Raw genomic sequence first — 144,179 nt, forward strand, 5'->3', positions numbered from 1 at the left:
CTTGAAGCACTTTTCTGCCCTGCAACTCAAACGATGCCTACATATTAGAAAAGCTGGCACACACCTTTCTAATATAATGTGCCATTGGGAGGGAGGCGCAGGTGACATCAATGGAAAATTCGGTGGATTGGGGAACGGCTTTCACTTGGCATCCGTGTGAGTGACTTAGCATTGTCAACATGGGTGGTGTTACTTTAAACAGAAAATCCTGCACAGTGATTTTCATTGTAAACTACACATCCGTGATGTCAAACTTCCATAAACTCTCTTTCTGGGAAGTCAACCTGCAAATTGTGTGCAAGGAAAATGTCTTTTCTTCCAAACAGCCCTGGGGGGGGTGGGGGGTGGGGAACAAACTCACATACGGGTAGTACACATCTGTTATCCCATCTGGTCCTTAGAACATGTATGTGGAAGGGACTAAGTCAGATTTTTTCATTGACTTATTTTACAGTTGCAGCAATGGAGGCTTGGAGATGAAGAGAATTTCCTAGGATTATAAAGGAGATAAGTGGCAAAGCAAAGATTGGAATTCAAACCTCTGAAGTCTGGCTTCTGTGCTTTTCCCTTTATGGCACCTTGCTTCTCCGGAATGAAAATACGGATATGGTGATTAAGAGCTTACCAGCTTGCGGTACTCAAAACACACATACCTGGTACATCATAACACAGGGCAAGCCAGTATTACTCCCCTGGATTTGAACATTTTAGAAAGAAATTCCCAAACGTTACGTTTCCATTGAGAAAGAACCATTGTGTTTTGCTGGTAAGTAAGATATTATTTCAGTCCATTTAATACACTGTTTGGATGATGTTTCAGAGACCTGATGAATAGAATCTTAGGGAAAAAGGAGATAGTCATAGAAAATGTGAGTTTACTTAAATGTATAAATTAGAAATTCCTAACTTGGGGTGAGGGCATTTTTAAATGAAATGAAAAATAAAAATTTGTGAGTACGTATGTTCCTTTCTGGGAGTGGTTTTTGGTTTTGGTAGACATTTTTTTTAAAGTTTGTTTATTTATTTTGAGGGAGAGAACCGGTGGGGGAGGGGCAGAGAGAGAAGGAGACAGAGAATCTCCAGCAGGCCCTGCACTGTCAGTGTGGAGCCCCACGCGGGGTTTGAACTTGCAAACTGTGAGATCATGACCTGAACTGAAATCAAGAGTCAGATGCCCAACCGACTGAGCCACCCAGGCACCCCTGTTCGGTTATACTTTTAAAGAGGAGTGTGTTTCTTGAAGAACCATTACTCTGATGGGTGTAGACATAGTTCCTTCTTTCTGCTACCACTGCAGTCCCCAAAGATTTTTCCATTTCTTGAGCTCCCTGAGAGCATGTTGTCTGCCTGCCATATTGATCTGGTGCCCATTAAACATGGCTTTCTTTGTCTTGTTACTTAACTGCATGTGTAAGAAAGAGGGGCTGTGTCTCTATTATCTATGTGTTTTTTCAGAGTACCCGGAACACTGCTGTGTATGGAGTAGTTGTTTACAGGGGCAGGGGGCACCTGGGTGGCTCAGTCAGTTAAGCATCAGACTCTTGATTTCAGCTCAGGTCATGATTTCATAGTCTGTGAGTTCGAGCCCTGCTTCAGGCTTTGCACTGACAGTGTGGAGCCTGCTTGAGATTCTCTTCGTTCCTCTTTCTCTGCCCTTCCCCTGCTCACACTTGCCCCCCCCCCCCAAAACAAACAAATACACACAGATTGAAAAACCATCACAGATTGAAAAATGTCAACTTTCAGCACTCTGATCACTAAGGCAGATTTTATCATTAACTCATTTTGCAGATGAAGACATCAAGGCCTGGAGATGAAAGAGAATTTACTGGGATTATAAGGTGGGTAAGTGGCAAAATGAAGATGGGAGGGTGGATCTTTTAAATTCCTGTCCTAGAGCACGCGGAGGCTTGTGGGATCAAGAATTTTTGTAGCCATGCTGTATAAGGTATTTAGTTGGCAAATCAAGTCTGAAGACAAAAATGAAGTAACCGGTGTGATTTTCAAGTATCAGGATAGGTTTTCAATGGTCTCCGAGGGATATAGAAACTGAGGTGAGTGTTACCGCATTTGGCGTAATCCCCTTGGCTGCTTGTGCGTTCGTTTCAAAGATGGCGCCTTTGGCTCTAAGGGTGTTCTGTAAGGTTTTCTTGTTGGGACCACCATGGAGAGTCTCCAAATACTCTTAACTGGCGTGTTAAGTTACCGTGTTCCCTGACGGAACACGCAGTGATTTTTCCTGTTCCAAAATATTAAGTCTACCCTCAAGGATGGAAGGTTTGCTACAATGATATGTGTGCCAAGGAGCTTTGTGCTCCCTGAATGTATGTTCACAGAAGGACCTCCAATTTGTGTGGGGTATGGGATTTCATTCCCATAGATAAATGATTTCTTAAGGGAACTTCTTGTGAGAGAAAAGGTGCAATTGAAGGCCTAAACTTTGGTATGCTTGCTAACAAAATATTGCTTGTATTCGTGGGATCAATGTAGCTTAACAAATAGTATTGGGGCACTTAAAAAGTGCTTAACTTTGCAGTATATGTGCTGTGGGAGGGGCCACAAAGTTTACCAATGCTCCGTTCTTTTTTTTTTAATTTTTAAAAATGTTTTATTTATTTTTAACACAGAGAGAAACAGAGTGTGAGTGGGGATGGGGCAGAGGGGGAGACACAGAATCCGAAGCAGGCTCCAGGCTCTGAGCTGTCAGCACAGAGCCCGAAGCAGGGCTCGAACTCACAGACCATGAGATCATAACCTGAGCCGAAGTCAGACGCTCAACCGACTGAGCCACCCAGGCGCCCCACCAATGCTCCATTCTTAAAGCAGTTGTATTTCACTCAGGAAGCCACCCGTAAAAATAGGCAATCTCAGTCTAATGGTGTGCATGTTATTATAGAATGCTGGTTAGGCACGAGACCTGTGACTCAAACTGGGGCAACAGGGAAGCCTTCCTGGAGGAGGTGATACCTGAACAGAATCTTGGAGAGTAAGAGCCAAGTGATAAAGACAAGAAGACACTGAGAGCAGAGAAAAGGGACAGTTTTGTGTATGAAGCAACCCTGTGTGTGAGTTTGGGGGAGGGGTGGTGTTTAACGGGGGGTTGCAAGCAGTACAGCATCCAAAAAGCCACCTGATCTCACCTTATAAAGTTAATAATTCATGACATCAGATGGAGTCACTCTGCCCCCTAAGCACCAGATAGTGTGGGCTGGAACTTCCATTCTCCATCCCGTGGAAAGTCCACTTTCTTCACCAGAGATTTCTGGAAGCGTTATACTCTGTGGATCTGAGCTCTCACAACTCCTAAGTTCATTTGAGTTACTGGATTGTTCTGAAAGTCCATTCCTTGTTCTGCCGTGTCAGCCCAGACCTAGGCCTGGGCTCCTTTCTAGGACTTTCATCAAAAGCCAGTCCCACCAGCCGTCACGGTGCCATAAACTTGACCAGAGGGCAGGAGATGTGAGAGCGTTGGGTTGGGGGCACAGAGAATGTGACCTGTCCACAGTTGTAGGTGACATGTTCCTGTGGCCCGCCAGCTTGAGCCCCAACATCCACGGTGTACCGCCTTGGTCCTTCCCATCCCTTCCCCACCCCTGGTCCAAGCCCTCTCAGGGTACAGTGCCATTCAGCCATCTTTAGAGAGGGGAGGGAGGTCCCCCACCCTCAGCTGGGGACTCTCTTGGTGAATCCAAAGGTTTTCCTCCTCTATTCACAATATAGAAATTTCCCTTCCCAAGGATGTTGCCAGCCCTCTCCCAGGACAAAAGGAGCTACAGTCAGTTTGGGTTGAAAGTAACATTTTCCCAGCCCAACTTCCCTGGGTTTCTGAGAGAACTCACTGGTGTGCCACTGTAGGCAAATTGGCACTATAAATTAGGCCCCTTGAAATCTTATCTGCCCCCTAATGGAGAGCGTTCACAGAGGCCTGGAACACAGTGCCCGCTGCCGGGAGGGAGAAGCGAGGAGAAGAGCACGTAGCCTCTATGCTCAGCCGCCTCCTTGTGGGAGGATCCCAGATCCTGAGATAAAGAAGCTTGGTTTTCTTTTCTGAGTGGAAGCAGGTACTGGGGCTGACGTCTGAGAAGAGGCTGCTTTTTCGGTCTCAGAACTGTTTGTTAATATTTGGCTTCTAGTCTGTGACATGCACGGGTGCCCTTCAGAGCCTGACCTTGCTTCTTCCTACATACAGGAAAAAACCAGGATCCTAGGATGCTTTTGATTTTCCAAAACAGTGTTCTCTTTTGTTTTTTATGCTCAAGGTTCACAGGCTGTTGCTGAGTTTCTAGCCTTCTTACGAGAGCGAACATTACGCTGTGGGTGACTTAGGGTGCTGTCTGGTGGATGGGGGTCTCCTTGCTGGGTCACTTGAGATAGACCTTTTCTTCTTCTCTGCCTGGGGCCTGGTACCAACTGTGTCAGACAAGTACCAGCCTCTGTGACCTTAGGGTGTCTTTTGACCCAGGACCCTGAAGTTTCTTAGGGAAAGTGGTTTGGAGAATTCTCCAGTGCCTCTAAGGATAAGGCAGTTAATATGGAAAATAGACAGCAGTTGAATAGATGGAAACTGCTCGATCCCGTCTAAAGCCATTACATAGATGTCAATGGTGCCGCCTGCAGAAAACCTGCCTCTAGAGGACATTACTTAAGAGCCTGCACAGAGCTCTGTACCAGAATGACCCTGCCAAGCTGTGACCCCGGGGAGGGCTCTGCCTTGAAGGTAGGAAAGAACTCCCTTTGAACAGGTGAAACCCTTGTACTTGGGTGAATTGGGAATTACGCTCCAGGCTCTTTTCTTCTCGATTCAGGCTTGCTTCCCAGCTTCCATGCAGCCTTGTTGAGTTTGTCCACTGATGCAGGGATGGTGCCTGTCACCCCTGCCCATTTGGGGGGCAGCCAAACTGATACCGTGCAGATAGCACAGCTGAGCTAGGAACCAGCTAGGTTCTCCTGAAGGAGGGACCACCTGTCATGATAGGTTGGCCACTCCGGGAGAAAGCCTGTGCACATCCCTGCAGGCCAGATGCGGAGTAGAGGTTTCTCGCACCCACACCAGTCCAGCCCAAGCCATGGCCTTCTACCTGCCTTCCTGCTGTAGCCTGCTAATTGATTTCCCTGTTTTTGCCATTATGTCCCTGCAATCTATGTCAGCAGATCAGTCAGCGTGATCCCTTTAAGATGGGAAGTCTCTCTCCTGCCCCCAAACCCTCTAACGATGTCCTGTCACTTAAAATGCTAAATTCTGGGGTGCCTGAGCCTGAGGCTCAATTGGCTAAGTGTCAGACTCTTGATTTGGGTTCAGGTCATGATCCCAGGGTTGTGAGATTGAGCCCCATGTAAGAGCTCTGCACTGAGTGTGGAGCTTGCTTGGGATTCTCTCTCTCTCTCTCTCTCTCTCTCTCTCTCTCTCTCTGCTGCCCCTCTCCCCTGCTTGCTTGCTCACTTTCTCTGTCTCTCTTTTGCTTGCTCTAAAAAAAAGACTTCTAAAAATTTTTTAACATTTTTTTAAATTTTTTTTAAAATTTTTTTAACGTTTATTTATTTTTGAGACAGAGACAGAGCATGAATGGGAGAGGGTCAGAGAGAGGGAGACACAGAATCCGAAACAGGCTCCAGGCTCCGAGCTGTCAGCACAGAGCCCGTCGTGGGGCCCAAACTCACGCACCGTGAGATCATGACCTGAGCCGAAGTCGGCTGCTCAACCAACTGAGCCACCCAGGTGCCCCTTAACATTTATTTTTGAGAGACAGACCATGAGCAGGAGAGGAGCAGAGAGAGAGGGAGACCAGGGAGGGAGACACAGAATCTGAAGCAGGCTCCAGGCTCCAAGCTGTCAGCACAGAGCCTGACACGGGGCTTGTACTCACGAACTGTGAGATCATGACCTGAGCCGAAGTTGGACACTTAACCGACTGAGCCACCTACCCACCCCCCAAAAGTCTTAAATCCCAGTCATAGCCCTTGAAACCTACACCACTAGGTCTTTGCTTTTCTCTCCTCCCTCTCTACCATGGCCAGTTCCAGCTACGTGGCTGCCTTGCTTTGTCATACAAGGATCAAGCAGGTTCCTGCCTCAGGACCTCCCACCTCTGCTGTGTCCTCAGTGGCTCATTCCCATACATCCTGGTCCAGCATCTCTGCTCAGGTCACTTCCTTGGAGGGCTTCCTTGACCACTGTACCTAAAACAGCACATTCTGTCATTCTCGGTCCCTCTGTTTGGTTTTCCTTTGTAGCTCTTATCACTATCTGGCATATTAAATGTCTGTTCTGTGCCTGACTCCCTGCTAGAATGAGTCCCGGGAAGTTTGGGGCTTGGGCCTATCACTAGTTCCGCAGAATCCAGAACAAAGTCTGGTACATGGGAGGTGTTGACCAAATGAGTGAAGCGAGGACAGAGAATGTGGGGAGTGTGTGTGTGTGTGTGTGTGTGTGTGTGTGTGTGTGCACATACATATGCACCTTCTGAAGGGTTGGTCCACATACATCCTTCCTCAGTTTCATTAAAAATCCAAGAATGTTTTGCATTAACCCATAATGCACATTCATACTAGGACATATGAAGTATAAAACCATCTATGATACTTTAGTATCCGTCACTGTAGGCCCCCCAGAGGCCAGTTGGTAACTTAGTTATACCTAAAACCATCGTCCAGTGTTGATAAGCCCTCCTCGGGAAATCACAGGGCTATTCTTTTGGGTCTGCCCAAAAGGCAAATGGGCTTTTGGCTTCAAAAGTCCTCATCCTCAGCAAAGTTCACATGTAAATAGGTGAATGTAAGAAAACATAAGCAACCATGGGTGTAAAAATCTGGTCTGTCTTCAATCAACAGGTAGGCAAAAATGTCTCCAAAGGAGAGACTACAGCTTTAGTTAAATGTTCAGAACCCAAATTTAGCATTCTCCGACATGTCCTAGATTATGGGCCCATCACATGATGGAGCCTGATGGATCGAAAGAGCATGCTAACTTGACCTTCTGGAGCAGTGCAGAGTTTCGCATTGTCCCTTCCCACTGATGAAACAGACCTCTCTGTATAATTGAACCAGTAGCCTGTGCCCTCTAATCAGCAGAGGGCCGTGCACACAAGACTTTCTGCAAAGCCTCCAGAGGCAGGAGGATTCATCTTTCTCTCTTGGGGGTAAAAACCAACGGCCAAATGCTAGCATTTCAAGGGGACACCCTTGCAAATGGGATTGAATGTGAATGTGCAGACCACAATCAGATCTCCAAGAGGGCACAAGTGAAACATTTTAACTTCTTTTTATTTTATTTTTTTTAATGTGTATTGATTTTTGAGAGAGAGAGAGTGAGAGAGAGCGAGAGAGAGCATGGCTGAGTGAGTGGGGGAGGGGCAGAAAAAAGGAGAAAAGGGATCTGAAGCCGGTTCTGAGCTGTAAGCACGGAGCCCGATGCAGGGCTCCAACTCATGACCACGAGATCATGACCCGAGCCAAAATCGAGAGTCCGCTGCTTAACCAGCTGAGCCACTCTGGTGCTCCTGACTTACCTTCTTTTTAAAATGAACCCTGGCTTTTTGGCATGAGAGAGGAAAACATTAGTTATTTGGGTGAAGCACTTGATATCGGTTGCTTCTCTTATGAGAAGCCAACGCGAGTGGGTGTTACTTCCATGGGAGGCCAGGGCTTGGATGGCAAGCAGTTGACCTGCGGGCGTAGCAAATTAAGTAGTGGAAGAAAGGTCCAAACTCACTGCTTCCTTCTCACTGCACAGCTGGTATTCACTCAACCTTTCACTGATGAAGTGAATCCTTTTATTCATTAAGGACTTATTCTGGAGCTTTTAAAGATTTTTTTGGTGGCGGGAGCAATTTCTTTTTCCCTCAACTTACTTTTCTCCTCCCCCCCCCCCCCCCCCCCACCGCCACTACTGTTTCTGATTCCTTGAGCCAATATCAAGGTTTAGCACACAGTAGGATTTCAACAGGAGCTACTGCTTGGAAAAATTTCAGATGGAATATCTCTAAGACTTGTAAGCATTAAGGTTCGTCATATGTGAATTTCTTTTACTTTTCTAATTCGAATTTTAGTTAACACACAGTGCAATATTGGTTTCAGGAATAGAATTCTGTGATTGCATGCAACACCCAGTGCTCATCCCAACAGTGCCCTCTTTTAATTTATTTTTGAGAGAGAGAGAGTGAGACACAGAGAGAGTGAGACAGAGAGAGGGAGGCAGAGAGAAAGGGAGACAGAGGACCCAAAGTGGTCTCTGTGCTCACAGCAGAGGGCCTGATGTGGGACTCATACTCAGGAACCATGAGATCATGACCTGAGCTAAAGTTGGATGCTCAATGAACTGAGCCACCCAGGCATCCCTGTTCTCTATCTTTAAGAGTCTCTTGTGGTGGAATTTAAGAAACAAAACAGATGAACATACAGGAAGGGGGAAGAAAAGAGATAAGGAAACCACAGGAGAATCCTAGGTGAGTTTCAACACAAACCACTTAGATGATGGGGGTAAGGTATCAAAATGATTTTTACTTGTCTGTCAAGACCAGTCTTGTCCTGCCACCCCAGGGGGCTTCCTCCTTTAGGCCACAAAGCATCTGTTCTGTCACGCACAGGGAGGCCTAATATTCCCTGGTAAGAGTAGCTTTGATTTTCATTTCTTTCATGGGAGGAGTGGGAAGGGGGAGTTGGAGAAGGTGAGGCTTTTGCTTCTTGTGGTGAGACACTAACTGTACTTCTAAGTATGGCAAGGAAGGTGACATCTTCCATCCTTTGAGGACGTTTTCCAGAAAGGGGCGACGAAGCCATCTTCAGTGATTGAGTTGCAAAAAAGGAGAAAGACGTGAGGAAAAGCTTTTTTTTGTTTAAGTTCTGTAGGAAAAAAGGAAAGGCTTATGACAGTTATTTCAAAAAATAAACTTTTATTTAAGTTACATGTACAGTTTATTAATAAAAGAAAGATGTTTATCTACAGGTCAGCAGGACTGGATGTGTTCCCAACACGAGACTCTAGGAGTTGAGGATCCTGAGCGTTAGAACGTCATCATACGCTCTGGACTCCTGAGGCATTACATGCTCTTAAATCGCATTTTGGTATCGAGTGACATTTTAGAAGGGGCAAGACCGTTTTTTCAAAGCCAGTCATTTTATTTTTCCCCCCAAAGAATTCTTTCCCCCAGTGCGTGTGTATAAACTGAGATAAAACCCAGGTGTCGGGTGGATTCCAGAATACCTAAGACCCATCAGTCAGTTGAGTTGACCCAAGTTATTGTCCTTCCTCTCTGCTTGGGCATGTCTTTCCTTAGGAGAACCTTACAGTGTATGACAGGGGGTAGTACAGCTTGTTGGCTCCAGTATCTGTCTACACAGGAGGGATGTTGCATGCCCAGCGCTTCCTTCAGAGAATCTTTACCTTTCACGTTGCAATCCAGTAACCTGCTGCTACTTGATATAGACAGCCAAGGAAAATAATGCTGGGACTTCTGGCATCTTGGCTCACAGCATGTAACTGACAATATTCTTCTGTGCTGACCTGAGGGACCGCTAGTTTTCTACTTCCGGCATGCCCGCATATTGGACGCCAGCCACGAAGGGCATCTGAGACACCTAGGAAACTGCTCAAGGACCCCTAACATCGGTAGTTAAGGGGACTCTGCAACCGTGTGGAGTGACATCCATCTTAACCTTGACACAGCTCTGCCTCCTTTTCTGAGAGGGGAATGGCAGTAAGCATGTAGAGTTTGGAATCTGCTGTTATCAGTGGCCCCAGTTTTCCCATCTATAAAATGCAGACATTGACCTACCCAGGTCCCATAAAATCACATAAAATACATAAAGATCACATAAAATACATGCCAGCATCGATCTAGCATATTCTTAAGCATACGGTAAGAAGTGAAGGGAGATTCAAAGTGTGTGAGCTGCCATCCAAACACTGTGCAGGCCACCAAAAACTCGTTTCCATGTCCCAGGCAGTAAAGCCAAAAGGTCGAGGCAGAGATACGCCAGCTCCGTTTCTAGGATTCAAATCACGTAAGCCTTGAAGACTTTGTAACTGTATAAAGGTGATACCACCACCTGTGTCTCATCAGACAAGTGTCGCGGGAAACAGTTGGGACAAGGTCTCGTGCATGTTAGGCTCAGTAATGAGTCAAGTTACTGTCACTCTCACCGGTAAAGTCACTTAGCACTTTCTAGATGGTGCCACAACGAATAAATGGAGGCATAGCATCGAGAGCGATCTCCAGCGGGAACGCTCGCCTTACACCCGCTACGTGCCAGGCACTGTGCTGAGCCCTTCTGTGGACTCTCACTTGACCCTCACCATGGCACAGCAACACAGTCCGCACCACGTCCACCTCGAGAAGGGCTTAGCAGCTTGCCCAAACGACCACATCAAGACCGACACCACCATCAGTGCTTGTGAACCTCCTTGCTGCCAATCTGTGACTTTCTCCTTAAGCAAAGTGAAGAGCAAACTCTGGACGCTCTGCTCCCCTGCAGAGCCCATGACCCACCTACACCCTACCCTATCTTGGGCTTCCTTCTGAGATCATCGCTAGTAGGTTTACAGGGAGACTGTCAGTCGGTGGTCCCCCTTGGTTCCTGTTTCTTGAATAAGCCAGGCTCAGAAATGCTCAATGGATTTGGGAGACACAGTAGAGATGAGACACTCCTGTCATCTGTTCTTTAATAGCTTATCTGCAGACCCCCCCAGGATTCATGCATAGGACCTCACTGCTAACTCGTGTTCAGCTTTTGATCTGTGAAAGCAGACAAGGATGATGTACATAGAAGGCTTTACTCCCCCTCGCATGAAACCGTTTTGACTTGGAAAAGTTCCATGCTTGACTTGAGAGAAATAAGTCCCCAAAATGCCATTGTAGAATCTTGAGATTCATGTCTCCTATATTTGGAAACAAGGTATCTTTGGAGACTGTTTCTACTTCTACATATTCCTGAACCTCCACAGTTTAGGCCCATGATGTGGCTGAGACATTGATCATATAATTCCCAGTTTTTCCAAAGAGTCAGGCTGGTTGCTTAATTGTGAAACCGTGGAGCTCAAACTCCATGATCAGGACGAGCAGGTTGTGTTCTAAATTCTCGAACGTAAGTTATCACAGCAAAAGTGAATAAGCCATTTGCAAGTTTCCCTCCCACTAAAATCAGGGATTCTAGCTTCCATTTGGGTTCAAAAGAATAAACCTCTTCACTAGGTAAGAATTTTAGAAAATTCCTCTAGTTAGACTAATGAGATGGAACACTCCACCAGGATCTTTTGCTTTGGGGGGTGAAGAGAGTTAAAAGGTATACTTCAGTGAGGTCTCCCATTTCTAAGCATTAAACTGAAGAGTTAGTCCTTTTCAATGCCCTATAGTTTTGCTATTTAAAGCCCGTCTTCTCATTTTTTGAGAAGGGCTATCTGACTTCCAAAGATACAAGGAACAGAAGTAAGTGCCAAAGTCGAAGTCTCTCTCTCTCTTTTTTTTTTTTTTTTGCCTTGTGTTCATCAAGAATAGAACACTGGAGGCTTGAAGATGATGCCATGGCTTTAAAATAGCTGTAAGAATGTCTTAAGGGGGTTGTTTGAACAACTGGGGGTACTTGCTTGCCAAACAGACAGCTTACAAAGGCCACTTAAAAATTTGGACTCAGGGACGCAGCTGGATTTCTTTACCAGGGGCCACAAATGTATTTACTCATTGTTTACCCGTCTTTGCAGCAAGTCCTAAAGTCTCCGGAGGACCCACTTTCAGTGACTGTGTATGACTCACTTGATTCCAAGCATCTTCCATCATTGTTTGATAAGTTTCATATTTTACCTCTTAACTAATTCTTGCCTTGTCTAGTAAACTCTCTGGACATAGCAAACTTAGGCCAATATGTTTCATGTAGGACTTTTATAGCTCTTATTTGGATACTGAAGCCCAAGGCTCTCGTTCTTCATAAAGTGTCATTGCGTGCTGAATTGACAAGCCATATTAACTATTCTTAATACATAATTACTTCATATCTTCAGCACTTGAGTTAGAGTTTCTGTCCTTGGCTACTTACAGGGGGTAGGGCAAGGTAAAAGATGGAGGTTGGAGACTCTTAGAAGGTTGGAGACTGGGACCTTGAACCTAAAAGAATACAGGTGGGACTGGAATGTAAGAGGAGATGATGGAGAATAATGCTTGATTTTATTCTTAAAAACTATGGCTTTGGGCCTTAAAGTTGATGAGCACTACACAGTCCTCGTAATGGGGGAAAACACTGGTATCTTCAAGCTTCCCAGGAGGGAACTTTGTGTTGCTCCAATTAAAAAAAATAAATCAGTGGGTTTTGTAGCATAGGGTCAAAGTACCAGGCAACCAAAGGGCCTTCAGAGTTCAGATACGATGAATGCTAACCTACTTATCACATGGGCACTTCAGATACCCTATGTCGGCAGGCCACATCCTCTTTAGTGTAGTGACTATTTGAAGAGGAAGTAACAGGTGGACAGCTGAAGAATCCTGCCTTCACGGCTACAGCCTCTTCCTTCTATATTCCGGAATTGCACACCCCCCAACAAAAGCCCATGCCTTTCACCTTGATCTATCTGACCAAAATCACAACAGGTATCTGTTAAACAATATGGCAGAAGCAACTTCATGTTGGATTGTTGATCTCTGCCTAAGCCACAACCGAGGTGTCAGCTGCCTCACTTATATTCCACGTGCAAGTGGAATGGGAGTCACCCACCGATCTGTCATCCACTTATCTCAAAATACCTCTTCATCCTCTTGCTCCCGCATTGGTCATTTAATCCCAAAAGGAATCCTGCCTTCTGCAGCAGACTCCGCACCTCATTTTGGAATTAGAGCATCTTCCCAGGAATTCACGCCTCCTATCTTCCCTTGCTTGCCCACATCCTGAGACTTGAGAGAAACGAGGCAATGGCCAACCTGATGGAAAACTTATTAAAGCCCCGTGCTTTTTCTTCTACCCAAATTCCTTATTTGCCCTTCATACTAAAAATGTCAGACATTTTCCATAGAAGGAATCCATGCCAGCCAGACTCAAAAATTACAAGGACTGCAGGTCATCCATGAAGTCACATTGGAACAGTGGTTTTTCAAATGTTAGCTTACATCACAATCACCTGAAGGGCTTGTGGAAACATATTCCTGGACCCCACCCCCAGAGTTTCTCATTCGGCAGGTCTGGGAAGGGACCGGAGAACTTGCATTTTTAACACGTTCTCAGAGGATGGGGATGTTAACCCCACTGAGAACCACTACCTTAGAGTTCAAGAATGGCACTGAATGTTACCGCTCCAGCCCTCTTCATGGAAGACTGTGTACACGTATAAAAGCAGAACATACTTAGCTCAAGGACAAGAAGCACTCATCCTGGAGCTACATATAATGATAGGACACGGAAAACAGAGACTTAAGCATGAAGAAGCAGAATTGCCAGAAATCTTAGTACAGGTTTCTAGATCAGGGAACAAATGAATGAGAAAAGGAACTTCCCCCTGAACAAGAGGAATCCTAGGTATAGGCTAAGTCAGCTTCTTTTACAAAATAAATAATTGGGGAACAAATATTAAGTGGTACCTTGTTCTCTTGGTACTTGGTTGTAAGAGAAAGTAGCCAAATTACAGGCTTAGTTATGCAACATCAAGGTCTGTATCACGTAGCTTCTATAGTTCATTAGAACGCTTGATTCTACTCAGGCTGTTTATAGAAGTTTATCCTAGAGGAATAGGCACAAACCGTGGGTAAGCTGCTTGGTTTAATTGTTTTAGCACTTGAAAAAAAAATGTACAGTAGTTTGAACACTCAGTCTTTGCAAGCCTCCACTGAGGTCCAAGGTTTCATTCATACGTACAAAATTAGTTTACAAATTTTTTGGCAATTTCATCTTAGTAACCCGTTTTATCCTATTGCCATTGTCCCAACCGTTGAAAAAGTTTACAATAATTTACATAGAAATATTTTCAAAGTGCTTAAGAATAGTGATTGTTTTCTGGGATATTTACAGATGGCCTATACAATGTATGTACAGGTGGTCTACACTATAGCACAAGTGTCATTGCTGGAATATGGCTTTCTAGGGAAAGTGCATATTTGGCCAGATGTGGCAATACTGTCTAGAAGTTCAAGGGTTAGATACTTGGTAACCACATCCAAAGCTGAAGTAGAATGTGGGCAGGGATATTTACAAAAGTCATATAAAAACGGTCAAGTAGACAAGCTTGATCCATGTAAAGATATCTTGATGTTCTTCCAGACTGGAGGAAGAAAGACTTCAGGTGTTGGCTCGGTTACCATTCCGAAGTGGGGGGAGGGTATTGGTCTAGACCTCAAAGGTCAAGACTCGTCTCAGAAGTCAAGCTAGATCATCATCTGTGCTTACAACTGATATCTGTGGAAGAGAAAGAGTACAGAATGAGCTTGGTGGTCACTCACTGGTAGTAACTCCAGTCTCTGAAATGGACCTTGCTTTTGGGCTGGTCATTCAGAGACCAAAGAGGCATCGAAGGAAGTCAGATCTCAAAAAAGTATTGAGTTGTGTCCTTGATGCATTTTAACTTGAATCCATTGGTATCTACTTGGTAGACAGAGAAAACAGTGGAACTGATGCTGCCATTCTACTTAATGATCTTAAGTAGAACAGGGAAAAGACACATGTGTGCCATCAATTGACCACCATTCTTTGTTTTGCCCAAGAGCTTGAGAGAGGGAGTGCTGAGTACTTGTTTGGTTCACACTCTTCCCTAAGTGAAGGCCAAATACTCCAGTTGTGTTTCAACTGAAGAACAAGCAGCTGACTCTGCTGCTGAAAGGAAGCTAGCTATAGTAGGTGGGATAGGCCACTTCCAAGCATTTGGTATTGGTGGCTAAACGAATCTCGCTTAATACACTGACTTTAAGCCAACTCCCCTATATAGGACGTGCTAATTTTTAAGTGTCCAGTAGACAGCGGCCTTAACAGTTCAAATTGGAGCCACTTGGTTCATATAAGTTGGTACATACATTTTCCATAACCAAGAAATATCTCCAATAGTACAGTGATGACCTTAGATCGACTTACTTGTTCTATATGGGGCAGATGCTTAGCAACTGACTGGCATGTGCTCTAACAGGCTAGACTGTCTACTCTCCGGTTGGTAGATGTATTTGGTGGCTCTGTGATCCCAATGGCTCTTTCCAGCCCAAGCAGCCATAGCTTGAGTCAGCCGTCTCCTTTCCAGAAAGTCCTACAGCAAGCCATGGTGTATCAAGACACAAAGCTGACTTACTGCTGGGTACGTGTGTCCAACAGAAGCACTGTGTCTGCCAATGTCTATTGACAAGTCCTCTTCGGTAGTCTTCAAGTACACAGGATTGTCAAAGTTCATGCTTTTCATGTTCTTGTGCTGCCAATTCCGCCACATCAAATAGCCACCCACCGCTGCCATTGCCAAGAGCACTGAAAAAAGTGAGAAGGTGACTAGGCAGCCTCTAGTCTCAAAACGTCCAAAAAAAAAGGGTCATGTTCAGGGATCGGTGATAGGTGACATGAATACAAATTTTAGGTTTTAGGAAGTTGGCATGGCTAAATGGTGGAAGATAAATGGGTCAGGAGCTTGAAACAAGTTCAGACCAGCGGTTAAGTGTCACTCTGTGGACGGGTGCTAAGCTCCACACAGCCATGTGGGCGAGTGTGGAGTCCTGGGCCCCTTCCCGGGCCAACTGAATTAAAATTGCACAAGTTTCTGGAGGGCTTTCCAAGTGTTCCCCCACGCGTGTTAGCTAGGCTTGGAATCCAGTATTTGAGGATAAAGTGACCCTTTTAGCCCAGTGCTTTAGAATCCTCATGCCCAAAAATTGCTCTAGAAGTTCTTTCCCCGGAGTTTAATAATTCTTAACCATTTTTAATTTACCCTGTACAAGTCCTCCAACTCCTCAGGAAGGCAATAAAGTATCTGTATGTCACCCATGTGTGACGCATCATATACATTTCAAAGAGGGGAAGAGACCTGTGTTCTTTACCTAAAGGGACGTGTTGTGAAAGGGGAAGAGCCAGACTAACAACTGTGAGGTAGAGAGCAATGAGCACCATTCATGGAATAGCTGAGAATTTACCACTGTGAGTCACTGTGCTAAGTATACCATCGAAGAGAAAGGTATGGACTCCGTGTGCCATGCTGGGGACAGAGTGAATGCGGTCAAGGTCACAAGTACTGTGACCATGGGAGAGGGGTCTCTAGATGGATGAGAAATGTCCATCTGGTTGGTGGTGAACAAATTCATCAGACCCAGGTACGTAGGGAATGGACTTACAGAGAGGAAGGATGGCCCAGGCAGCAGAAGTGCCTTTCGGAGGAATGGTGACCTCCGTTACCGCTGTGGTCACATTGATCCCTACGGGAGAATAAAAGGAATCGGTTTAGATGGACCTGAATTCAGACTTAGAAATGTATCCATCTGGCGGAGCACCTCATACCCGGTGCTCGTTACTGATGTTTAGTATCTACTGCTTTGTATACCAGGAGCAACTGGTCTACAAGTATTTGAGAGGCACGTACTAGAACAGCTATTTCACTAACAGTTTGCTAACAGAAATCTTAATAAGTCAGAACAGGCTAAGAATTGCAGGCTCTAAGTCTTTGGAGTTCAAATGCATGTTACCAATCAGGGGCAGAATGAGTAGTTACAGGCTGCATTAATTACATAAGCAATAAATACAGGGAGTGTGGCTGTTAGTTGAGATTCACGGTTGACAGTACTGGCCCAGTACCTCCAGGAGCTAGTCCACTAGTTGGCGAACTTTCTATTGTGTCGAAACCCTTTGTCTCTCTGTAAGTCACAGTGGTTGCAGTACCTGAATTACAAAGACCAAGAACCTGGTTAATGCCAAGGTTCCAGAGTGGCTAGCTGTTTCGTCCAGATAAATCATGAGAATGGTTATTTAACACCACGGGAGACAGACAAATCGCTGCTGAGCTAAAGTTGCACGGCCAAGGCTGAAAGAAAGTCTTCATGCAAAACCAAAGACACGTAAGACTTGGGACAGAACAGTCAGCATTTGGAATTTGACAATTCTAGAAGATGCACAGCCACACTTACCCCTGTCAGCACCGTCCTGGAAGTTACAAGAAACGCTCTCAAAACCAGATTAGCAAACGTACTATTCTTACTGTCAGATTGCCTTGCAATGACTTTCTTAGTAAACTGACCTAATCTCTGCAGGAACTCCTTAGCAAGCTAATAAAAGCCTCACACTGCGAATTCCTTGCTCACAAGAAGTGACTTTAATTTGCCACGCAATCTAAAGCTAAGGACAAAAGAAGAAAGTCAAGTTTAAATGTGAGTAGAAGATGGCATCGCCCACTGGGGCCGTAAGGGTTCCTGTAATGATGGCCTCTTGGGAGGAAAATATTAAGACTCGGTTTAGTTATCTGCAAGTTGGCTAGCTCAGTGCTGTTACGGGCCTCACTGGTACAAATCAGTATAGTTGCACTCACTCTTGAGTCAGCTACAGACTCGCCTGATGCTGACGTGAGTTAGAAGTCAGTTCTGAAGTACAGACATGAAACCCTGGCATGCAAGTGGCAGATACATTCCCAAATCTATTCCAAGAATCAGAACAGAATTCTTTAAAAATCCAGGCTGGTTTTATGGCTAGTGTCTTATTCTGTTGCCTACTGTTGTGTCCCGTGGGTGGTTGTAAAGGAAAAAGCCTTACTGTGGCACTCCCGGCCGTTTTCCTCTAGATTGTACCCATTGGGACAGGAACAGGTATACTTTGGAGAGTGATCGTTAATTTGTGGTGCTGGCAGACACAGGTATTCACATCCTCCATTCTCCATGTCTTCTTCACACCAATTTTTACCTATTGAGAAATAAAAGTCCTTTAAAATAGGTATTCTGGTGCCTGCTATACATGGAGCCCTGTTCTAGATGCTGAAGACATGAGCCCTTGTCCCCAAGGAGATGAAACTTGTCTATCTGTCAAACCTTGGAGCTCAACCAGTACAGTGAAGAAAAAATATAAGGGTACAGGAAGCATGCTCTAAGGATACCACAGATCCAAAGAAACTTGTTGGAAGTCGCATAAGGATTATGCCTTGAACAGGTGGGTGGTGAGGGAGCAGGCGGGGGAAGGAGGTACCCACTACTGGTCCAAAGCTTATAGTGAAGACTCAAGGGAAGGAGATTAGCATGTTATCCTTGGTCTTTGCTTTGCCTTGCTCCCACAAAGTGGAAGGAGCCCAGCTACAGGGAGGTCTAAGGCTTTCTGTTACATAGAACCAGTCAAGTATTTTGAGCAGGAGATAGTATGAACAGATGTGGTTGAGGATCTACATAGAAGATGTGTCATGATGGGGAGGCAGAGAAAGTTTCTGGCATAAAGCTACATTTGATGATAGTACAATCATCTTAGTATAAGAGATTGACGGCCAAAAGTTATGGAAAGCCTGAAATAAAAGACTGAACGCTGAGGGTTGGAAGGGAACACATGAGTTGAAGTTCTACAGCTCTTGAAGAAGTCAGAAATTTTAAAAACATCAGCTTTGAAGTGTTTGAAGTGAGGGGAAGGAAGGGAAATTTTCCATTGTAGAGCAAGTTGAGTTGCTAAAGAGTTACCGATACCCAAGCAGGTACTACGTCATGCTGCTGTCCTCACAGTGGCCTTGCCGGGCCGTGCTCATCCACATTACCTGATGGCTGTACGAGTTCATGATAGACAATGATGTCTTGGGCATCATTAAGGTTGTTAACGAGAGTGGCCAGCTCTGATCCAGTGAATTTATTGGCCCCATAGACTGCTTCATTTTCCCCATCGATCCAGTAGACACGATCCTAAAACAGAACACCCAAACGAGCATGTGTACCTGGGATTAACACAAGTCATTTATCTGAAGTCATCATCATTTACTTGCAATTTAATGGACCAAATTTACTGAACACTGGTCTGGGACACTGGATGTCCCAGACTATAAAAGATGCAAGTTGAGGTTTCTTAAAGTGCCGTAAGAAATCAGCATAGAACTTGTCCCATGTTGTAAGTGTCCAGCCCCCTCTTCCCGCGTGCCTGTTCTTTCTCCCCCAGGACGCTACAGTAACTCAGAGGTACACACTTAGACATGAGGCACACATCTCACCTCAAATATGGTTAGTGCGAGAGGATGAGCTAGGAACTCCAGAGACTTGAGGACAATCCTACGATCTTGGCCATTCAAGTCCACGCTGGACAACATGTGCAGCTTGGAGTCGAGCCAATAGAGACGGCTCTTTATAAGGTCTGGGGAAGAAAAGAATTGTCAAGGCATGATACGCTGTCACGGCTCTGGCTTCCATTGAAAGTATCCAAAAAGTCCAACATTCTACACTCATGGGTTCCTTCTCCAGCCCAGTTTCGTAAGGGGGTCCCACAAACCTTGTGAAGCAGCTGGCAGAATCTGGACACATATTCATTCTGGGAGACTAAGGGAGTGCCTAAGGTTCTCCAAGGAGCTGCCTTGAGAAATGTTACATTATATAGAAGTATTAAGCTAGCGTGTTGTTCTGCCCCTACGGGATGAGAGTTTCCAAGGCCCAAGTTCAGGCTTCCCTGAATTCATGTCACCTATTGGGTCCAAATGGACATAAAAGCTAGCGGTGGTGCAGCAAGTAATTTGTTAAGTCCACTGTCCCACTTGAATTGCTCAGTTACTCTCTTCCAAAAGTCCTGCTACGAAGGGAACCATAGAGAACTGTCTGCCATAGTGCAGAATAAACTGTAGAGAGAAGCGAAAACTGCAGAATTGGCGGTCAAGGAAGGAAGAACATACGTACCAAGGGTAATTCCATTAGGCCATTGGATGTCCACTGTCACCAGAGGCCGTCTATCAAATCCATTCATGCCCGCTTTTTCTATTTTAGCGGGTTCTCCCCAGTCTGACCAGTAAACAAAGCTGGGAAGAGTTAAATGAGATAAGCCTCAGCAGTGTGGAAGGCATAAACTCATAGTTTGCGACACACATTTAAAGAATGAATAGAAAACTCGAGAGATGATCAGTGACAATTCAGGGTCTAAATTATGTTCTGGGGAAACAAAAGTGCACACTGAGAATCTACAAGCTCATTATGGACTATATTAATCTATATAAGTGTGGCACTTATATTTCAACCCCAAGTCACAGGTTAGGTCTTTCTTTTCCAAAAGGCCAACTCTTTCAGAGGACCCAAAAACAAATACATGCTAAGTTTTAGGGTAGGGGCTGGCTGATTATGTTCTAGTGAGGATTCATGGGGGTCAACAGTGGGTACTACAGGCTCAGTCAACTTTCCCAGCTGCTTCCCTATATTATTTAGTGGCAATTTAGGGACATGTCTCCGTGAAGTGTTGCTAGACGGGTCCATTTATCTCCCCCGGACTCTCAGACAACTTGGACATGTAGATGAAAGCTTTGAGGTATTGTGGTTACCACAATCCCCCGACTCGTGCTGGTACTTGGGTTTGCTCATTGGGAGCTAACGTAACAAAGAATTCAGACAAAAATTAAAAATCACTCAGAAAGAAGGTGGGTGGCCACAAGGGCTCAGGTACAGCTTTTGGTGCATGTCACAGCAGACCTGTTGTTTCATTCATGTCAAGCAGCGGTCATACAGCCAGGGAGGGCCTGTAGCACAGTCCACCGTGGCATCGCCGACATCTTGAACTGGATAACTGTTTGTTGTGGGGAGCTGAGTCTACGGCCACACCACCCTGAACGTGCCCCACCTCGTCTGTTATGGAGAGCTGATAAGTCTTGGGATTTCAGTACTATTTCAGCCACGGGGATAGCTCCTGGCATACACAGATAGCATCCAAAAGGCTGTAAGATGAAAAGCAGACTACAAACCCAGACAGTGGGTCCACAGCTATGGAGGCAGGCTCCCGCAAGTCAGAGTTAAACAGGAACTTCCTCTTGGCTCCATCTAGGGTAGCTACTGAAATAGTCTTAGAAGCCGCATCCGTCCAGTAGATGGTCTTGTACACCCAATCAACAGCAATGGCTGCAGGATTATAGACATTGTCGATCATTTTAACATGTCTACCAACCTTGTCATCAATTGAGGCACTGAAACAGAATAGGTCACAAGAAATTTAAGAGTTTGACACCATCAGAGCCTGGAGAATGGACTTTCTGTTTACAAAATGGTCAACAGCTTTGTTCAGAAGAAACTCTAGTAACACCACAGCTCACCACTCAGATTATTTCACTATGCCTCTTACTGGTCCTACACAATACTGTCCATTATTTAGTTGCTGTTACATATTCGATATGCAAGAATGACCCATTTCTAAGTGAAGCTATTTGTTTCAGGAGCCATCGTCTGCGTTTCTATAGTTGGGGTTAAGAAAAAGCTGTCACTACCATTTCTAGCTTATAGCAGCTATGAACAGTTGTCAGTTAACTAGAGAGAAGGGTGAAAATAGGAAAGGTTAAGATGTGCTTTGTGATAATCCTATAGCTATAGCCACCTTGTACTTGACAGATGATTGTTAATTTCTAAGGAGGAACTGATAGTCATATAATAGTTGGAGAATCAATGAGCGTTCAGATGTAAGAGTCCCAGCTCATGAGATACTAGATTGGAGCTACAAATTCCTCCAAACCTTCCCAAAGACCAAGTGACAAGGACTTGATGTCGAGACACCATGCACAGAACTGAAGTTACCTGAAGATGGCCTTTTGGCTTAGATCAGCCCAGAACAGCTTCTGAGCAGCGATATCCACATCCAGAGCCACTGTGTTTCTTAGCTGTTCAACTAGTTGGATGTATTCTTTCCTCTCCAAGCCAATCTTCCGGATGTCTCTTCGATTAGTGAAGATCAGACTTGGTTCTTTGCCTGCGAGAGAGGAGTCAGGTTTATTTGGTTTTGCTGTAAGAAGGCAAGGTCCTTCTGAGTCAGCTTCTCCTGGAGGAGGAGCACTTGTAAAGTAAAGGCAATGCTAAACACCCGAGGAATATTCTTGCTGCACTCCGTGTTCCCTGGGACTGCAACTACTTCCCACCATCAAAAAAGGCCGTCCTGGGGTCACAGCACTCAATGGGAGGGTGGCTGATGGGTAAGTTACTTACTGGGATTGCGCTCAAGTCTGGGAAGCAGAGAGTAAGCAAACCTGGGAGGTGTTCATGGTGTCAGACGCAAAAGAAACTGACTAAGGCAGGTGTCTGGGGAAACGATAGTCTGTTTAACCTATGATACTACACTGTGAGTCAGTAGCACGGTTCCCAAGTACAGATAGTCCCCAGCTTAGGACTTTTTAACCTTACGATGGTACAAAAGGGGTTTGCGTTCTGTAGAAACCACACTTCGAATTCAGAGTTTGGATCTTTTCTCGGGGCCAGGGATAGGTGCTACCAACCTCTCTTGGGATGTTTTCTTATGATACTGCACAGGAGCTCGGGGTCAGCCCTGCGATTACACGAGTGACCAACTGATCCACCAACACCCATCTGTACCCATAAAACCATTCTGCTTTTCACTTTGAGTACAGTACTCAATACGTGACAGGAGCTACTCGATACTTGATGATAATACAGGCTTTGTGTTAGATGATGTTGCCTAACAATAAGCTAATGGAAGCGTTCTGAGCACATTTACGGTGGGCTTGGTGAAGCCATGCGACTTGGCAGGTTAGGTATGTTAAATGCGTTTTCGACTTAGGATATTTTCAGCCTACAATGGGTTTATTGGATTGTGACGTCATCGTAAGTCAAGGAAGAGCTGCACTGTTTTAATTCCATATTGAGTTGACTCTTGGAGTCACTGGCTCTAGCTTTCGTAAGCACTTGCTACTAAGGTACCAGAGCAACACGAGCCCAAGTCCATTTACCTACTGCCTTGCACACGCCAGTGGCAAGATCCATCTGATATCCTCGACTACATTCACACTTGTAACCGCCTTTTAGGTTGATACAAATTTGGCTGCAGATTCCCGGGTTTTGGCATTCGTCAATGTCTAGGAGGGAAATTAGAATCAGTCTTGCTGTGCCTAGATGCTACAGAGATACACAGTCTTTTCCAAGCCCCTCCCCCACCGCCATCCCCCCTGACCCCGGCCAGGGCTCAGGCTCCCTCCCTGACTCACCTCCACAGATTTTCTTATCTATCAGTTCAAACCCAGCTGCACAGTCACACGCGTACCCTATAACAAGGTCCTTGCAGATGTGAGAACAGCCACCGTTATTAACCAGGCATTCATTGACATCTGAAATAAAAAGAGACTAGAGTTACTCAGCACCTTACTCCAAATTGGTGTCTGCCCTGATGAACATTCAACCTTGGGGCTTTTTGTGATAAGGTATCTAGTTAGTCTGGCCCAACCCAAGATTTTCCTCCTCAGATCTAATAATCTGTCTTCAAGGTATGCATCTTGGAGGGTTTTGGTGGATAGAAAACCCATCTCCTTGGCAAGTTACTAGTTGGCTAAGTAGTACTTAGCCAATTTCCCTGTTGTTGATCTGTGATTTATAAGGAGGTAAGACTGTGTACCAGTTTGTCACTGCTTCGACTTCTAAGGCATAAAAATGCCACTCTGGAGCCCAACAACTGAAGTCGGTTCACTACAAGTGGTTTAAGCAGGCACTGGACGCATCTGTGTGGCATTAACTGTGGGCCACGTCATTGACCTTCCCCACCCTGTACTCAGGCCGCCGGGGTCCACTTACGGCATTCTTTGAGGGGCTCGTCACTCCAGTCCCTGCAGTCCTGCTCCTGGTTACATACTTTACCGATATCTATGCATTCCCCGCTTCTGCACTTGAACTTGCCAGGGCCCAAGCACTGATTGACTACAGAGAGAAACACAAAAGTGAGATTCCATGGTGGGGCCGCTCACAGCAATCCTGCGACTCACCCCCAGGACGCGAGACCCTTACCGTTTTTGCAGTTGACTTCATCAGAGCCGTCCACGCAGTCTCGGATGCCATTGCACTGCCTGCTGCCGTGGATGCAGCTTCCGTCCTCACACTCAAACTGGTCAGGGCGGCAGGTTCGCGAAGCTGCAGTGGGGGGAGGCAAGACCATGGGATGGTCGGCCAAGCCGTCCCAGCTGACGCATGGAGAGGGAGGGGGAGGAAGGGAAGGAGGGGGAGGAGGGGAACAGGCCCTACTGATAAGAAGGCTACGTACGACAGTTGACCTCGTCGCTGCCGTCTTTGCAGTCCGGGTCCCCGTCACACCGCCACTTCTTGTGGATGCACTCGCCCGAGCCGCACTGCGTCTCGCTGGCGGGGCACTTGGTGTGCATCCGCGGCTGGCGGCCGCACTGCTCCAGGGACTCGTCGGATTGGTCGGAGCAGTCGGCGTCGTCGTCACACACCCAGCTGAGGGGGATGCACGAGGACGTGCTGCACTGGAACTCGTGGGCGCCGCACGTCGGGGGCGCGCAGTCCAGCTCGTCGCTGCCGTCGCTGCAGTCGTCCTGGCCGTTGCACACGAAATTCCTGGAGATGCAGCGGCCGCTGGAGCACGTGAACTCATCGGGGCCACACGTGATGTTGCCTGCGGAGAGACAGCGGGCTCTGCTGAGCACGTGTCCCGCGCGTGCCTTCCAGACTCTGGTCCCACAATGTAGCATGCGGGATCTCAGATCACGAGCCCTAGCTTTCCAGCTTCACTAAAAAGCTAACGTGGATCTCTATCAATATCCAAATTCGTGGAGTATCTAGCAAGCCGTCCCGGTATGTACAAGAGGCAGGGACTCTTGAATAAGAACAGAAATAAAGGACCAAGAAAAGAGTTGAAGACTCTCAACTTAATTGGAGAGGAGAACCACAATCTATCGGTAACTTAAAGCGACGGATAACTTGAACGAGAAAGGGGCAGTTCACTTTGAAAGGCAAAGACTCAGTTATCTCTCAATGGATAGACCACGGATCGGATTGTTAGCTAAAACTATTGTGTACCAGGTATACAGGCAAGACACTCGTAATAAGCATTATGACACTGTCACCAAAAAGAAGTCATCATGTTATACTACCATGCATGGTTCCTCCTCTGCTGGTCCTTCAAATGAGGATCCGGAATCACAGGTCTTAAATATTTTCAAGTGTTAGAAAGTCATTGCCAGGGCTAGAATCTCAATCTAGCAGCCCGCTAGGCTGATAACGATAAGCCAGGCAGACTAGCCAGTTTGTGCTTGGATTCAGATTCCTGCTGAATGAATCAAGGTCACAGTTTGGTGGTAATTAGGGTAGAAACCACGACTCTCTTGGGAAGCAAAGTCTAGATTAAAGAGGGAAACTCTGGGCAGCTCCCGGGCTTACCAAGCCATAAAAGCTCCACTCTAAGATTGAACACCAAAACTCACTGGACTAGGTGCGGTGATATTGACCTTGGAAGTCGACTCGTACACACGCAAGATGGACGTTTCGACCGCAAACACCCTCGGCTCACTTACTCTGCTGCATCAGGAGGCCCGTGCCCGTCAGACCTGGGAGGTGCAGCTTTCTGGGCCCTATAAAAGGGCGGTAGCTTGAAAGAGTGCTCAGAGCAGTGTTTGTTCAACCTAGGTATTTTCCCAGGGCCTGGCCTGAGACATGTGGCACTTTATTACATATTTTCCAGGAACAGACACGTGAAAGCATAGGAAACCGAGCTCGTTTTTACAGGCAGGGACCGTGAGAAGAGACAAAAGTACCATCGGTGGAATGGAGTTTTCTTTGGGCATGTGCTGGCAAGATGTGAACGAACGTTTGTGCACCAAGTTACCCTTGGGAAAGGTTGAGCTAGAATCTAGCTTGGGCGTGGGGGGCTACGAAAGGCTTGTATGATGTTCACGTAATTTATTCCAATCAGCAGACCCACTGGAGACCGAGGAATAAGCTTTCTGGCCCTAGACCCCTCCTCGTTTCATCGAGCCCCAGTGAGGAAGGCCCACGACTTCCTGTCCTGACGGAGACTGGAGCCCAACGCACGATTCTGTGGCTTCACTGAGCTGCTTCTAAACGCCAGTGCCCTGAATGACTTACCTGCTTCTCGCTATCTGCCTAGAAGAAACCCCGAAGCAAGCCGTGGTCAGTTACCATGGGAACGTGTGGCCGAGTTTCAGGGCAGTGAGGAAAGCCAAGGAGTCGAGCAGAGAGTGAGATCACGGAAAAGCGCGTCAACGGAGCTGTTCTCTTCACGCTCCGGGGAGCTTCCCTGCCCACCCTTGAGAAAAGGGGTCTCTGGGATACAAGCCACTCCACACTGGTCTTCTTACCACAGTTCTCTTCATCTTCTCCACTGTCACAATCGTGTTCACCATCACATCTCCAGGACACGGGGATACACTGAGTGGAGCGGGCGCCACAGCTGATTTCATTAATGCGGCATGTTCTCATATCTGTTGACGATATACAGTCTCAAAAGAGCCTCCAAACTCATCAGGGCAAAGCTGCTGTTCCTGTGCTGCCTGTGAGTGGTCACACCTGCACCTCAGCGGCCTGGCCGGCGGATGCGATCGGACCTACCGTGGCGGAAGCCTGGGGCGGCTCGGGAGCCCTGCCAACCTGTGCCACCTGGCAGTGCACCTGAGAGCCTGGACCGTGTTACTCCTTCAGGGTTCCATGGCGCGCTCAGTCCTGGCTTTTGTTTTACTTGGCATGGTTAGGCTTACTGGCCGGCCTGCTCCTTGACCTTTTTTTTTTTTTTTTTTTTTATATCGGATATCAGATAAGGTCACCCGATGCCAACTTCATTAAAGGCTGGAAGGTCTAACACCTGTGAAGTCTTCCTTTGACTAGATTCCTTTATAGGCTTCTTCACAACCTACTTTAGACTGGCAAAACGGGGACGGCTCCTGAAGGTTGACCTCACCGGGCCATCCTCAGGGCCAGGTCTTTGTGGAACCTGTCTTTACCTGTGGGGACTTACCTGCCTTGACCAATGTTCTGATCGCTCCCCTTATTTCTTGCCTAGAAAACTGAGATGGACACATTTAGCTTCCTTTCTGCTTCACTGTGTTTTGTAAATCCTATTCCAGACCTAAACTTCGCTCCTATTGGGACTGCGTATTCAGTGCTTTCACAGGTCTCTCCTGCTTTGAAATGAACGCCAAGACATGCTTCACCACGACAGTCAAAGGATCCCAATTTATCTGTCCCAAATCCTCCTCTTCTGTGATGTCACAGACCATTTCCTGAATATCAGCCTAAGGACACAGATAGACCTTTGAATACCTATGAGGTTTCTCTTATTTAAGAACAAGCTGTAAGCTTTACCCTACTTCAATAACCTTAGGTGACAAGTTTGTTAAAAATCACGACGTCCCCCTATATTTAGCCACCTTACCCCATCAGTAATTGATTTTTTTTTCCAATCGCCTAAGCTGTGCAGCTAAAAGCTTATCCTTGGCGCAAGTGGTCCCTCATATAGCTCAGCTTCCAGGACCACAGTACCATCTGCTCGGAGTCCTAATTACCAAACATTTGCAATCTATGCACCTAGTCAAGGAGTTCTTCATCAAATCTGCTGGCTTCCGTCGTAAATATTCAATAGTGAAGTTACCCAAGAGGACGTGAGTCTTGTTAGACTAGGGAGAACATTCTTTAAAGGACACGGATCGACTGCTCGTGACTCGACTGACCTTGGAGTCAAAGGGCCTACACATCACGGTCGGCAAAGGGAAACTACAACCAAGTTTCAGATGAAACCATACTTGGAGCTCTGAGACACAAACAGCCTGGAAACGTTAAGGTCCAAAGCAGTCACTCACGGCACTGTTCGGGGCTTTCGTCAGAGCCGTCTTCACAATCGGGATCTCCATCACACTGCCACCGGCTGGGGACACATTGGCCATTGTTGCAAACAAAGTCCGACTCGGCACATGTCTTCTTCACTACAAAAGTGTATTTGCAGGGTTAAAGTCGAAGTCACCCAAGAGCTTATATTCCCATGGGGGGTAAAAATGAATGCTGGTACGCTGGCTTCTAACAATAAGGCTGAGTCAATTGGCTCTCAACTGACAGTGTCCAGGAGAACACTAGAAAAACCTATTTTCACTTTTCCAGAGGAGAAAGGGGCCCACATGAGAGAGCTGGAGGGGACAGAAGTCACGGTAAGGTTGCTCATTACCTGACAGCTCAGGGATACCTCCTAATGAACTTCTTGCAAGTTTCATATTGTTGAGTGTAAGTCATAGTTTCATGCTTTTATGCATTTCTTCCAAGTCATTCAAATAACCTCCTAAGGTTTAAAAGCCAAACATTCCATCCTATGACTGGATCACAGTACAATTGTTCTAGGGGCTTCTCTAAACAGCCCACGGGTTTAGTGTAGAGTTGGGACCCGCTTCAGGACTGAATACTGTCACTCCTACAGGTCTGTTGGGGTAGAGGAACCCGCCCAGTAAGAAACAGAGAAAGCTTAAACACGAGGACAAAAGAAGTCACATTTAGAGTCCTGGAGACAGACTAACATCGACTGACTGAAAGTCACCGAAGCCGCTGTGGAAGCTACCAGTCTCTTTGAGGCCTAGAGTGAAAGTCACCTATAACAAGGTATCACGTGTGCTGTGAATTCCTACTAGGGCAGGACTTTTCTCCTAGAATTTTGGTGACTCAGGTTGTTGTCCAAATAAGGAAAATCTCAGGAGGAAGGGGACACTGTTAAATACCAGGAAGATAAGCATAAACCTGGACTCTCTTAAACCAGCCGGGTGGCTTGGTCACCTTCTCCACAAGGGAGTCAGAGAGAAAGAAGGAATCTCAATAAGCAGCCACACAGGGTGTTCTAGGCTCATCCTTCCCAGGCTGTGTTGTTCTTCTCTCATGTGCCTATACTTTCTACCTAAATTTCCAGTTTAAGATCTTCTTCTCTAACGAATATTCTGTACTGGTAAATCAGCGTAAACCCAATTAATTTGCTAAAAACTTGAAAGGGACTGCTTCAGGTCCAGGGTTTGAGCTGCATACAACTTGCAGGGTGTAGGGGACGCTAAAGTACAGGGCCGCTCTCGTTTCGCCTCAGACACCGTGCGGCAGGGGAAATCGTGACTACGGTCAATTCCGAGAACTCACATTGTGGTGATGAATCATGATGATCTGAAAAGGATTATTCATCTCCTTGAATTGTGTAGCCAAGGAAACAAGAAAAGCCACATTGGCTCTTGGATTCGCACCTGTTTGTAAAATCCCTGAAATACTCAAACCCCAGTATTAACGGTGAAGGCCATATCCAGGGCCCATGTGCTCCCGCGCGTGTAGGAAGGTGCTAGAACGTCCGTAGAGCTGCTTGCTGCAATTCGACCTGTGATGGTCCTCAGGAAGAGGAGGCAGGAAATGGCTTTAAGGAGACCACACTGGTTTGAAGACAGATTAAAATGGTACAGGGATGGGCAAGAGGGGCAACTCTGCAAAGTGTGACGGCAAAAGATAAACAGGGACAGACAAATTGCTTGAGTTTGTCTCTCTCCATTCTGAACACAGTCTGGGAGGGTCAAGAAAGGCTGTTGGAATGGGACCTGAAGAGGTGGATAGAGATTCAGGTGTGCCACCGGGAAGGAGGGCTACCTGTTTCCTCCTCGGAGAGCTGAAGTTACTGATTAATCAGATCAGCCCAACACTTGTAAAACAATGAGTTACTGGGACCCATGGAAGCACCTGGCTTCTGGAGTCTCCGCTTCAACTGACTGAAAATGCTGGTCGACACGTGGAAAGAAACAGCCCTGCTGAAATTGCAACCAAGTTCAGCATCAAGAGGCTGGATAGGAAGAATACTACAAGGCTTTCTGAGTTTTAAGCATTTCTGCTGCCTTTTTCTTCCAGGGAGGAAGATCTCAAAACAAGCATTCAGAGCTTCCCTGAGCAGGGCTCCCATGTGCCTTCTCTACCTTCAGAACCACGAGGCAGAGACCAATTCTGGCCAAGGATATATTTAATTTTTGCCACCTCATGTGAATGTGAGTGATAACTACATCTACCTCCTCAAATCTTCCCAATCTTCCTGCTGTGTGTCTGGAAGTTATTGATTGAGGTGGAGACTATTTTTAGGAAAAGCCAGTGGTGACCCCTAAGAGGCCCCAGGCTAGGTGCTACCAACTTAGATGGTAAAAGGAGGCTTCTGGAAAGAACAATGAAAGACAAAGAACAATGGGTCTTGCCAAATATACATTTGGGAATGCAGGAAGAATTGTTACTTTCCAAAAGAAGAGTTGCCAAGAGTGAGTCCTTGCAGGGAGATACTTCGTGAAGGATTTATATCACCTACGTAACCTAGCAGTGGCAAGAACTCCATGTCTTGTAGGATAGACTAAAATCCCAGTGTTACGGTGTAAATAGAGGCACATTGACGCCAGGAAGATTCTTGGTCCTGAGACTGGAGATGAGTTTCTTTCCTGAGACTAGAAAGGACTTTCTGTTGTTTCCAAATGAGCTGCAAGTCCCTATTTCGATGTATAAACACCTATGCTATTGCTCGGCGAGCTCAAGCATAAGATCGTCTGCCATGATGCTTAGGCTATGCCATTTTTGTAATGATGCATGAAAAGCAGAGAAAGGCATAACGAGATGGCAATTGATGCAGTCTACATTTGGCTTCTATTTTTCTTGTGTGTTTCTAATTTGTACAGCGGACATGTGTATATAACATCTTTTAAGAGGCAAATGACAGTGTTGTCCCCGGCATTCGTACACAACATCGTTTCAGGATTTTTACACCACAGAACAGAGGGATCAAAAAGCAAACTGGGGCATATATTCAGGGTACCTCCGTGCCACCTTGATATGTATTTCTCCGCTGTGGTGGCTCAACACGAGGGTACACAGATTGCATAGGGGCATTTCTCACAATGATCTTTGGATAGATGCTGATCAATGCTTATGATGGTATATCCCCACTTTCCTGGGGAAAGACTGTCTTCCACTCTGCTTAACGCTTTAGAATTACCAGCTGTGGTAGGCAGAGAATTAAAAAAAAAAAAAAAATCCTTATCTGATCTATGATCTGCACTGGCCTGTATTTTCTATGCCAGGAGTTTATTAACCTTATAAAACCTTAGGGGATTTCTTACTGCTCATGGCTTGCTTAATTTTCAGGGGTGGGGATCAGAGCCATTTGAGAATTAAACAAAAGGAAGTCTGTTCCAAGCAAGCTTCTGTCTGTCTCTGCTTCGGGTCCTGGGGTCCCCTCTCCTTGTTTCCTCTGCCACATGTTTGCCTGATCTATAAACAGGTCCTGTCATTTGAAAGCACCTCCACTTTATCTTCCACGTCCCACACTCAGGTTGATAGCCCCATGTCAAACATTCAACTATATTCCTCTAGACCAGGACGTATAGACTCTTTGGAGTTTTTATATATTTTTTAATATATAAAATATATTAAATATATTTAATAACTATTTTTATTATTATATTTTATATTTAATATTATATTTAACATATATTATACATATTAAATATATATAGAATATATTTATATTTATTAAATAAAAATAAAATATATTAAAATACATAATTTTTAATATATTTTTTAAAAAGTTAATTTATTTTGAGAGGGAGAGAGAGTGCACGAGCAGGAGAGGTGCAGAGAGAATTCCAAGCAACCTCCGTGCTGTCAGCGCAGAGCCTGATGTGGGGCTCGAACTCATGAACCTCGAGATGATGACCTGAGTTGAGATTAAGAGCCAGATTCTTAACTGAGCCTCTCAGGCACCCTATTTATTTATTTAGCATTCAATCAATCTAGTTCAGGGCAATTCTTAGCCATGGATCATAGTTTCCGAATCTCAATACATTTAGAAAGAGCATCACGGTAAATGCATGTATCCTCGTGGGGAGGCCAGTGATGCTGTCAGGCTCTTTACTTACCACAGTTCTTTTCATCGCTGCCGTCAGCACAGTCTTCGTCCCCATCACATTTCCACAACAACGTGATACAGCGGCCGTTTGTGCACTGGAATTGGGATGGTTCACATTTGGCTTTTCTTCCTAAAATCAGGAGGGAGCGCTTAGCTAAGCTGGGATACAAGTGTGGTAATTCAGACATGCAAGTTACCCCAAAACCCGTGGATAGGGTCCTTCTGGGAGGGGCAGCTGCAGACTCAGCAGGTAGAACATTCTAGGGGCCAGGGTGGGGTGGGCACTGGAGCAACGACTGACTGCGACTGAGTTCTTAGCTGGGCACATGCCATCTGGGGAAGACTAGATTTCCCAGCCTGTCTTGCAGTGAGGCATAGCCATGGATGGGGCTAAGGTCTGGCTACTGCAATATCAACAGAAATAGTAAATAGGACTTCTGGGAACTGTCCTCGAAGGGATAGGGATCCCATTTTCCTGCCCATTTTTCCTTTCTGGCTCATGAAAAGTGGCCCTGGTGTCTGCAGTAGTGATCCTGGGCTAATGGAGCCAGACCAAGAAAGAAGGACCCTGGATTGTCCAGAAAACACGGGGAGTGGGGTCGGGCTTCACCTGCCTCTAGCTTTGTTTTCCCTCCTTTAACTCATTCCTGTAGCTATAATCACACAGCCAAATCCTAATCCATTAATAGCATTTCTTGGCCATATTCTATACTGTGATTCACGGAGGATGCCCCTTATTACAAGCAGACTAAGGGAGATTTAGAAGGGGTAGCAAGGAGGGGACAGAATAGAGGTTTAGTACATGGCTCTTCATCTTAGGATTTGAGGTCTAATTAGAAAAAAGACAAGCTTACAAAATGGCTCAAAGACAAAGATCAAGAAGGTACAGTTGAGAGGTGAAGAGATCCTTTTTAGTGACGGGGGTGGGGAAGGGCGTGTAGAACCACAGACCTGGAGTCTATTTCTCTGAATCTCCGTTTTCTGATGGGTATTGACTTCACACAGTGGTATACACTCATACTTTTAAGTAGAGGGTCTTTTTTTTTTTTTTTTTTTTTGCCTGGCATGGGACAGCTAGCATTCAGGTGTTTCCTACCATTATCATGTCTGTCCTTCTGGAGGATGCGATTTCTTTGAGCTCAAAGGCAAGGATCTGGTTGTTTAATGCAAGTATATACTGCAAAGAGGCAAGAAGATGAGAGGTGCCCCGTGGCTCGTACAGATTACTTAGGGAGGCCTTCCAGGCAGAAAGCCCTCCGATGCCCTGCCACCTTTCAGTATCTGCAGCTGTGGCGTTGCTGGCCTGAGAGCAGATGGGACAGTGCCAAGCACAGACTAGAACTCTTGTGCTGAGTACACAATACTCTCCTTGGCCTCCCTGCGTTCGGCTCCTCCCCACTGTCCGGGGGCATTCTAGACCCGCGTGGCTAATTCCCTGGCAGACACGAATTTTGGTCCAAGTCAGCTTTGCCCTATGAATGTACATTCTTAGCTACTAAATGTATCGGTAGCTATATGTGCCATTCTGTTGTCAAGGGTCTAGCTAAGCGGGGCCCCAGCTACAAAGCAGTGTGGTTTGATGGCGTTCCCTACCTGTGTTTCATACTATGTGTTCATTCCACAAGTAGGTTATTGGGGGTAAGATGTCAGGGATTCAGAACGGTAGGTGTTGGGGTGCCTGGGTGGCTCAGTCTGTTAAGTGTCCGACTTTGGCTCAGGTCACGGTCTCAGGATTCGTGGGTTCGAGCCCCGCGTTGGGCTCCCTGCTGACAGCTCGGAGCCTGGAGCCTGCTTCGGGTTCTGTGTTTCCCTCTCTCCCTGCCCCTCCCCTGCTCCTGGTCTGTCTGTCTGTCTGTCTCTCTCTCTCTCTCTCAAAAATAAATAAATATATATTTTTTAAAAAGTTAAACAAAATAAGGGTAGATGTTGTTGCCAGGAAGTGGCACCTACTGATTTTTATACTGCTAACCGATTTGGAGTGGCTGCCTCCCCCGCCACCGGGCATATAGTCTCGATAGATTGTGACTGTTCTCAGTGCTGCTCTAGGGGCCGTTGGCTTCAGTTCTCTGTCCCCACGACTTCTGAGGGCTATAGGACTGGTCAGGATCTACTTAGAGTACTCTGTGAAAAGCAGACAAAGAACAGTCAGTCATCAGAGAACATCGATAGAAATATGGTTGGGAAGACCAGTCAGGTTGCCATGAGGACGCTGTGGAGACGGGAAGGCTCTGAATTTGTTTCTCAAGGTTTTAGTGCCAAAGGTTGTTGAGTCAAAATGAGCCAAAAACTCAGACATGGATATCTACAGGGCCCAAAAGGTAACCGCACAATCAGGCTTGGACGGGGAGAAGAAAGTAGGTGTCAAATGTCGCTTTTCCGAGGGCGAGGTACTGAAAGATCGTGACAGTGAGTTTGGAAGCCGCAGAGTACATGGACATCCAAGCTGGCCAGGGATGCGGGACAGGCACGCAGTACAGTAAGGCTGGCGTTGGGTTCACCGGCACCTTTAAGGAGGGTCTCTGAACACAGCTGTAGCCAACAGTCAGTCCTAAGTGACACTAAAATTCCAGCAACGCTGCTTTAAGACTCCGGACAGACATTAGCCTTTTCTTTTTTAAGTTTGTTTGTTTGTTTGTTTATTTATTTATTTTGAGAGAGAGAGAGTGCGCGTGAGTGCATGGGGAGGGGCAGGGAGAGAGGGAGACAGAATCCCAAGCAGGCTCCACACTGCCTGTGCAGAGCCCCCACGCGGGGCTCGAACTCACGAACTGTGATACCATGACCTGAGCTGACACCAGGAGTCATAACTGTTTTCTTCGTGTGTATTCCAAGGCCGTAAGACAAACAGAAGTTTACTTTCTACCTTTTGTGATCTCAGATATCTCTATACTTCATCCAAGCTTCTGCCCGACTGTCATAAAAGTATGTTTTGCTGGGACACACACAAGATTCTCCATTACCATGGGGGTTAGATGTGGAGACAAGCTATTGACTGTTGCTGCTTGTTTAAAAGGGGAGCAGGGTCGGGGTGGGGTTGGGTAAGACTGGCTGGCTGCCTTATAAAGGATGCCTTCTTTAAAGAGAGGTGAGTAAAGACCTTAAGTCTTTTTGGCCATGCCTCAGTTTCTTGTTATCTAAGCACTCAGTTGTGAGAGATGCGTCCTGGGCAGGAACTCCTCCCGGTTCGGTTTAATCCCCTGCCTGGTGCATAGCAACCAGGGCTTTGACGCCAGAATCTCGACTGCTGTGACCTCAGCCAGGCTGCAGGGCTGTGGGTCTTCTGTCCAGGTTTCAGAAAGATTCTCCCTCACCCGTCTGGTGCTCAGCTGGCAATGTGGCCGTACACAGCTCCGGGAGAACCGAAAGCACCAAACAAGTTAAGAAGCTTTTGGTTTCCAAAGCTTTTGGGGGATTACAGGATTGTGGACCTGTAGTCTATTTTCATCCATGACAGTTAAGTCTCAGGTTCGGCATTAGTCTTGCATAAAGCGAACGGGTTGAGCTTGCAATCATCTATACCCAAGGTGCTTTTAATTCTTAGGCTAAGGCCAGCGATGCCTCAAAAAATAACCCTGTAAGTAGAGGCTCTAGACATCTGTATCCCAGCGTCTCTTAGCTCAGAAAGGAGAACAGTTGGAGTAAATGTGTTTTTTGGCAGGTTCCTCAAAGCCATGAGGTTTCATGGGAATGCCTTAGCACCAAAAGGGTGGTTGAACCAGGGAGAAAGGCCATGACCGTGGGGAACCTGGTCACGAACCAGGGGAATCCACCTGTTTCCACCGGGAAGGCTTTCTTTTCAACACAGGAGTTTTGTGTTTAAGGATTTAAAAAGGGCTCTTTCTGTTGCTTTAAGACCTCAAACTGTTGGCCTACATCTGGGTTTTCTTTTAGCTCTGCTACTTAAGAATGAATAACCCTCCCCTTTTGGGTCAGTGGGTAGGAAGTCGCTTGTACGTAGCCACCTATGGACCTAGTCACAGCTGTTTGCATTATCGTGTCATGAACGAAGGCCCAGAAGTGTCTGTCAAAGGCTAACTGCCTAATTCTGTCACTCGCACACGTGGAATCAGACCCTACAAACTTAGTTCAAGGCACCCTTGTCCCAGGAACCTCGTTTACCTAAAGAGTGAATGCTGCTTCCCAGACAGGTTGGCAATTGACTGGCTCCAAGAAATTCAGAATTTTAAATGCCTATAGAAGTCGATCTGCTGTTGTCTAACTTTCCCCGCAAAGGTTAACAGGGAAGAACAGTATGGAAGCTTCATTGAACTGTACAGATCTCACAGCAAATACAAACCCTTCAACGTGGGCTATGCATTTCCCAAGAGGGCTCCGGGCGGCCCTGAGTGCAGAGGGGTTTCTGAGTATTGGGCTCAGGTGTGAATTTGAACCTGCACCAAGGGGCTCAGGCTGTCACTGTGCTGGGACCAGCAGGGCCAAGCATTCAGATGTGTGTGTCTCTCTCTCTCTCTCTCTCTCTCTCTCTCTCTCTCATTGCTGGAGCACACGGGTGTTATCTACAGGAATTTCTTGAGTCCATTTGTTTTGCCACTTCTGGGGCCACCGAGGGCATTTATTTTTAGTCCCGCTCACTTTCGCTGCTACTTTAATGCCAATCTTTCTATTTACAGGCTAAAACTCCTCTCAGGACAAGCTGACTTCTGAGTCAGCAAAGCAGTTTTCTCTCGAGGGAGAGGAGGCTAGTTAGTGACAGGAAGTCAGGAAAACAGCCTGAGTGTCAGGCACAAAGGTTGTGTCCCTGCCCTCGAGTCAGCCTCTAAAGCACTTGCCGTAACCAGTGAAAAACTGTTAAATACGTAGGTTAATCCTTCTCATTCACTGAAACAAGTGAATCTTACAGTCCCACTGACTGTTTTTCCATTGACATTAGATTCAGATAATCTCAGGAACTGTGGGTAAATAATTTTTTAAACATTGTTTGCTAAACGCAGCTCTAAGACTTTAGTCTTTTAATTCAGGTAGATTCTGCATCGTATACTTTGAACGTTACGATGCCCCATCTATGTATCAGGAAACCTGTCCACAGAAGGGGGGGAGGTACAGCCCTTGGGTGGTATGAGAATTTGAACCCGGGCATTCTGTCTCCAGACACTAAGCATGCCCACAATCTAAAACACCTAACTCAGGACTACTTCCCGCTAGAATATTTCTGTTGATTTTTGGCGACTCAGGTAGTGGAGTCAGTTGAAAGCAATCCAGAATTAGGCAGTCTCACCTGTCCGGATGACGTTATCCTAACACAGTCTTATTGTTGAGGGATGGTCTTCCATCCCTCTCCCATTTTCATTTAAAAAGAAAAAGCTGCTAGTGTATCTTCAGCGAGGTGGGAGGGGGGTTTCTACAAGGACTACAGAGCTTGGTTCTTGTCTAGGGCACATTGGCCGAGTCGCAGCATATTGGGGAGCTATTAGTTTCTGTGGCGGGTGGACAGCTAAGTCAGCACGAGAGTTTCAAATGCACTGGGAGCAGAGCGGGGCCCACGCTTGCATTTCTGAGTTTCCAGACAGAACTGGTGTTGCTGGGCCCTGATCACACTCGGAAATCATTCCCTCAAGGTTAGGAGGCTAAGATTCCACCACAGCAGAAGGGACTATGTCATTTTAGGGACTGGACTGCACATCTCTTGCCCCCATAAGCTGTCCTGCCCATCACTGGATGGACACAGGTGACAAATGCTGGTCTTAAGGCTGACAGTGTGGTGACAACCTGAGGCAGGCCAAACTCAGTCAAGATGCCTTAACAGCCATGCACCATAAATAAGTTCTAAAGTCTCTCTTCTCTTCCCCAGGAGCTCTATTCTTGAGGGGCTCCCTCCCTTGCTCGAAACCAGTGGTCCAGTAGGGAGCCCCGGTTCTTGTCCCCTGATGTTTTGCCATCAGGCCCTGGCCCTGTCCAGGCTCTCAACCCTTACCTGATGTAAATTCCTCTCCAGTTTCTCTGCCTGAGGGTTGCCACAGTCTCCATCCAAATCGACACGGCAATGCAAGCAGCCTAGAGTGGCCTGAAAAGCCAAGGGTCCTATCGCTTCTAGGCTTCTCACTGGCTCTAGGGCTGAGCCTTGCTCCCTCCCTACTTCACCCAACTTTTCCCTCTTGGTTCCCACCAGTCACCTGCTGTGAGTACACCCAGGGACCCACCCCCTTCCCCAGGCCTGTGCCTGCACCGTTACTCATGGTATTCCCGTCCACTTATCCACTGGATAAGTGTGCACAGAGATCTGCCCTTGAATGAGGCCCTCAGGTCCTCTCTTCACCAACCAGGTGAGGTCTGGCTGCTTCGCCATGGTCCCCGGTGCCTATCACACGGGTGTCACGTACTGGGAATACTTGTCCTACCTGCCTGTTTGCATCTCTGTATCTTCTAGGCCCCTTAGAAAGGGCCTAGAATTTGTAACTTGGGACCAGGTTCCTGACCTCTAAAGATTCTTTGGGCACTGATGAGTATTCCTAGGTGGAGAGGCTCTATGCTATAAAATCCACTCTTCCCTCTGCCTGTGGGCATACCGTCACCTCATCTTTGTGCCACTTTATTACCTAAAAACTGTGCGCTTTCCACACTGATCTGCCGGGGGGGAGTGTGTCAGTGAGGGTACGTCGGCCTCATTTCCCTGTGAGTAGCAAGCTTCCAAGACCCAGGGAAACAGTAGCAGCAGCTAACTGGTAAAGTTAGAAATTTGACGTAGGGGACCCGGATTTCACTTTGGACATGTTTTGGTGCTCTTTGGTCACGTTGGTAGCAACCCACTCTTGCTTGAATCTCGTCACTTTTGTAAGATCATCTGCAGAGGTGGAATAGTGTCTGGCTTTGTCAGATTCAGGTCTAAGAGCTTGGGGACGATTGGGAAAACATAGGCTATCACACACGTAGTGGGGGAGAACTTCTGTGACCTTTGGCTGCTATCTGCCTGTTGTATGATTAAGCCCTTAATACGGATCTGCTCACTTCTCTCCAGAGCTTGTAGTCCAGACTGTCTTTGGAACATTGATTTTCTTTTTTTTAATTTTTTTTTTAACGTTTATTTTCATTTTTGAGAGACAGAGAGACAGAGCCTGAGTGGGGGAGGGGCAGAGAGAGCCGGAGACACAGAATCCGAAGCAGGCTCCAGGCTCTGAGCTGTCAGCACAGAGCCCGACGCGGGGCTCGAACCTACCAACTGTAAGATCATGACCTGAGCTGAAGTCAGATGCTTTACTGACTGAGCCACCCAGGTGCCCCTGGAGCATTGATCTTCTGATCTGACTTCCCCACTAGACCAAATGCCATGAAAGAAAGGACCAAGTCCGTAGTTACTGTGTCCACCCCCCACCCCCACGCCCTGGCCATGCCTCGTGGTGCTCAGTAGATGGATGTCCAGTGGTTGTAAGCAGAAGTACAAGGGACGCCAGCGTGAATCTACCACCTACTCAGGGAACCTGCAGATGAGTTAATAAGTCAGGTCTCGGGAAGGCTTCTTAGAAACACGAAAGACTAGGGGCTGTCTACAACTCAACAGTATTTGGTGGGAAGAATTAAGTGGTAACACGTGAAGTAATTTGCAAGTGTATTTAGGGGAAGTGTGAGGTTATAACATCCGAACCCGGGAAGCAATTTGCAAATGTTGTCTATCAGCAAGGTTTTATCATCTCCTTTGCTGGGCAAGTTGCAAGCCCGGCCCCACCCCCTACCGCCAAAAGCATATACATAAATGGCTATATACATAAAGGCTCCTAGCCAGGAGGGCCAACCCAGAAGACCTGAGTTGGTGGCAAAATCATCCACTCCAGCCAGTGGTCCCCATCTTCTAGTTTCTGCCCCCAAAGTTACCTTTTAAAAACAAGAGCGTGCATGCCCTTCCCTAACTCTATCCACCCGTGGAACATTTTTAAAATACAAAGAAGTCAAAGGCTCTCCAAGCAAACATTAAGCACCCCCCTCTTTTTTTTTTTTTTTTTTTTTTTTTTTTTTTTTTTTGCATAATCTCTGTACTAAGTCTCCCAGCACCCAGCAGGCATCCTTGTGCTTAATTTAGGGCCCCCATATAACCAGCAGGCCTAAGCTTTCCCGGAACACATCGCACGAAGGAAAAAATAGGCTAACTTGAAGGTATCACCTGCCCTCTCAGGGCGTTGCTGCTGCGGGGCTAGTGTATCTAACCAGGTGGCATTAGCCATGCTTAGAGCTTTTACTGCTAAGTCAACAAAACAGGTTAGCCAAGGGACACCAATTCATATTGAAAAGGGCAGAGTGAAATGATCCAGCAAGATTTCTGCTACAGTGAAGTCTGCAAACTAAAAAGCGATCAGTCCTCCAATTTCCTAGCTAAAAATTCTTCAGCTGGGGAGAGGGGGAAAAAAATGTCCCTGGACCACTTCTGCTCAACAGATATATCTCCTCCGTCACCTCTGCAGAAGGTATTTTGGGGCCCTTTGTCTTGGAAGTGGTCTTCATGCTGTGCCCTGAGAACTCTCTTGAGATTGACTTAAAGTAGAAGGGAACACACTCGACCATGCTGAGTCTATCAACTAACCATCTAGAGAGAGGCACACCCTGAACAGCTCTCCTAAGGCAGGTACATGTGTCATAAACATCATTACAGACCTTATCACAGCCCTTTGAGGCATTTAATGTCTTCTAGGCTAGTAGGTGAAGGTGACTTTCCAAAGAACGGTCAGTAGCCACAGTAAACGTAATTATGACTTGACATAAAACAGGTAACCGCCTACCCTTGATCGTTCTTCTTTCTACCAAAAAGGACAGCTTCACTCACGTTCTGTAAGAAATGGAAAACGCTCTAGATATTTAATCTGAGGTACCTATTTACCTATGCTGTGCTCTGAGTCTTCCCATCTTTGGCTCAAAACGCAAAGCCATGTGCCTGAGAGCTGCCTACTCCCTTGATCTTATGGCCATGTTTGAGGAGTTCTTGTGGTCTTATCAGTTTGATACTTGTGGAGTAGAAGGGGCTTGGAACTACTTTTCATCGCGTCTCGAGCAGTAGGTGGTAGTAAAACTGCTCCCGTGAAATCAAATTGATGATTATTTGACTTTACGAAAGGCAGAAACACTTCAATCAGGACTTCTTCAAAGCAAGGGGACTGCCGTGCCCTTACTACCTTTGCTTATTGTGGTAAAGTCTCAACAGTTGGCTGCACTTGGCCTTTACGCACGCATCAGGCATCTGGGGCCGCAGGCTGGAAAAGGAAAGAATCCTAACAACACAGGACAGACATCACAGCTAAATGTCCCATGGAGTAGCAACAGGCTGCTGCCCGGAAGGAGGTGCTCCGGCTTGAGGAAGCTGTCACTTGCCTGGTGATCCTCCTTAAGGAGTCCAGACTCACATGTTCATTCCTCGGCCTGAGGCTCGTGATCGCCGTGACACTTTCCCGCGGTGCTACAGGCTGCCTCCAGTGTATTTGCTCCTTGCCCTCCAGGTTTCCTCTTACTGCCGGCTTCACCAACCGACTCCCGAAGTTAGAGAAGTTTCTGCCTACTCATTTTCCTGGTTGCTGGCCACATCTGAATACCCCTCATAACACCTTGGTTCTTCCAGACTCTGGCTTGAAAATGTGGTACCCCACAGCCTAATCCTGAGCACCTGGGCTGGAGGAACACGTGCTAAAACTCCCAGGTGTCTGCCATCGGGCATACTACACTACTGAACTTCAACCTCTCTTGTTGGCCTAAGTTCCAGGCCGGGATATCAGGGCACAGCTGCCCATCCCCCATCCTAGAATATTTTATATGGCTACCGTGAGCACGTATGGATGTGGGGAGGATTTGGGAAGAAGGGATGTAGAGAAAACGGCCAAAAGCCGGCCTATATGGCCTGGGACTTTGAACTTCAGACAGGAGCCAGTCTGGGTTGGCTTGGGATCCATTCCTCCTTCGGCCAACCCCGGATTCTATCCACGTGAAAAATGATGTGCCTCTCTTCCTTGGAAGAATTTAAGTCTTGAACGGGCTCCTACTTTTCACTACTCATGGCACCACACGTGTTTCACACGTGGACGTAGGGGAGCCAAGGTGACCCTCACCTGCCTCTTCCAAGGTGAACATAGAGCTTCAGCTAACCCATCTCAGCAGTTCAAGTGCATCCCCAGCTTCCTGTAGGATAAAGTTAACCCCACATGGAAAGCTATCACATGTTAAATTAAAAGAATAGGAACAGAACATGCACCAAAAATGAATCTTTCTCCCACCTCCTGGCCGGTTAGCAATAGTTTCTGGCATCTCAGTCTTTCGAGATGTTACGGAAAGTATAATGCACGGCACTATTGTGAGAAATCGTTGAATAAGTTGGGATTGCTCATCCATTAATGATTCATGTTCCAGTCTGCAAATTCTTGTAGGCAGGACTTTTCCAGGCTCTTAACATGTGTGGCACATTAGAGGCTATCTCCAGGACTCGCCTTTTTCAAGGGGAAAGCATTTCAGCGAACAGTCCGGGGGAGCCTGTCGGGTCTTGTACATTCCCTTAAAGATAATACTCCTCTGGCTGCTGTACGCGGAGACATGTGACCAACCCAAACGTGCTCGGGCGGCCAGCCAATCGCGGAGGGCAGAAAAGCCCGTCCCTGCTTCACATGCTCGCTCGGGACAGCTGGACCAAAGGGCAGGGGGGCGGTCGGAGGCTTGAAGCCCCCACGTACTGCCCTGCCGGAAAGAGGCTGCTTGACCGCACACTGTAAAGTTGGCTCACTTTAGGAGACACGTGACTGCAGGCAGGCAGGCCGGCCTCCTAGGCCACCGGGCTGCAGGAGCTAGGGACTCTGAAATGGGTACTCGGGACGGGGGCACCTTCCTGCCCCACTGCCGTAGAGCTGGCCAGCAAGCCCCGTGCTGTCCTGTCAAGATCACTCCGGGGACCCGCCAGGCTTCCCGCGGAATCCTTAGAAGGGCTTGCTGTCGCCTGCCCAGCAAAGTTGTGCGGCTCCAAGCGGAGCGTGGCTGAGCACAGGGCTCCCGGGCCCAGTGCGGCAGACCCTGGGGACTCCACCGCCGTCACCACTGCCACTCGCGCTACTCCCTTTGATCTATTGTTTGGAATGAAGGCTAATTACACAGTCACCAGATTAGGGCTCAATTCCTCTCGAGGAAATCTCACCGGGAACCAAGAGCAGCAAACTAACCTGATTAAGTCTTCGTTCCGCTCCCCTCCCCCGTTCAGCTGTACGCGAGACCCAAGAGGTTTACAAACACTGCGCGAAGGGGAGCGAGCCGGGGAGGAACACCCGGTGGGGAGTCCTATTTGAACCCGTACTCCAGAGCGACCACCGGGCGCCGGGGGAGTCGCAGTCCGGGTGAGCAGGCTGTGCACTTGTAGTGGCTCCCCCGGAGCCCGCCCGCTGCCGCCCATTGAACGTGCGCCCGCTCCCCGCCGCCGCCAGGGTCTCGCTGCCGGGACCTGCACCCGGCGCCCCGCGTCCCCGCGTCCCCGCACACGCCCACCTGCGTCCATCGCCCACTCACCCCCCACCGCCACCACCTCAAGTCCCAGGAGCGCACCCCCGGTTCCCGAGCGCGTCTCGGCCCGACCCGGCCCTCTGCCTCCTTCCTAACACTCCGCCTGGCAGACAGAACCATTGTTCAGTGGCTCAGAAGCCCACATTCCCCAGCCCCGACCAAGCAGGGTGAAAAACGAGGCAAAGCAGTGGCTCTGGGGGAGACAGTGTTAGGGAATGAAGAGTTCAGGCCAGGCTTTAGGATACCCCAAATCCCGCTGTCCGCCCGCCCCCCCCTCCCCCAAGCCCGGCTCCCCGTAGCCGCGGCGATGACAGTCGGCTCAGAGGCGCCACCAGGGTTGGGAGGGAAAGAAGGCGAGCTGAGCGGAGAGGCGCCTCCTAGGAGGGGGGTGGGCAAAAGGAGACCCGGGCCTCGCCCCCCCCCCCCCCCCTCCACCCCCTACTGGCGCCCAGGCTGGGTCCGGGCAGCCAGCGGAGGGGCGCGTCCTCACTCACCCGCTCCGGTGGCGCGGCTCTCCCGGGGCGCCCAGCACAGCGCGAGCAGCAGCCAGAGCGCCCAGCGCGCGGACGTGCCCATGGTGCCCGCCTGGATGGTGCCGCCGCTCGCTCCGCACAACAAGTTACCAGCCCTTCGCGAAGGAGGAAGGAGGTGGGGGCGGGGAGGGGGGAGGGGGGAGGAGGAGGGGAAGGAGTTAGCAAGGGGGAAAGGGAGCGGGGAAGAAGAGGGCACCCCCCCTCCCCTACAACTTGCACAATCTCCTCCCCACCAGCCACCCACCCACCCACCCACCTCCCCGGGCTGCAGCACCAGTGCAAGCCGAGCCGGCGGGCAGAAGATAATGCAGGCGCTGCAGAGGAGGGGAGGGGAAGGAGGGGGTGGGGTGGGGAGCCGAGAGCAGAGGAGCAAGGCAGAGGAGAGCGGAGCCGGCCGCGGAGCACCCACACTGGCGGCTGCCTCCGGAGCGCGGGGTGAGCTGCGAGGAGGGGGCAGGAGGGGGAGTGGTCAGCGAGGGGTGAGGGGGGTGTAAGGGGGTGGGGAGCGGCGGCTCCAGCCCTCCTTTCCCCTAGACGCGCCGCTTTTATAAGCTCCGGGCAGCCAGGTGCCTGCGCAGGGGGTGTGCGAGTCTGAGTGCGAGCGTGTGCGTGCGTGAGTGGCCGTGGCCGTGGCCGCCGCCGCCACCGGGACTGCTCCTGGGGCCCGGCGGCTCCGCGCGTCCGCCCGGGGCTCACGGGGGCCCGGGGCGGCCGCTGGTTGGCTCGCGCGCCGCCCTCGCCTCCAATCCCCGGTGCCTGCCCTAATTTCCTGATCCAGGGAACCTGCCGCCGCAGCAGCTGCACGCTCCCTGCGGTCGTTACTGTACCCTCCCGGCGGCCGGCGGCAGTAGTTAGCGCTGATGCAACTGCTGCTGCTGTTGCCATCGCCTTCCCGCTAACGGGGCTGGCCGCCCGGGGGGACTTGCGGCTTCCAAGGGCAACACGCATCTCTCTCTCTCTCTCTCTCTCTCCCTCTCTCTCTCCCTCCCCCCTTTCCTGCACCCCAGAGAGGCTGGTACTCTAAGGCTGGTAGGTAGCGTCTTCCTCGGGCCTCCTGTCTCCACCCGAAAGTGATGGAGCCCCGGGGGGGGGGGGGGGGGGGGGAGGGTCTCAACTGCACGCCGAGGTGCCATTTTCGCCAAAAGTGAAATGTGCCTTTAAGCGAGAGCGTGTGTGTGCGCGCGCGAGGGTGCGTGCGTTTGTGGTTTGTTCTCGGTAATGGAACGGGACTGAAATAACCCAGCCTGGGCGGACGGAATTTGCTAGCGCAGCCCTGCCTTCGCTCATCCACGATTATAGTTAATTGATAATTGCACAGAACGGTAGTTTGAGGGCCTGTAATTAAAAGCTTAACCTTTTCTTGTTTGGGGGAAGGGGGGAACCTGGGTTGGTGGTTCCTGATACACTTTGTAACATTCAATTATGAGGCTTAGGGAAAGAGAAAAAGGAAGTCAAGGCCAGGATTCCTTTTAAGGACTGATTCTTGTTTGGTGCCTGGCGGTACCTGAGCTTATGATTTGTTGTTTGGGGTGCTTCGTCTTTCTCTCACACTTTCCCCTGGTTGAGGTGCGGGGTCTGCTGTGGTCTTTTAAGCACTTCATGAGAGTTGCAGGGCGTACCAAGCTATTTGGCTTTTAAGTTTTTATATTGGATGACCCCACATTCACAGGTTTCGAGGGGATCTCATTCTAGCACGAGTCTCTTGGTGATCTGGTGGGCACTGCTTAGCTATATTCTCTTTGCTCCAGTGCTTCTGGACATTTGTCAAGGCTGGCCACCAGATGGGATGTTCGTTAGGAACTTCCTGTCTCCAGGAGATGGCCAGAGGGGAAAACTTCAGGTCAGGACACACTTTGCTGGGGCCAGAGGATGTCAGGGTGGTGACTGATCAGCCTTCAAGGGTTCCATCCTGTGTGTTGGTGGAGTGTGGCACTGTAGGGCTTTTTGCATGCTGTTTTGCCCAGCCTGTGCTTGTGCACTCCGCACGAACTGCAGCAGCCATACACATGGGGCATGTGAAACGGAATCCAAATTTGTTGTAGGCCGTTCAGCAGTGAAAACGCATGCAAGGGTTGTTCCCCTCGTGGGCGTGAAGGTGTACAGCCTTCGGGGCACATCGTCTCTGGTATCCTCAGGGTTCTGAGAGACCGTCTGAGAGTGAGCTGTGTCACTTTCCAGAGGAAGAGATGAGTGGAAATGATATGGGAAAAGCGCCACGTTAATAAATAGTCATGTGGCTTGTTTCTAATAGTTTGCTCGGAGATCAGTGCCTGGGTACCACGACCTAAACACGAGTATGACAGAGTAGGCACACGGCTGACACACACGTGTTGTGATTTCTGGGTATAAATAAACCGCCGGTGAATTTAGCTGAGGCTCTGGGCTCCATCGTGGCGCTTTATTGTTGCTTCGAAAGGAAGCGTAACTCTTGGCTCTACCTCTGATTGGCTGTGCAGTGTAGGAAAATCACGGTGCCTCCCTGTGCCTGCCTTCTGCCCTGTAAACTGAAAACAAACCAGTCCACATAAAGTCAGAATGCTCTCTGGTCTCAGGGACCAGCTTGCTGCAAAGCATTGATGGTTAGAAGAAAATAGCTATAAGAAGAAAGGAGTTTGACGAAGAGAGAAAAGGGCTGGATAACCAAGATGATGACGTTTATCACGAGTGGAGACTGGTGTGGTTGAACTAGCTGGTCTCAGAAGGGTTAACACCGCTAGTTCCAGGAGCCTTCAGGGAAATGCAGAGGCAGCCATTCACTCCCACAGTCCATCACATTCATTTTTGTTGTTGTTGAGACAACACACATCGGGCATCCTTGGCTCGTGGTCCCTGTGTTATGCGGTGGGCATATGGAGATGCCTCCCCAAGGAACTCAAGGTCTGCTGGGGAAGGCAGAGAAGCAGCAGCTCCGGCATCCTCTGCACAGCCCAAGGAATGCTCCAGGTGCTATAAGATGACAGGGGAAGAGTAGCTAATCTGGCTGGGGAACGAGCGTGTCCAACAAGGCTTTCCAGAGCCAGTGTCTTGGGGCTGAGTAGACGCATCATGTTTCTTCCATGTTTATTCCAGTTCTTAGGACTGGTGGGCACGTGCTGGGATTCCACCTTCCGGCTCCCCTGTTGGTTGGGCGGGACTGAAAGACGAATTTTGGCCAATTATTTGTGAGAAGGCACAGGGCGCCACTTGGGGACTGGAGCATTTCATGGCTTGCAGTGAGACCCCGTCTTTTGTCTGCCGTCTGATGACCAGAAATGCTCAAGCTAGGACTGCTTCGTGAACCCGATCTGTGGATGACTATGTGAGTAATTCTCTGCTGTCTATATGGGTCTGGCAGTGGTCACGTAGAGTAGAGGTCAGCAAATGGCCAGCGGCCTGCTTTTGGAGGGCTTAGGGATCTAAGAACAGTTTCTACATTTTTAAAAAAGGATTATACCAAAAACAACCACCCCCAAAACAACAAACGGACAAAACAAAGAAGAAAAATATGTAACAGAAACCCTATGTTGCTCGCAAAGCCTGAAATATTTGCCACCTGGGTCTCGGGAGAAGCATTAACTAGCATTAACCCTGGCTGACTCACTGGGAGAATGGAGAAGGAAGGTGGGGTTGAGCAAGTTAAGAAAAAGGCAAAAGAGAATCAGGTATTCAGGGCCATGCCAGGGATGCAGGATGTTTCAAGGGTGAGTTTCAAGCGGGCCAATGGGGTGAAAGAAGGCCGCGGAGGAAAGGTCAGGACTGGATTCTGTGGAGACCTGTACGTCATGGTGACTTTGCTCTCCATCCTGAAGGCCGTGGCGAGGTGATGGGCTTTTTTTTTTTTTTTTTTAACTTTAAATAACTATTTAAAATGATTTTACTTTAATTTAGTAAGTCATATAATTCACTAAGGAGTAATTATAAAATACAGAGGAAAAAAGTGTTTGAAACCTTACTCTGAGTATTGAGAGAGATTAACATATTCCATCTCTTAACTTTTAAAAATATATTTAATTTTATCCTCCGGGCACAAATTATATCGACATTCCTATCATCGGAACAGTTATGGCTCTCTTTATTTGCTAATTTACTTCTGTAAATATTAAAAAAATATCCACGGGCCCACTGCTGCTCCCGAGTAACAGAATATTGACAATAACACCTACCTATGGAGGTCATTCCCTATGAACACATCTAGTCTACTGTTATTTTGAGTTTTGATTGGAGCCCTGATATCCGGTGCAGTCTAGAACGTTCACACTGGCAGTGGTATGAAGAATGACATATTTGGGAAGCAGGTAAGATGAGAAGAAGAACACTTAGGGGCCTTGGTAGTGAGGGGAATGTGTAAACAAGAGGAAGAAACTATTTTTGTGCTCATTCGTGTTCATATAATTTCTTTGTGAGATTTTTCTTTTTATTTTTTCTTTTATTTTTCTTTAAAAATTTTTTTTTAATGTTTATTTATTTTTGAGAGAGACAGAGACAGAATGCGAGTGGGTTGGGACAGAGAGAGAGGGAGACCCAGAATCTGAAGCAGGCTCCAGGCTCTGAGCTGTCAGCACAGAGCCCGACGCGGGGCTCGAACTCACAAGCTGTGAGATCATGACCTGAGCTGAAGTCGGACACTCAACCGACTGAGCCACCCACATGCCCCAAGATTTTTCTTTTTCAAAAATTTTTTTAAATGTTTATTTTTGAGAGCGAGAGAGAGAGAGAGAGAGAGAGCGCGCGACCATGGGGGAGGGGCAGAGAGAGAGGGAGACACAGAATCCCAAGCCGACTCCAGGCTCTGAGCTGTCAGCACAGAACCAAGATGTGGGGCTCGAACCCACGAACTGAGAGAGCACAACCTGAGCTGAAGTTGGGCGCTTCACTGACTGAGCCACCCAGGCGCCCCTGTGAGATTTTTCTCCTCAGTCCTTTGCTTGTATCTCTTAGAATGGAGTTTTCCAAAAACACATAATTCATGAGGCTCCCTAGCAATGGCGGCTAAAAGCGCAGGTTCCCAGATCCTCCCTTGGAGATCCTGACTCAGTGGATCCCAAGAGGGCCGTGTGTGTTATCTCAGTCCAGTTGATTCTTAGGATGGACTGTGGTTAAGAAACGTTGCTAGAGAATGTCTCCTTCGCTGCAATTTGAACAGCCAGGCAGCTTCACTGTTCTCAGATATGCATACATGTCTTTGTCCAATGTCTCCAGGGCTGGCAGGGTGGGGCCCCAGAAAATGCAAGTGCGAACATGGGACGTTTCCTTTTCTTTAAGCCCTGTGCACTAGCAAATAGGGGCAGCAGAAGGCATCCTCGAACCGATAGTTTGAAGCACTAATTACTGCCTTTTCTCCCCCGTAGCTGTGCCATAGGGAGAAGTGACGTAAACTTTCTCCCTTCAAAAGATTTTGTAACTTCTGGGGCCTCCGCCAGATCCTTTTCTGATCGAGTGACAGGCCAGTGACGTGCATGGGATTCACCCCACTCCAGGCTCTGTGAGCAGGGCCTGGTGGTCTAAACCCGTGGGCATGAACCCCAGCTTCTGTCAGAAATGACCCGGAGGTCTTATGAAAACATGGATTGCTGGGCCCCACCCCGGACTTGCTGTTTCACCAGGTCTGGGACGGGGCCTGAAGATTTGTATTTGCAGCAAGTTCCCAGGTCATGCTGATGCCACTGGTCAGGGAACACACTTTGAGAACCAGTGTTCTAAACCCCTCAACATAACTTACCCCCCTCAGCCCCTGTGATTGATTCAGGGGCCTCAACCTGTTAGCCCATGGCCTCTGGCCACGCTGCTGGGATGTTTCAGCCCTAAGCATTTAACTCAGGCCTGTCTCCTTGCAGCGAAATACAAGACTTTTCTTGGCTAGAAAGGCACCCTCTTTAGAGCAACGTGGTGGATGGACATTTGGCCGGAACGTGTACAGACATTGTGCCACCGTGAAGGAAGCCGGTTTGAAGGCCAGCCTGACTCACGGAGAAGAGGAGGCTGAGAAAATCAGAGAGACGGCCCTCAAACTTGACCCCCGGCCTGAGGCCAATCTCCTGCAAGTTGTGATTCTGTAGGACTTCCCGCTTACCTGAGCCCGTAAATTCCCTTTGTTTGCATTAGACCTTTTGGATTGAGTTTTCACTTAGTAAGAAGTAACTGACTGACACAGGTGCCCTCTTTTTTTAAATTTTCTTAATGCTTATTTTTGTGAGAGAGACACAGTGTGAGTGGGGGAGGGGCAGAGAGGGAGACCCAGAATCCGAAGCAGGCTCCAGGCTCTGAGCTGTCAGCACAGAGCCCGACACGGGGCTTGAACCCATGAACTGTGAGATCTGAGCTGAAGTCAGACGCTTAACCGACTGAGCTGTCCAGGTGCCCCTCGAGGTGCCCTCTTAAAGGATGTAGTGGGCATCCTATAAAGCACTGGGCAAAACTCCATCCAGTGAAGGTAACTTGCCCATCCTGGAGGGAATTCAGAGGGTAGCGTACTAGGAAAGACTCTGCTAAAAGCTACCTTCTTGTGCATCATGGTCAAGTCAGCTCCCCACCCCTCCCTCAACCCAAATCAAATGCTCAGTGCCCCTACTGAGGATTACGTTCTCGCAAAACCACGTTAGAAATCCCAAGGCCGAATGCTGTTTTGCAGGCTGCTTTTGAACAATTTCAGAAAGTAAAAATGTACCCAAACTTGGTAAAGAGTTTACAGCCGGAATAAAACTCCAAATAGGTGAGGATGAGGTTAGACCAGTGGTTCTCAACTGCCAGTCATCTTGTCCCCATGTCCCCTGCTCCCCCCACCTTTCCTCCACCCCCCAGAACATTTGGCAGTGTCTGGAGTTTTAGTTTTCATGCCTCTGGGACAGGTACTAATGACATACAGTGGATAGAGCCCAGGCTGCCGGTAGACAAACAGCCTACAAGGCACAGAACAGGCCCCCACAACAAAGAATGATCTGTCTGGTCCAAAATGTCAGTGGTGCCACGGCTGAGACATCCTGAGCTACCCAGAGAAGTCAGATGATTCTGTAATGTGCAGTATGTAATGAGTAGGGTCAGGGGACATTATTTGGAAATTGGATGGCTCGGTAGAAAGATGTTCTCTCTCTGAACAAAGAAAGCACGATTGGGGGTTTGTTCAGTAGAAAAACAGATGGGAATGCAGCATCAGAGGGCAGTAGGGGGATTTACCGACCTGGGAAAAGTAAAGTGAACCACACGAAGTTTATATTTCAAATTGAAGTAGACTATTATAGAACATCCACAGCCTGGTTGCATTGTGACACAGCTGTCCTGTATTTTCAGGGTTCGGGGTTTTGTTTTGCCTGTTTTTCAATCAAGGAACGAAGCGCCGGACCAGTTTTGAGTTTATTTTCCAGAAACTCTTGATATTTAATTCCTAAGATTCTGGCCTCGAATTTGATTGGTCTCATATGTTGTAACCACAGTTTATAGGTTTTGGGACGTAGTGCAATAGCATTTAAAACACACGAGGGGCGCCTGGGTGGCTCAGTTGGTTAAGCGTCTGACTTTGGCTCAGGTCATGATCTCATGGTTTGTAGGTTCAAGCCCCGCGTCGGGCCCTGTGCTGACAGCTCGGAGCCTGGAGCCTGCTTTGGATTCTGTGTCTCCCTCTCTCTCTGTTCCTCCCCCGCTAGCACTCTGTCTCTCTCTCTCTCTCTCTCTCTCAAAAATAAAGATTAAAAAAAATAATAAAACACACATACACAGGGAGTTTCTAAGGAAATGGGGACTTTGTGGCTGCTATGGAGCCAGCTAAGCCTAAATGTTCATTAGGGCATAAGAATTTTAATCTGCAAGTTAGGAGTAATGCAGCAAGGTCTTTAAGTATCTACTATTTCATCACGATAATTCAATTTTTAAGCTTTTAGGAGTTTTGTGAAAGTGGATAGTTGAAGTATCTAATTTTCTTTCTTTTTTTTTTTTTTAATTTTTTAAATGTTTATTTTTGAAAGAGAGCGAGAGAGAGCCAGAGCACGAGTGGTGCATGGGTCAGAGAGAGAGGGAGACACAGAATCCAAAGTAGGCTCCAGGCTCTGAGCTGTCAGCACAGAGCCCGACACGGGGCTCGAACTCACCAACAAATAGCAAGATCATGACCTGAGCCGAAGTTGAACGCTTACCTGACTGAGCCACCCAGGTGCCCCTAGCTACTATGTTTTTTAAGTTGCATTTATTTATTTTGAGAGACAGCATGAGTGGGGGAGGAGCAAAGAGAGAGAGGAAGACAGAATCCCAAGCAGGCTCTAAACTGCCAGCGTGGAGTCTGATGCGGGGCTCCAAACCACGAACCGTGAGATGGTGGCCTGAGCCGAAACCGAGAGTCAGGTGCTTAACCCCGAGCCACCCAGGCACCCTGAGCTGCTATTACTGATAATGACATTTCTTGTCAGCAGCAGCCTCCCCTCTGTAAAAGACATGGAAGCGACTGCAGGTGTGGGCCCTGGGGTGGGAAAAGGTGGGTGCAGTGGTCCTGCCCCCTTGCCTGCACACTCAGATCCCCTGGAGAGCTGGTCAGAATATCGACACTGAAGTTCTACCCTAGGCCAGTTGGGAAATGAAGTTTGGAAGTGGAGCTCGGGTGTGTGCTTCCTAGGCGACTGGCATTCTACGTGTGGATGCCTTGGTGTCGAGCCTGAAGCTGTAGGCTGGCCCAGGGCAGCGTAGAAGCACGGTGGGGTAGTTGCTGGAACAGGCTTCATCCTCAGGGAGACGGGGAAGTCGTGGCGGCCTGCTGCAGAAGGAACAAAGGCAAGTCCAGTGTTCCAGAATGTTCTCCCAGCCTTCCCTGTGCATCCTGCTCCCGGCCCTGACATCTCTCAGGCAGCTAGATGTGTCATCTGTAAGAGAGCCAAGGACCACGGGAGGTCAGAAGCTCTGCAGAGCCAGACGGTCAGGCACCCAGCTGGCGTCTACCTATCAGTGACGGATTACATATCACCGGTCTCAGGCCTGTATGAGTCAGTCTACCAACATGGATCTGCTGTGGGGCCAGCCACTTGCCAGGTGACAGGAGGGCAGTGGCCAGATAGCGATGTGGCTGCTGTTGGGGGTGAGTTGTTACTGTTGTGTTTGCTTTTTCTGCAGGAGCCAAAATTCAGGCTTGTTCAGTGGTAATTGACAGTCCTTTCTTCTAAGGAAGTTTCTCTCGGATTCGCTGCCAATAGGAAGTGTGTTATTCTTCAGAGCACTGTAGCATTCATTTATCGAGTGCCCACTCAATTATGAGGCATGACAGAGTTTGCCATCTAAGAGAGGAAAGGCCACTTAATGATTCCTGGAGTCAGAAGTCGGGAATAAATGGATAGACAGATCAAAGGCTTAAGGGGATTCCATTGTAATTGGAGGAGTACTTTTAGCAGGAGCTGAGCCCTCCCCTGAAATCTTTAAAGGAGCCCTGGAATAAATTGTGTGGGAGAGAAAGTATGGTTTTGAACATAAACGAATAATGATTTCAGCAGATCATCGGATAGGATCACAAAGTGCAGGCTGTGGCTTTGATAACTATGGTGGGAATACAATGAACACCTGCTAGAAACTGGAATTCTATCTTGCAATCTTAAGAATTATTTCCCCCCATCCCGGAGAAATGGAGCTCTCTCGGAAGGTGTGTTTATTACAGCAGTTTTCTGGGCTGGGTCTGATTGTTTTTCTGGATGGATGGTTCTTGCGTGGGAGGGAAATAGAATGCTTCAACCTTTGGGAGAGGCTTCCTTCTGGAGGTGAAGGATCGTTCTCGGTTACTGACCGATATGGAAGGATGATTGATGGTTAATGACCCCAATCAGAGCTTGTTCCTGAGTTGGCTTGGCTTTGCCTTGGGAAGAAGGTAATGAAAGGCTATTTGGAAGCACAGATCAGAAGTCTTTATAGAGATGGAGGGGGGGATAGTACGGGAACTGGGATAAGGGGATTTGGGAGAAGACACATACCTGAGACCTGCACTAAATCTAATGCTTACGTTTCACCTCCTTAACACTAACACACCAACATCCCTCTTTGCAATCAAAACTTACTCCTTGCCTGCCCCCAGACGTAAGCACCTTGAGGGTAAAAGTTATGGTTTAAATATGTGAGGGCCTGCCATGTTTGTGAAATTGAATTAGAGTGAATATATGAGCAGATCTTTTAATCAGGTTCTTTGGTTCTCTCTCTCTCTTTTTTTATGTTTTATTTATTTTGAGAGAGAGAGAGAGAGAGAGAGAGAGAGCATGAGCAGGGGAGGGGCACAGAGAGAAAGAGAGAATCCCAACCAGGCTCCATACCATCAGTGCAAAACCCGATGGGGGGCTCAATCTCATGAATAGCAAGGTCATGACCTGAGCTGGAATCCAGAGTTGGACGCTTAACCAACTGAGCCACCCAGGCGCCCCTTGGTTCTTTGGTTCTCTTGGTGAACTCCTGAGAGGCACCTTTCTGGGAATAAGTGACTGCAGGGAGGTTGACCACCTGACATTTCTTCATTTCTTCCTTTGCTTTTCCAAAGACTCCAACGAAGAACAGAGAGGTGAGGGAGAGAGGGCTGGTTGGCATAAAGATTATTCAGAACGCCTGATAGAAAATCTGTGAAGGTGATAGAAGGTTGTCTCTTTCTTTTCTGGTATAATCTGTCTAGAGGGGCAGTTTTCTAAAGGTGAAACCCAAAAAAAATGAAGGCTGTGTCTTACATGGGGTGAGAAGGATGTCTTGAATTGGCACTCTGCCTTTCTTCTGAGAAGGTTCAAAGCACTCTGCACGCATGACCTCATTACTCCGGGTAGGAGACAGTGGACCCACACTCGGGAATCATCTCCCTTCAGCAGTATGGAGGAGCTGGAACACACATCAGTGCCCTTTCTGAGTCAAAGCGAGTCTTTCCAGATTGTTTGGGTTGTAAATCTCACGGAAAGATGGGCGTCCACACTAAAGGCGGCTAGCTGAAGTCTAGGTGAGGTCTCTTGATTCACCCTATGCCACAGGCTTTACAAAGGCACACTGAACATTTTTGTAGTTTCTTCTTTCCCCCCCAGATGGCCATGCTTAGAGTAGGCTTCCACCTAGCACTTGTTTCTGGAACAAGACAAAAGTAAAAAGACAGAACAAAACAAGAGATACCAAGTAGTGTCTGTTTTCGTTGGCTCACCTCACAAAGAACCTGGAGTCTTAGGGAAGGGTCGTTGAAGAGAGAAATGAAAACATCCTATCTCCCTTTGTTGTTTTCATTAGGATCTCATGGCAGAGAGCAGTAGTGAGAGATTTTGTTAATAACTTGAGGGGGGTGGGGAGCATTACTCACTTGTGGCAGTTAAATTCCTGTGCCTGTCTTTGCAAGGAAATTTTAATCCCATCCAATAAAATTGCTTATTTGCCTTCCCACCCCTCCCTGCCCCCCCCCCCCCCGTACCCCCTCAATCTCTGCCCTGACTCCTGACTGGCTCTCTCAGGAAATCTCAGGAGGTTCTGCCCATGGAAGGAAATTCAGAGAATATGAAAAGGAATGAAACTGTGTCTTGTAGCTCTAATATTTCCTGAAATCAGGTCCACTTCAGGGGAAGATTCGCTGGAAAAATTATTGGAAATATCACAGCAGGGATTTTTTGGAAAATGAAGGCGAAGGCGGGAACTACTTACGTATCAGGTCAATTCTCTTCCCATTTCCCTGGACTCTGATGTGAAATGGTGGTAGTTCGTTTATTTCTGCTAACAGGTCTGGTACCTTGTCAGATAGAGGAGAATCTTTATTTTCTTCATCACCAAAGCACCTCTGGAAGGAAATGTTACTGGCCATTTAAATCTTGCTCAGCTATAAATACTTGTTCTGTATCTAGACTTGGCAGTGTGCACGTTGAGTTTACACCATAGTAACAAGGCGACTGTGCCTTTTCATGTGGCTGTCTGGATTTTGGAGGGCTCTTTGTGTTTTTCTCCTCACATACTCCCCTAATTAAAAAAAAAATCTTCTTGGGGGTGTGGTAGGAATCTTTGATTTATTTGTATTGAATAGGAGACTGTGGGAGCGCCTGGGTGGCTCAGTTGGTTGGGGGTCCAACTTCGGTTCAGGTCATGATCTTCCAGTTCTTGAGTTCAAGCCACATGTCAGGCTTAGAGCCTGGAGCCTGCTTTAGATTCATTCTCTCTCCCTCTCCCTCTCTCCCTCTCTCCCTCTCCCTCTCTCCCTCTCTCCCTCTCCCCCTCTCCCCCTCTCCCCCTCTCCCCCTCTCCCTCTCTCCCTCTCTCCCTCTCTCCCTCTCCCCCTCTCCCCCTCTCCCCCTCTCCCCCTCTCCCCCTCTCCCCCTCTCCCTCTCCCTCTCCCTCTCCCTCTCCCTCTCTCCCTCTCCCTCTCTCCCTCTCCCTCTCTCCCTCTCCGTCTCTCCCTCTCCCTCTCTCCCTCTCCGTCTCTCCCTCTCCCTCTCTCCCTCTCCATCTCTCCCTCTCCCTCTCCCTCTCCCTCTCCCTCTCCCTCTCCCTCCCTCTCTCCCTCCCTCTCTCCCTCCCTCTCTTCCTCCCTCTCTTCCTCCCTCTCTCTCTCTTTCTCTCTCTCTCTGCCCCTCCCCCACTTGTGCTCTCTTTCTCTCAAAAAAATGAATAAACATTAAAAAATGTTAAAAAGAGATTAAAGAGACTGTTTGCGACATTTATTTATAATTGGACCACCAAATTCATCCTCATAGATATCCTTTTTTGTACACATTACACTTGGTGAGAAATTTCCAGTGTCTTTCCTTCCAAAAGCTAACCCCCTTAGTCTGGACACTTGGGGTCTCCTGCGTCCGCCTATCTCTGTGAGCTCATCATCCCCTCTTCCTACTCAGGAACCCCTGCTACAGTCCTGTGTTTTCTCACATTCTACCTTTGACCCTGGTTGCTAGTATCCTGTGCAAAGGGGTATATGAATATTTTGCCATTACGTACATGTTGTCATACCCGAGAAGATTGGGGATCACAAAGCATTACTATTTTCCACTTAACTCTGCCTTCCATTTGTTCTTAAACTTTTAGGACTCTGTCCAGTCTCTTCAACTGCATTGATATTCTGATAATTCTGGGGATCACAACCATGGAGCCCAAACAATTAGGAGGTTCCAGCACATACACATATGCAAAGGGCCTTTAAGTGGTTCATGAGGATAATCTGCATCCTGTGACTGTACCTTCTATAAACTGCTGAAATTCCTACTGGAATCAGATCTCACATGTTTGAAGTTTTCATATAGTTCTGTCCTTTGGATCATGTAGCACGGGCCTCTCCTACCTGTGATGCTTTATGCTAGAATTCTTGTGTGAGTTGGCAACACAGGGTCTGGGGCCGGACACAAGAGACACCTGTCTCGTACTAACATTGTTTCGTGGAAAGAAGTTACCAGTAGAGTTCCACTGTGTGTAATTTTAACCATTGGGTGTGATCCGTGGTAGTTCAGTGATCTAGATTATATGGAACATACACCATTCTTGTTAAAAAATGTTTATCCATTTCTTTTTGAGAGAGAGAGGAAGAGAGAGAGAGACTCCCATGCAGGCTCTGTCCTACCAGCACAGAGCCCGACGCGGGGCTCGAACTCGTGAAACCGTGAGATGGTGACCTCGGCCAGAATCAAGAGTCCAACGCTTAACTGACTGAGCCATCCAGGTGCCCCAGAACATACACCATTCTTAAGGAATGAGCTCTGATGGGTAGGCACTGGAGATGGGGTGGGGGGAGGGTCTGTCCTATGCCTGCAACCTGGAGATGCTCTAGTTCATGGTAGTGAGCACTGGTTTAAGGTCTCAGAAACCCATAGCCTTTCTCACAGAGCGGCAGGTGCTCACAGATCTGGGTCAGCTCTGAGGCGTGTGCAGGAGAGCGATTCCATTAGAACCTGGAGAGCTCTCTGGGAGTTCACAGGTGCCCTGTGCGGAGAAACAGGTGCCCATGTTTGGTAAGGGAAAGAGAGAATGGCCCTTGTCAAAGCAACATGGGATTTCAGAACACATAGCCCTCCTGCCATGATGGGGAACATACTAAAAAGTGACACTCTTGAAAGTTTTTGCTCTTCCCTGGGTTCTCTAGGGCCTTTGAGTTCAGGAACGTGCTGGGTAATAATCAGTGGTGTTTGATAATTCCAGTATGAAGTATGCAGCCCTCGGATACAATTTTCACTTGCCTGGAGGGCCCCTGGGTGGCTCAGTCAGTTAAGCGTCCGACTCTTGATATAGGCTTGGGTCATGACTTTGCAGTTCTTGAGTTCCAGCCTTGGATTGGGTTCTGCCCTGACAGTGAGGAGCCTGCTTGGGATTCTTTCTCTCCCTCTCCTTCTGCCCGTCCCCTGCTCTCGCTTTCACTCTCTCTCTCAAAGTAAATAAATAAACTTAAAAATTAAACAATTTTAAGTTGCCTGGATATGTTCCATTACTAAGCAGCTGAGTGAATAACAGGTAGGAGATGGTTAAGTGTGTGTGTGTTGAGAAGGATTTCTGGACCCTCCTGGTGATAAGATAATGCCCAGAATGTAAGTCATGTCCTCTCTGCTTGTCTAGAGGGTGACTCCATTGCCTTGTTTAAGAAACAAAGGATACATTTTCAAAGGAGTGTTGTGGAAGGGACTTTTTTTTTTTTTCACTCTGGGATGGCTTTGCAACATTTTTGATTTTATCAGTTTAATGCGATGTGACCCGTGCTGGCATTTGGATTCAGAAACTGGGGTTTGCATCTAGGCTCTGTTCGTCCTGAGCTCTGCCTCCTTGAGGAGGCTCCTTAACTCCTGCTGAACCTCACTTTGGTTAGCTGGAGTAGGGAGACCAGTTTCTCCCTCCCTACTTCCTACAGCATTTCATCTGGCTCCAGAGAGAGAATGTACATAGAAGTGATTGTCAGTGGTTTGCACGGAGCATCGAGTGAAGTTTTCACTGTGACAGTGTATTGATGGTCAGAATTTAAAATTATAAAGGAATATGGCGCCTGGGTGGCTCTGTCGGTCAGGCACCCGACTTTAGCTCAGGTCGTGATGTCACGGTTTGTGGGTTTGAGCCCCACATCGGGCTCTGTGCTGACAGCTCAGAGCTTGAGGCCTGCTTCATATTCTGTGACTCCCTCTCTTTCTCTCTGCCCCTTCCCCACTCATGCTCTGTCTCTCTCTCAAAAATAAACATTTAAAAATAAATAAATAAAATTATGAGGGGAGGAGGGGATGGGGTAAGTAAATCTACGTAAAGACTTTAATGACCCTCCTGGGGAAGAAAAAGGGTCCAAAATCTCAATGCCCTCCTATTGTGTTTCAGCTTATAGAAACGTTCAGGGTGGGCTGGGTGATCGAATAGCATAGAAGGATAAAAAGGCCTCTATCCAAAGCACTAGGGATAGAAAAATGTACTGGAAGAAAGTGGTGCTAGATGGCTTGTTTGAAAAAGCAAGAGATCTGGCCTTGAGCAAATGGCTTGGGTGGATGAATCCGAAGAAATGGCACGTGGGATCCCAGGTTTGTTGAATGGCATCCCAAGTTCTCTCAGCTGAGATAACACTGAATAGGAGGCCCTCTGTCCCTCTAACTGAAGATCCGTGTGGCTCAGACAGGAGTCTGCACTCTGTTTGGTGAGAGACGGGGGTGGTTCTCACTACTCACTTGTTCCCTTTATGTAGTATCTTGAAATGCCCCTTCCCTCTCTGAAATGAAAATCATAGATAATATTACATATATACATATACTCCACAAGATATCAGAATAATGTCCTAAGCGTAACATAGAAAGGAATGATAAACGATTTGTCATAAGGCAATATGACACAACCACACGAGAAGACACTACCCAGTAGTCAGATACTGTGCACGCACGATATTTGTGAACACAATGATCATGGATGCCAAGGGTGTAGTGAGTTGGAGACTCCTATCACAAGGGGCATAGCTATTACTTACACGATTTTTTGAAATGGTGAGCCATAATTAGTCGTGTTCGAAACACAATAAACAGCCATCTTCCCTGTACCGGACCTGGTAGCTGCATTCCTGGAAATTTGGGCGTATGTTAAAACCACGCAGATATGTTGTGCTTACATAGAAAACAGAACCGGGATCTAGGCTCAGATCATTATCAGCAGAGGATAAACGCTTAATACTTGGTGGGATATCTTTGGATGTTTGAATCGTGTGGGCCATTTTTCTTGGTGTGTTCTATATGTTGCCTGCTTGTCTTTGTCTAGAATCCCTGGTCCTTCCCACTAAGGGACAACAGCACACCTCCAGTCATCATGACAACCAAAATGTGTTCTTATGGTCCCCCAATCCCCTCTGGAGGTAGGACCATTGTCACTGAGAGGCACTAGGGTAGAGGCCCAGCTCACCACACTCCTCTGAATGTAGCTGGAAGTGACCATGCTTTCCAGTGACGGCAGAGATAGCCAATGGAAGACTTTATATTTAATAAAAATTTTTTTATTGAAGTATGGTTGACATGCAATGGTACATTAGTTTCAGGTGTAAAGCCTAGTGTTTCAACAATTCTGTATATTCCTCAGTGATTACCATAGTAAATGTAGTTACTATCTGTCACCATACAATGCTATTATAATACCATCGACTGTATTCCCTATGCTTTACATGTTATCGTTATGACTATTTCATAACTGGAAACCTGTATCTTCCACTCCCCTTCACCCATTTTGCCCATCCCCCCGTACTCCTTCCCTCTGACAAATATTAGTTTGTATTCTGTATTTATGAATCTGTTTCTGCTTTTTGTTTGTTTTGTTTTTAGGTTCCACATACATAAGTGAAGTCACAGGATATTTGTCTTTCTCCACCTGACTTGTTTCACTTAACAAAATACTGTTTCTGTCCATCCATGCTGTTGCAAATGGCAAGGTCTCATTCTTCTTTATGGCTGAGTAATATTCCATTGTGAATATACCACATCTTCTTGATCCATTCATCTATCAATGGACACATAGGTTGCTTTCATAATTTTCTATTGTAAATATTGCTGCCATAAGCATAGGGCTGTCTACATTTTTTTTTTTTTTTTGAATTAGTGTTTTTGTTTCCTTCGGGTAAATACCCAGTAGTGGAGTTACTAGACCATAGGGTATTTCTATTGGTAATTTTTTGAGAAACCTCCATCCTGGTTTCCACAGTGGCTGCCCCAATTTACATTCCCACCAACAGTGCACAAGAGTTTTTCAACCTATCCTCGCCAGTAGTTATCTCTTGTCTTGATTTCTAGCCATTCTGACAGCTGTAAGGTGATGTCTCATTGTGGTTTTGACTTGAATTTTCCTGATGATGAGTGATGTTGAGCATCTTTTCATGTGTCTGTTGGCCATCTGTAGGTCTTCTGTGGAAACCTGTCTCTTAACATCGTCTGTCCATTTTTTAATCAGTTTTTCTTTTCTTTTTTGTTTTCTTTCTTTCTTTCTTTCCTTCTTTCTTTCTTTTGGTGTTGAGTTACTTGAGTTCCTTTTCTGTTTTGGATATTAACCCTTATCAGATATGTCATTTGCAAATATTTTCTCACATTCAGTGGTTTACCTTTCTGTTGTGCTGATGGTTTCCCTTGCTATGCAAAATATTTGTATTTTGATGTAGTCCCAGTAGTTTATTTTTGTTTTTGTTTCCCTTGCCTGAGGAGACAGATCTAGAAGAATGTTCCCAAGGCCAGTGTCAAAGTTATCACTACCTATGTTTTCTGCTAGGAGTTTTATGGTCTCAAGTCTCACATTTAGGTCTTTGAGGGTATTTTTTTTAACGATGTAAGAAAGTGGTCCAGTTTTATTCTTGAGCACGTAGTTGTCCAGTTTTACCAGCACCACTGATGGAAGAACCTGTCTTTCCCACGTTGTATGTTCTTGCCTCCTTTGTTGTAGATTAAGTGACCACATAACTGTGGATTTATGTCTGGACTCTCTGTTCTATTCATCTGTGCGTCTATATTTGTGCCAGTACCATACTGTTTTGGTTATTAGAGCTTTGTAGTATATCTTGAAATCTGAAATTGTGGTACCTCTAGGTTTGTTCTTTCTCAAGATTGCTTTGGCTATTTGGGGTCTTTTGTGGTTCCAGACAAATCTTAGTATTATTTATTCTAGTTCTGTGAAAAAATGCTGTCGGTATTTTGATAGGGATTGTACTGAATCTATATATTGCTTATAAGGGGTTCCATTTTCTTCACATCCTCGCCAGTATTTGTTATTTCTTGTTTTGATTCTAGCCATTCTGACAGCTGTAAGGTTGATGTCTCATTATGGTTTTGACTTGAATTTTCCTGATGATGAGTGATGTTGAGCATCTTTTCATGTGTCTGTTGGCCATCTGTAGATCTTCTTTGGAGAAATGTCCATTCAGATCCTCTACTCATTTTTAATCAGATTATTTGTTGTTTTTGTGTTGAGTTGTTTAAGTTCTTTATATATCATTGGAAGACTTTTTTAAGTTTTTTTTTTAACATTTATTTATTTTTGAGAGACAGAGAGAGAGATAGAGCACAAGCAGGAGAGGAGCAGAGAGAGAGAGGGAGACACAGAATCCAAAGCAGGTTCCAGGCTCCGAGCTGCCAGCACAGAGCCCGACGCAGGGCTCGAACTCATGGACCACGAGATCATGACCTGAGCCAAAGTTGGCCACTCAACCAACTGAGCCACTCAGGCACCCCAGTGGAAGACTTTTTGTACTTAATGGGACACCAGGTGTATTAACCAACTTGGGCCGCTGTACTAAAAATACCATAAACTTGGTGGCTTAAACACCAAGAATTTATTTCTCCAGTTCTGGAAGCTGGGAATTTTAAGACAGAGTGACTGATTTGGTTCCTGATGAAAACTCTCCTCCTGGCTTATAGACCAACTTCTTTCTGCATCCTTAAAGGCAGAGAAAGAGAGTAAGTGAGAGAGAGAGAGCAATCGAGCACACTCTGGTCTCTTCCTCATTGAATAAGAACACTGATACCATCCTGGAGACCCCACCCTCATGATCTCATCTAAACATAATTATTCCCAAAGAACTCCCCTCCAGGGCTTCAACATAGGAATTTTGGGGAGGAGGAGGGACACAAACATTCAGTTCATAATGAAACCAGGTTTCTAGCCTAACTTTATTTTCTAAAGCAACCATCGTCTGTTGGAAGCTATTATGGTCTTCTGATATCAAAGAAGGATGTGTAAGTCCTGGCTTTAGTGGATAACTGGGAGCAAGAAGGACTAATAGGCCCTTTGTCCCTGGGTAAGTGCCTGGGGAGTCCTTAGATATATTGAGGTCAGCAGGCACTGGAAAGAGAATTTAGACTTGGGGCTCTTCTGGACAAGCAAAATCCAATCAAGTTATGTTTAAGGGGGTATACTGGAAGTTAGATCTGGGTTTGAAACCTGTTTCTGTCTTCTGGTAGCTGTGTGACCCTGGACATGTTACTTGTGGTGTCAACCTCAACATGAAAATAGTTAAGACCTCTTCTTTCCTTGATAATAAGGAATTGTGACATCTTTAGTGAAGAGCTTTGTAGGATTTCAGGCATATGGTAAGAAGATAATCCATTGAACTACTGTTTCTTACGTGATACAGGCATCCTTTGAGGGCTTATTTTTGTGGGGAATGGCATTAGTCACAGTGGAGGCAACCTAGAACAGCCTTGTGACAAGGTACAGTTATATTTCAGCAAAAAGTGATGGGAGTTTTTCTAGAAAGTAATTTAGGAAAACATGAAAACTCTGGTTTGTCTTGCATGGAGTGTTTGAAACGTGAAAGCAGATATCTTTATTTAACCCTGAATATGTAAGGGTATTGATTCTTCTTACTTCATACTGGGTCCCAAGGGACCTCTGAGTAAGGCATTATGACAGCCACACAATAATCTTGATACAGCTGGAGGTGAATGCGATGGCCACCATGGTTTCACGGGTTCGTTATCTTATCCTTAATTAAGCCAAGTTAGAATCTATCACTGCTCTGTGTGAAAGGGACCTGGGACAAAAATTCATGTGATTCTCCCTGACCCACACTCTTTTCCTAAAAAGCAAATATTAATGTGTGGTTATCTGGATGGAAAAGAAGCAACCAGGCACTCTCATGCACACACATTTTCCAGGGACAAACCACAGAGAAAAGTTGTTGGAATGTATTCAGTGAAAACATTTTGCTAGCTCAGAAACTTCTTAAAGAGATCCAGCTTTCATACGGAAAGCAGCCTAGGATTCTTTGAGACAATCCTAAAGGTTGAGGAAGTTTCTGTTTTCTTCTATTGGCGTTGTTTTGCCAAAGAAGATGCTGGCTTTTTCTGCTTCCATCACTTCCTGGGCACTTTTTCAAGTTTGTTTTCCTTTACAACATTAAGGCGAGCACTTTTCTTACAATTGCCTTGTTTCATAAAGACGTTAGCACAATGTAAACAATAAGAGTACCAAATAGAAGGACTAAGGGGAAAGAAAAATAGCAAAAGTTACATATAGAAAATGTGTGCTCGCAGAAAGGAAATTTAGCTCTGGGCTTCCCAGAGACCAGGGCAAAGAGGAAAAACCTCTTTGGGTTACATGATTTTTAAAAATGAGTTTTCTTAGGAGGAGCTCGCTTGTCCCTGCCACTGGAAACAGAAGTATGTGTCCTCGAAGGTATGCATAAAGAGGCTATTCTGAGCTCTGATGATGAATTTCCTCAAATGCCCCACAGTGACTGCCACTGAATTATATAGGACTGCTTTATTGAACAGCCCTCATTGTTGGCATTTTGCCAAAGTTTAATTCTACAAAGGAAAAGAAAGAACCTCCAGGCAATTCTCCATTTATACTATTCATTTTCAATTGAACTTTTGCAAAATATTGAGCAGCAAAGAGTTGGAGGTCATCTCTCCTAAGTTCCTGGAATGCAGTTCTCTGCAGACCATAGATGCAGAGCCATAGGCTTGAACTTGGTCGATAAGCTGGGGCAGAGATGACATTCCTTTACAGACAGAAGAAGGAAAAGCAAAGGTATGGGGGCCGGAAGATAAGGCTGAATGTAGGGGTGCAAGTGCATCAAAGAAGATGGAGAATGTTTGGGGAAGAAAAAAAATAATCGTATTACCTTAAGATGATTACTGTTAACACTCTGCTATGGTTCCTTCCCTTTTTTGTTTTCGTCATGGGTAATGGCAACAAAATCAGAATTTACATACAATTTTGTATCACTTTTCATTTAAGCAGCATAGAATAAGCTATCATGGTTGATATTATTGGGACATATGTCGTGCTGTGATATACTCTCCTCCATGGTTTTCAGACCTTCCATAAAATGTGATATGCCATGAGTAAGCAGTGCCCTGGGGGAAATGAGAAGAAGCTGTTCAAATGGATTGGCAATGAGTAAAGCAACTGGTGGTGGCGGGGTGTGTGGGGTGGGAGTGGTGAGATGAGTGGAGGGGAGGAACTCAGCAGAAACTGAGAATCAGAGGGAGGTCTGACTGTGAAATCAGAAACCCCCTAAGGGTTTATGACCTTCTGAGACCCCCCCCCCCTGCTGAGAGAGGGATTGGAGGTTCAATTTCATGTGTATCTCGCGATAGAACAAGTGCATCTCCTACAGCACTTTATAAAATATACGCGTGCTTTTTCATAAAAAGAGATAGAACATTGAATGGGTCAAATAATGTGATAGAGTGGTACTCTTGGGCAAGTTTTTCTTCTTTCTTTTCTATTTATTTAGAAGACCATCTTTTTTTTTTAAGTTTATTTATTTATTTTGAGAGAGAAAGAAAGTGTATGTGCCAGCGGGATAGGGGCAGAGAGAGAGAGAGAGAGAGAGAGAGAGAGAATCCCAAGCAGGCTCTGCACTGTGAGCACAGAGCTCATCGCAGGGCTCCAACGCACGAACCATGAGATCATGATCTGAGCTGATGTCGAGAGTCAGATGCTTAATTGACTGAGCCACCAAGGCACCCCAAATTTTTTTCTTTTCTTTTCTTTTCTTTTCTTTTCTTTTCTTTTCTTTTCTTTTCTTTTCTTTCTTTCTTTCTTTCTTTCTTTCTTTCTTTCTTTCTTTAATGTTTATTATTTTTGAGACAGAGAGAGACAGAGCATGAACGGGGGAGGGGCAGAGAGAGAGGGAGACACAGAATCGGAAGCAGGCTCCAGGCTCTGAGCCATCAGCCCAGAGCCCGATGAGGGGCTCGAACTCAGGGACCGTGAGATCGTGACCTGAGCCGAAGTCGGACGCTTAACCGACTGAACCACCCAGGCGCCCCGTTTTTTGTTTTTTTTTTTTAAGTTTTTCTCTTTTAAATTAGGTTTTCCAGGTGTCCCTTTTGTTTCATGGTCAAGATTTTTCTTTTTTTTCCTGGGGAGAAAGGGGCCAAAAGTCACCTGTTGATTATAGAAGGAGACCCTGGCGTCTACATTCAAACTCGTCCTCATATGCAAACACATCCCAGCAATCGCTCACTCACCTTGTTCAGTTTTGCATTTCTTCCTCCCAGAAATACAACATTGCTGATGTTTAAATACAATCACAAATTCACTGAAGTCCTGTCTTGAATGACCTCTAGGTTCTGACGTTCCTTTACTGTAGATTTCTTATTGCGTTTCTTTTTGAATTACCTTCTGTTCCCGGAAGGGAGACCTAAGTGCATTTTCTGAAATTGTGGTAGTTTTGTGCAGGCCAGATGCTGCGGTACAATTCCACTGTCTCCAGGGACTGAAGTGCGACTATGAAGCCAAGAGGCTAACCTTTTTTCTTTTTATCATCTGTGGCTTATAGAAATCAGTCCCACTGTGAATGATTGCTTTGTTCTCTGACAGCCTTAAAAAGTACCGGGAGGGAATCTGTCAGTAGATTGTCTCAGACAATCCCTTTTGTAGTACAAGACTGTTTCTTCTGAGGAAATTCAACCAAATGTGACTTGGGCCATCTAAAATCTTCCTTTCCCAATCCACGAAGGCGAGTATTTGAAAAGACACAATAAAATTAGAACCTTTCTGTTGATTTAATTAAGCAGCTAGGATGGATGAGAGAGTAGATTTTGTCCTGCAGCTACGAATTCTCCTCCATTACCAGTATTCAGTTAATGAAAGGAAACAATCAATACATGTTTGCAATGGTTTCTTCTCTCCAACATTGAAAATTTTTTAAGCCGCTTGTTTTACCAGTGGATGTCAAAGTCTTATGTATACAAAAAAACTACAGTGACCTAACACCCAGCTTTTTTTCTTATTCCAAAAAGGAACCGATTGTTGTGCATCTAGCACGTGTAGGATGTCACCAGGTAGAATGTTCACCGCCCATGCTTGTATTTCAGAAACGTAAATGCAGGAGAGGTGCTCCGTCATGGAAAAGGCCAATTTCCTGACACATGGACTCAGAGTGTAACGGTCAAGTGAATTTTCTTACTGGCTTCTACTCTAAATCCAGAGGGACACTGTGATGCTACATTGCACGGACCAATTCGAAACGTCTGATGGGAGGTTCACGTGGTTACCAGGTCCCTGCGATTCTGTGACCAACCATGGAATTTACTTGGGGCCTGTAATTCTCTTTTCTCCTTTGGGGCCTCAGGTAGCACTGTTTCTAGAAGGACTTGTCTGGGTCTGTCCCTGGATTCTAAGCATGTCCCTCTGTATTCAGGACTTTGAGAACATCTCCATTCTTCCTTTAGTTTGGGTACTTGTGAGCAGTTAGATGGAGTTGGGTCTCAGTGTCCACGAATCACTGGGTTCATTAGCCTTCACAGAGCCCTTCACCATGACTGTTTCTTCCCTCCCTCTTCTGTTCCCATGGAGCCCTCACCTCCTATTTCCTCACTCTAGTTCTACCTCCTCTTCTTTATCCCCTGCCCTTCTTCCCTCCCTGTCATCTTTTTTTTTGGGGGGGGGGGAGTGTGGTGTTTTCTTCTTTTTTTTTTTAATTTAATTTTTTTTTATTAGAGAGAATAAATATCTCAAGCAAGCTCTACACTCAGCACAGAGCTTGACATGGGGATCAATACCACGACCCTGGGATCACGACCTGAGCCAAAATCAAAAGGGGGAAAGCTCAACCAAGTGAGCTACCCAGGCCCCCTGGTTTCTTCTTCTTATTTTGATACGTTAAAAAAAAAAGAAAAACACTGGGAATAACAATTTATTTCCACCATGCAGCATTTATAATCAACATTTTGAGCTCCAAATGTCACCTTTTAGATAAAACAAAAAATTACAGATAGAAATAAAGTTCTTTTTGATGCTTGGTCCCATATCCTTCCCTGCCTGTCCTAGAGGTAACCCTTACCAAGTGTGTGTTTCACTAATTCAAAGACTCATCCGATGGCCCTTCTTTGCACAGTCATGTCAACTGGAGCTTAGCAGAAGGCTGTCCTCTTGCTTCTGTGAAGGTCCGGTTGACATGATCATTAGGTCCTGCATGCTAGCCGGGACTCTATTTCAGAAGCAAATCGAATAAATGTCCACTTTTACCCAAACTGTGTGGGAAAATAAGCAGATGGAATGGCAAACTCATGAGGAAGAATCCGATGTAGGAGACTGTAGCAGGTGCAGCTGGCCCCTGGAGACCGCAGGGCCTGTTTCTGGAGCTCTGTCTCCCCAGCCTCCCATCTGTATAAGCAGCTAGATCCTTAATGACCTCTCCTAGTCTCCTTTCCATCCCAGAAGCCCTAGCTTGGGCCTTCGACATTCCTGATGCCACTCTTTATTGTTGTCTTGTCTTCTTTGGGATTCATATATCCACATTTCTAACCCTGGACTCCTGGCTGTCTCCTGATTCCCTGGTCATGTGATGGTTTGACTTTGATATTCTTAAATGTACACCGTCCCCAGGCTCTGCTTGATTTAGTTGAAGAAACCCAGCAGTGGGCTTGATTCACTCTCTTTACCTTACACCCCCTAGTGGGCTTGGAAGGAGGGAGGGGCTGGTAATCCATCTGGCTAAGATGTGACTTTGCCCAGGATCTGCACGGCTTTGTTTCATTACTGCCAATTCTCAAGTCCTCGGGAGTAAGGGGGTACCCAGGAAGCAAGGCACCAAAATTCAGCACTGTCAGTGGCTCCGGAGCCTAGAGCCTAAGCTTCAACATCCCTTTTAACAGGCACCTGCAGCCTACCAGTGCCGATCTGGGAGGGAGGGAGTGGGTGTTGAGATTGGCCATGGTCCCAAGGTTCTCTTCTGGGTCTCCTTGTGGTGTTAAGCCTGGCACCTGACACCTGGGCTTCCCAGAACCGTTGGCAACACTGTGGAGCCCGAGACTGGTCATGCTGGGCCAGTGCTGGGTGTAGGTAGGGGACTTTCTCGCTAGCTTGGCCACCTTTGTCTGCGTGTAGTGGCCAATTCACAAGCCGTTTTGTGACTTTCTTGAGGCTGTGCTCCTCTTAACCCTTCTTCTTCCAGCTTTTTTCCATTAATTTTTTTCTCCTTTTGCCTTGACTTATGGGTCCCTTTGGCTTTCTCCTGCTCCATCCAGTTACCGTGTCCTCTCAGCTGGTGAATTGTAGACACACATAAAATGGGGAAATAGAAAATATTGATCAGTCCTGTATAAAGCCTGCCAAAATTTTCATCATCCCTTCACACTTTTCTCAAAAACCAGGGAAATAATATGGTGGGTAATAGGCTCCCCAACAGGCATCTGAGATTCAGGACTCAGGCTGTCAATTGTATTTGGTTTGCGGGGGTGGGGGAATTCTATTTAGAGTCTCTGATTAGATAATGTTACTAAAGAACAACCCTGTTTTTGCATGTACCATTTTTAGTGGGTTTTTTTTTTTTTGGATTCTGTATCTCCCCAGTGATGAAACTTGCAGTCCATGAGGAAGAGTACTTAAACCACTTTTTCTCTGTGCTGTAATGGCATCTCTTTTCAAGGTTAAGATATAGTGTTTGAGGACTCTCCCCCCGTCCCCCCCTCATACTTTTTTAAGGGAAACAAACCGAACGACATAAAACATCAACGCAAAATAAAACTTCTTCATCCTCCTAGAAATTAGAACATGCTCAGAAATCAAAGTACCAGCCAGACCTCTCAGGGAGCCCCTCTTCCTGAGAGCAGAAAGAATACTGGGTCCAGCGACACTGGCTGGCTCTGGCATTTACCAGCCTGGGGAACAGAGACGGATCAGGTAACCCCTTTGAACATCAATTTTCTCATGTGTAAAATAGGAGTAGATGAAACAAGCCTATCTTTGGATGCTGGAATAAGCAGATGTAGTGTGTGAAATGTGCTTAGCAGAGAGGGTGGCATAGAATCAGCACTCTGGTGTGATTGCCTCACAATTATTGTTCTTCCTCTACGTCCTCTCCTTCTCTTCCTCCTTGTCTAGTCAGTGGTTCAAAACATGGCTCTGTCATGGGACTGCCTGGGGTTGACCTTGGATCCAACTGTGGTTATGTCACCTGGGACAAAATCTTCCACTTTGCTGAGGTTATTTCTGTATCTGGGAAGGGTGTTGGTGGTGATGATGATGAGAAGGAGGAGGAAGAGGAGGAAGAGGAGGATGACAATAATGGTGATAGTCTAACCCAAGTTCATTTCATGTTTTTTTAATGAAGTTGAGTCTAGAGCGTAGTGAATGTCCAATAACTGTTGTTATAACATGATTAATATTCTCCCAGTGATCAAAGTCTTGGATCCCTGCTGAATTTCTGGGGGTGTGAGCAGACTTGAGGTGGGCATAGGGTAAACTGCTTGTAAGGTTTAGATGAGCAGTCAGTGACGTTTCACACAAGATCTACTGTCTTGATTTGTTCATTTAAATTTAAGTGAGTCTCAAGCAATCGCTAGGGTCCCTTTAATTCTATCTAGTACAGCCCCCACTTCACCCCCAACCACTAGGATGATGACAGAGAAATGGAGATGCCTTACGTCCCGTTCACAGAAGCTGCTGCTGAGGGGTTGGGAGGATGGGAGCTGCCGGTCCTGCAAGGCAGCAAGTAAGGTCTTTTTTTCCTGGACTTCTCCACATCCCTTCACTTCTCCCTCCAACATGTAAATAGACTTGAGGAGGGTCACCCCTTGCGGCGTGGCCCATCAGCCCATCCGTTTGCTGTTTTAGAGTTAGTGGGAATTAACTGACAATTGTTTGAAAGCAAAGATGGGACCTGAGATGGGTCCTGGGGAGCAGCGTTGGTGCCAGAGTGTAGAGCAGGTGATACCCAAAGACCAACAGCCTGTTTTATAGGATTTACTGAGCTCATTTACACTCAGCTTCTTTGCTGAGACTGCCTAGGATACTATCTAGAGCCCACTGTCTTCACCCTTAACAATCGCAGACTCTTTAACCATCCCTGGCCTTTAGATTGGCGTCTTCTATGCACTAATTTGGCTGAACTGAATCCATGTAAACTAATGTTCCTCTGTGTGTCCAGTGATAACTACATACTTCCCCCCCTTGAGTATATTGAAGTCTTCTGGCTTCAACAGTAGCTCAAGTCTGGTTCTCCCAAACCACTGAGAAGCAGCCTTTTTTTGGAAGGATGATAAGCAAGTAGCAAGGGGTCCCCACCCTATAATGCCAGCAACGTAGCCGGCTTCCTTTTCTACCATTTCAGCCAAAATGGCACCAGCCATCTTCCTCTGTAACGTCGTGACTCAGACTGGACTCTTGTCCACACCCTACAGAGCTTGTGCATATTTTCTGAAGTGGTTTAAATTAGGGGGTTATAGAAGTCATTACCCCAAGTCATCAAAACAGCAATTAACTCAGTAACCATGACATTAGGCCAGCTGGTTCCCTGGGGAAATGTGCAGTTGGAGGCCACTGCTGCAACGTGCTTGCCTCAGCCCTGAGCTTCCGTGAGACAAAACTAAACATTCCAAATATTGCAAGTATCATAAATAGTTCAGTTTAGAGGGGGCAGTGAACTACCTCTCTTTTTTGGGGAAACAGTCATGGGAACACAAGAAGGGAAGCAAAAAGAGTATCCAGGTCTGGGAGAACACCTTTATAAATGCATATCCACAGGGGCGCCTGGGTGGCTCAGTCAGTTGAGCATCCGACTTCAGCTCAGGTCATGATCTCCCAGTTTGTGGGTTTGAGCCCTGCATTGGGCTCTGCACTGACAGCTCAGAGCCTGGAGCCTGCTTCAGATTCTGTGTCTCCCTCTCTCTCTGCACCCCCCCCCCCCACCTCATGCTCTGTCATGCTCTGTCTCTCTCTCTCTCTCTCTCTCAAAAAATAAACCATTAAAAAATTAAATTAAAAAAATAAAAATAAATGACTATCCACAGCCTTCATGTTATTATTTATTGTATCAGGGATTACCTAAACATATTTAACATGTTAAGAATCAGTTATGGTTAAATTTCTCCCAAGAGGTTAATATGTTTGGCAACAGCATAATAGAAAATTGGCCTGAGCTCATCAGACATACTGTAGAGAGTTCCATTCCTTTAAAATTATATTTTTGAAGATTAAATTATACTTGTTATAAAATAGAATAGCTAATTTTGTAAAGGAGCTGTGGAAACTTTCTTACAAAGTATTTTGAGTACTTCCTTTCCCACTTACTTGACTTGATCATTTCATGATGAAAACATGATCGTTTCTTCTTCAAATCAGAAGCCCCTATACTTAGGGGGAATGTAGCAGTAATCTAGGGTTTTCTAACCAAATAAGGATCCCACAAATACTGCAACCAAAGGCTTCGAAAAGAAGCACTTTTCCCTCCAGGTTGTAAAATCACTATGTGTACATGTTTGAAAAAATATTGAAAAGTATAAAAACATAAGTACTGCTAAGGTAATCCCATCATGAGACTATTGTTAATACTCTGATGTTAATACATTAGTGTGTTTGCTTTCCTGTGTTTTGTGTGTGTGTGTGTGTGTGTGTGTGTGTTTGTGTATGTATTTTTCACATAACCAGCCCATATATCCTAACTTTAGATACATCTCATTGGTGGCTGCTTACTTGTGAAGGTTTTCACTGAAGATGTTTTAACACAAATGTGTCAGACTGTTTAATTACACCCATTATTGGATTTTGTCAACAACAACTAATGTTGCAGTGAACATTTCAGTAGATTAATCTTTGATTCTCTGCCCATTTCGTTGGGATCTGATTTTAGAAAGGGAATCAACTTGTTTAGGCATCTGACATCTTGCCAAATTGTATTTTAGGCAGATGATACTAATTTCACTCATCAGTGTTCATGTGTGCTCTGACTTAACTATATCCTCAATGCCATTGAGTATTATTTTTTGATCCAATTTTTCATTTTCTTTTTAAACGTTTTCTTTTTAAATGTTTTTAATATTTATTTATTTAGTTTTTGAGAGAGAGAAAATGTGCGTGCACGCAGGGGAGGGCAGAGAGAGAGGGAGAGAGAAAATCCCAAGCAGGCTCTGTGCTGTTAGCGCTGAGCAAGATGTGGGGCTCGATCTCATAAACCATGAAATCATGACCTGAGACAAAATCCAGAGTCAGAAGCTTAACCAACTGAGCCAACCAGGGGCCCGGATCCAATTTTTCTTAACTCTAACTTTGCTTTGGAATGGGCGCAGGAGGCTTAAATAAACAAAGAAACAAAATGGGCCTATTCCTGAGCTCTACCCTAGACCAGTTAAATCAATTTCTGAGGAGTTTTGGGGGCCAAGACATCTGGAAATTTCAAAGCCCTAAAATGAGTCTAGTTAATAGGCTGTGGCACCTGGGTGGCTCAGTTGGTTGAGTGTCTGACTTTTCATTTTGATTCAGGTCATGATCCCAGGATCATGGGATCGAGCCCCGCAACGGGCTCTGTGTTGAGTGTGGAACATGCTTCAGATTCTCTGCCCCTCTCCTGGCTCATGCTATCTCTCTCTGTCTCTGTCTCTCTCTGTCTCTTTCCATCTCTCTCTCTCAAAAAAAAAAACAAAAAACCCAAAACTTGGCTAATTGTGTAAATGAAAACTACTTCCAAGCCCTTTTACATGAAAGCACATTAAACTCTAAGTAGTGTATGTTTGCCTTGAAAACCATACTGTGAAATTATGGTCCTGGCCAAAGTATTTTGCTCCAAGTGGATTTCTATATACTTGGGAAAAAATAAGCCACTTCTGCTTGACCTGACCTGACCATCTCACCAATTAATTTTTAGAAAAATTTTCTAGGTTGTTTTTCCCCTTTTTCCCATTTCACTTCTAAACTTTCTATCTCTCAGGTGCTTTTAGAAGTAGTAAGTTTCAGGGGCGCCTGGGTGGCGCAGTTGGTTAAGCGTCCGACTTCAGCCAGGTCACGATCTCGCGGTCCGTGAGTTCGAGCCCCGTGTCAGGCTCTGGGCTGATGGCTCGGAGCCTGGAGCCTGTTTCCAATTCTGTGTCTCCCTCTCTCTCTGCCCCTCCCCCGTTCATGCTCTGTCTCTCTCTGTCCCAAAAATAAATTAAAAACGTTGAAAAAAAAAATTTAAAGAAGTAGTAAGTTTCAGTTATCTTGCCTTTCTCATCCGTATTCACATGTTCTATTTATTTTCAAGTTTCCGATACCAGGCCGTGCATTGTCAGTGCAAGGGCTTTTACTGTGTCTTACTGCCACATTTATTTTCCCGTCTTATTTGTTGTTTGGAAGATAAAAATACTAAAGACTATAAATAGCCCAATAAAAATACTAAAAAAAGCCCTATAAAGAGTTTGGCCTGCCAAGTTTGATGAAGCTTCTGGCATTTCTGGATCCTGCTTTTGATTGTATTCGTGCAGGGAAACATTTACGCTCTTCCTGTTAGGGTCAGCTGATGTGAAATATTCTGCTCTTTGGTGAAATATTCTTCTGTGTGACCGAAATCAGGGAAGGCAGTGTTTCTTTGACACCTCAGTGATCTTACCTCAAAGTCTGATAATCTCTGTCAGGGCTCTGATTTCTTGTTTCTGTCTTGACCCTGGTGTCACCCTTCACTCTTCTCCAGGACAGCTTCCTTTCCCATTTCCCCATATACTTGCAGCCAAAAGTGGCCATGTGACACAACTTTGTCCAATTGCATATGAAAAAAACTTTGCTGACGGTTTGGGGCAAGAGTCTCATTTTCTGAATGAGGGCACAGTGATAGTGGAACCCTTTCCCTTACTGCCAGCCTTGAATTCTGATGTGATGCCTGGATTTGGGCGGCCATCTTGCAACCGTGATGTACCAGACTTAAGAGAAAGACCAAGAGAAGAGCAGAACACAGGTTGTGCTGTATTTGAGCTGGTGAACTCGTACTAATCGTGGCCTGCCTCCAGCCTTCCTTTGGGAAGAAAACATACTCTAGTTGAGTCAGTGTTAGATGGGCTTTCTCTTACTGTCCGCGGAAAGCATTCCTGATGACTATTGCTTCTCGAATATTAGTCAAGATCACATTTAGCCACAGACCATAGCTTGCTGTTTCCATTTTGTCCACATAACAGCTGAATTATAAAGGTCAAGACCATTCCTAAACTAGGGAAGGATGAGCGATCTCATTACCTCCTTTTTATTCTCTTCTCCCTTGGGTAATGGTGAAATTTGGGCCAGTTCTTGGACTAAGATCCAAGGAAAGTCTCCGCTTTGTTGTCTGTTTCTGATTGTGTTTTTGCCTGTGCTGGTAGGTCAGCTTGCTTCAGGCTAAAGCTATTTAGGCTAATTCAAATAGAAAAACATGGGGAGTTATTATGTGTACTAACTTCTCCAAGCTTTCCCCTTTGATATCAGGCCCATAAACACACATGGTAGTTCCTTGCCCCCTATATGCTATTGTTTCTTGTGGATTCTCATCTTCTGCAATCCTGGTAGAGTGAGGAGGTTGATATCTAAGGCAGAATATCAGTACCTACGGTTCTAAATATCCTCTGTAATACTCTCATTTTGACACAGTTTCTCTCACCCTGATTGATTGAAACAGTTTTGGTAATGAATGCAATTTGAGGTTACATCTATTCATTCTATTCTGCCAAATGTTATGCCGGTGCCTTAATTGGTTTTGTTAGAGTGAGCTGGAAGCCTGGGGTATATAAAGCAATTAAAATCTTTTGGCATTTTGCATTAATCACTGAAGCATCATAAATTCTTGATTGGCTATGTGATGTACATATTTACCGAACGTAAGTAGACAGGATTTATGTGCATTCAGCTGGGGGTTGGCCAAGAAAATGCAAGGATGTGTGAGGTTAAAGAGAAATATATCAAATGTTCAGTCGTTGCTACAAGAGCTAAGAGCTGAATTAAGTGGGAGAGCTGAATAAAGGTAAATTGAACCTCTTTCCTCTGAGTCATTGTTACAAGCTTTACTGATTTCAAATTTCTGGCTAAGTGATTTTTAGATAGGTTTTACACTGTTTTCTATCTGTTCACTATTTGTTCCTATTAAATGTGTAGGCATTTATAGAACTGGTCAGTATTTTGCCTCTGCACCTAGATTGTCATAAGGCTATAAAAGTATAATTAAAAAGTTAGGTACTGGGGCACCTAGGTGGCTGAGTCCGTTGAGCACCTGACTTTGGCTCTGGTCATGATCTCACAGTTCCTGAGTCCGAGCCTTGTGTCGGGCTGTGTGCTGACAGCTCGGAGCCTGGAGCCTGCTTCAGACTCTGTCTCCCTCTCTCTCTGCCCCTCCCCCACTTGTGTTCGTTCTCTCTCTCTCTCTCTCCCTCCCTCCCTCTCTCTCCCTCCCTCCCTCTCTCTCCCTCCCTCTCTCTCCCTCCCTCCCTCTCCCTCCCTCCCTCTCTGAAAAATAAGTAAACATTAAAAGAAATTAGGTATTTCAAGTTCTGGGCTTGAACTGAAATTAAGAAACAAAGGCACTGGTTTATTTGTAACCAGGAATTATCAAATTGATCTTCTTGTTCAAATATAACATGACTAGACCCTGAAAGCAGCTATGAAAAAGAGCCTAATTCATATTACTTACTCACTGGAGCATCTCCTTCACAGAGCCTGGTCACCGCGATCCAGCTCTATCTGATTGGAAGAGATTGCTCATGGGCAGAAGGAAGCCTCTGTGGAATGTTATTTACTAGCAGAGTGCCCGGGAAAAGGTTGTGGAGGAAAACCCAGGCAGGCCCTTTGCACACTGACATATGAGATCGTGTAGCGACCTTTTCCAGAGAGAAGGCTCTGATTAATGAGAATCTTTCCTTTGAGTTCAGTCATTCACTTTCAGCTTCCTTTGTGGCCAGACACCTGGGTGTAAGCTTCAGCCACCTGACATCTTGATTTTAAATATATAGAAGGGATTTCTCTGGTCTACCCTGCATGCTGGGCTTACTGGTATAGTCTCTACCCATTTCCAGGTGATAGCGGGCTCAGTTGTCTGTACAATCAGGATGTGGGTGGAGGAGAATATATCCCTTTTTGACTCTTCATGTCCTTGTAGAGATGTTCCGACTCCTTATCATTCCAAGGTGGAACCACAAAAATCAGACTTTATTCTAGAAATCAGCTGTCAAACCTTGAAATCCCCAAAGGTCAGGCTGGGGGGTGACAGTGTTCAACTGCAAAGGGGTGGTGTTCTTGCTGCTAACACTGTAGCCACTAATGAGGCTTCTCCATATTCTTAGGAAGTAGGGGGAATCTTACGCCTTTACAGACAGAGGGCCAGGAGAATGAAATCTCTCCTTTGTGGTGGCTCTCATTCAGACCCCACTTGGAGTTCTCATTCAGGCTCTTGGTCTTTGTTTCTGGCTTGCCATGGAGGAAAACCAGCCGAACTCCATCACTCGGTTGGGCTTAGAGCTCTACCCTCTTTTTCCGAGTTTCTCCTTGTTAATTCTCAGCCCTGACAACCTCCAGTGTGGGAAGACTTAATAAAATCCACACAGGCCTCAAGCTAGGAGGATAAGAACAACAACAACAAAAAAAGTTACCATGGAAGCTAATTATGGGTTTTTAATTAATTGTTCCAATTAGCCCCTCTCTTTTCAGTGATGCTACTCTATAACCATGTCAGCTGGGATGCTTCTGGAAGTAGAACTTGCTATAATGGTCAGGTACTCCCCAATTAAAACTCTTAGTCTGTGCAATTAGCTTTCTTCATGCTTTGGTGACAGCCCCTGGGTGGGAGGTGGGGGCACGTGTGACAGCGGTAGGGATGCGATCCAGCCACCACTAGAATGAAGTTCGTTTCCATTCCGATCATCCTGATAGCAGGCAGACATTAGAAACCTCAGGGATCTGAGATTGTACAACTAACGATGGCTTAATTTTACAAGACCTAGCTTTTCCCCTTTGTTTACTGAATTTGTTACTTAAAATTTGACAAATAATTAAAAGCAGTGGGCCCTGAGAACGACAATGGCTTTTAAGAATAAGCTCTGGAAGCATCTTTCATATACTATTGATAGGAACGTTTGCGATGAGTAGATTTATTTGCTCATTGCAGCCAGGCTTCCTTTGGGATCAGAAATGAGAAAGATGAAGTTAGGTGAGGTTTAGTTACATACCTGGGATGCATGGAACTGTTTCTCCCCCAAAAGGCAATGGCTTTGAAGAAATCATTCCTTTGACACTTGGCTCTCATTTTTATGTTTTACGTTGGTTTCATCGCTTCTTTGAAAGCATTTGTTTTCTTTTGCTTGCTTGCTTGCTTGCTTTCCTCCAGCTGCCTTAAAAAATATTCTTTTTGTTTGCCTTTTAGCAGTTTTACTATGATTTGCCTGTACATGGGAATTTCTTTATTTTATCCTACTTGGAATTCAGAGGGCTTCTGGAATACACAATTTGTTGGTTCTCGTCAATTTGGAAAATTCTCAAGACACTGTTTCTTCAAAGTTCCTTTGGCCTCGTTTTTTTTCTCTCCTTTCCTTCCAGGATTCCAGAAGAATGTTAAAACTTCTATGTTTTCTACCATCTTACAAAAATATCTCTTGGGGCGCCTGAGTGGTTCAGTCGGTTGAGCGTCTGACTTCGGCTCAGGTCATGATCTCACGGTTTGTGGGTTCGAGCCTCACGTCGGGCTCTGTGCTGACAGCTCGGACCCTTGAGTCTGCTTCGGATTCTGTGTCTCCCTCTCTTTCTGCCCGCCCCTCCCCCACACTCTGTCTCTGTCTCTTTCAAAAAAATAAATAAACATTAAAAAAAAATATTTCTCAACTTTCTCTCTCCTCCCTTTCCCTCCCCCACCCCCCCGCCCCCTGCATCTGCCCTTTCCCTGCTTGCATGCATGCTCTCTCAAAGAAAGAGAAGGAAAAAGAAGGGAAGGGAAGGGAGGAAGAAAAGAAGGAAGGAAGGAAGGAAGAAGGGAAGGAAGAAAGAAAAGGGAGAGAGGAAGAATTGAAGGAAATTGAATTGTAATATATAATGATTACATAGGATTTAATTGATGTCTGTGTCTACCAGAAGTAATTTACGGACCACTGTTTCTGCAAAATGCTTGTTTACCGTCAGATTCACTCCTTGCTCCTTTGCTTCTTTGGTTTATATCACAGGCAGAGGCTCTCTCACTCTTTGGCTTCCAAGGAGGTGGGACCCAAAGGAGCCACTGGTGAAAAACAGGAGGGCAAGGCTAGGGATCACAGAGGAATCAGGGTCTTCTCACCTGTCTTTTTGTTCCTTTGGTGTCTGTGACAGTAGCTGTGCCTCCTGCGTGGTTCCAGCTCTTACTGGAAGGCCCTGGCTTCTGGGCTGCGGTAATACCACTGTCCCATGGTCTCCCTGGCCCCAAAGAGAGTGGGGTTGCTAACTTGTGCCTTCCTCTACTTTGCTTCTCAACCCTTCTATAACCCTCTAAGCTCCTACCATGTCTTGACCCCCACTATTTTAAAGACCCAGTTCAATTACTTGGTCTGTGGATGTTGCTATAGTATGATGTGTATACAATGCAGTCCTTGCCCTCAGGGAAGGTATAATCTTGACAAGGAACAAAAGACATCTCTATAGGAAGAAACAACAGATGACCTTGTGTTATGTGTCGGCCTTAATGACTTACATGAGAAGGCCACGGGAGCTCAGGGAAAGGAGAAACCCCTGGAACCCTCATGACCTTTCCATGGAGGGTGAGCTGGGCTCCACAGGATGTGTGATAGAATAGGATAGAAAATGCTGCAGGTGGCAGATCAGATCAAAGAACTTAAATAAGAAATTCTGGGGGAAAAAATCCTGTTCAAAGTCGTCATGGAAAAGTAGCTTTTGAAATTATTTTCCACTCACGCTAAAGTCATGTATGAGTGATTGGGTGATTCTTAGGCATCCTTTGAAAAATCTTTAAATATTGAAACGCCTTCAAAACTGTGTGATGTGATGGCATTTTCAACCTCACTTTACATATTTGGTCTTGCTGGTCCATAAACTTGAGCTTCCCTAGAAATGACCCTGTCATTCCCTGCAAACAAGCTGTGTTATTTCAGATGCTACCACCAGACAAACGGTTGAAAACTGAGCAACAAATGATAGCCAGAAAGCTTTTGAGCAATTACATGCATGTCTTACAGTGACAGTTCATGATGGATGCGTGATTAGATGCTCTTCCCAAGGGAGGATGTCACTGTCCTTTTGGCTAGACTGAGGTATCTGGAATAAGGTAGGAAATTGAAGGTATTCTGTGAAACCAATGACCTGGATGTGGGTTGTTAACTCTGTGGCTGATTTTCCTGTGCTGCCACACCATGCTGGAAGCCAGTGCTGGGGATCACCGTGCCTCTCTGGTGTCTATTGTCAAAACATAGGAGTAGGGAGGAGTGTTTAATTTGGAGTCAAGTCTGAGTTAGAAGCCTCTCTTTGATCCTCTTTGGCTATTTGATCTTAGGTAAAAAAAATTCAACTTGGTGAGTTTTGCCTTCCACATCTGTAAATTAGGAAGAAGAATGCCATGTGTTAAGAGGCTGTTGGAATAAATTAGGGGAAAGTGCACAGCAAACTGTCTCACAATGTAGCTATTTCATGCCCGAGTATCTGTCAGCTGCCCTACTGTGTGAGCTACTGTGCTCGACCAGGTTATACAATTCGCTGAGGGACACAGTAGACGCTTCCACATGTGATCTTGTGCTTATCACAGAGACGAGAGAATCCCATCATTTTCTTTCTTGCTCGTCTTAATTTTCATTTTTCAATTGCCACTCCTAAAATTCCAGCACTTGGCCCACAGAATATTTGTATTCATCCTACATATGGCCCACATGACGCACTTGGCTCTGCTCCAAAGGTGGAAGTTGAAATAAGTAAATGGTCTCTTTATTTGCTTTCTAACTAAGCTCCATTTCCTTTCCTCTCTCTTACATCCTGGAGCCCTCATCCTAGACACATGGCAGAAAATGTACATGAAATAACAAGTCATTACTTGCAAAGCACATTTTTTTCCTCTTCAAGGCCTTATTAGCAACTGATAATCTTAAAATGTCATCTCCTCAGCAGGCTCCTCGTCGGGTATTCCTTGACCCCATTCTCTTGAGCACCCTAGCCTCTCATTGGTAAGCTGTCTGCTAAAAACCTTAGGAAAAAACATCTCAAGGGACCCTTGCAAACTACTAGCTCCCGCTACTCAGAAAACTGGTCCGAGGTCAGATTATGTCCTCTGAAAATAATAATAGCCTTTTACAATTTCTGCTTCTCTTGTCATCTAACCATAGTAGTAATATGTTTGACATGAACTGCATACTAATCATTTTTATTATTTCAGAGGCTTTATGACAACAGCTCTCCCTGGCCCCCCCAAGATTCCCCAACTCCCAACCATCTAAAAATAACGTCTTCACTGTATCCTTGAAGATGAAACAAATGCTAGCATACACATTTTCCCTTGGCTCTCCGCCCCACCCCCACCACTGCTGAAAGTTGGAAGATAGCATGGCCTCTCACAGGAACTCTTGTCTCTTTGAATTCAAGAGCTTTAAAAGTCTTCTCTTAGCTCAGACAATTAGAAGGACAATTAAGCACTTTCTTCTTCTTTCCTGAAATTAAGAAACAAAACCCACCAAATCACGGTCTGTGCTTTTAATTTGGTAAACCAACTTTGAGCGATTAGCAGCCTTGGAAACAAATGTAAATACTGAACGTCTGCGTGCCAAATTTAACTGGGAATTTGAAAGTAAATAGTGAAGATACCAGAGCAGTCAAAATAAATGAAATAGCACCCGTGGATCACATTCAAACTTTTATTTTAAGCAAAAATTGATCAAGCAGTTCACGGCAGATTGGAAGCAATGAACCCAAAATGGAAATGTGGTCCCCCCGTGGCTCAGTCAGCTCAGCCGCCATAACAAAATGCCACAGGCTGGGGAGCTTCAACAGCAGACATTTATTTCTCAGAGTTCTGGAGGCTCAGAAGTCCAAGATCAAGGTTGGTTGACTTGGTTCCTGGTAAGAGCCTGCTTCCTGGCTTGTAGCCTCCTGTCTTCTCACATGGCTTGTTCTCTATGTGCATGTGAGGGGAGAGAGGGGAGAGAGAAAGAGAGAGAGAGAGAGTGAGCAAGCGAGAGCACACAAGCTTTGTGGTATCTTATAAGAATGCTAATTCCATCATGGGAGCCCCATCCTCATGACCTTATCTAAACCTAATGATCTCCCAAGGGCCCCACTTCCTCATAACGTTACATTGTTGGTTAGGATTTCAGCATATGTATTGTAGGGGGACAGTATTCATTCCACAGCACCCTCTAAAGTCACACAGAGCAGCAACAGCCAAAGAAAGTATAAATAAGGCCTTCAATGGGGAGTGATCAAAGAAAAAACTATTACAACATTTTATTTTTAAGAGAGACCATTTATTTATGGAGTATGTCACTTTGTGGAGGTCATTGGCTCCTGAGGGCATCATGATTGCTAATGTTCATAGTAGTGAGTCTGATTCATTAAGAAAAGTATGAAGGGTCTTCAGAGAGTTCTATTTAAGAAGAAAGAAGGTACAGTACTCTATTTTAGAATGATTTTTGTCAGTATACTTTAAATATTGGCTTGTCTACAGGTGGCAATCAATCATGTGAAATACCCATTAACGTGAAATGGTTTTTTATTGATGTATAATTGACATATAATATTATGTTAGCTTCAGATACATAACATAGTGATTGAATATTTATATATTATGAAATGATTATCATGAGTCTAGTTATCATCTGTCACCATACCAAGTCTTTACATTATTATTGACTGTATGCTCTGTATTGTACGTTACATCCCCATGTGTTCTGTATTTTCTAACTGGAAGATTCTACCTCTTAGTCCTCTTTACCTATTTTGTCCAGCCACCTCCCCTCTGGCAACCATCAATTTGTTCTCTGTATGTAGGACTCTCTTTCTGTTTTGTTTCATTGGTTCATTTGTTTTGTTTTTTAGATTCCACATATGACTGAAATCCTATGGTATGTGTCTTCCTCTGTCTGACACGTCACTTAATATAATACTCTCCAGGTCTGTCCATGTTGTTACAAATGATAAGATTGTATTCTTTTTTTATGGCTTAGTAGTATTCCATGGTGTGTGTGTGTGTGTGTATACACACATATACACATATATATGTATACACACACACACACACACACACACACACACACACACACACACACACAACTTATTTATCCATTCATCAATCTGTGGGCATTTAGGTTACTTCCACATCTTGGCTCCTGTAAGTGATACTGCAGTGAACATAGGGGTGCATGTATCTTTACGAATCAGTCTCTTTGTTTGCTTTTCATAAATACCCTGAAGTGGAATTGCCGCGTCACATGGTAGTTTTATTTTTGACTTTTTAAGAAACCTCCATACTGGTTTCCACGGTGGCTGCACCAGTTGACATTCCCACCAACAGTGCACAAGGGTTCCCTTTTCTCCACATCCTCACCGACACTGGCAATTGCTTGTCTTTTTTGGTAATAGTCATTCCGACCCATGTGAGGTGGTATCCCACTGTGGTTTTGATTTTCATTTCCCTAATGATGAATAATGTTGAGTATCTTTTTATGTGCCTGTTGACCATCTGTATGTTCTCTTTGGGGAAAAAATTGTCTATTAAGGATCTCTGCCTAGTTTTTAATTGGATTGTTTTTTATTGAGTTGTATGAGTTCTTTATTATTTTGGATGGTAACCCTGTATCGGATATGTTATGTATAAACGTCTTTTCCCATTCAGTAGGCTGCCTTTTCATTCGATTGATGGTTTCCTTTGCTATGGGAAAGCTTTTTAGTTTGATGCAGTCCCATTTGTTTATATTTGCTTTTGTTGCCCTTGCCTGAGGAGACAGAATCAAAAATTGACTTTGAGATTGCTTTTGTACATGGTCTAAGAAAGTGGTCCAGTTTCATTTTTTTGCATGTTGCTGTCCACTTGTCCCAACACCATTTGTTGAAGAGACTGTCTTTTCCTCATTATATATTCTTGCCTCCTTTGTTGTAGATTAATTGACCAAATGAGCGTGGGTTTATTCCTGGCCTCTTTATTGTGTTCTATGTGTTTGTTTTTTTGTGCCAATACCATTTTAATCACTATAGCTTGGTAGTATAATTTGAAATCTGGGGTTGTGATACTTTCTCAAGATTGCTTTGGCTCTTTGGGATCTTTTGTGGTTCCAGACAAATTTTAGGATTCTTTGTTCTAGTTCTGTAAAAAATACCATTGGTATTTTGATGGAGATGGAATGGTCTGTCTTCTAAAACCTGGTAAGTCTCACATATTAACAAACATTTTTAAAAAGTATGTTCTAGGGTGTCAGTAGCATGAGCATGCCATTTTCAAGGAAGAATTTCATTTTTTAAAAAAATTTCTAATGTTTATTTTTGCGAGAGAGAGTGAGCGAGCAGGGGAGGGGCAGAGAGAGAGGGAGACAGAGGATCCCAAGCAGGATCGAACTCATGAACCGTGAGCTCATGACCTGAGCTGAAGTCAGATGGCCAGTCGACTGAACCACCCAGGCACCCGGAGGAAAAATTCCTTTCAAACTGAATTATGCAAGAGCTAACACAATTAGCATTGATATTTCAGTCATTGAAAACAACCCATCATGTTCTCCACTACTTTGCACCATGGTTAAAAAAAAATTTATCACAATGCCTTCTTATCCAAGCATGTCTGTGCATTCATGACAAGTCTTAGTGTCCTTTAATTTAAAGGTGATACTGCAAACCGGGGGTTAGATAGAATAGAGAACTTATGTTTGACCACAGTTCTTAGACCTGAGCCAAAAAACAATAATTTGCTGATTTGTCTGCCCTTTGTCTTAGTGCCTTCTCTCCTGTTAATAGCCACCTCCTGGACTCAATAGCCAAATTTCCCTTCTTACCCCCTGCCATACTTACCAAGTAATCAACATTCATCACCACAATGAGGCTTATCTTGCCAAAAGTCCAGGATACTTGAAGTCATTTGGCTATAGTTTCTTACATCAATCTCTACAGTAGAGCTGGCTTGGCCAATGGGAACATAATAATTAACATCCCTTGGCAAAGGCTCCCCATTCTCTGGATGGTGTTTATAAAGACACAGGCAGCTTCTGACTCCATAATTTTCTTTTTATATATGTCTTCATGTTGGAGAAACCTCCATTTGGCTGACACATCCCTTCTTTGGCCATATGAAAAGTTTTGAAGTCTGGTCTCATCTTGCTGGCAGTGGTACTGGATTGTCTTGTTAAGGTGACACAGCAGATCTTGGTTATGAAGGATTCTGCCTTGATTTTAGAGTTTATGCCTGGGTGTAATCTTTTTCGTTCTGATCTGTGTTCTTGAGGAGGATGCCACCCTGTAGTATTCCCAAATCAACATGACTGAATAATACCGTGTACCACTTACTTAATCTCATGTCTACATCTAACCTGTTAGCAAATCCCAATGGCTCCACCTCAAAAATGTATCCTCCACCCCTATCACTCTAGCCCAGGTCTCTACTCTTAGGCACCTACGCACTACCATGATCTCCAGACCATTCTCCCCGATTCCAGTCTCATCTACTGGTCTTTGTCAATACAGCAGTGATTCTCAGAACGTAGACATACTCCTATCCCTGTCCTGCAAGGCCCTACGTGATAAAAAGCCACCTTTTTGACCTCCTTTTCTACCATCTTCCCCTTGCTCATTCTGCTTCATCTACACTGGCCTCTGTATGCTACTTCCAACATCCTCGTCCTGCCTCAGGGCTCCTGCACCAGCTGTTCCCTCTACTATGTGCGTGTCTCAGTCCCATACTCCATCCCGAGCTCTGTGCTTATGTCTTTGCACTGGAAAAGCCCTGCCTGACCACCTTGTCTGAAATAAGAGGCTCCGGAAGTGTATTACTAGTTGTGTCTCCTTGCCCTACTCATGTATATGAGTGTTAATTTTTTTGGCTGTCTCGCCCCGCAATAAAATATGAGCCCCTTCAGGGCTTGCTTACAGTTATATCCTAAGATCCTAGAATGATGCTGGGTACCTAGTGTGGCCCCACTCAGTATTTGTTGACTACTGGACAGAATGATTCTTATGGGATCCTTACAGTACTGGTAATTCTGATGTTGTTACATACGGGTGTTCTGATGTAAATAAACTGCAACGCAAGCTTGGTACCTTGCTTAAAGAATCTGGTCACTATGGGGCTGAGTTTTGAATTTGGGCCTTTATGACCCTTGGTGCAGTGTTCATGGTACCATACTTTTTTTTTTTTTAATGTTTTATTTATTTTTGAGAGAGTGTGAGTGGGGGAGGAGCAGAGAGAGAGAGGGACAGAGGATCTGAACAGGCTCTGTGGTGACAGCAGAGAATCCGATGCGGGACCAGAACTCAAGAACCATGAGATCCTGACCTGAGCTGAAGTTGGACGTTCAACCAACTGAGCCACCCAGGCATCCCTATCATATCATACTTTTAACTCCATTTGGTGATGGGAAACCATGTGACACTGTTAGTTGAGTGCTGGGTGGTGACATTCCAGGACTTGGCATTGATGTTCAGTGCCAGGGCAGAATTACTACATTATCGCTGCTTTTGTGTGTGTGTTTTTTTTTTTAACGCTTATTTATTTTTGAGACAGAGAGAGACAGAGCATGAACAGGGGAGGGGCAGAGAGAGAGGGAGACACAGAATCTGAAACAGGCTCCAGGCTCTGAGCTGTCAGCACAGAGCCCGACGCGGGGCTCGAACTCACGGACCGCGAGATCATGACCTGAGCCGAAGTCAGACGCCCAACCAACCCAGCCACCCAGGCGCCCCATTATCACTGCTTTTGTAGAAGATGAATGTCATTTCTTAAGGAGCTAAGCTGTTACCCATCTGCATATCTGTCATTCAAGGCCCTTCAATCTCAGGGTCACCTGGGTGGCTCAGCCGGTTGCATGTTGGACTCTGGCTTTCGGCTCAAGTCATGATCTCACAGTCTGCGAGTTCCAGTCCTGCATCAGGCTCTGTGCTGCCAGTGCAGAACCTGCTTGGGATTCTCTCTCTCTCCCCCCCTCCTCTCTCTGTCTCTCCTCTGCTCATGCATGTGCGCTCTCTCATGCTCTCTCTCAAATAAATAAACTTCAAAAAAAAAAAAAGACCTTTCAGTCTGAATCTGGAGATTATGGGGTTTAGTTTTCTGTTTTCTTGACCTCTGTGTTCTGAATTAACAGGGAGAAAACTTGCTGATTAGTCTTTGGGTTGAGTGGCCATTACTGATGTCCTCACCCCATCGTAGATAGAGAAGCAGGTCATAACAGGAACTAGAGTGCATGCAGTCTGGGTCCACAGCTGCAAGACAGGAAGTTAACCAGATCAGAATCATTCATTCAGGGATCTGAGTCAAAGAGCCAGCCACGGGTCCAAGATACGGTATGTTAGATGTTAGATTTTTAGCAACAGGGCCTTTTATTGATGGATTACGGGCCACCAGAGGAATGGCTGGTTGGTATTAGATGAGGAGGGCCCTGAAGAATAGCCGAGTACCCACATTTTCCTCTGGACGATGCTACTTGGACCAGGGCAAAGGCCAGATCACGAGTCAAGCTGACCCTGCCAGGTATGTGCCTCTTGAATATGCTGCCTCAGCAGTGATGGAAGTCAAGAGGGCACCATGCATCGCTGCTGGTGTATGTATCAGTGGGGTTGGTGCCTGAGTCAGCAATGCTGACTGTGTCACAGGTGATGCCATTTGGTTTTTGTTTATGCAGAAGTACGTTTCTGAAGACTGTTAGCTCCTGTTTTAATGTAGATGGCTGCACACACAAGTCTGTTAAACTCCAGGAAGTAAGTGGTTGTACCTAAATGTGGTTTTAAAAAGTTTAAGGGTACAATGGGCTCAACATGAGTCAGCATATGGGAATATTGCTTACGGGGCCAATATTATTCTGGAACTTGAAAACAGGAACCTAGCATGAGGTTCTTTTTCCTGTATGCATTATTTTAACCATGTATTTTTAGAACATGTACTAAATTCCAGGTAATGTGTTATATGCTGGCAACATACAGATAACACATTCCAGTCATTTCTCAAGGAGCTCAGGATCTAGTGGCTTCTCTGTGGGCCACAGCTAGACTCTTGTGTTCAGCTTTCAAGGATTCTGAAAGGAGAAATAAAAACTCGAGATAAATGAAAAAGAAATCGATGAATTAGAAGGTGACTTCATTACCAGTTAGAGGAGAGAGACAAAAAATATAGCTTCTAGTTCCGCTCCCATCACACGTAGTGAGGGGGTCTATTCAGTGAGAGAGGTGATATTGACATAGAATACATATGAAGACCCCTCCTTCTTGACCTTGAAACGATGAAAATACTTGCATATATATGATGCATATATGTTATGTGTGTGTATATTTGTGTCCCCCTCCCCCAATCAAATCCCTATGTTGAAGTCTTGACCTCTAGTGTCTCAGAATGTTACTATGTTTAGAGGTAGGGTGCTTTAAAAAGGTAATTAAGTTAAATGAGGTCATTGGGCCGGGCCCTAATCCAATATGACTGGTGTCCTTATAAAAGAAGATGAGCTCACTGGCAGGCACAGAGGGGAAGACCATGTGCAGACACAGGGCAGGACAGCCATCTAGAAGCCAAAAAGGGGCCTCAGAAGAAATGCACCCTGTTGACACTTTGATCTCAGATTTCTAGCTACCAGGACTGTGAGGATGTGCCTTTGTATTGTTTAAGTACCCCGTGCCCCCCACCCCGCCCCGCCATGGTGCGTTATTATGGCAACCCTTGTGAAATAGTACAAATATACATACACAATTGGAAGACTCCAGCCCTAAAGATTTTGAGAACTCACATCTGCACATATTTATCAGGGCACGTTTCGAAAGAAATATTCTCAGGTTCTGGGTCACGCTGGGCTTGTTATGCCCAATGGTCGGGTGAGAAATAATGCTGCCTGGATACTCTAGCTACGTGGATGCCAAGTGCTTTGTGTGCCTCTATGCGTTCATTTACTCGGCGAACATTTTCTAAGTTCCTGCTATGTACCAGCCATTGAACTAGGTACAGGAGATAGAAGAATGATTGGTACAGGAATCTGTCCTCAAGGAACTAGTTACGGATGGTCATTGCTACAGTGTGAGAAGGCTTGGGACAAATACTTGAACAGGGCGCCTGACATGGGAGGGTGGTGGCTCTGGCTCTGGATTCCCACAGTCCCTGGACTACATGTAGTCTTTTCCTTATTTATTTCTCCTATTTTATTTAAAAATTTTTTAAATGTTTATTTACTTTAGAGAGAGAGAGAGCGAGAGCGAGAGCATGAGTGGGGGAGGGGCAGAGAGAGGGAGACACAGACTCCAAAGCAGGCCCCAGGCTCTGAGCTGTCAGCACAGAGCCAACGTGGGGCTCGATCTCATGAGGCATGAGATCGTGACCTGAGCCGAAATGACTCAACTGACTGAGCCATCCAGGTACCCCTCCTATTTTAAAGTCTTTCTTGTTGACCTTCTCCAGTTCTTTTCTTGCTTTTGTTTGTTGGTTTGTTTTTTTGTTTTTGTTTTGTTTTTCCCTAAATGAGTATTGGATATCCACACAAGATCTGTAGTGGTTTACTGAGGCTCCCATTAGGCTCCCTGGAAATCATTCAGAGAACTTGATGCAGTAAATGAAACTCTGTGTTAACTCTGACCTGGAGTGTTATCATCTGTCTGACTCAATTCCAGAGGAGAACCACCTCCTGTAACCTCTTCCCCTGTATTTCAGGCCATAAATAGGTTCTGGGGCCCTGCCAAGTTGGGTCACTGTGGCTTGTAAGGGACTGTCAGTTCCTCACAAATATTGCACAGCTGCAAAATTACGAGGCTACCCCAAGGTGACCCATAAAATCGGCCCTTCTTAAAAAGGGAATTTTAGAAATGTCACCTGCTGGCTATCACTATAATGCAACTATGAGCTCTCCTCTCAGCTGACTGCCTAGGAGAGTCCTCAGAGGAACAAATGGAAAACCTAGCACTTTGATCTGCCCGGGACAAGTACTGGGAGGCAGCTAGAGAAGAATTTTTAGGGGATATTTTAAATCCAGGACAGTGATTAAAATATAAATGATGCTTGCTAGCTACTTGTATTTTGCCAAGGCTCTCCAAACAGACCAAGACTATCTGTATGCATGTGTGTTTGAGTGTGAATAGAGAGACAGAGATTGAGAGAGAAACTGAGGGAGTCTGATTGGCTGGGACCCACCCACAGGGTGGAGACAGATCTGTTTCACTTAAAGTCTACTGATTATAAATGTTAATCACATGTGCAAAATGTTTAGGCTAGTGTTGGACCAAACAACTGGGCACCATAACCAGCCAAGTCAACACATAAGATGACCCATTATAGGGGTACCTGTGTGGCTCAGTTGGTTGAGTGCCTGACTTGATTTTGGCTCAGATTATGATCCCAGGGCAGTGGAATCAAGCCCTGCATAGATCTCTGCACTAAGCATGGAGCCTGTTTAAGATTCTGTCTCTTTCTCTTTCTCTCTTTCTCTCTCTTTCTCCCCTTCTCCCCCTTTCCCATTTCTGCTCTCTCCTCCTCTCTCCTACTCATATTCTCTCTCTAAAATAAAAAAAATTAACCATCATACTACCTTTAACTGAAAGAATCTAAATTTTTCATGCTATTAAATATTAATGAAAGTAACTAGTAGTCACACACAAAAAATTTCTAAACCTCATATTTATCTCTGATTGGACGCTTTCAGTCTTGGGGTTTAGAGCCACTGCTTCCCTAGGCAGGCGAGTCTGTCTTCAGATGACTCTTAGTTGCCAAGTCTTTGTTTGACTTCTTTGAGTTCCACTTCCTATCACTGTAACTGTCACGCTTTAAATGCTGTTGTTCTTCTCTCTGGAACAACACGGAAGCAGGACAAAGACCGATTTGCCTTAGATAATGTCCAAAATATGTTCTACAGGATATTCATTTCATGTAATGCTCAGCATGGGGGTGGAGGAAAGTGAAGTTTCTGTGCTCAAATACGTTTGGAAACATTGCTTATAATTTCTTCCTTTAGAAGACTTATCATGGCTCATATTAAAGGCTTTGGAATTCTGCAGCAAAGAAACCAGCTAAGCTAAACTTTAACTTAGCATTTCCCAGATACTTGACCTTGGGAAACCCTCTCCTTCCTTTCTGTTACATTCCTTTACATTCCTATGGAATGTAAATTGAAAAGTTCTGCAAAAGTCTCTGACAGCATCAATGTTAGCCTTTCATTGAGTTGATCTGTCCCCCTGGTTGCTCTGCACCAAAGTTTTTTTTTTTTAATGTTTAGTTTTGAGAGAGAGAGAGAGAGAGAGAGCACGAGTGGGGAAGGGGCAGAGAGAGAGGGAGACACAGAATCCAAAGCAGGCTCTAGGCTCTGAGTTGTCAGTATAGAGCCCGACGCTGGGCGTGAACTCATGAACCGTGAGATCGTGACCTGAGTTGAAGTCGGACACTTAACCAACTGAGCTGCCCAGGCACCCCTGAACCAAAGTTATATCAGCCAGCTGTGTTGTAGAACACATCCTCCAAACCCTCCTCTACCTCCACTCCTTACTGGCTTAAAATAATAGCCAGTAATTATTTCTCCCAAGTCTATGGTTCTCTAGGTGATTCTGCTGATCTGGGTTGGTCTTGATTGATCGTAGCTGAGCTTGTTTATGCATCTGCAGTGTTGGGTAGGGCGGAGGCTAGCTGGTGTAGCCTACCCTTGCCCGGAATGACTCCGTGTTATTCCATGTGCCTCTTATCATTCTACTGGACTAGGCTGGGATATTCTCATTTCAGTGGCAGGGGTTGAAGGCAAGAAATGGAAACATGTAAGCCATCACTTTTCCACGTGTCTTCTTGCATCAAGTTTCCTAAAATTCTCTTGGCCAAAGTGTGATGCTTGGGTGCTACAAAGTTACAGCGGAATGGGCAAGGATATGGGGTGGCCATTATTTGAGGCCATGGGTTATATTCATCTAATGCCACGGTCAAATTGCAAATCTGAGAAATGGTGTCAAGGTAGCTGCATTCGATTGCCATCGGGAGGGTGCAAGGAGTGTAGATACCTCATAATTCCTCAGAGTCCACCCCCTCAGGGTAGGGCTAGGTGCCCATGTTTTTAGAAGCTACTCTGGTAATACAGATGATAAGCCAAGGTTGAAAATCCCCCAGTCTAGATCCCTTTTCTGTTTAACAATATTAAGTGCTTATAAGGATAAGTTTCACAAGGGATATAGGAAGACGTTTAAATGGACAGCAACATGTGGAAGAATGAAACTGGACCACTTTCTTATACCATATACAAAAATAAATTAAAAGTGGATGAAAGACCTACATGTGAGACAGGAAACCATCAGAATCCTAGAGGAGAAAACAGGCAGCAACCTCTTTGACCTTTGCTACAGCAACTTCTTACTAGAATATGTCTCTGGAAACAAGGTAAATAAAAACAAAAATGAACTATTGGGACCTCATTAAGATAAAAAGCTTTTGCACAGTGAAGGAAACAGTCAACAAAACTAAAAGGCAACCGACAGAATGGAAGACGTTTGCAAATGACAGATAAAGGGTTTGTATGCAAAATCTGTAAAGAACTTCCCACACTCAATACCCAAAAAGCAAATCATCCAGTGAAGAAATAGGCAGAAGACATGGATAGACACTTTTCCAAAGAAGACATCCAGATGGCTAACAGACACATGAAAAGATGCTCAATATCACTCATCATCAGAGAAATACAAATCAAAACCACAATGAGATACCACCTCACACCAGTCAGAATGGCAAAAATTAACAAAAGATGCGGAGAAAGGGGAATACTTTTGTACTGTTGGTGGGAATGCAAACTGGTGCAGCCACTCTGGAAAACAGTTTGGAGGTTCTTCAAAAAATTAAAAATAGAACTACCTTATGGCCCTGCAATTGCGCTACTAGGTACTTATCCACAGGATACAAAAATGCCAATTCAAAAGGGCGATGCATCCTAATGTTTTTAGCAGTACTATCAACAGTAGCCAAATTATGGAAAGAGCCCAAATGTCCATCTACTGATGAATGGATAAAGAAGATGTGGCATGTGGCATATATCTGCCACATGTGTAATGGAATAGTACTCGGCGATGAAAAAGAATGAAATCTTGCCATTTGCAACAACATGGGTGGAACTAGAGTGTATTGTGCCATGTGAAATAAGTTAGAGAAAGACAAGTATCATGATTTCACTCATGTGGAATTTAAGAAACAAAACAGATACACATAGGGGAAGGGGAGGAAAAATAATATAAAAACAGAGAGGGAGGCAAACCATAAGAGACTCTGAAATACAGAGAACAAATTGAGGGGGGTTGCTGGAGGGGAGGTGGGTGGGGGATGGGCTAAATGGGTGATGGGCATTAAGGAGGGCCCTTGTTGGGATGAGCACTGGGTGTTACATGTAAGTGATGAATCACTGGGTTCTACTCCAGAGACCAATACTACACTGTATATTAAATAACTTGAATTTACGTAAATAAAAAATAATTATAAAGAGGTTCAAGTTGAAGATGTTGGTGCTTCTTCCCATTGGGCTCCCAGTGTCAGGCCCGTAAGAATGAAACGTGATTAGTTACACGGCACGAGGTCAGCATTCAGTGTAACTGCTGCCATGATTCTTCCTTGGCCTAAAGCCTGTTCTGGCCCTTGGGATTCCTGCACTTAGATCATTTTCTTAAACTGCATCTGACATGTTATATTCTGTGCATGCCCCACCCTCAGTCAGGGCACAGCTGGGGGAGAGGGACTGAGCCAAGAGTAGTGCAAATTTAGTCAGACTTAAAAGGGGCTAGGAATAGATGATTTTTTTCCCAGAAGACTGGGGATGTCAGGGTAGTCAATGGAATTACTGTTGTAAGGGGGTTGAAACATAAAAAAACCCACAAAACCTATTTGTCCCAAAGATATTTATATACTGTTATGAATAGTAACATATGGGCATTACTGAAGTTGTCATATCGAATTATTTGTGTGTATGTATGCATTTGTATATAATCTCAGTCAAGAGATAGTGAATATATGACTAACATCTTGTTGAAGTTCATATTATTTTTCACATTCTGAAGTTGGGAGCTATGTTCGTTGGCTCAGGTAGCCATGACATAATACCTCAGATTGGCTTATACATGGACATTTCTTTTCTTTTCCTTTAAAATTTTGTTTTTAGTGTTCATTGAGAGAGAGAGAGAGAGAGAGAGAGAGAAACAAGCAGAGAGGGAGACACAGAATCCAAAGCGGGCTCCAGGCTCTGAACTGTCAGCATAGAGCCTGACGTGGGGCTTGAACCCACGAACCATGAGGTCATGACCTGAGCTGAAGTTGGATAACCAACTGAGCTACGCAGGTGCCCCGGCATTTATTTTCTCTTAGTTGTCGGGGCTGGAAGTCCTTGGCCAGCGTGGTTGGTTTCTGTTAAGGGTCCTCTTTCTGGTTTGCAAATGGCTGCTTTCTTGCTCTGTCCTCACCTGTCCTCTTCTCTGTATGTGCACTGAGAGAGAGAGAGAGAACGAGGACAGCTCTAGTCACTCTTCCTCTTCTTAGAAGGACATCAGGTCTGTCAGATCAGGACCCCACAGTCACGATCTCATTTAACCTTATTTACGTGCTTAAAGGGCCTATCTCTAAATATAGTCACATGGGGGGTTTAGGCTTCAGCATATGCATTTTGGAGAAACACAGTTCAGTTTATAAGAGGAACCATTGTGTACAACTGCTGAAAACAATAAAACGCCCTCACTCCTTACCACTGGCATTGGGTTCTCCTTCCAGACATAATGGGGCCTCAGAAGCTTCCCTCAGTCTTGAGAGTGGTGTCTACTGAACATTTTTGGACTGTATTGATCCGTGGCAGCTCCAAAGATCCCTTGGCCTCCCTACTTCCTGGGGTCCAAATAGATTATATAAAGCAATGGGGCCCAAAATAGGTGGATTGTATACTTATTTAAAATCAAATGACAAGCTTATATATAGATTTTATATTGTAGAAAATTGCAGTATGAGCTTAAATGATAAAATCTTCTGCTTAACTTGATCATATGTTGCAATTAAAAAAACAAAATTTCTTCACATCAGTAATGAATATACTGCTGTACGAACATAGATTTTACATCTTCTTTAGCAATAAAGGCATGCTTGATTAATATCTGAATTGCAATGCCTTCCTGTCTCAGTATAGCTATTAGAATATTTTAGTCTCCTAATCTGCATAGGCGCTTCACTAGAAGTTAAGAAGGCAAATGTTAATGACATAGAGGTGAACAGTGAGAGTTCTAAAGCAAGAGTCAGTAAACTGTGGCCCATAAGCTAAATCATGCATGCTGCCCATTTTTATAAATAAAGTTTTATTGGAACACAGCCATGCCTATTTGTTAACATAGCAACCATGGCTGCCTTCAGGCTATAACAGCACAGTTCAATGGAAAATGGCTTACAAAGCCAAAAATAGGTACCATCTAGCCCTTGACAGAAAAAGTTTGCTGACCCTCAATCTAAAGTAAAGAGCCTTGAGTTCAAATTCCTAACTGCAATTTCTAGCTGTGTGACCTCAGGCAAGTTATCTAGTCTTTCTGTACCTTAGTTTTTTGACTGTGAAATGAGGGCAATAATAATACCTGCCTCAAAGGGGTGTTAAGAGCAGTAAATGAGCTTATAAACATCTTGGCATAGGGTCTGGACTAACATAAACACAGTATTTATTAGCCAAACACTCCACAATAAACGAAACTCATAATGAAGATGCTAAACCAAGAGCAATTGATGATTAAAAAGGAATTAATAATTAAATTAACAATAATTAATAATTAAATGAACAATAACTGAAAACCTGACCAACTCACATCTGTAGGGGTGAGGATCCTCCCTAAATATCCTTTCTAAAAATTTACAAGAATTCTATTTCTATGAGGCATGCCCAGTGGGAGCTTTGGAACGTTGGCAAGCATTGACGGGCACTAAGCCATGTTAGGAGAATATAGAATAAATAAATAGACCAAGTTTAGTTTATTAATAACAAATTGAGTAACCCTTAATAATGCATTTAGTAATTTACCAGTAAATAGTCTCTAGCCATTCATAAAAATAGAAGTCCATGGAATTGAACTGGGTATGTGGTTCTGTTCACAGCCTACCGGATCATCCGTCTCACCTTGACCCTTTCCCGACTGGATGGGCAGCCATCTGTTTCTCAGAGTAAATGAAATCAAGTCATGGATCCAACCCCTAGTCATACTGCCAATTTAATTTTCTCCTATGGCCACAGGATGTACACCTTACCATGGAGGCAATTGACTGCCGGGAAAATGGAGTGGTGATATGACCTTAGCCCTGCTGGAAAATACATCCCAGTGATGAGTGGTGGGTAGGTAACATCACATTTTGTTAATAGAAGTCTACAATCTCAGAGAGGTGTAGGGGAGGTTACTCCCCAGTCTACCTTGGGGGTTATATGAGAGTGTTGGCAGTGTTTTCCATGAGGACTTAGTTTCGTGGAATAGCAGTCATCAAGGATAAAGTGGCTGTTTAATTAGGAGTAGGAAGTGTGAATAAAAAGTTTCTTGTCTAATCTGCTGGTTGTTTGTATCCTTGTCGCTGTCAGAAGTCTCTTCACAGAATTTCGAAATCATTGCACAGGTAATGATTAACCTCAGAGGCAGGACTGGAAAAGAGCCATTGATGGTGATGGAGTGGCGCGGCCAGATCCAGTCACCACAGTGAACTCGAAGTAGAGGTTCTTTTTCAGATATTTGACAGATGAAATTAATTATCCTATGGATAGTTCTTGTTCAAAACGCTCCCCAACAGATATCTGGTGCGTCCTTTCTTCTGACGCTCCTTTTGCAACTAATCTGGTCCGTGAGAATTTTGGTGATGCCTCTTCTCTGATTTCTTCCTCTCCTGTGTTTTTATTTCTTCAAGTTCTGCTGCTGCCTCCAGATCTCACTTCTGTGTTCTCCACCTTCTCCCATTGATTTGATCATTTTTCATTTCTGTCCTTCAAGACTCCTTGCAAACCCAGCCTAACTTGGATTAAGTGAAATTGAGATGTCTACACCCATCGTTTTTCCCGGGTCCGAAATCACTAGATGATGTATTATGGAAAAGACAGGAGAACATAAAATAATGTATATGTGAATTTACAGCTCTTGTTTACCCTGCTTGGGTTTTAAAATAACATTGCCTGGGATGCCTGGGTGGTTGAGTCAGTTAAGCATCTGACTCTTGCTTTTGGCTCAGGTCACCATCTCACGGTTCATGGGATCAAGCCCTGTGTCAGCCTCACAGTGCATTGATAGTTCAGAGCCTGCTTGGGATTCTCTTTCTCTCCTTCTCTCTGCCCCTCCCCTGCTCACTTTCTCTCTCTCAAAATACATAAAGAAACATTAAATAAAACAATTTATGGAAGAAATGCTTGTCCATTTTAGGAAATTTGGCAAAATAAGGGATGTTTCCTTTATTAACAGGAAAAGATAATCACCCATAATCCTACTCTGCAGGGTAGACACTTAATATTTTGTTGTGTTTCTTTTCTGTCTTCTTTTGTAGTCTATGTAGAGTGCTTACTATGTACTAGATACTGTGCTAAACATTTTACATGACAACCCTATGAAGTATGGTTATATTTTTGTCATGTTAAAGATGAGGAAATAGGGCCCAGAGAATGAAATTACTTGACCAGGTGAATGAAGAAGAAAACAAATAGATAAGAATCTGTGATATTAACTCCATGCTATTCTGGTTACCATTCTGCTCCATTGATACTAGATTTCATTATTAAAATTAAATTTATTAGTGATCAGAGGATCAACTTTCAAAAGCTGATGAGTTATTATCTTGGAAAAAATAATTAAATGCATATTAATGATGGCTCAAAATTTTAATTTCTTTTTTTAAAATATTTTTTAGGGGAGCACAAGTTGGGGAGGGGCAGGGAGACGGAACAGAGAATCTGAAGCAGGCTTTACACTGACAGGCTGACGGAAGTGAGCCCACTGTGGGGCTCGACCTCATGAGTCATGAGATCATAACCTGAGCAGAAGTCCTATGCTCAACCGACTGAGCCACTCACGTGCCCCCTTTACATTTTAATTTCTTAACAGAGTACCATTTGCCTTCTATAAAATGGGGTGGGGAATTATTACCCATGCAAAATGCCCTAAACTGAACCCCATTCTTGTCATTTTCCTCGTTTCTAATTCTTTCTTTACTGTTCTGAATGAACTGATGAATTTGTCAGGTGAGAAGAGGAAGAGAAGAATTCATCTTGTTAGCCCCCAGAGGATTCACATTCAGCTTCTTCACTCAGCCCTTCTGCCGCCCTGGCAGAGTGACAAGTACCGTGAACACCACGTTCATTGCTTTCTCTCTCATTTCACTCTCCTGCTATTTCCCCAGTGGCATTAATCATAAAATGGGCAGAAGTCGAAGTTCTCAGCTGACATAGCAACATCTGACAGAATTTCCTTAATAATAGAAGGTGGATGAAATGTATATAAAACGTTGCTGTTCTGAAGGTGATATTTTATCATTATATGATGTGCATTTTCTTCTACCAGTGATGGATGTCCTCCTAAATAATATTCTACCAGAGGCTAATTAGAAGTTCTACCTCATCTCCATCTAAAGACACTTGTGTGGAAAATGTTATCTGAAGTCATTATACACGTGCAAATTTTTAATCTGCTTTTCCGCGTAATGGTTGATAGACTTACACATTTTAAAGGGCTGCATAATTTTGATTCTTTAGATATATTTATATTGTTTGTGAGCCTGTCAACTGTATCTCTTTTATAAATGAGCTTCAGGAGGCACTGCTGCAGAATTTCTTCCAACCATTGTCATTTGATTCCTGGATTTCCTATGAAATGTCAACACTACTGCTGATTACTAAGAAAGCAGAATAAATAAGCATCCAAAATGGTATTTTTGCAGTTCCTGATTTCAAGTACTGAATAACAAGGTTAATTTAAAACAATAAGATGTTATGTTGTAACAGATATGAGATATAAGTAAGATGATTCATTTCAGCCTCTTCTTTTTATGGATGAAGAAACTGAGTTTATGGCTGGCCCAAGGTTAACAGCTAAGAGGGAAGTCTCCTGCCCATGTGCAACCAAATCCTCTATAATATCTTAAAGCAGAAAGCACTTATTTATTCACTACTTGTCAAAGGTTTTGGATTTCGAAAAACGACCTGGAAAAGTGAACACTTTGCAAACTCGTAGGATCTGAAATGGGGTTGCCCCACTCTCCCACCATTTCTGCAATCAGGGTATGCAAGACCAGTCAGTGGTCAAAATTTTGAACTCCTTACAGACTTACAGAAAATTTGCAAGAATGGTACCAAGAGTTTCTAGATGTCCCCATCCCGGTATACCCTGTTCTTAACATATTATATACTGTAATATAATTATCATACCCAGGAAATTAACATTGGTATGGTGCCATGAACTAAAGGCGTCATTTGAACTTCACTTTGAGACGTCCACTCCTGTCCTTTTCTATCGCTGCTGTTCCCATGATGCAATTCAGAATTCCATATTGCATTTAGCTGTTCTTTCTCTCTGCCCTCCTGTAATCTGCAACAGCTCCTCAGTCTTTCATTCTCCTTTATGACCTTGACAGCTTCCAAAGAATACTGATTAGTTTATTTCACCACATGTCCCGCAATTGAGGCCTGTCTGGAATCTTAGGGTTGGATTGAGGCCATGCGTCCCCATCAGAAGCACCACACGAGTGGTTCCTCATCCTTCTCAGTACATGAAATCGCAGCATTTATGATGTCCATGTTGGTATCAATCTCCTGGTCAAGATGGTCACCTCAGACTTTGCCACTATAAAGTTACTATCCCAATGGCCACAATGGAACAATTTGAGCAAAAGGATAGATAATGATGGTATTAAATTGTAACCCATAAAATAAAAATTATGAGTTAATGATGATATAAATAAGTAACTGATAAAATAGATACAGTCAAGTCTTGTTATTTGCTGTGGTTAAGTTCTAGGACGTCACTGTGTGAATCTGAGCTAGCTCATACTGAACCATTGCTCCTAGGGGAAATACAGGGTTAGGTTCCTGTAAGCCTTGGGTCAGAACCTCTTTATCAGCTGCTCCAAACCTAACCTGGTTTTATTTTTCTGTTTAAAGACTCTATTTAATTTCATTTGTGGAGTCATTCATCAACAGTACCATAACTCATGCCTGAAGGAAGCTCATTTAACTACACATTTTCTCTGTAGGGCACAGAGTTAGGGACGCCGGACAGCACATCAGCACTCTGACTGGGGGACATTTTAAACAATGAAGCTACCAACAAAAAGCACAAAAATGTGAAAAGTGTGGCATTCGATTGGTCAGAAAAAGGACACTTCTTTACAGTAGGAGAGCCAAAGGAAAGAGGTAGAATGTTGCCTTGTTGGACCTCAGTGGGGAATGTGTGTACTTCATGAATCTCAAAGTGTTCACTGCTCTGGACGTGCCCATGAAGGACCAAGAGAGTGCCATGAGTACTGATTTTGAGGTTACAAATAAATTTCAGCCTGAAGGCGAATTCTCAAATTCCTAATAATGAGGATGGACTGTATATGGAGGAGAACTGACCACTCTTCTTGGCAGTAGAACTCTAAAAAAAATGAACAGACTGAAGGGCACAGCAAATCACCAGCCCCACAGGCACCCCCTTCAGTGACCATTGCTGCAGATGGACCACCAAGGGATGCTACAACAGTGGGCAAATCTTGGAAGAACAAAGGGATTTGCATAGTTTCAAGTATCTGCCTGCAGACACTACAGGGGGAAATACAGTAAATTTATATTCACTTCAAATTTAATATTGCATTTCTTTATTTTTCTTATATTACATAGCATTAGCAGATGTTGACTACAAATACATATACATAGATGGTACGTGCTCAAGTTCTTCTTTTTTTCTTTTTTGTTTTTTATTAGACAGTGCAAGCAGGGGAGTGGCAGAGGGAGAGAGAGAGAGAATGAATCCCAAGCAGGCTCCACACTCAGCATGGAGCCCAACGTGGGGCTTGATCCCATAGCCCTGAGATCATGACCTGAGCCGAAATCAAGAGTCAGACACTCAGCCATCTGAGCCACCCAGGCACCCCTCAAATTCTTGATGATAAGGGGATCTCCAAATTTTTTATTGTGTTTTCACATCTGGATCATTAGCTAGTATTTGGTCAAAGCTGTTAATTTATGTAAAACTGGAGAAGAGTCACAGAAGCTGCCCCTTCAAGGAGAGATTTGGGACATTTAAGGATCACTGCCTGTGTGAGATTATCCCAGGTAGAGGTAAGCACTTCCCCTTTGGTGTTCCCACTGTGTCCTATTTGAATAGACTAGAAATACCTATTTCACCCTATAAATTGATGGTGTGCACACCTGTTTCCTGAACAGATCATTTCCTGAGTACAGTGGCTGCCTTCTCTCCCTTTATATCTCCAGTGTAAAGTGTATCTCCCTTTATATACTCCACTGGCAGTGTCTCATATATAGTAGGTGCTCAATAAACATTAACTGGAAATGGACAAGGTAGGATCCAAGATGGCTACCTTGGGTCTGCTGGGCATCCACCATCCATACTTTTCCACACAAATTTTTGTTCTTGCCATATTTTCAGATGCTAATGTTTATCTCCCATCCATGGTGAAAACAGGCATGCCTTTTGTTATAGTAGTTAAAGGTACTTGGAAACGAAGACCTTTGTAAGCACATTTGGTTCACGGGAAGTTTTTTTGTTTTACATGTCTTAGTTCAGATGTGACCTTAGGTATTTTATTGATATATCTACCTTTATCCTATTAATGGTGGTACTGCTGTCTCTAGAGGCAAAACAGATGAGTGGCAGTGTTAGGGATTTTATGAAGCAGCTTCTCTGAAAAAGCTTTTATTCTGAACAAGTGCCATGGTTGGTTCTGAGCACTTGGATGGTTTCAGATTGAACCACGTATATTAGGGAAGCTAACTAACATAGCAGCTCCCCAAATCCAGAGACTTACCATAATGCAGTGCAATGCAGTGTTCCTGGTTGGGCAGCCCTCCCTGAGACAGTGTTTCAAGGACTCAGGCTTCTTCTCTCTTGTGGCTCTACCCACCTCCAGGTCCTCAGAATCCTCTCCCTTCAGCCGGTGGGGGGGGGTGGGGGGCGGTTTTACAGACCTCGTCTAGCTCTGGTTTGCTGCCTTCTGCCCACATTCTCTTGGAAGTGAAACAATCATGTTTCTACCCTTAAGCGCAAGGCATGCTGGGAAATGTCTAGTGTGCCCATGAGAAAAAAGGGCAATTGTTTGCTGAACAACTAGCCAGTCTGCCTCACTAGCTCATCCTGGCATCTCTCTCTCTCAATTCTCATATCACTTGTTTTCCTTTATTCTTCTTTAGATGCTTAACACTTTGCTCATTGTATTTATTCATTCATTGATAAACCCATTGATACCATAATGGGCTCCTACAACATGCCAGTTGATGGAAGTTGCATAGAAAAATCAGGTACAGGGCCCTCCCTGGAATCCAATCTTGCTCAACTCTTAGCTATCAGAGTATTGGGAAGTCATGAAAAAAAAATATGCGTGTGATTACCTATCTCACCAAATAAGTACTTTAAGCTACTCAGGTGTCTAAATTTTGCTGTCCATTCATTTGTTCATATTTCACCTTTTTATAATCTAACTGGAAACAAGCAGAAGCAGATATCTAAGATTTAGGGAAGATGTAAAGGTAAAGAACTTTACATTCTCTCTTAGAATTTTGTTATCCTTGAACATTTGAAAAAGTTATCATTCAGTCTTATTAGAGAATTGGTTTTGAGAACCACTGGTCTTGTCTCTGATCATCTATGGGCATGGTATTCCTTCTTTGTTACTCTGTAAGCAGTTTGAATTTAGGGACCTCGTGTAACATAAAACTTTTTTTCTACCCTTTAAACTCTTAAACACTTAACTGATCCAATCATCTTTTAAAAAATGATTACTTATATGATTTTTTAAGTAAAGTTTACTTATTTTGAGAGAGAGAGAGAGAGAGAGAGAGAGTGCAAGCAGGGGAGGGACAGAGAGAGGGAGAATCCCAAGCAGGCCCCTCAATGTTAGCTCAGAGCCCAATGTGGGGCTTGAACTCAAACTGTGAGATCGTGACCTGAGCTGAAATCAAGAGCCAGACCCTCAACCGACTGAGCCACCCAGGTGCCCCATTACTTGTATGATTTTTAAATGTACTTATCATAGAAAAGATTGAAAAGCCAGATAAACAAAAAGACAAAAATGCTTGTTATCTTACTTCCCATAGAGACATCCTACTAAGATGAGATGTGCATTTCCAGTCTTTTTTCTGTACGTGTGTTTAAGTATGACTACAATATACACACACTTTTATAACAACGGGATCCTAAACATACGGCTATAACTTAAAAAATTCATGTATTAACATATCCACCCTTATGTTGGACATGTTTTTGCTAGGGTTTCCTTTTGAGCTTATTAAGAGTAGATTAAAAGTGAATGAATAAAAAAAAAAAGCACCTACAAGGAACTTACACCTGTATGTAAAACAGGACATCAAAGAGGAAGTAATGCAGAATTGAGGAGAATGGCTGAGGGCATTTTGTGTCTGAAGCAGACGTGGTTGTTAGTGCTTAGACCTGAGTTTAAATTCAATCAACCTAATAATCATAATCACAATGTAGATTATTTTGTATGAATAAAATAGTTACAGTTGGGTTACATGTTCAAGTCTTTTTGTTTTGTTTTTTTAATGTTTATTTATTTATTTATTCTGAGGGAGAGAGAACACAGGGAAGGGGCAGAGAGAGAGGGAGAGAGAGTCCCAAGCAGGTTTCATGCTGTCAGCGCAGAGCCTAACGCTGAGCTCGAACTTAAACCGTGAGATCATGACCTGAGCAGAAATCAAGAGTCAGAGGCTTAACTGACTGAGCCACCCAGATGCCCCCCCAAGTACTTTTTGGGATAAATAAAAGACCAACATTTATATATCCTAGCTTTATAGTTTACTAACTGCAGTCTTTCTGGGCTAAGTTTTTCTTCTTTGCGAGACGGGTGTGAGGCTAGTCTGTACCCCACCGAGCTGTTGGGAGCATTTAATGAGCCAATACGTAGGAAGTGCCTGGTGACCAGCGATGCTCAATAGGTATTAGTTATCATGATACCACATATGAATTAAAAAACTGTAGATGGTAGTCTCCCTTTAAGTAGGCTTTAAGTCAGTGATTCTCAGCCAGGAGTGATTCCCCTCACCTCATTCCCCAGGGGACGTTTGGCAATGTCTGGACACATCTTTGGTTGTTCCAACTGATGGAGGGGGTGGTAGTGAAGGGGGTGTTACTGGTATCAACTGGGCAGAGGCCATGGGTGCTGTCGCATACCCTAGAGTACACAGAACACCCCCCATAACCAGGAATTATCCTGCCCCAAGTGCCGATAGTGTAGGTAACTGTGTTTCTGCTTTAAAAGGATGTATATGCTGTACTGTCATAGATGGAGGGGGTGACTTTGCCACCAAAGTCACACAATTAGGAAGTAACCTCTGATGATCAATTAACATGTCTGGAAAAGAGGTTAATAGCACTCGATTCACCTGGTGTTTGTGGAGATCAAATGAAAAACTGTATTTAACTCTTCTGTAAACTCAGGTACTGTGCAAGTACAGGTTCATTCTAAATTGTTTTCCTTACCTTAAAATTTTTTTTTCATTTTCCCACTGAAGTGTCTTTTTAGACATTGTTCCCCCTAATTACTTCCTCCCATCATGACATGTTAATACTACAGGTATGCTGGGTATCTATGAAGTCCGATAGGGTTGAGAGCCACAGCCACTATGATATGCAAGGTGTGTGTGTGTGTGTGTGTGTGTGTGCGCGCGCGCGCGCGTGTGTGTGTCAGAAGAACCAATTTCACCCCTCTGTGGCTCTATCCCCATCGCTGAGAATGCATGTCCTAAATAAAAGGGAATGAATTCTGAAAACAGAAGTATTTTTTTTTTGTGATGCTGTGATTACTTCTTAAAAGTAGCTTGTTCTTATCTGTTTTGTATTTGGAATCACATTGAGACAGCAATAGGAGACTTGAAAATAATACCATGGATTTAAAATGCCTGTAGTCTTGGGGCGCCTGGGTGGTTCAACCGATGGACTCTTGATTTCAGCTCTGGTCGTGATCCCAGGGTCATGAGATTGAGTTCCACATGGACCTTCGTGCTGGGCATGGAGCCTGCTTGGGATTCTCTCTCCCTCTCTCTGCCCCTCCCCCGTGCGCACACTCTCTCTGTCTCTCTCTCTCAAAATAAATAAATAAACTTAAAATACGTGCTCATACAAATGAGTGGGGATTTAGTAAAATCTGCAAATGCAAAAATAAGATCTGCTAGAGGACAAATATAGAAGACACACTGAAGAGATGAAAACTTTCTAGAGAGGCTGCTAATCTGAATCTAAGCTTACCGTGAAAAGGAAACATAAAACGGGGGATTGAGAGGCATAGAATGGAGGGGAAACTGCTGGATAAGGAAGCTGAAGGGAGTCATGTTCTCTTTTCTTTGTTTGTAGGTGACAGGTACTATAATAACTAGGTAGCTTTTTTTTCTGATGTGTACGAAAAGGCAGGATTCTGTACCACTATGTCTGCAAGGCGAGGGGCACGTCTCGTGTCAGGGAACACTGGGGCTTAAGCTGTACGTTAGCTGTCTGGTCATCCCGCGCAGGTCTGGAAGGAATCTTCATGCTGCCTGGCCCGTGTCCATCTACTCCTGCTCTTCCTTACTTCCCCGCCTCCCGTTTGCAAATCCTCTCTTTCAGTCCCATCTCCCAGCCTCCCTGCAATCCTTGTGGGTTCCTACTTCCACACTCTTGCTTGTAACCCCTATTCCATCCGGACTGCCTTCTCAGTGCATCATTTTCTCCCTTCAGACTCTTCCTTTTCATTCCCACTATCCGACGCTGACCCTGAGAGGTAGGTGTGAGCCTCACTTTACAAGTGCACAACCCACCTTTGGTCCCACAGCTGGTGTGTCCAGGCTCCAGGTCTTTGGCCTCGGGGTTGGATGTGCTGTCTGCTCTGGCTGCATGGGCCTCTCTGGAAACTTGTCTGAAGTGTTGTAGATGTTCGGTGAACATTTTTTTCTCCCAGTGAGTGTACAGGTAGATACGTTTTACCTTGAAGACGGACGAATGATGGTAGATAGAACGGCCACCGTTATCTGCATTATAGGTTTTGCATTTTATTTCCTGCCCACTTGCTGGCATCTGTCAGCAACTGGAAATAAAATTTTGAAGCTTCGCCCCGCTGTCTGCAAAAGTTTTGGCGTGGGGCAAGAGGAGAGCTAAGTGTTGGTTGCACAGTATGAATGCCATACGTGTTGGTTCTCTGTAGTACGCTGTGGGTTTTTAGGCATGTGCTGTAGGTAAGTGACCACATATAAGTAGAGGCCAAGGTGTCACAGGCAGTGCTGGGTGTTATGCTGCTTAAAGAAGGAACTTGCTGCACTTATTTTTGTATCCACAGGCCTGGACTGATCATGGAACATGGTTGGCGCTCAATACATGTTTATTGAAGTAAAGGAGCTATTGTTTCTCTCCTCCTCTATATGGGGTGTCTGCCAAGTCTGTAACAATTCTCCCTTCTCTGTGAACTCAGAATTGGCATTGGCTGTTTCTTCTCCGAATTCCTGCACCCACCCACCCCCAGCCATAGTTCATTGGCCAGGGTCAAACACCTGACCATCGCTGGCTCCATTCCCATCCTGGATTTTTGGAATTGAGACAGTGAGGGACTGAGGGTCAGTCTCTGTGGCAAAACCCAGGGCATGTAAATATGGGGACTGGTGCAGAACGGTCGTACGGATTGAAGGTTGGAGAAAGCTCAAGTTACATGCTCAAAGTCTGAAACCACTGTGTTGAGAAGAGCAGACAATATGGAGAGAAATTCTGGACAGGTTCAGTTTGCCTCTGAGTCTTGGTTGCAGTTCCCATTTGATGCCTTGAGATGCAATTGTGTTCTTCTTAGTAAATTTATTTTTGTGTTAAAGTTGGTCCGAGTTGGATTGAATTATTTGTGACTAAAGATCCTCCACCACTATATCAAGATTTCAGATTTCCCATTTCAGTGAAGGAAACCGCACCACGTAGAGAAACCAGATAAAGGGGAGAGACCAAATTTAGTTTAAAAACTATTAACAGAGGGGCGCCTGGGTGGCTCAGTCAGTTAGGTGTCTGACTTCGGCTCGTGTCATGATCTCACGGTCCATGAGTTTGAGCCTCGCGTCGGGCTCTGTGCTGACGGCTTGGAGCCTGGAACCTGCTTCGGATGCTGTGTCTTCCTGTCTCTCTGTCCCTCCCCCACTCACACTCTGTGTGTGTGTGTGTCTCTCTGTCTCAAAAATAAACATGGAAAAAAATTAAAAACTATAAACAAATCATTTGGGAATTGTCTATATTAAAAACAGATTTGAGGGGATCGGTAGGATGCTGAGGGGCTTCTGTGCGTTGTTAGTTTTGAAGTAGCAGGAAATTTTTCCTTCAAGGTGAAAAACATGAGGTGAGAAAAACAGAAAGTGCCTAAAATCATAGACAGTAGTCAATGATACAGCCAAAGCCCAAATTGACACACAAGAAACCCAAGAGTCATTCCTCTGTGCTTCCCAAACTTCAGCCCTCCTATCAAACCCACTGCCAAATCCTGTCTCTTTTCCCACTTAGTGGTCTCTTGGTCTGTCTCTGTCCACTCTGAGCAGCCATTATTTCTCAAAAGGAATCATGCCATGACCTTCTGTAAGTGGACTGCCAGAAGCCAGTCTTGGCACCATTGTTTCTCCACATTGTGACTAGAGTAGCCTGCTAAACATGCCCAATTGATGTGTCACCTCCTCGAGGTAAGACTTGGAGAGGCTTTCTTTTGCTCTGCCCCACAAAGCCCTGTAAGGGACCCTGGCTGTCCAGCTACCAGCCTCATATGGCCCCCACTCCCCTCCCTGTCTGTGTTCTTCATGGGCTTCCATTCATTTCCTGGCCCCACCAGTCTTCTTTGGCTATGGGGGCTTTGTACACATTGTCCTCTCTACTGGAATCTTCCTTTCTGCCTTCCTTGGCTTCTCTGACTAGACCTGTTACTCCTAGCAGAGCACTGTGTGCCCATCCTTTCTACCACATGCCCTAGATACGGTTTCCCTTTTCCTTTTTTCTCCTTGTTTTGTTGTGTCTCTGTTGTAGGCTGTAAGCCCCACAAGGGCAGGGAGTCTCTGCTTTGATCCTGGCCCCTGAGAGGGTGATCGATGAATATTTAATGAATGAATACATATGTGAAAGAGGAAAAGAAAGAAAAAGCAAGCAAACCCCAAAAAAGCATGTCCAATTTTCTCATTTTTTTTTTCAAAGACTTGTTTTCCGTAATTCAGTTGTTTGTAACTCAGTTTCTCTTAGATACTGGGCTAGTGATGAACAATATTATTAACTCTAAGCTCCCTTTACAAGTAGGAGTATAAGGTTATCAGTACCTAAAATATAATTCATGTTAGTAGGACTCCTAGGCTAGCCCATAAAGGCCTGGTTAACCCATAGTGTCTCTAAAACAGTAGTTTTAGGTCCTGAAACCTAAGCTTCTGTGTGTCTTGAGAGGGACACAGGCAATATGAAGGAAAGAGGACTCCAGTTACTAGTGGAGGCAAGATGTTCTGAGAGACATGTTCTAAGGTCGGCCATTTTCGTGATAAGTGTGGGATAGGCAGATGGGAATGGAGGGCAGGTCTGGGGACCATCCACGGGATTAAGTTGCTCATAACCGGTTGGAAGGACTGGCTAGGATAGGTCCCCTTTCCTCTTGTGTATGTCCCCTTTGAAAGTGTGTCCTCTTAAGCAGAAGACCCTGCTTGACAAAGACCTTTTTTTGCTCTTGACCACAGAAGTAGTTGTACTTTGGGCTCGAGTTTCCACATGAGCATTTTATCCTAAGAGGAAGAAAAGGGAAGGCGTTTCCCAAGGTGCAGGGATTGGCCCAGAAGCCCTCAGAGAGCAGGAGAGTGAAGTCAGTTTGTGGAAGTGATACTAGATATTGTTGGCTGAAGAGGAAGGTGCATGGTGCTTGGGGAATGTCAAGGCAGGAAGGGAGAAAAGAGAAAACACAGACTTCTTGCCTGAGAGTAAGGGACACAGATACTCTCTTAATTCAAGAACCAGGTTTTCTGACAAATATTCCCAGAGCGCATGGCTCAGGAGAAGGGCCAGTTACTTCAGATACACCTTTCTAGAGACTATCACTTTTATTTTTGAAAGAATAATCTGGCTGCAACGTTAAGAAAAATCTAAAATCCAGAAAATACCACATTATAGAAAGAGCTCCACAGCACGAGTTGTTTTCCTGAAATGAGATCATAGAACACTCCGCAAAAGCTTTTTGTGAAAATTCCAGCAAAGAGGATTGCCTGAAATTAAACCCAGTGTTCTTTCCAAAGAGTTTTGCAAATACCATCCGTGCAGTAAAAAGCATAGGAATTCTGATGAGAACACATTTTGCCAGGATTCATCACCCCCTTCTCTTTCACTCCGGAGGTGGCCTCTTTTCCGTGGTTGTTGGATGGAACCAGTGAACCAAATACTTGAAACCAATTTGCTGGTTTGAGAAGAAGTTACTGATTCTCACAGCAGGTGTATACTTGGAAAATTGCATTGTTTAACTCTGCATGTGGATGATTCTTGCCTCGTACTCCTTTAAGTCAGGCTGATGGAGTGAGGCATATGGATTCTTCTTGCTTTATTGAAGTCTTCAGAGGAGTTGAAAAATACTTAACAGGTCTGAATGTTGCCTGAGTTTAAAATACTTCATGTGCTTCCCAAAATGTCTTTTTAGGTGAGGGATACTTTTTGCAAGTATCTGCATTATTCGTGGAGGAGGATGTTGCAAGGGAAATTTCTTGGGCATTTTGTCCAGTACCAAGAAGGCAGTGGAGAAGACTACCAAGTTAAATAGATAGATTTCTGGATCTAATTCAAAATGATCACTGCTTGAGCTCTTGGTGATTTATTGTTGTCAGAACTACAAAGCCCAATCAATGTATTATTTACATCAAGTTAGAATTTATTGGTCATATGATCTAAATTTGTATTCTTGAAATAAAAGGAAGCTTCCTCTATCACTGAGGGAAAGGAAGAATAGAGAGGGTATGGTGTTGAGCACACGTATACTCTGTGTATTTGTATTATTTTCATTGAATAATAAAAGCTCAAAGGAATAATCAGTATTCAACTCTTGGGGTGAAAATAAACAAGAATTCAATACATTTTGGGTCAATATTTCTTCTGGATACTGTTTAGGAACATAGGGGTGCCTGTGTGGTTCAGTTGGTTAAGCATCCAACTATTAATTTCAACTCGGGTCATTATCTCACGGTTTGTGAGTTCAAGCCCCACATCAGGCTCTGTGCTGACCATATGGAGCCTGCTTTGGATTCTCTCTCTCCCTCTCTCTACCCCTCCCCCACTTGCTCTGTCTCAAACATAAATGAACATTTAAAATTGAAATTTTTAAAATTAAAAGAAATTTTTTTTAAAAAGAACATATGTAGGGGTGCCTGGGTGGCTCAGTTTGTTCAGCGTCTGACTTTGGCTCAGGTCATGATCTTGCAGTTTGAGAGTTCGAGTCCCGCATTGGGCTCTGTGCTGGCAGCTCAGAGCCTGGAGCCTGCTTCGGATTCTGTGTCTCCCTCTCTCTCTGCCTCTCCCTGACTCATGCTCTGTCTCTGTCTCTCAAAAATAAATAAACATTAAAAAAATATGTAAGGCGATGAAGCCACATGCTGCTAAATATTCCCCTTTAAATCCTAGAAATGTGGGTCCCACCCCACTGAAAACCTTCCTCTTATACCTTTTTCCAAGAAACATCATTGACTCAGGGAAGGTTCATTTCAACAGGAGGTCTGCCATTTTGAACTAATTTGAGCAGCCTTTGTAGTAGGAGGAAATGATTTATTGTTCCCAGTCATCATTAATAAGACCATTGTGAGCAAGTCTGCTGATAAATGTACAGCCAAAAGGGAGAGGTTTTTTTTTTTTTTTTTTAATTTTTTTTTTCAACGTTTTTTATTTTATTTTTGGGACAGAGACAGAGCATGAACGGGGGAGGGGCAGAGAGAGAGGGAGACACAGAATCGGAAACAGGCTCCAGGCTCCGAGCCATCAGCCCAGAGCCTGACGCGGGGCTCGAACTCACGGACCGCGAGATCGTGACCTGGCTGAAGTCGGACGCTTAACCGACTGCGCCACCCAGGCGCCCCAAAAGGGAGAGTTTTAATTTGTGATCAGGAAAGTTTCTTTCTGCTAAACGGGGAGAGACATCTCTGGCTCCTACCTATATGGGTGTATAGTAGGAGATAGGCCTTATGGGTATTTATCAACTTCAAACCAGGAGGCTTTTAATTTTTTTATTATTATATGTTAATGGGTGTATAGTAGGAGATAGGCCTTATGGGTATTTATCAACTTCAAACCAGGAGGCTTTTAATTTTTTTATTATTATATGTTAATGTTTTTATTTTTATTTTTGAGACAGAGCATAAGCAGTGGAGGGGCAGAGAGAGAGAGAGGGAGACAGAGAATCCGAAGCAGACTCCAGGCTCTGAGCTGTCAGCACAGAGCCCAACGCGGGGCTCCAACCCACAAACAGTGAGATCATGACCTGAGCCGAAGTTGGACGTTCAATCGACTGAGCCACCCAGGCGCCCCTAAACCAGGAGCCTTTTTAATATAGAGTCCTCATTTGGGGTGAGTAGTTGTTGGAGAAAAGAATCCAGTTAATATTTTCTTCAAACATCTGCATTTTTGGCTTTTTTTTTTTTTAACTGACAAGTTATTTCTCCTTTGGACCTCATGGTTGACACACAAGACTGTCACATGAACCAGAGAGAGAACTAAAACCAAAGAAAGGATCTAGTCAAAGGCATGCCACAGGCAAGAGACAAGCCACATGTGGACAGGTAGCAGTATGGGAAATAGTGAATCCCCTTGGTGATTACTGGTACAGGAAACTCGGGAAGTACATGGCCCCACATTAAGGATCTTGTGTTATAATTGTCTAAAGAACACACGGGCACACCAGCCATACACTGAACATAAATAAATAATTATATTTCTAAACTGTTTTATGCTTCGGTGATTAGCAGCTTTGGGCTTCTTCTGCATTTTTTGAGAAAACCTCTGGAGAGTCAGCAGTAACTAAGACCGAGGCAGCTCTCAAGGTGTGAGGCTCAGCTTCTTTAGGAATTCAAGTCACCTTGGGATTCAACCTCTAGACTAGAGCAGGTCACGTGGCAGTGAAATTCTCCTGAGACTCAAGAGCAGGAAGGAGGGTGTGGAGTGAGCCTTTCCTTCTTTGCTCAAGGGATGAGCCAAATTTAAAGGCGGCGGTAAGAACACTGATGGAATGACATTTTTAAGATCTTCACTGATGCTCCCTCTCTGTCTGTTGCTTCTGCCTCCCCTCCCCCCCCCCCCCCCCCAATGCACCCACAGGTCCTATATAGGCATCATTTACTGTATGGGGAAAAACGGAGTTTTACCAAAGAATGGGGGGGAGGGAAGTCTTATGATTTTCCAAAGCTAAGACCCTAAGGGCACTTAGTAGTTGAGATGAGTTGGAGCAAAGCTGGCCTCTGGTAGAACGTGAAGGTTTGCAGGTGTGCAGGCAGGGAGGTGGGGAGACATCTCGATGCAGGTGAGGCGGGAGCTCCTAGTTGTTGGTAGGGAGGTGAGGGGGAAGGAAAGAAAGTGGTGGGGAAGAGGAGCGACAGAGAAAGCTCCTGGAAGTTGGGAGCCCCTCCTTCCTCTGGAAAGAGGCTTTGTGCGGGGAGGAAAGCAGTAGGTACAGAAACCCCAGAGGCCTTGGGTCACCTTCCCTTTCCTGTAGGGCTCAAGGAGACTGCCAACTCCCAGAACAGAAATGGCAAAGTGGCATCCAAGGTACAGGTGTCCAAGGAACCTGTGGGAATCGAATGCGCCAGCCCAGCGTGCAGGCGTTAGAAAGAATCCCCAGTGCTCACAAGTGCCACTGGCATGGTAACAAAGACCCCACAACCTTCCATCGGCCTCTGAAGTGAGGACCGTCTTGTGAGATTGAGCCCTTAACCTGTGGGCTCTGGATAAGTCCACACAGTGTCAGAAGTGAATTCGGGGGTGCCTGGGTGACTCAGTCGGTTAAGTGTTGACTCTTGATTTTAAGGTCATGACCTCACGGTTCGTGGGATGGAGTCCTGTGTCATGCTCTATGCTAACAGCATGGAGCCTGCTTGGGATTCTCTGCACCCCCCCCTCAAAATAAATAAGTGAACTTTAAAAAAAAAGAAGTGAATTGTATTGTGGGACATCCAGGTGGTATCAGAGAATTGGTTGGTGTGGAGGGAAAAAAAAAACCCATGTTTGGGGACAGAAGTGTTTTGAGTAAACACTGTTCAGATCTTTTGACTTCCGTGTTCTCCCAAGGTACAATTCAGATGTCATTTGTTCCCAGCCACCTTTCCATCCTTGTGTTCCTTTGGCACTTTACACATTGATTATGGCCCTTTATCGAAGTTGGCCTCGGGTGGCAGACTGGGTCAGTGTCAGCTGCTGAGTGTGAACCCAGGAGGGTTCCGTCTTATGTCCTCACGGCACCTGCCGTTCGTGTAGCATTTTAAGCTGCCAGGTATTTTGGGGCCTGGTACATAATAGAGCTTCAATACATATTTGTCAAACTAAATTTAAAATTCCAAAACACATAATTAGAGAAGCATGAGACACATCCTTGAAAGAATGTTTAATTGGCATGGCTTTGATTCCCTCACTGCTTTTCTTTCTCCAAAGCTTTATTTCAAACTTTTTCAGACATACAAAACAGCAAGAATCACTCACTGAATACCCATATAACAACCACCTAGCTTGTATAATAGACTCTATTATTAAATGTGTCTTTATGTATTTACAATATATTTATCCATCTACCCATCCATCAGTCCATATTATTTCTCCCTCACTGCCTTTCCAACACAACCAGTGTTTGAGAGATCTTCAACTTGGGGATCAGATCTGGGATAAATTCCTAAATTCAGCCCTTGTTTGTTGCATGACCCTGGGGGTGTGGCTTAAGTTGGGTCTGTTTCTGTCACTGGGGTGGACCATGCAGCCTACTTCATGGGTTATGATGAGGATGAAATGAGATAATGTGGATAAAGGGCCTGCCACACAATGCGTGTTTCATGTAGTAGCAAGAGAGTAAGTACAGTGTAAATATTTATGTCAACCATTAGCACTGATTTGCAATGATGTGTGCCTCTTGTGTTCTTGCTTTCAGCTCCTGCTTTGGGCTGAAATTCACAGGAACAGAGTCTCAGACTCTTTCTTGGTTATAAGCAAGAGGTCCCCAGATCTAAGAGGTCAAGGGTGGTCTGGGCTTTGGTGTGGAAACTGCATTGTGCATTCCCTGGCACAGTGTAGAAACCATAGATCTAAGAGTGGAATCACTGGGTATTTACTTACCCCAGACAAGAAGGGGTAATACCTTACCTAGAATTCAGAAGAACATTTGCTAAAAATGGAGGTAAGGGGAGAGTGTCCCTCCCATAGCCATAAACACCTCTTCCTGAGTCCTTTAGTGCAGAGATTTGCATATTTTCTGGGGGAGAGGCCCTCATCAGTACAACCTTCCACTCTAAGGCTACAGACTGTCTCCCCATCAGAGAACCAGAATTATGCTCAGGTTGTTTTTTCCTAAAATGGGCCTATAAAGTTGTGGCCTGAGAACGAAGGATGAGGTCACCTTCCTTATGGCCTCAGACCAGGCAGCATTTGGGGTTGTTGGAAGGTTGGAAAAAGAAAATCTCATCCTTTATTTCCTGCCTTTACTGTGATGTGTCCATCCCATGCCGAGTCATTTGCAATATCCTTCCTATCCTTTGGTTTAATCATGTTGAGTACAGGATGCTGTGAATATTATGCTTTGAATAGAATCGGGGTCCATCCATAGAAATTGTTTTCTCCTGCACACTTAGAGTTGGGTCTTCTTGACTGCACATTTGTGTTGGTGGATGTCAGTAGACTTGTCCCTGCATAAACTGAAAAGTGCCTAATGTTCTCCTCCTCATAATGGTTCACAACCTACATGACATATCTCATCAATCTGTGGAACTCTTTTTAAATACAGTTCTGCTCCCAACCCTTCGAGTCTGAGTCAGTGGGTCTTGGGATAGCCCACTGGAATCTACTCTCAAAACATTGTTACAAGTTATTTTACTTCACAGCCAGAACTAAGAACTACCTCTCTACTCTCAAGCTGTGGCTTTTCTTCGTAAAAACAGAGATGAAGCAGGGGTGCCTGGGGGGCTCAGTCCGTTGAGCATCCGACTTTGGCTCAGGTCTTGATCTCGTTGTTTGTGGGTTCGAGCCCCATGTTGGTCTCTGTGCTGACAGCTCAGAGCCTGGAGCTGTTTCGAATTTTGCATCTCCCTTTCTCTCTTCCCCTCCCTGACTCAAGTTCTGCCTCTCTCTCTCTATCAAATATAAATAAGCATTAAAAAAAAAGATGAAGCAGGTCTTTTTTTGAGATGGAAAATCTTGGTTGACCTTTCCATTTTTGCTTTGTCTTGCATCAGTTGATGGGCATAAAACAGAAAGCTAGCTGAAATGAAAAGATTAGGAAGAGTTCCAGAGTAAAAAGTTTGGGTGTAAAGGTTGGGCATAAACTCAGGAGAAGTCTTGAGGAGAATCTTACCATAAAGAAGAAGAGAGGTTATCACAGCCAGCTGGGAAAGCAGACTGGGGATGATCAGGGAAAGGGTATAACCCGGGACAGAAGGGCACAGGCAGACTGAGTTACTGTATTTTATTCCATAACATCCAGACTTCACATTGTAAAATCCCAGGCATCTGTTGGCCCAGTGCCATTTGGGATATAGTTGTCATTGTCCATGCAGAACAGATTTGGTTGTTCTCCATGGTGGCAGAATGGGACAGTGTCCCTCAGAATTTCAGTCAGCAAACAAGTACTATCTGAAGAAAGAATAAAATCCTGGTTGTTGTCTGAAAACCTACTGTTGTCATTTGCTGGTTAGATAAAAAAAGTAACAACATCAAACCTTCAGATCAAGTGTTACTTGTTTGGAAGAAAATTCTGGAGAAAATAGTGGAAAGTTTTTTTTATAGAAATGCTTCATTCATGATGCTCTTGATGACACAGATATAAATATCATATGGAAAATGGGAGCTACATGCCAATTGTGAGTTGAAAGGTGATCCAGGAGAGCTGGATGTGAAGGAGTTTGGAGTATAATTGAATTGGAGGAGTTTTTTTTCTTTTCCTTAATGGCAGATAATAGTGATACATCTTATAACCATTGGTGTCTTACATTCAGTGTAATAGGGTGTTTGTGTTGGTTTGTACGAAGGAGAATACTGGATAGAATTCTTCTCTAAATAGTCCCCTGAAAAAGCATATATAAAACATATAACTACAGAGGGGGCCGAGGGAAACACAGATCCTTGTGTAGCAAACTTGAAAAAAATAAGTTCTCTCTCAAAAGAGAGCTGCCACCATATATTTACACAATAACACTTTCAAAGAAAAGAAGCTGGGTTTCACTGGAAGTATTGCTATCTTCGTGGAATTTTTCAAAAAATAAGTAGGCATGTGAACCAGAAACTGATGGGTACAGCCAGATAGGCTCTCAGAAAGTCTCTTCTGTTGGAAGTCAGTTAGCTACCACTAGGTAACATGGACCCCAGTTTGTCCAGGATTCTTCACTGATGCCTATTTTCCAGGCTTAATTTACACCTGCAATCCCTTTCATTCTAAATCAGTGTCCTGATTAGAACAATATGATGTACGGTCAACCTCCTTAGGTTGAATACACTGCATAATTGTGGGAGGGCCAGGGAAAATTAGAGCAGGGCTCACCCAATCCTAAGTGTAGATACTTCATAAAATGCAGTCAGATGGACGTATTAGTGATTCGGGGCACACATCACGCCCTTGCCTTTGTTGAGCTTGTAGCTGATTGCAGTCAAGCCTCTTCCATGAAGCCACATCTTCCCTGGGTGGTACTGCTTTTGGTGGTTCTGGGGCATCTGTTCCTACTCGCTTTCATGATGTTAGAATTCGACCCCTTGTCAAGAACTTTGTCGTCCAAAATGCTGCCTTAGCCCTTCTAATCTCCTGCTGTCTGAAGATAGAATCTTGCTTTTCTGCGTCATTTCCATGTTCTGATTAAAGATACTGCATAGGATAGCCTGGTGACGCATCATTTCTTTTCAGTTTGATCCCCATTCACATCCTGGGAGTCATTTCACATCTCAAACTCCCCTGCTTCTTGCCTGATAAGATCTCAGGAGAGGCCAGCAAACGCCTGTTGAAGCTTCAGATGTCTGATGCAGTGTGGCTTTCCCTAATTTATGCATCTAGAACTTGGAACAAAAAGAAAGAAAACACAGTTAAGTGTAATGTGACTTCTTAGTGAGTGTGCTTCTTTTTGGCCCCTGCGGGGCCTTGGAAATGGGATGACTGACACAGAATAGGTCACTGCTCAATGAATATTTGTTGATCCGAGCATGATTTTTTATTTAAAAACAAGCAGAAGAGCTTGCTTGTGGCTCTTGCTGTGAATAAAAAGCCTATTTCTTTACACCTGTCAAGGACATCTGCTTAGGGAAGCCCCACACACAGCTTAGGTCCACACTGGAGTATGAATCGACTATTTGCTAATCATGTAAATATTATTGCTGAAACGAAAACATGATTGAAGCTGGAAGTGTGAACCGAATGCAGGAAATGCCAGCTCTTTAATGTAAGCAATTAATTAGACATCATCTTTATGTCTGGTGATGGGTCCCCGGGTGTTAATCAAATCAAGTATCACCAGCTGCCGAGAGAAGAGGCTCATCCAGGAAGCATTCTTTGCACCGAAGGGGAGAGGGAGGTGACCCTGAGATGGATTTCCTGAGACCCCAATAGCTGAAGACCCCTCTAGAGGAATTCTGGGAAACTGCTTTGTAGGCATATGTGTAAGAGATCACACACAAACACTGTTTTGAGTCAGCTGAAGTGGTAGAAAGGGCTAGAAAGAACTGGGTTCCACTCCTGGTTCTGCTTTGTTTTAGCCTTGGAAATCCACATGATCTGTCTGAGCCTTAGTTTCTTAAACTGTAAAACAGAGAAGACAACATCAACCTTGTAGGGCTTTTAGAAGGTTAAGAGATGATGTAGATGGCACCCAGGGCAATGCCCAGCCTGTAAGAAGGATTCCCCAAGGCAGTCAGGGTGGTAGTGATGGTGCTGGTTAGCCACCAAATGGGTTCTGATCCCCACTCTGCTGCCAACGTGACTTCTTGGACCTTGGACATACCCTTAACTTTCAGCACTTGCTCTTTAAGTCTCTGGAAAGGCAGGAGCAGACTAGATGGTGCTCCAGGGCTAAGTGCCCATCATCCTGTGACAGACTAGGAATTGGGACAAGTCTGTGATAAGTAGAATGAAATGTGGGGAAAACCCCACTGATACAGGGCAAGGTGGTCTCGTCAGCAAGGGTGATGCTCCGCTGGGTGTTCCTTTTTTTCATTCCACCCCCTGCCCCCCAGAGCAGGCTGGAGGCCACCTGCAGTGAGCCCTCCTCTCTAGTCCTCCCCACCACACCTGCCTGGCTGTCCTTACCAGCAAGGGGTGGCCCTGGAGAATATCTCGGCAGGATTGGTAGACACTCCACACCATGACAGGGCCACCTGGAAGGAAAAAGGAAATTTTGGGAGGGAGGGACCTGTATTGAACCATTGGGATATTTATTTATTTATTTATTTTAAAAGTTTGTTTATTTTGAGAGAGAGAGAAAGAGCACACCAAGCCGGGGAGGGGGAAGACGGGGGAGGGAGAGAGAGAATCCCCAGCAGGCTCCACACTGTCGGTACAGAGCCTGATGTGTCACTCCATCTCACAAACCGTGAGATCATAACCAGAACCAAAACCAAGAGTCGGTCGCTCAACCGACTGAGCCACCCAGGCGCCCTGAACTACTGGGATATTTAAATTTAAATATTTATTAAATTAAATATTAAATTTAAATATTTAAATATTTAAATATTAAATATTATTTAATTATTAAATTATTAAATTATTAAATATTAATAATATTTAATTATTTAAATATTTAAATATTATTTTTCTTTGTTTTTCTTAATGCAAATTAATACATGGCTGATGTAGAGAGCTACAAACACAAAATAGTTTAAAGCTGTCACCATCAGCTACGTACATCCTTCCAGCCATTTACATATAAAACACAAATGACCTAGAACACTACCACCCTATCTTAGACTATACTCATTCAGGTGTCCCCCCCACCCACCCACCCACACTGCCCCCACTCCTACATCATTCCTGGTTTAACTTTTGCTGATCTCTGTTAATAGCAATGCCCTGGTTATTCAACAGAGGTCTTCAAAATAGGATGCTTGCCTCTAGGCATCTACAAAGCAATCGATCTGGGAACAGGAAGAAAATTTTAGAATTCTCTTGATATTTTTATGTCTTCTTTTTAAAATGGTGTGTGTGTGTATGTGTGTGTATGTATGTGTGTATTTCAAAACATGTAAGAATATGTCTGGAGGTGGACTGTCCAGAGCTGGGATGGTGGCTCAAGGTTACCATCAGAGACTTAAAGCTCTTTCCAACTTTCTGCTCTTGTGCCTCATGTACAGGCCTTCATTCTCAGGCTCACAGCCTCATGTTTTCCAGCTGGCTGCTTATGACCGTGCTTTACAATCTACATTCCAGGCAAGAATCACAGGAAAGAATGAAGAGCAAAGGGTGTTCTCCTAGTGAGTCTTTGCTTTTCATTCAACAAAGGGTATTTTCCTTCTCGTTGGGCAAACGAAGGAGAGGTAGCAAACTGAAAATTTTCAGCTTCTCGGCCTGTGTGGCACTGGAAGTCAAGGGCATAGGGAATTGGGAATCGTCGGGGGCGTAGATAATCCATAGGGTCTGCCACAGTCCTCGCTCCAGGAAAATGCGCGTACGTGTGCAGATGTGTGTGTGTGCACACAGCTTCTCCAGGCAATTTTAGGGACAGAAGGAGACATGCCCCATAGGGCCAAACTGAGAATGAATGGAAGCTCTGCTCAGCCAAAGCCAGGGAGCATGAAAGAAGCAATAGGAGAAGGAGATAGAAAAGAGAAGAGAAAGTAAAAGTATACAAATGAGAGTGGCAGACAGGGAAAGGAGAGTGGTTGTAAGCAGCAAATATTGTAATAACAGTAAAAAAGAAATACATTGGCAAAGAGAAATAAAAAGGAAAAAGCAATACTATGATGGGGAAAAGATAAACAGTCCTTGGGTATCTGAAGATACAGGGAGTGTACCCTCTCTGCCCCCACCAAAGGACCAGAAGTCAGCTCTCCAATGAAGAGTGGGAATGATGAAGGTGGTCATGAAGGAGGGGACCATTTAGTAAAAGTTGGGCCAAGTTCTGTTAACTTTAAAAAAAAAAAAAAAAAAAAAAAATATATATATATATATATATATATATATATATATGTATATTAAATACATATATGTATTTATATATATATGTGTTACATATATATATGTATATGTGTATTATTAGAGACAGAGCACAGGTTGGGGAGGGGCAGAGACAGAGGGAGACGCAGAATCCAAAGCAGGCTCCAGGCTCTGAGCTGTCAGTACAGAGCCCAACGTGGGTCTCGATCTCATGAACCATGAGATCATGACCTGAGCTGAAGTTGGACGCTTAACCGACTGAGCCACCCAGGCGCCCATGTTCTCTTCACTTCTATGGAACACAGAACATGCATTAGGACTTCAAAGGAGTTCTGTAGAAGGTTTGGTACCTTGGAGAGGTGAAGTCTCATGGGGAATAGTCCAGCGGGATAAGCCCAGGTCTGTAGAATGCAGCCACATGGTGTTCCATCAGGTATTGTAAATAATTTCTAGTGGAGTTGATGGTGGCAGCTTGCAGCTAGTTGCCTGCACATTTGTGGGAACTGATCACAGTGTTCGGATTAGGTATGTTGCAGATAATGTACAATTAAGGAGTAGAATCATTAGCAGGGTCCCTGAAACCATTCCATAGGCCTAGGACAAATTCTTCCTATTTGGAAAAATCATAGACCCTCCAGTATCTTTAGACATTGTACATAGCAGAAGCAAAACACTTTTTTTTAACGTTTATTTATTTTTGAGACAGAGACAGAGCATGAATGGGGGAGGGGCAGAGAGAGAGGGAGACACAGAACCGAAGGCAGGCTCCAGGCTCTGAGCCATCAGCCCAGAGCCCGACGCGGGGCTCAAACTCAAACTCATGGTCCGCGAGATCGTGACCTGAGCTGAACGCTTAACCAACTGAGCCACCCAGGCGCCCCAGAAGCATAACATTTTTAAAAACAACACAGGTGTCTGAGCCGCATGTATTTTCCTCTAGGGAAGTTGGTGATATCAGAGGAGGACATCACTTTGGAAAATGAGGAAGGAAGGAAGGAAGGAAGGAAGGAAGGAAGGAAGGGGAATTCCTGATATTTTCAGAGGAAGAAATACCTGATTGCTGAAAACAGTCCATATCCTGAACAGTTTCCTAGAAATGCAACTGGTTTATTTTTATAAACCATTCCATGCATCAAACAACAAGTTCTGATGCTTCCGATTGACCAAAGAGGTAAGCGGTTTAAATGAGTTGAATAGTTTTCCCAGTATCTGACTTGGAAGTCCACCTAAAGTAAATTTTTCTATGTACATGCCACCTACTACCTGTCTCTTGTTACAAGGACACAAGCCTTGGTGAATTTGGGCCCACACTTAGGACCTCACTTAACATTAATTATCTTCTTAAAGGCCGCATTTCCCAATACAGTCACGTCGGGGCTTAGGACTTCGATATATGAAATGTTGGGGGTGGGGCACCATTCAGTCCATTGCAATCTGTTGGTACCTATTTAACTCTGTTTCATAGTGTCTAATAACCCCAGCATTACATATGCTCAACATCACGTGACCCTGGTTCTGCAAGAAAGAATAATCATGCTGGTCATACAGTTTAAGAAGACAAAGAAATGTGTGCTCATTTTGGAAAACTTATCATCTTCTGCAAATCAGTAACCCCAATGGAAAAGGGGCCAAGATACAAATCAAAATTCACAGAAAGGAAAAAGTAGAAAAAGTTAACAAGAATATGAAGAGATGGTCAAACACATTAGTTGCCAGAAAGATGTAAGTTGACAATGAGGTATCTGTTTACATGTGCCAGACTGGCAAAACCAGGATAAGGCCAGTGTTGGTGGGGATACGGGAGCATGGGGGCCCTCACACACTGCTGATGGGAATGTAAACTGGTGTAGAAATCCTGCGTGGGACTCTGGTGGTAAGAGCAGATGAGGTCTATGAGTACTTCCTGACCCAGCAAATCCACTGTTGGTACATATGAAGAAGGGATTCTCACGGAGTTCCTAAGGGTCCTGTCTGAATAAGGTGACGAGGCATTTCAGCTCCCCTGGGACGATCACAGGGCACACCTGCTGTCCTGGTGAAATTACTCATAGCACCCTTGTCACCCTAAAATGTGTTCACTCTGGGTATGAGGATTGCCTTCAAGACATACTTTTGGGGGTGAGTGTTGGAGGCAGTTTGGGGAGTGGATGGCAGAGTGTTCTGGGTTCATGCTCTTTAGAGACAAGTACACACAAGATGTACTGAATGAAAAAGGAAACAGGTTTATAACAATAAAAGCAACAATGGTTGCGTGCCATTAAGACTCATGCATGTAAAACCATATGTTTTATTTTTTTATTTTATTTTTATTTTTTATTTTTTTCATTTCTTTTTTACTTAAGAAATTTTTTTAAACCATATTTTTTATGAGAACACAAAGTAACAAAAGGGGTTGCAGTACTGAAATGGTTGCCCAGGGGCACATGAAGAATGTCAGGGGAAGAAAAGGAAGGAAGGAAGGAAGAAATTGAGAGGGTTCTTCTTAGATTAAAAAATGATAACGAACCATTGAGAAGTACGATAAACTCGGACCACAGTATCTGAAATCGAAAAGACAAGAGTTCCGTCAAGATAGATAAAATTGAAGAATTCTTTTAAGTATTCAGAAAGGTTACAGCTTTCTTGAGAAACTGGCATTTATTTGTTTGCTTATTTATTCTCTTAGGCTCTAAAAAGTATTTAAGTCTGCTTAATAAGTATCTTAAATAGGACAAAATAAACAAAAATAATTGAGTGAAGAAGGCAAAACAGAGAGTCTACAGAGCTAGGAAAGATAAAGCCAAGTTAAATGTGAGGTTAATATCTAATATTCCTACCAAAAGGTCCTATAGAGTTTCTAGAGCTGAGTCTCTGCTTTGATGTTAAACTGCCCAAAAAAGAGACGGCCGTCACATACATGATCCAGAATATCTGTAATAACAGCCACCACAAAATCACTCCAAGTATTAAACAGCCCAGCTGTTTCCCATTCTGAGAGCAGAGAGAAATTTCTCCCTTGGGCTCTCATAAGGAGGGCATTGTGTAATGGAATAGCGACCTAGAAACTTCATCTCCACAGAAAGACGCATTTTGAAGCCATGTTGAATATCTCAGCGCTAATTTACTCTAACAGAGTTCGGGCTCCTTGAATTTCTGCAAAAGAACTAGGTTTCATTTCCAGGATACTTCAGAAAATGTTCCCGTGAATGCAGTAAACCTGTGTGGCCCACAGATGTTTGGGCTCCCCCACTTGGATAATAACCACAGAGCCATAAATTTCTGGTTATTACAGCGATAGCTGACGGAAGAGAAAAGGGTTCTCTCTCCTCCCAGATTTTGCAAGTGCCCTTGCCTTTCTGCTCCTGAGTAGGGGGCAGGAGAGGAAGAGACAGTGTCTTCCTCTATCTCTTCCTGAAACAGCTTCAGCAGCAATTAAATTTTTATGAACTAAAAACCAGACATAGTAGTTACTGCAGAGGCTGCCAGATGTAAATCTACTACGTGGAAACAGATGCCACCATAAGAGTGAAACCGGCAAAAAGCAATGCATAATGGAAGGGTTTGGTGGCAGGCATCTGTAGAAAGAATGCACTGTGAGAGAACACCTACAAATGGTGGTATGGGGTGGTGGGGGGTGGTGTGGGTAGGAGAGGGAAAGAGGCAATCTAGTGTTGGGTACCTTCTGGGTTTGGAACAAGTACAGTTCATCAGAGTGTGTGGAAGCCTAGTTGAAATAAGCCCTAAGTCGTATCCAATTATATTTGATTTTTTTTAATGCTTATTTTATTTTTTTGAGAGAGAGGGAGCATGAGCAAGCAGGGGAGGGGCAGTGAGAGGGGGACAGAGGATCTGATGTGGGCTCTGTGCTGACAGCAGAGAGCCCGATGGGGACTCGAACTCAAGAACCACAAGGTCATGACCTGAGCTGAAGTTGGGCGCTTAACCGACTGAGCCACCCAGGCACCCTTCAGTTTGTTTTCATCAAGTGACCTCTGCTTATGAATTCAATTTTTAAGAGCCCCAACAGAGGGAGGCATGAAAGATTAATGCCAAAATAGCTGTAATTATTGCTTGTATGTGACCCGGCAACTCAGCTTGTCAATAGGTAGAGACTTCTTAACCCCTCGAATATTGGCTGGCTTGTGACTTGATTTGGCTGATAGAATGTGGTGGAAGTCATGACGTGCCAGCTGTTTTTAAGTTTATTTATTTTGAGAAAAAGAGCGTGTGTGCTCATGTGAGTAGAGAGAGAGAACCCCAAGAAGACACCATGCTGTCAATACAGAGCCAGACCCAGGGAACCAAGAGCCCGACACAACCGGCTGAGCCAACCCGGTGCCCTGTGATGTGCCTCTTCTGAGCCTAGATTCTCAAGAGGCCTTAAGTACTTTATCCCTCTCTCTTAACATTTCGCTGAATATTGCACTGCATAGCCACCATGGAAACACGGCCAGGCCAACTTGCTCAGTGATGAGAAACAAAACTCATTTACTCACACCATCCTGGCCGATCGCCAGACTGTGCTAGAAGTATGTTACATCAGCCAGCCTGTGGCCCAAGCACCAGGTGAGCATGAGACCCTGAGCAAGTCCAGGAGAGATCAGCTGAGCTTCCCTGCGACCCTAGATATGTGAGCAAAACCAAATTCTGATGGTTTTCAGCCTCTGAGTTTGGGCATCCTTCCTCCACAGCAACTGCTAACCGACACAGGACGGCTCCCTGATAATAGCCCAATAACTAACAGAAAAATGTGTCTATTATAAATGAAAGAATCCAAACAACAATATTAGAAATGAAAAACACCCAGCACACCTTGACATTCTGGTTTGTGTTTTGGGATCTTCTAAGCCAGGGAGCATGGCAGCCCCTGAGTCTCTGAATAAGTAGACAAAATGTAGTTTCTGGACTTGGAACGTGGAGGACCAGACCCCACACGAGTGATCTTTAGACACTCCGCTTGGGATTCCCCGCATGGCTGCAAGGCGACAGCCATATGTCTCCCTTACAAATAAAGTGTCTGAAACTGAAGTTACCATGTCCCCATCTCCTTCTAGTTTACATGACAGAAGGTTGTTTTCTCTTAGAATATCTTAATTACTCCTAAATTGCTGTGCACCTGCTACTGTGAATTCTAGAACAGTTCCTTTCTTGGGGCACTGTTTTCCACTCTGCTGGTTTATGTCTCATCACCCCAGGGAAAGGAAGGAGGGATGCAGGCAGGCAAAAACACCTGTCACAAGCAAAGCCGGAAAATACCAGCTTTTAATTGGGTTCTACGGTGGTTTCTGTGGCCACTTCTGACCCCTGACATTTTCTCTTTGAGTTTTGTCATCAGTTTTATTTGGTTCGGCTTAATGTTTGCAGCAGGAAGGAGAGTCACAGCCAGACATGGCCCCTCTTTCCTGTGAATCACCAGCATCTGCTACACGGTGGCAGAGTCTCATTAGTACTGCTTCTTCTGGGCTGGCAGGTCTTTTGAGAGGAGGTACCGGGGGCTCTGGGATTCTCTAATGACTCTTGGGGAGGTGCCAGAGGAGGGTTACTGTCTTGGGGAGGCCATTGTAAAAATGTGCCTGTGTCCTGCAAGAAATGAAAGAATCCTTTCGTTTGAGCCCAGTTACCAGACTTCTTAGGATAGCTATATTAGAAAATTAGTCCAAATTAGGATTCCACTCATAAGATATCTAGTAATTTTGGGCATCTTTTTTGGAAGTTAAAAATGTTCTCACACTCTTTCTCCTTTTCAGAAATTAAAGAATTTGAGCATCATGGCATAATGGTTTTTGAGATGGGGCCAGAGTGCCTGGTTTTCAGGTATACTTGGATGGCTTCCTGGCTCTGACATGTGAACTGTATGCTTTGTGGCACATTGAGTAGCTTTTCTAAGACGTCGATTCTTATCTATGCAGTGAGAATGGTATTAAATTTGCCACGAGGATTAATTTGTTTAAATGTGTATAATTCTTAGCATGCTTGGAGCATAGATGTAGATGGTAAATGAGTTCTTTTATGTTTCCTTCTTATCACCCTTCCTGACTTTTATTTTTTGCTTGTTTGCTTGATTTCTTGCTTACATACAGTATTTTTTACTCTGTAGAATAAAGGAAGAGTTTTTTGGAAAATAAGACGTTTATACGAATATCTGAAACTGTATTGTTTACCCAATAATCTCACTTAGGGGAATGTGTACTGTAACAATGGCCCCAATTATTAAAAGTACAAAGGTGTATAGTCATAAAGAGATCCCATTGTTGCTTCAAAATGTCCTTCCTGGTCATTTTCCTGTTTATTTTTTAAAAAGGGCACTTTCCTCACCCTCTCTCTCTTTTTAATCGTTTGTGCCATTTGCTACTTATTCTCATTATTGTTTCCATGCAGGCAGTAAATTCCTATCCCTTCAACAAATCGTTAAAAAATAGACCAGTATTAATTCCCCATGGGCTCAACATGAATCACTTCCTTCTAAAAAAGATTGTCAAACAGGCTTATTTCTTCAGGCTGCCTGTTTCCGGGGGAAGCAACACTGGCTTATAACCCATCTTATATGGTTACATATCTATTGGGAGATATTTCATAATAATAAACTATGCTAGTCCTTCCTAATATTTGGAATGCAATGGTCTAAGAGCACACTAAGAAAACAGTCAAGAAGGCATTGGAAGTGAAGAAAAGGGAAATCATCTTGACCAGTGAATTACTGCTTGTTCATCCCTATGCTGGGGTTGTCCAAGGTATTGCTTTTATAAAAACAAACAAAAAACCCTGCCAGTAAGCATTTTAATCCCCCATTTCCTGAAAAGGAAACTGAAGCTCCAACATTTCAGATGGCTTGCCTGAACACCAATAATTTAAACAAAGGGCTGCTTGACTTGAAGATCCATGTTCTTTTGTTTTTTTTTTTTAATTTTAAAAAAATATTTATTTATTTTTGAGAGAGAGAGGGAACAAGTGAGGGAGGGGCAGAGAGCAAGGGAAACACAGAATCCAAAGCAGGCTCCAGGCTCTGAGCTGTCAGCACGGAGGCTGATGTGGGGCTTGAACTCATGAACCGCGAGATCATGACCTGAAGTTGGATGCTTAACTGAGCCACCCAGGCGCCCCTAAGATCCATATTCTTCCTTCTATTCCCAGCTGCCTCCAAAGCAGTGATTCTTACATTGGCTATACATTGAACTCATTTGGAAAGCTTAAAAAAAAATAACAATGCCCAACACAATACTGAAAAAGAGCAAAACTGGAAAACTCATACTACCCAATGTCAAGACTTATGGTAAACTTTCAGTAATCAAGACTGTGTTCATTGGTGAAACAAGAGACACATATATCAGTGGAACAGAATAGAAAACCACAAAATAGACCCACACAGATAGAATCAAGTGACTTTGACAAAGGAGCAAAGGCGATGGAATGGATTAAAGATGAACTTTTCAACAAATGGCACTAGAAAAACTGGACGTCCATGTAACATAAAATTTAAAAAAGTGAACCTTGTCCCAGGTGTTACACTTTTATAAAAATAAACTCAAAATGGACCATAGATCTAAAGGTAATATACAGAACTTTCAAACTGTTAGAATAAAACACAGGAGAAAGACTATGTGACCTTGAGTTTGATGATGAATTTGTAAGTATATGATGCAAAGCATGATTTGTTAAAGAAAAATTGAGAAAGTAGACTTCATTAAAGTTAAAAACTGTGAATGCACTGTAAAGAAAAGCTAAGGACACGCCACAGACTGGGAGGAAATATTTCCAAACACATACCTCATAAAGGTCCTCTATCCAAACTATTCAAATGACCCTTAAAACGTGACAGGAAGAAAACAATCAAATTTTTAAATGGTCAAAAGAGCCGAACAGATGCTCCACCAAAGAAGAGAAACAGATGGAAAATGATCATGTGAGAAAATACTCAACATCGTTTGTCATTAGGGGATTACAAATTACAACAATAATGAGATAACACTACACATATATTATAATGCCTGAAATTTAAAAACTGGCATCAATTGCTGATAAGGATATGGAACAAGAAAGAAGTCTCATTCACTGCTGGTGGGAGTGCAAGATAGTATAGACGCTTTGGGAGATAGTTTGGCACTTTCTTACAGAGATAGGTGTAGTCTTTATCATTTAGTGATTGAATTACCACTATTTACTGATTTGAAAACTTAAGTTACCATTTTGAAAATTTATACCTGGGGATGCCTCAGTGGCTTAGTCAGTTTAGCGTCCGACTTCAGCTCACGTCATGATCTCATGGTCCATGAGTTCGAGCCCTGCATCAGGTTCTGTGCTGACAGCTCAAAGCCTGGAGCCCGCTTCAGATTCTGTGTCTCCTCTCTCTGCCCCTCCCCTGCTCGTACTCACTCACTCTCACTCACTCTCTCTCTCTCTCTCTCAAAAATAAGTGTAAAAAAAAAAGAAAATTTATATCCATACAAAAAAACATGCATGGGAATGTTTATAGCCACTGTATTTATAATTTCCCAAACTAGAAGAAACCAAGAGGTCCCTCAGTAGGTTAATGGGTACATCTATACAATGGAATATTATTAAAATAATAAAAGCAATGAACTATCACACCACAAAAAAAGACATGAATGAATCTTAAATGCAACTTGCTAAGTGAAGGAAGCCAGTGCAAAGGCTCCATATTATATGATTCAAATTCTATGACATTCTGGAAGAGGCAAAACTATAGAAATGATAGAAAGATCAGTGGTTTCCAGAGGATTTTTTAGGGGAAGAGGAAAGGGTTGAATAAGTGAAGCACAGAAAACTATTTAAGACAGTGGAACTATTCTGTATGATAGCTATAATGGTGGATATATGATACTATGCATTTGTCAAAACCCATAGGACTTTACAGGACAAAGAGGAAATTTTATGCAAATTTTAAAAAGTTATTTAGTAGATCAGGATCCCGGGATGAAGTGTAGAATTGTGACGGAACAATGTATTACAAATACATTGAACAGCCTCACTGAAGATACGGAGGAGAAGAGGTGCTGACCTAAGTAACCTTGGAAATGAGTGGAGTCTGTAATACTAAAGGCAGAAGGAACTGTCCATAAGTCTGTACTGTAGTTGCTAAACTTGCTTCCCATGAGGGTCCGGGTTAACAATTCTGATACCACTACATACTGAAATTCATCAGTGAAGTAAACAGACAATGATGGGAGCCAAGTTTCTCAGTGTGGAGTAGGAAATTACAGAAAAGCAAAAGGAAGAGTGGAAACATCCATGTGATAATTGGATTAGAGTTGGAGACATCAATATGGACTCATAGTAGCTTAATGTAGAGGAAGACAGTTCCATACAGAAGTACTTACAGGTAAGTATATATGCATCGGTTATTATACACACACGTAATTTCCTTGTTTTGTCAATGGAAAGAGTTTAGGAATGATGACACCTCTGTAGCGGTGAGCACACCCAGCATACAGATCTTGGCTTCTAATACCATTCTTCAACAAAAGGAACCAGGACTTAGATAAATGGCTGATTCTAGGACTAGGGTAGGAAATAAATAAGATGAACACAGAGCATCATATAGTGCCCAAAAGTAAGAAAGTGCTCAGAAAAACCCCACCACTACCACAAAGGGATATAGGGCCAATGAAAGAACTCCCGATGGCCAAAGCTGGAACACTGGAGCAGCAAAATAATTAAAGTAGTATTGGATTGAAATCCAAAGTAGAAAATAAATGAATCTCTATAATAAATGGAAGAAAATAGACAAATGTCCTATATCAAAGAACTCTAAAAATTTCTTGTAAATCCTAAGCCCTCAAGGAGCTGGAATATAACCCTGAAGTGTGGGTTGCACATGGTGACTTCCTTCAGAAGACTACAGTAAGAAAAAAGGGACAAAAGACTAACTTTGTCCTGGAGAAACCTGACAAACACTAGCTCAGCCAAAAGGTTAGGGTCAACGTTGCTAGTGACAAGGCAGGCCAACATATGTGCCCTTGATCTGGTGTGATGAGAATGGTTTCATCTCAGTGGTGTTCTTCTCAAAAGCACATAACCCCAGTCTGATCATGAGAAAAACATCAGACAAATCCCCACTGAGGGACATTCTGCAAAATATCTGGCCAGTACTTAAAACTATCATGGTCATTAAAAACAAGGCAAGTCTGTGAAACTCTTGCAGCCCAGAAGAACCTCAGGAAATATGACAACTACATGTAATGTGGCATCCTAGATGGAATCCTGGGATACAGAAAGCAAACTAGGGAAAAACTACAGAAATGTGAAAAAAGTACGGACTTCAGTTAATAAAAATGTATCAGTATTAGCTCAGCAATTGTAACACATGTACCAGACTCCTATAAAATGTTAATAATAGGGGGAAATGGCTAGAAGGTATATGGCAAATGTCTGTAATCTCTTTGCAATTTTTTCCATAACCCTAAAGCTGTTCTAAAATCAAACGTTTATTGGAAAGAATTGGCTAATGCCTTGTACTACCCTGAGATTCCGATTTCATCTAGTGTGTGGCCCAACCCTCAAGACTTTAAAGAGCTGCCCAGGTGATTCCAGTATGTCTCCAGCAAAGTACTCTAAAGGAAGGGATGGAATTTCCCTTCTCCTTTCTTGTCTAATTGTAATAAATGCTCTGACCTTGTGCTTGGTAAAATAGCAGTGTGACTTAATGATTCTGGTTGTTTGAATAGAGCAGATCTTTAAGCAGACAGCCAGTGTTCTGGAACTTGGAAAGTGATACTTTTCATTAAATAAAAAATCTTGTCCAAGAAGCTTTAAGTACCGTAAACAGTTTAGGAAAGTGGTGAAGGGCAGAGTGTACCAAACGGATTGTCCATTTAAATGTGGGCATGGTGGGAATGCCTTCCATTTCCTTCTGCTGGGCTGCACCGTGCGTACATGGTGGGAAGCTGTCCCCGAAGTTTTAGGTGCCGTGGGTTTGGCTTTCATGAGATAGCAGGCTTATTCTCCAGGGTTTGGTTGTGACCTGTACAATAAAAGAGTCACTTGCTGGGGAGTGCGGCTTAAGGGCTCAGGGACTGTGAACTGAAGCCACCTGTCTGGTTTTCTTTGCAGGGAACCTGGCAGCAAAGGTTCTTGGGAGGGGGGTCTCATCTGGTGCTGGAGATGATTGGCTCCCCCAGTCGGTGAGGAAGGGATCCTCCTGACCCAGCACCTAGACCAACCTCTGTTGGAAGAGACGGAGCTTGAGAGGCATCCCGTCCTCGTGCACAATCATGGTGCTAATCAAAAATGGTGAGACTTATTTTCAGACTTGCACTGTTTGCTTAAAACTGCAACAGGCCAGGAAATTGCTTCATGTACATAAAGGGATAAAAAAGATTTATTTTCCCCATCATTTTTCTTCCTCAGAAATGGTCATTAGTAGACATTTCTGCTTTTTTAAAAAACCTGTAGAAATATTAACCAACCGGAAAATAATTATTGATTCTTACACTATGCTAGGCACTGAGGGAGACTTGTAAAAAGTTAAAAAATAATAATAATAGTGGCCTTTAAAAAAATGTTTGTGTCTGAGAGAAATAGCACACAAGCAGGGGAGGGGCAGAAAGAGAGAGAGAGAGAGAGAGAGAGAGAGAGAGAGAATATCCCAAGCAGGCTCCACACTGCCAGCACAGAGCTCAATGTGGGACTCAAACTCATGAACTGTAAGATCATGACCTGAACTGAAATCAAGCATCAGTGCTCAATGGACTGAGCCACCCAGGTGCCCCTAAAAAAACTGATAGTGACCTTCTATTCTTTCCTCTAAATGATGCTTCAGTGTGTATTGAGTAACAGTAACTATAGATTTAAATTTTTTTAATGTTTATTTTTGAGAGAGAGAGAGAGAACATAAGCAGGGGAGGGGCAGAGAGAGAGGGAGACATGGAATTCGAAGCAGGCTCCAGGCTCTGAGCTGTCAGCACAGAGCTCAACGTGGGGCTCGAACTCACAGACTGCAAGATCATGACCTGAGCTGAAGTCAGACGCTTAACCGACTGAGCCACCCGGGCGCCCCTGGACACTAGAGATTAAAAAAAAATGAAACAAAAATCTAGGATCGGTTTCCTTTATTAAGTGGCCTATTAAGTAGTCCAAGAACTTACTGTCTAAGAGGTTCCCAACTGGGGATAATTTGCTCCCTAGGGGATATGTGACAGTGTCCGGAGAAATATTTGGTTGGCCCTACTGAGATGGGTGGGGAATGCTACTGGCATCTGATGAGTGGAGACCAGTGATGCTGCTAAATATCTTCTAATGCACAGGACACCCTCCAAGAGCACAGAACCACAATGTTACTAGTGCCAAGACTGAGACACCCTGCAAACCCAATGGGCTCTTCCTTAAGAGCACTCTGCAGGTGCAAATTAACAAAGCAAGCCTTAAAGCCACCCCCTGCCTTCCCTTTCCCCAGTGGGCTTGGAACAGGGGAGGGTCCATAGCTGAGGGGTGAAGAAAGGGTATGGGCCATGCCATCCAGGCGGGGCTTGGTGGCCCTGTTTCAGAGGATGGTCATCAGTTCTGTCGTCAGGTCCCAGCATTTTAACTGTGACGGCACAGGACAGAGGGCACGTCCAGTTAAGTCTGGCTGTTCCACAGATGACCTGAGCCCTTCTCCTTTTTGCTGCAAGCAGCCAGGTTTCCAGTCAGCCCTCAATGTGCAGAAGGCTATTCAAATACAGCTGAGCTTTGAACAGCACAGGGCCAGTTATACGTGGATGTTGTCAGTAAACACAGGACAGTGCTGTGAATGTATTTTCTCTTATGACTGTCTTAGCATTTTCTTCTCTTTAGCTTATTTTATTTATTGATTAATCAACAGATCTATAAAGCTACTTGCTTTATCTATCCGTAACATAGATAACATAAAACACATGTTCATCGACTGTGTATGTTATCTGTAAAGGCTTCTGTTGACTAGTAAAGTTTTGGGAGAGTCAGAAGTTGGTGAAGGATTTTTGAGTGTGTGGAAATTCTGCCCCCCTAACTCTGCTGTTCAAGGGTCAATTGTAATATTACTGAAAGTCAATGACACTCTTAAAATGTAAACCTAACATTGGCTCTGAAGTTGAAACTACTATAATACTTTTCTTTCGTCTTACATTGTGTAAGTATTAACTATAAGTTTAATTTTTTTTAATGTTTGTTTATTTTTGAGAGAGAGAAAAAGAGAATGTGGGAGGGGCAGAGAGAGGGAGACACAGAACCTGAAGCAGTCTCCAGGCTCTGAGCTGTCAGCGCAGAGCCCTACCCAGGGCTCGAACTCAAAAACCTCAAGATCACAACCTGAGCTGAAGTTGGACGCTTAACTGACTAAGCCACCCAGGTGCCCCAAGTTTAAATTTTAAAAGTGGCCCTGCAACGATGCTGTTCAATATTGCCACTAGCCACATGTGGCTACTTAAAATTTAAAATTCATTCTGCAACCACACCAGTCATATTAAAAGCACTCGGTAGCCACATGTCCCTACTGACTACTGAACTGGACAATGTGGACAAAGAACATTTCTGTTACCATAGAAAGTTCTACTGAACAGCCCTGCCTTATAAGCCATTTCTAAAGATCCTTGCCAGTGTATACAGTTACTGCTAAAAAAAAAAAAAAAAAAAAAAAAAAAAAAAAAGGCTTGTTTTCTAGCAGCTAAGGTACCAGGGCAAATGCTTTGCATGACTTCGTCATTGTCTGTTAGAAAGACAGACATGTTCTGCTGGGAGGGACCATCTTTTGTCAGACAGGCAATTTGGGGAAGGGTTTCTGTAATGGATGCTGGGTAATGTATCAGATGATTGAAACTGATTTTCCAGAAGGCGTAACGATGTAAAATTCAAGTAGATAACCTCTGTAAGGCATTTCTGATCTAAGTCAAGTGTGTATTGTTAAATATTAATTCCATTAAGGTATGTCAGCAGGGAATTAAGATATGTGACCCAAATATATTTCTTTCTAGTAATTGAGTGTAATAGCGAACTGACGCTCAGTGGATCTTAACTGGGGGTAAGTCAGGGAGGAGGGAGGATCAGAAAGTCCTGGGAGCCCCTACAAAATGCATAGGTTGCCTCCAAGTAGGGTTTGCCAGAATGGTGGGGCGGGTGGTTGGGTAGGGAAGGTCTTGCACACGTATATTTTCATAATGTTCCCCATGTAAGTCCACTGTACCCAACCTGTATGAGTATTCTTTAGAGATATTAAAGATAAATAATTGGGGCACCTGGGTGGCTTAGTTGGTTAAGCGTCCAACTTCGGCTCAGGTCACGATCTCACAGTCTGTGAGTTCGAGCCCTGCGTCGGGCTCTGTGCGGACCGCTCGGAGCCTGGAGCCTGCTTAGGATTCTGTGTCTCCCTCTCTCTGACCCTCCTCTGTTCGTGCTCTGTCTCTCTCTCAAAAATAAATAAACATTAAAAAAATATTTTTAAAGATAAATAATTAATTTGCCTCTTTTCCCTTGTGTGATGGGGGGTGTGGCTTAAAAAAAGATCTCTGGGCTCCACTTCTAGATAGGATTCTGTGCCCTTTGGGTGAGGCTGTTCTCTCTCACTGTCCTTCTTTCAAAAGACTCACTGGTTGTTCCTGGCTACCTGTCCCCTCTAAGACCTTTAGGATGATCCACTGGCTTTGGAACAACTGCCTGGGACATTTCCTTCCAGTATCAGGTATCTGTCTCCAGCAAACCTGTGCAAGCTGAGTATCACCATCTGGTCCTGGATGCATTTTGTTATCAGTGCTGGAAGTGATGATACGGTATGCCGCTGTCATGTGCCCAGAGGATGTGGGGGCCAGAGAGAACACTCAGGTAAGGAAATTCAGGAGCCCCATTTGTATTTTTTGCTCAGGTTTGAAGGGAACACTTCCACAGGAAGTTGAGCCCTGGGTATGTGAATGGGGCTAACCATGTTCTCAAAAAATACCCCTTGCACATCTGTTTACATTGAGAGTTCAGAGTTTGGTCCTAGACTTCAGCTCATTTTTGTTAAGATTAGAAGGCTATTATTAACTATAGAGAAGCCTAACACTCCATTAGATTGAGAGCCAGCTCTGATGACGGATGGAAGACTTCAACACCGTTATCCTAACCTTCTTTTAAAAGGGAATTTAAGGGGCTCCTGGGTGGTTCAGTTGGTTGAGCAACTGACTCTTGATTTTGGTTCAGGTCATGATCCCAGGGTCATAGGATCGAGCCCTGTGTTGGGCTCAGTGCTGAGCATGGAGCCTGCTTCAGATTCTCTCTCTCTCTCTCTCTCTCTCTCTCTCTCTCTCTCTCTCTCTCTCTCTCACACACACACACACACACACACTCTAAAAAAAAAAACAACTGAAATTTCACTCCAATTTTCAAAGCATATTAGCTCTGAAGGAAACTTTGTGCATTTTTCACTTTTGTTTTCTCTGCGAATGCATTTATTTATTTATTTACTTACTTACTTACTTACTTAGTTATTTTGGGGGGGTGGGCAGAGAGAGAATTCCAAGCAGGCTCCACACTGTCAGCAAGGAGCCCTACATGGGCCTCAACCTCAGGAACTGTGAGATCATGACCTGAACCGAAATCAAGAATTGGATGCCTAACTGACGGAGCCACCCAGACGCCCCGATGCATACAAAATAGCCCTACTCCAGTCCGTATTTTCCTCATCCTGAGGTTCAGATTTTCCTTTGGCAGAAATCCAGTTTTCCCTACGATAAGTAAAACGCTGATCACTTGGGATTTTGAAAGCATAAGGTGGGACTCCTATCACTGGGAACCTATCCAGAATATGAAGTCCTTTTGATGGCATGTTGCACAACATATGACATAAGCAAGAAACCTTCCAGCAGCCCCGGCAAATGTCCAACCCTACCTTCCCGCATCTCCTTAGGGCAGCAGCACTGTCGTTTGTGAAAGTGAAAAGAAGGTATGAAATCAGGAGATGGGAACAGACTGTAAATCAGCAGGTTTGGTTCCTTCTCTACAGAGTCTTTGTGGTTGTTTCTCCTTTGAGTTTTCTAGGGCTGGAGACGTCAGAGGCATGAAATGCCCTAAGGTTGTAGAAGCCCATCAGGGTTTGTCTTTTTAGAATACCCAACTAAAAGGGGAACGAGAATCTTAAAGCATGTATAGTTTTGGCTTAAAAATTTCACTACTCTCTTGGAAGGAAGGAGGGAAGGGAGAGAGAGAGGGAGGAAGCATGGATGGAAGGAAGGGAGGGGGGAGGGAGGATGGATGGGAGGGAGGGAAGGAGGAAGGAATGAAAGAAGGGAAAAGAACTCCAGAGTGGCTTGCTGAAACTACGTCATTCATTAGCAAATGTAACTGTTATGCACCAGACAATATGGTAGGTTGTGGCGATGTGGCATGAAATCAAATATATTTGGTCTCTGTCCCCATCCTCCGCACGGGGCTCCTAAAATCCTTGCAATTGCGTTCCTTTGGCAGCACTATACTAAAATCCTTGGAATTTCCTGAGTGATAAGTGTCTTTTGTGTGCTAAAGAGGTGACTAAATATGGGTCCTTAGTTAGCATGGGGGTGGGGGGGAACCTACCAGTGAGAGAGCTCCAGCTATCAGCCTGGCCTCCAACCCCAGGCAGAAGAGAGGGCTGGAGGTTTAATTCAATCCCCAGTGGCCTGTGATTTAGGAAATCCAAAACTAGAGTTTCCGATTCGGAGCCTCATAGCCTCCGAAACTATGAGGCTAGAGGTGCTCTGAGGTTGGTCAAGACATTGATTTGCTGGGAGGGTGGGCACTCAGAAGCTATAGAAATTCTGGATCCCGCACCTCTCACCACTGTCCCTCTGTACCTTGCCCAATGCACCTCTTCCATTTGGCTCTTCCTGAGTTACATCCTTTATAATAAAACGGTAATAGAAAGTAGAGAGCTTTCCTGAGTTCTAGCAAATGACTGAACCTGAGCAGGAGTCATGAGACCTTAACTAATAAAAGAACAGTTCACTTAAATAAATGCTGGGTTGATGTTTGTCTGGTAGGTTGATTTTTGTTTTAATAGAGTGGACGCTAAACCAGCCATTTAGCTGCTGCTTAAGAAGGTCGCCCTGGTTAGCAATGACAAAATCACTGCATAGAATGCTTATCTTGGTAGCTCCATTGGCAGGAGAGTGTCTACTCAGTGAGGGAAAGAGATGGGGAATTGGGACATCAGGTCTGTTTAATAGCATTTGGAATTGCAATTTCAGTTGCCAAAGCAGTCTTCTTACCCATTACAATTCTGGCATTAATACTATATTCCAGGCTTTGAAGATGCATTAATAGCCCAGGATTTAATCCAACAGGATACATGCTGATGAGAGACTGATAAATGTTGCAGAAAGTCATTGTCATTACCTTGTTTTATGGGTGAGATAGAACAGGATAGGAGCACTTGGAGGCTGCCTAGAACATGTTTCCTTTCATAACCAGCATTCGTTTGTTACTGATCTTTTCATGTGAGCCCACCCCAGCACCTCCCCAAAAATCTGTCACAAGCCAAGTTTTCCTGTTGATGAATGTCTTGTAAAAAGATACACATTTATAAGTTCGTGGCCTTTCCTAGGAGTTATGTTGAGCCTCCTTTCTTCCTCATTTTGCTTCCCAAAGCCATTACTGAAATAAAATTAGGATGGCCACACCAGACTGTCAGAGATAGTTTCAGCCTGTATATTCATTGATCCGTAGATACGAGGGAAACTTTTCTCCAAAGATAGTGTGTGATGACCCCTCAGGGGAATTGGTGAGGGGCACCTTCATCCTTGATCATTAACCTTTAGAGATAAAAGCAATTTCAAAGGTCATTTGCCCCCTAATGCTATAGGAGAGGAAACTGAGACCCAGAGATATTAGATCGGAAACTTTGCTGAGAACACAGCTTGTGTTCGTATATTGGGGCTGCCATAGTAGAGGACAGCATACCGAGTGGCATAAACAACAGAAATTTATTACCTCCCACTTGCGGCAGCTAGAAGTCCAACATCAAGGTGTTGGTAGGATTGGGTCCTTCTGAGGGCGAGAAGGGACAATGCTGTTCCCGCTGTCCCTCCTTGGCCTTGTCAATGGCTGTCTTTTCCCCATGTTTAGTCACATCATCATGACAAAATGATTTGAGGAGAATTAGATGCAGGATTGGCAATGGCTCTACCAAAGCCTCATCACAGGACATCTAGAAGGAAAGGTGTGTCTGTCCAATCTTCTCTTTTTACAAGTATATCAGTCAGACTGGAGTAGGGCCCATCCTCATGACCTCATTTTAACTTGATTACCTCCATAAAGACCCTATTTCCAAATGAAGTCACATTCCAAGGTGCTGGTGTTTAGGACTCCAGCATGGGAATCGGGGTGGGGGGGGTTCGGGGTGCACAATTCACCCCATAACAAGAGCTGCCTAAACAGTAGCTAGAACCTCGGTCTTCCGATGCCCTTGTCCGTTTCTTCCCCTTTTGCACCACGTGCCCTTTCGTATTCTCATTACTGCGGAGGAGATGTTTGATTTTTGCACAGAGGCAGGATACAGGGGTGTGGTCAGAAGCTTCCATTTTCTCAGACATTTCAAGTGATTCGGTTTAGGAGACTATCAGGTCGAGTTACGTTCAGAGGAGTGAGGATGCTTATTAACACAGCCCAAAAAGAATCATCTTGGGGGTAAGCAATGAATTTTTTAGTATTCTGTGGCTGATGGTGTTGAACCTTTTCAGCGAGAGATGAAGTTCTCCCAGACTTGTTCCACAAACTGCAGCTGATACTATCACACTGTGATGATAAATGTGTTTGTCCAGTAATTTTCCTCTTTGATGTGGATCTCTCTGTCCCTGGAGCAAAGGCTTCCAGGGAGCAAACTTTCCTTCTGGATGTCCCATGATGAGGCTTTGGTAGAACCATTGCCAGCCCTGCATTTAATTCTTCTAACATCCTTTTGTCAGTGTCAAGATGCTGAAAGCATCTAAATGTTATGAGGGAGCCACGTTGTTGCCAGATATCTTAGGAAAGTGTTTGCACATTTGTAGGCAAGATATTTTTGTTATGTTCTGCCAAGTGGTCTTTTAGAGAAGGCAGATCGAAATAAGACAAATAAAAATAACAATAAAAACTTAAAAGTTTTTAGTTTGTGTTCTGTGTCACCAAGGTCAGTGTGGCTTGCGTTAATGAAAATTGCTTTTGTTAAAGGTCAGAACAGAAGAAAAATGGCAGGATGCTGGACTCTTCCATAATGACCACATTTTCCCTGTTGTGATGTGGCCCACCATGCTCATTTTGAAACAGAAAAACATCATCAGCTCAAATGTCCTCCCTTCTAGACCAGGGTGCTTTTCACCCAGGGCAGCAACGGTGATGTATGACTCTGACCCAGTGGACTAAGGGGCCATTCTAACTATCTAGGACCTTCACAAGGGGTATACTTAGGTTTGGACAAACCCTACTTAACCAAGTCACAGAATATGCCTCTTGGCACTGAAAAGAGGTAGTAGTTTCTAGGACTTCCCTCTATATCCCACTGATTCTCAGTGTTTCCCAAAGCATCACCAGCCTTTCAAAATATACCAAGGGAAAAAATTTCAGTGTTTAAATGAATTTGGAAGATGTCATATTCTACACCCCCCCCCCCTTAGCTATTCATCATGCATATTGGGATTTTTAAAATTTTTTTAATGTTTATTTTTGAGAGAGAGCGAGAGAGAGTGAGCACAAGTAGGGGAGGGGCAGAGAGAGAGGGAGACCGAGAATCTAAAGCAGACTCCAGGCTCTGAGCTGTCAGCACAGAGCCTGACGCGGGGCTTGAACTCAAAAACTGTGAGATTATGACCAGAGCCAAAGTCAGATACCTAACTGACTGAGCTAACCAGGCACCCCGGAATATTTTTTTTTAATGTTTACTTATTTTGAGAGAGATAGAGCAGAGGGGAGGGGAAGAGAGAGACAAAGAGAATCATAAGCACTGTAGCACAGAGCCCATTATGGGGCTCGAACCCACACACTGTGAGATCATGACCCAAGCCAGAACCAAGAGTTGACTCATGATGCATATTGGAATATTGAAGGCTTTTGTGATGCCTTGTGATGAAGAAGCCATTTAACTGTCTTTAATCAGGTGTTTGCAGAGTCATCTGATCATGGGACCATTTGTTCATGTAAAACCTATAAGTTGCACACAACACATTTTTGAGAAATACTGTCTACGATTTACGTAAGTTGAAGAGATCTATTAAAGCACCATGTATATACTGGAAAAGAATGTAGATAAGTTCGTAGATGATCGAGCAAGAGCTTTGCAGAGATATCCCTGTAGATACTCGTGTGACAGTCCTTATACTCGCCCACAAAAGATTCCTTGTGGCTGTTGGCGGGGATGGAACACTAGGCTGGGCTGGCCAGGCTTTTCATTCATTAGGTTCTTTCTTTATTGTGAGGGTGTGGATGACTGTGTGTGTGTGTGTGTGTGTGTGTGTGTGTGTGTGTGTGTGTGGACTGGATAATCAGATGGCTTACAAAAGAAAAAAGTATCGGGATAACAATCAGAAGGCGTGAAGTGTTTGTGGCCTTTGTCATAGATTTGTGATGTGACCTCTCACAGTTCTGTCCCTCCTCTGGTCAGGGTGGGTGCCACTGAATAGCCTGGTACCCCTCAGACATAAGGCAGGCCTTCCATACCCAGCAGGCCTCCCTGGATACTTGGGACCTCAGCAGAGCTGCCTGAAGGTGAAGAGGGGGAGAAGGAGGTTGTCAGGCTGATGACATCATGTCTAAGTGTTTGGGTCACCTCCGGAGGCGCAGAGTGTTGGGTATAAAGGGCTGCGACGTGGTTGAAGGAGGCGTGAATAGACTTTCGGATGTCCTAGAGCAGCCACGCACCCCAGCCTGATTGGGCAGGATGCTCATAGTTAGATGCGGCTACAACAAAGACCCTCAGAAGTGATTTTGAGCTAACTTAAGGAAAAAAGAAAATATTTGGGGTAGGTATTTGAGCACATGATGGAATTGAAACAGTTTGAACAGCCACATCTTAAGAAAGTTCAGAAGCATGAGAGCTCCAGGGATCTGCCTTTAATTCTGTTTTTGTGAGGCTCAGCTCTCATTTTGGGTAAACGTCCACTCTGGTCCATTTAGCTATGACACATCTGTTTGTTTGGGAGAGAGTGGCAATACTTTGATCTTGAGGGAAATCGGTCCTCTCTCCAGCCCCAGGGGATGAATGGTGACAGTCTAAACCAGTCACAGTAATGTAATTTCCCTTTGTCAGTAACTGATCTAGGGGTGGCCATGTGACCCAATACTAATGTAGGAGATGTAAATAGAAAGAGGCTGGATACGGATGCCGGAAAAGCTTTTGTCTTCTCAATAAAAAGGAGCAACAGAATCATGGGACATGGCTCTTTCTTCCTTTGCTTTGCCCCGTCTCTGGCATTTGGACCCAATGCCTGGCGATGCAGCAGCCATGTTGAGACCATGAAGTGACAAGCACCGGATGAAAGTTGTGCGCTAGGAACAGAGGGTGCAAAGGAGAAAGAGCAAGGTCCTTCTACAGCGAAGCCGCCACAGTGACGCTGGACCGAACACCTGATTTGTGCTTATTCGAGAAAAATGGTACCCTGGTACTTGAAATCACAGTACACTTTACCTAATATACTTGCAACCAAAACCATTTCTAGGTGAAAAATTAGTTAGTATAAATACAGATGGTGGGAGCCAAGTCCCCATGATCAGAGCAGGAGTCTCAGATCTTTAAGGGAGAGAGAGTCAAAACTGTCTACGAAAGCCATCTGGAGCCTTGAGATCTCACCACGGCTGCAGAACCCGTAACACCTGTCCTAGATAGAATTAATCAACTCGTTAATTAACTAATTGTACTGATTTTATTGATCCCTTGCTATCTACTAGGTGTTTTTCCAGGTACTGGGGATAGACTGGAGAAGACAGAGAAGGTGCTAGCTCTCATTAAGCTGACATTCTAAAGGGAAAACAGGCACTAAACAAGAATAATAAACCAAGGGAGTCCTTTGAGAAAGCGGGAGGTGCTGTATGAAATGGGAAAGGAGTGTCACGATGGGAATTTATAGGAGGTGTGTGCGTGGCAAGCCTGAAATGGTGATATTTGAAGTGAAAGTTGAGTTGCAGAAAGGAGCCAGCCGTGTGAGAAGAGACCCAGGCTTTGGGAGGGATGCTGGTGCAGAGTCCTGGGTAGGAGCAAGCTTGCCTGCTAGAGACACAGAATGCATCCTTAACAGGGGTCCCCTGGGCTGCCCGTGTTCATCTCTTGCCAACCCCTCTGGCCGCTGGGTTCTCGGGCTTGTGATATATCTCAAGGCTGCCGACAGGATTTCCTGTGGCACAGGCGACTTTTCCCATTGCCTCTGCTTCAGGCTGTGAGAGCCCAGGGGATGGGATGGCTGGGGAGGGTCTGTGTAATAGACTGTGATCAGAGTGACTGCTGTCCTTTCCCTTCGAGAATGGACCCGTTGTGCTTGGCCACAGCACTGAGGCTCCCCGGGGGCCCGACTTCCTTTGGAACGGAAGACTGGCATAGCATTCTGGAAAGACTGGCATAGCATCCAGCGGGCTCATAGCTGCTTCAGCACCATGCCACAGTCACCTTGAATTACCGTCACCACACTGGACGTTTCCCTGTGGAAAGGCCAATGCAGAGAAGTAGGAAGCCTGGTACCTTCCCCTCCCCACCAGCTGTGGCTCCCAGCCTGCCATGGCTGGTCAGACCTGACATCATTTTCTTCCCTTCCCTTCCCTTCCCTTCCCTTCCCTTCCCTTCCCTTCCCTTCCCTTCCCTTCCCTTCCCATCCCATCGCCCATCGCCCATCGCCCATCGCCCATCTCCCATCTCCCATCTCCCATCCCAGTTTATTTTTGAGAGAGACAGAGCATGACCTGGGGAGGAGCAGAAAGCAAGGAGACAGAGAATCTGAAGCAGGCTCCAGGCTCTGAGCTGTCAGCACAGAGCCTGATGTGAGGCTCGAACTGAGGAACTGCAAGATCATGACCTGAGCCGAAGTCGGACACTTAACCAGACCTGACATCATTTTCAAGGGATACTTATCAGTAAAGCAGTCCCCTGAGGTCACAGGGCTAGAAGCTTCCTCACAGGTCCTCCTGCACTGCACTCCGGACCTCATGTATCTGTCAGTATCCAGAACAAAAGTGGCAGGTTGCCTGAGGAACCAGATATTCACCTAGTTCTGGTAGAGAATCCAGTTCTCTTTTCTCTAACACTTGAACTTGGGGGCAATGAGAACCACTGTTGCAATCTCCCTGGGCTGTTAGGTTTCTTCCAGGGCCCTGTGTCATTAGCGGGACCCCAGGATTGTGATGACTGCTCCCCTTAGGAGGGCAAGCTGGTGAGGAAGTGCCCAAACTACCATTTTGAAACCTGGTTCACTTCTAGATCTGGGACCAATCCCCAAATACCAAAATTGAAAGACACTTTGGTGATTAATACCCCTCCTCTTACAGATGGGGATAAAGGGGGAATGGCCCGACCCACTACAGAGAAAGACTGTTTGGGACCCACAAGCATCTTTCTCAGATGTTTACAGCGTCTTGTTGTAACATTCGCCGTGACTTAAGGGAACAAAGAATACAAGCTCACGCATCAACGCCGTGTATAAAGCTCCCCGTGCCTCTGTCTGGTTTGACTTCCCATCCTATGCGGTGGCCATTTTCTCATTTCACAGGCCAGGAAAGTGAGGGGGATGAATCCATTTAGTTAGTAGGTGGCAAAACTCAACTCCAGCTTGGTTTTTATTTAATGGTCCTCCCAAGTCCATTTCTACTTTTGTCCTTGGTGGGGGAGGTGCAAAACAGAAATTAGCCCTAACTCAGGCAGCATGGGGTGCACAGCCGGTGTTCTC

The 144,179-nt window shown here is 44.7% G+C and overlaps 1 protein-coding gene and 1 long non-coding RNA gene across 3 annotated transcripts; one reads left to right on the plus strand and one right to left on the minus strand.

The window, feature by feature from the left end:
- The first annotated feature begins 538 nt into the window (after positions 1–538).
- Positions 539–96,393, plus strand: LOC122204987. The gene is made up of 3 exons (XR_006195862.1): positions 539–766; positions 1,792–1,841; positions 95,989–96,393. It is a non-coding gene; the product is annotated as an uncharacterized LOC122204987 (long non-coding RNA).
- On the minus strand, positions 13,372–44,030 carry VLDLR (very low density lipoprotein receptor). 2 transcript variants are annotated; one of them, XM_042912913.1, is made up of 20 exons: positions 43,999–44,030; positions 43,704–43,837; positions 31,754–31,873; positions 27,662–27,784; positions 26,168–26,290; positions 24,094–24,465; positions 23,841–23,963; positions 23,631–23,753; positions 23,051–23,170; positions 22,796–22,921; positions 21,633–21,804; positions 20,813–21,031; positions 19,764–19,882; positions 19,091–19,230; positions 18,647–18,788; positions 17,671–17,817; positions 16,723–16,806; positions 16,266–16,346; positions 15,242–15,411; positions 13,372–14,364 (listed from the first exon to the last, which is right to left on the minus strand). In XM_042912913.1, exons 2-20 carry the CDS (start codon positions 43,783–43,785, stop codon positions 14,329–14,331), a joined length of 2,622 nt encoding a protein of 873 aa, XP_042768847.1. In that variant the 5' UTR covers positions 43,786–43,837; positions 43,999–44,030; the 3' UTR covers positions 13,372–14,328. The 2 variants fall into 2 exon arrangements, with proteins under 2 accessions (XP_042768847.1, XP_042768848.1); XM_042912914.1 differs by lacking the exon at positions 16,723–16,806.
- Positions 96,394–144,179: the final 47,786 nt, after the last annotated feature.

This window comes from Panthera leo, chromosome D4, assembly GCF_018350215.1.
Source record: "Panthera leo isolate Ple1 chromosome D4, P.leo_Ple1_pat1.1, whole genome shotgun sequence".
NCBI classification, from domain to species: Eukaryota; Metazoa; Chordata; class Mammalia; order Carnivora; family Felidae; genus Panthera; species Panthera leo.

Bases quoted from the DNA above. Each gene is read 5' to 3' on its own strand.
- VLDLR (XM_042912913.1), bottom strand. From the start codon at position 43,785: ATGGGCACGTCCGCGCGCTGGGCGCTCTGGCTGCTGCTCGCGCTGTGC. The intron at 27,785-31,753 runs GTAAGTAAAGAG...ACACTTTTGTAG, and splicing joins CAGCGATGAAAAGAACTGTG to TGAAGAAGACATGTGCCGAG. The intron at 23,754-23,840 runs GTAAGGGTCTCG...TTCTCTCTGTAG, and splicing joins TGAAGTCAACTGCAAAAACG to TCAATCAGTGCTTGGGCCCT.